General features: G+C 53.2%; 2 protein-coding genes across 8 annotated transcripts; both read right to left on the bottom strand.

The window, feature by feature from the left end:
• Positions 1–9,445: 9,445 nt before the first annotated feature.
• ARAP1 (ArfGAP with RhoGAP domain, ankyrin repeat and PH domain 1) lies at positions 9,446–73,114 on the bottom strand. Of its 7 annotated transcripts, none has more exons than XM_084772938.1 (35): positions 72,967–73,114; positions 52,294–52,371; positions 46,477–47,023; positions 35,899–36,080; positions 35,331–35,395; positions 34,571–34,695; positions 34,299–34,448; positions 34,001–34,070; positions 33,604–33,724; positions 32,955–33,157; positions 32,457–32,563; positions 30,286–30,485; positions 28,436–28,521; positions 26,887–27,069; positions 25,584–25,758; positions 24,114–24,248; positions 22,218–22,353; positions 21,814–21,916; positions 20,831–21,026; positions 20,486–20,537; positions 20,229–20,392; positions 19,924–20,136; positions 19,534–19,639; positions 18,976–19,123; positions 18,805–18,891; positions 18,653–18,721; positions 18,317–18,434; positions 17,054–17,167; positions 16,705–16,850; positions 16,176–16,208; positions 13,288–13,370; positions 12,015–12,065; positions 11,763–11,826; positions 10,270–10,419; positions 9,446–10,025 (listed from the first exon to the last, which is right to left on the bottom strand). In XM_084772938.1, the coding sequence occupies exons 3-35, from the start codon at positions 46,983–46,985 to the stop codon at positions 10,008–10,010; spliced, it is 4,362 nt and encodes a 1,453-aa protein (XP_084629064.1). In that variant the 5' UTR covers positions 46,986–47,023; positions 52,294–52,371; positions 72,967–73,114; the 3' UTR covers positions 9,446–10,007. The 7 variants fall into 7 exon arrangements, with proteins under 7 accessions (XP_084629064.1, XP_084629065.1, XP_084629063.1 ...); XM_084772939.1 differs by lacking the exon at positions 72,967–73,114 and adding an exon at positions 56,932–57,071; XM_084772937.1 differs by lacking the exons at positions 16,176–16,208; positions 72,967–73,114.
• A 1,590-nt stretch (positions 73,115–74,704) lies between these two features.
• STARD10 (StAR related lipid transfer domain containing 10) lies at positions 74,705–107,168 on the bottom strand. The gene is made up of 8 exons (XM_084772949.1): positions 107,042–107,168; positions 102,187–102,292; positions 101,508–101,827; positions 77,996–78,143; positions 77,364–77,467; positions 76,929–77,046; positions 75,342–75,394; positions 74,705–75,120 (listed from the first exon to the last, which is right to left on the bottom strand). The coding sequence occupies exons 1-8, from the start codon at positions 107,042–107,044 to the stop codon at positions 74,875–74,877; spliced, it is 1,098 nt and encodes a 365-aa protein (XP_084629075.1). The 5' UTR covers positions 107,045–107,168; the 3' UTR covers positions 74,705–74,874.
• Between the last annotated feature and the right edge of the window lie 1,021 nt (positions 107,169–108,189).

Here is a 108,189-nt window from a genome sequence, read left to right as displayed (position 1 = left end):
CAGCTATGACTCAAACTGGCTTTTGTCCCTGTGCCCACCCTGACCCAAACAGGAAGCTGGCAAGACTTCCAGAGGAGGTTCTAAATTGTGTCTTTAAAGGCAGAAGGGGAAGCTAACCCAAGGAGATGCTACAGTGAGTCTCACCAGTGACCCCATCTCTTCAAGCCATGGGGAGAGTGCCAGCCCTCTCCCCCTCCACCACACACCACTAGGCTCTGGGCAGAGAAGCCCCTGAGACTTCATGGAAACCTGACCCAAGCTGAAGGGCGTGGGTGAACAGGAACGGGCCAGCTTATGCAGGTAGCCTATCCAGGCAGAGTGTTATACAGACTGTAGGCCCACAGCCTCAGACTGACATGTCAGGGAAGATTTGTAGGAACTTTTTACTTCCCCTTTGGGGCCCCAATGGTGGACCTGCAAATCACTAAAAGCTCTGGAAAAAAGTACTTCTCACTCAGCTGGATCAAGGGTGAGGATAGTTCAAAGCCAGCCGAGCCAGCTCACAACTGCTGTCTTTCTACTTAGCCTGACACTTCTGGGACCTCCCTGCTCCAGGCCTGTGAACTGGACAGATGTTCCCCAAGGCCCTAGACTATGGCTGGTCTCTCACAGCTCCCCGTTGCACCCAGAACCTGCTCACAGGAGCTTGCCAGTAAAACTGGGCCAGAAGAGTTCAAATGAGGGCACCTCCTGGGTGTGGGTGCTCCGAGACCCCTTTCTGCTCTCCCACTTGTAAACAGTAGTACTGGTTTCCTGTTGAGAAATCTCCTGGGAACGCAAGTGAGGTGCTCTCCCCTTCACCCAAATGCCAGCCCACACTTTACAGTTCCCCAGCAGCAGGGTCTGCAGGAACAAGGCCAAGATCCGGAACAATGGGTTCCGAGACTCAGATGGGATTCAAAGCCCAGCTCTGCCACGTGCCTAAGGAAGTCTTACACCTCTTTGAACTCCAATTCCATCTTCTCACATGAAAGACAAGGTCACAGATTCCAACGGTGAGGGGTTGTAAAATTTGGAGTTACAACTCATAAATTTCCCAGTAAACAGTTGCCTATCCCATAGAAGAAGACATTGATGGATGGAACCCACAATGTAATAGTCCTGCGTGCCGGCCAGGGGCCTCCCGCAGGGCAGTATCCCGATGGGGGAGGTGCAGAAATGGGTGACGGTTTGGAACAATCCAAGGCTCTCCTCATCCCACCTTTTCTCCTCAAACGCTTAGATCTTCGTGCTAGCTGCAGACTCCGCCCACCCAAGACCCCCCACACCGCCGCTCTCCAGGGTGCTGAGCCAAGCCTGCCGCGTTGTAAGCCCCCCACCCCCGCCCTCCACACGAGGGTCAGCAGACCGCGTTTTTGTGTTTTGTTTTTCCTAACTGGGTCGCGGTAGAAGCACGTGGGAGGAGGAAGGATGCTCGTGGGAATCAGGGTGGCTGCCGAAAGTGATGGGAGGGTGTCTTTCTGGGATCGGCCTCCACGCAGCCTCTCCTATCCTCCTCAGGACTGCAGGATGCCCGATGCCAGCTATCTTCTCTTTGCCCAAGACCAGGACTTCTCAGAGACAGCCCGTGCCTCCTCCTGAGCCGCTGTTTCCCTCCTACCTTCCAGACGGCCCCTCCTCTGTCTCCCTCCCAGGCGCATCCTATCTTTGCCTCTACAATATGGATGAGTCTAATAAGATTCCCCATTCTCTTTGTCTCGCTGGGCAGAGACCCTTCCCCCAATGCACACCAACTCAACCAGCCTTCTTCTGGGGCACCAAAGGCCAATATAGTATGTCTCCGAGCGCCTCTCCTCCGGGCACATCCCATTGGCCTGAAACCCAAATAGTGAACAACCGACTTAACTATTGCCCGTGTGTGACGTACAAGCGAGGCGTCCAATGCCTGTAACTGAACTCCATGGCTAGGCCTCTCTCCTCCCCTCTGCGCCCTGTGGATTCTCACATCCATCCACTCTCATTCATGTGTCCCTGGTCCCTCCCTCTTCTCCTGGTCTCTCTCCAGCCCTCAACTTCATCTCAGCCCCCTGTATTCCACATCCATGCTGCACCTAGTGGCAGCTTCCAGCTCAAAACCCTTCTGTGGCCGCCCTGCCCTTCGCCCCCTACTCCTCCACCCCTGGCTCAGGGTCAAAGGGCGCAAGCTCCTCAGTTTGGCCTTTATTGATTTCTCTTCTGCTCTAGGTAGGGAAGGGGTGTCCCTAATCCCTCGCCAGTCCCACCCTGTTCCTTTCTTTGTACAGCCTGTTCATCCTCCGGGATCCTGATGGTCTTTCTTCTTTTAAATGACCACTCCAAAGCCTGGCCCACCCTTCCTGGGCTGGCGCAGCACATACCCCACCCAGCCCCGTTGGGACTCTGCGCCTGGAGCTAATCTGCTTTCGGCTGCTTCTTCCCACCTAGCCATTTGCCCTACCTCCTCTTTCTGCCCTGTTCTACTGCTGAATCCTGCTTTCCTTGAGTCCCAGCTCAGCCCAGCCTTTAGGCCAAAGGGCACAAGGGAGGCAATACTGATGGAGAAGTGCAGAGAGAGAGAGAGAGAGAGAGAGAGAGATGCAAGGTGGGAAAGTGATAGTGCCCATCAGAGCCACACCAGGGTCATGTTGCATTGAGTCTAGTAAGGAGACCGGAAAGGATGCTGTCCCCTACTTGTGGTGGCAGGCTGATGCTGCAATATATAGTGCCCTCCACTGGGAATGGGGAGTGATTGGCAGGCTATGGACTTCATGGGGGACTGGGACACCCTGAATGATTCTGTCTGGGGCCAGGGATATAGAATGGGGGTCCACCCTGAGTCTTGATAACAGGCACCTATGATGGCAGGGGAGACATGAATTGATAGCTCAGGGAGTCATCCCACAACACATTCCCCCCCCCTCTGTGGCCAGGAAGCCCACAACTATGCCATTAAGAAAGGCCTGGCATGTGCTCTTGCTGCCAGGCCCAGGTTGCACTAATCAAGGACCTCACTGCACCACAGGGACAGAGCCTTTGCTTTGAAAAGGACATGAAAAGCCACCATGGCCTCTGGAACAGCTTTAGGATGGAGCAACTTCTTCAACATCTCAGGAAGGTGGCTTTGGTGGCCCAGAACCCACAGTTGAGGAGCCATGGACCAACTTCAAGTGCCAAGAGCAGTCAAACTTCCTATGGGAGGAGGGAGGCTGGCGGCCTTAGGTGGGGGTAGTAATCTCCAATTACTACCGAGGATGAGGCAGTGGGGCAGATAACAAGTCAGAGGAGAGCCAAAGGCTACTGGGTCTCTCAACCCAGAATCCAATGGCCTTGCTTCCTACCCAGGCCCACGGGTGGAGCTAAGAAAGTCGGGCGTGGTGGCGCACGCCTTTAATCCCAGCACTCGGGAGGCAGAGGCGGGTGGATCACTGAGTTCGAGGCCAGCCTGGTCTACAAAGTGAGTCCAGGACAGCCAAGGCTACACAGAGAGACCCTGTCTCAAAAAACCAAAAAAAAAAAAAAAGAAAGAAAAAGAAAGAAAGAAAGAAAGAAAGAAAGACTGGGACTGATGAGGGAGGCCAGCCTGAAGCGCAGCCAGACTGAACACTAGGGAGATACTCTGTACCTGAGGCAGATATCACATCTCAGAGCGTAAGAGGTAGGGGCCAGTAGGTCAATCCCTCATTATACAGATGGGCAAACAGGACAAGGACATATCCAGGTCCAAAGGATGTAAAGGGTAGATCTGGACCATAGGACAGAGACTCCTGCCATTGTGCCCCAAATTACTTTCTCCTTTTCATAATTGTCTTGCCTTTCCCCTAGTAGGGACAGAGGCGCATCAAAGAAGGCTCTGGATAGAACTTGAGATTTGGACCCCCTACCCCTACAAGAGTGTGGCATTTTACCAGGATGGGTCAGAGCAGAGAAGATCCCTGCGTTCATATTCTAAGAAAGGCTCCAATCCAGCACACCAGGACCATCCTTTCCCAGAGTCCCCAAGCCTCTTATTCAGCCTTGCTCTACCTTTCCTGTGCAACTCCCCACACCTGAGGAGGGAGGGAGGGGGTGTGACTCAGTGGGATAAAGGCAGCTGTTATATTTGAATGATTATATAAGCCAGGGGGGGAAGGAAGGCAGCTGCAACGTGATTGCATAGAGGCCAGGAGACAAGTCAAGTCTAGGTCAGAAGGCAGGAGTCTCCTCGTGGACTCTGTGCATCCTACTCTGTACAGCAAAGGCAACTTTTCACAGGACCAGGAACCAGTCTCTGCCTTGCGGGGCTGCAAAGTGTGCTCTAGGTCTTAGGTCTAGGCATGTGAGGAAGGCGCTACACTCCCACCCCGCTGAAAACTAGCTCTAAGGTTTCCTGGATACCCTAAACCCGACCCTGACGAAGCTGCAGAACCCACCATGGGCCCTCTCCAGTAAGGAAGACAAGTAAGAAAAGAAAAATGCACCTGCTGGGATGGTTACCTTGTCCCGAGCCTGTTCTGCCTTTGCTAGGCCACTTCCTGGCCACCCTGGGTCTCCTAAGGGGGAAATGAGAGAACAGGCAAAGCCTCTGCTCAGGTGTCATTTGTTTTTCTCTTCTTCTTCTTCTTCTTCTTCTTCTTCTTCTTCTTCTTCTTCTTCTTCTTCTTCAGATTTATTTATTATTATGTTTACAGTGGTCTGTCTACATGTACACCTGCAGGCCAGAAGAGGACATCAGACCACATTACAGATGGTTGTGAGCCACCATGTGGTTGCTGGGAATTGAACTCAGGACCTCTGGAAGAGCAGTCAGTGCGGTGCTCTTAACCTCTGAGCCATCTCTCTAGCCCCCTCAGGTGTCATTTGTATTCTTATCACTGGCCAGGCTGAGGGCTGGTTGGAGGTATCACAGGTAGCCCAAATTCACATTAAACTCGCCTCTCTGGCCTAAGGAAACAGACATGGGTGGAGGATCACAAAGGCAAGAGAGAGGACAGGACTTATAGCGGACCCTGGGCGAGGCCGAGTGCAGTGTGGGTGTTCACAGTATCAGCCCTGCAGTGTCCAGGTAGAAAGAGAGCCTTAGAGTCCTGGAGCCTGTAGTGCAGACTGAGTCAAGGAGGGCTAGAGCTGGAGCAGGTTGCAGGAGGCTTCAATAACTAGTACTGGGCACCACCACTGGGCACAAGGCTCACCACCATCATGCCTCTGGTGGCTCTATGTGCACCCCCCCAACCCCAAGGAGAAGGCTGTGCCCACCCAGACTGCGTTGCCATGACGCTCCCTGGTCTCCATGGTGCCAGGCACATAGCCCTCCCCTCATCAAGAGGAGGACTGAAGGGGACAGGAGCTGAGGAGATGCCTGGATCAGTCCTTGGAGTTCCCCAGCTTGAACCTTGAGAGACAAAGCAGAGGAGAATGGCAGTTTCCACTTCAGAGTCAAAAGAGTGACAGAAAAGGGATTTACGAAGAGAAGACAGACAAGACTGCAGGGAAGTGGCAGAGGGGGAAGGGAGGGCAGAATGGAAAGAGGGAGGGCACACTCCAGTCACCAGGCAGAGTGCCTCCTAGCTGACAAGGGGTGGGAGGCACAGTCCGGCCCAGCTCTTTGGTCTGTGGGTGGTGGTGGGCGGACAGAACAGAGGAGGAGGTGGGGGAGCATAAGAGGGGGAGGAGCAGCAGCAGGAGGGAGAACAATTTTCCTAGAGAGCTTTGTGTGGGGGTGTTCCTCCACGTGCTGTGTGTGTGTGTGTGTGTGTGTGTGTGTGTGTGTGTGTGTGTGTGTTGCACTTGCTGTCTTGCAGTTCTGGCAGAGCAAGATGAGGTGTGCAGGCACGTGTGTGCAGAGCATGAGTGTGTGCATGTGGCCTATGTGCGCCTGTGTCACTGTGTCTCCAGGGTGATAAATACAGCCGTAGGAACTGTAACCAGGGCAGAGAAAGTGTGGAAATTTCCACAGGCTGAAAGTAGCATAGAAGAGAGACCGTGCCGGGGCCAGTTCCCTGGTTGGCTAGCTGGGTACAAATCCTCCCCATATTTTCATAGATTGTGGACATTGGGAAGAATAATCCGAAGGCATTTCCTGACAGGACAGGCAGCTTTGTGTGTGTGTGAGAGGGGAATTGTGTCTGTGTGCATTGGCATGTGGGGGCCCCATGTACAGAAACAGTCACGCAGCCCCAAAGCAAGGTCTGGGTCATTCAGGTCACTTAGTGGCAGAACAGATACTGTTGATCCTAAGGGGCCCATTAGACAGGGATGTGATCATGTCTCCTGGGTAGAGCTAAGACTTGACAGTCAGGGTGTGGAGGAGAAGCCCTGAGGTGGGGGTACTGAGGGTGTAAGGCTCTGGGGTGTCCATGGCTAGGCTCCAGCTACAGCAGGCCATTTGCAGGTCATATGCACTTGCCTGGGCTCAACACCACTCCCTCCTTTGGCTAGGCCTGTCCTCAGCGTCCCTTCTCCTCCTGCCTTCCAGACTCGTGCTCTCCCGAACCCTCTTTGATCAGCATCCTCTTGCCTCAAGGGTTTCCTCCTCCCTGACACCACTTACTCATCTGCAAAGCTCTGCACACAGCAGGTGTTCAGCAAGTGCCTGGTGAATGAGAGCTGAACCCAGTTAAGTATTCAGTAAGTGCTGGCGGGACCTCTCCAGCTCTCGACCGACCTGGATGTCACAAAGAGGTCCCCGCAGGCAGCAGGTATCTGGGAAGACTACCAAGAGACATGGCTAGCAAGCACTTCACTTACCTGCTCGCTCAGTGTTCCCGGGAACCTGTGAGAGGGACAGTGAGGACACAGCAGATCAGAGACCTAAGCCACTGTCAGTGCCACACAGACTGTAAAGGGTGTCTGCCTACACACCCATGCTTTCCAAAAACATAACGTGGGTGGGCAGCAACCAGAGCAAGGGGGCAGGGAAGACAAGCCGGGTCCCTGCAGCCCCAGGGTTCCGGGGCAGCACAGTGGAAGCAGGGTCCAGCTCTTCTCTCCCCTACCGGGGGCACCCAGGGCTCTCTGGAGCCAAGGGCTCCTCGCTCCCTATTGCTGGTATCATGCAGAGCGGAAGGGCTCAACTCAAAGAGCCAGAAGAGAGAAAGAGATCTTCCAGGCTGCTCCTGCCTCATCTCCTGCCTTCCCACTTTTCTCTCAACACTCCATCTGCAATACCCTCGGTCCCCAGGCTCTGGCCTACTGCAGCCTTCTCTCTTCTCCTTCCCACCGTCCAATCCTATCCCCAACCATACTCCAGGAAGACTTCCTCCCTCCAGCCAACCCTAATGCTAGGCTCCTCCCACCCCAAGCAAACTCAAGTAACATGTGCAGACTTCCCTTCTGGCATTGACTCGGTTTAGGGATCCTTGTGACAACAGAGCCTCCTGCCTTGGTCCCCCAGCACTGTGGTCATAGGGATTTTTCATGAAGGTTGAGTCTCTCAGTCCTGTAGGGTTGCAACCTCATCCCAAGGGAAAGCATTCTACAGTGACACAGACAGTGTTGGCTACTGGCCTCTTCTCAGGGAGCACTCCCTACTGGCTTCTTCTCAGGGAGCACTCCCTACTGGCCTCTTCTCAGGGAGCACTCCCTACTGGCCTCTCCTCAGGGAGCACTCCCTACTGGCCTCTCCTCAGGGAGCACTCCCTACTGGCTTCTTCTCAGGGAGCACTCCCTACTGGCCTCTTCTCAGGGAGCACTCCCTACTGGCCTCTCCTCAGGGAGCACTCCCTACTGGCCTCTCCTCAGGGAGCACTCCCTACTGGCCTCTTCTCAGAGAGCACTCCCTACTGGCCTCTTCTCAGAGAGCACTCCCTACTGGCCTCTTCTCAGGGAGCACTCCCTACTGGCCTCTCCTCAGGGAGCACTCCCTACTGGCCTCTCCTCAGAGAGCACTCATGAGAGAGAAAAACAGTGCTGGAAACAGGAGAAGCATTGTGGAGACTCTAACGTCAGGCAGTAGGAATCTTTCTTTAGATTCAGATTCAAGGTCTCAAAGCAGAGAGCAAAGAGCATGGGCTCAGACTTACAGTAGGCATTCAGCAGGCTTTGAATGAAGGGCCTGTACCTCCCCTCATGCCCTAGAGCCCAGGATGCCAAAGTAAAGCACCATCTTACAACACATCACCAATTCTTAGCCAAAGGCAGGGATGAGTGCCCCAGGTGGCAGCAGAACAAAGCCAGAGCCGGATGTGTGTGTGTGTGTGTGTGTGTGTGTGTGTGTGTGTGTGTGTGTGTGTGTGTGTGTGTGTTGGAGGTGTTACAGACCCTGTTCAAAATTACAACTATGAATGGTCCATGACTGCCCCCTAGTGGCTGACTGCAGCCCCTCCAGCTAGTCCCTAAACCAGAGTAATGACAGTGTCTGCCCAGCAGAGGGCACCTCTAGTTGCAACCTGTTCCTGAGCCTCTGGGGTTGGTGGATAGTAGATCAAATCCAGGGAGGAATTCCAAGTGATCTTGGGCATATAAATCCTCTTGCCCTGATCTTCTTGGCGGGGATGATAGAACGGCCTGGAGCAGCTCCCTGAGAACAAAGTACTGGGGACCTTAGGGCAGTCAGGAGGGCTCAAGGATCTTGGGCTGTCTCGGGACAAACATCCCACTCCTTCCTGGCAAGTGAGACAAGGGATCCATGCCCAGGTGTGCAAAGACCCGCAGCATCTGGGTCCTCATTGAGGGGGATCACAAACATCCCATGTGGCCCAGCTGTGCCCAGTTCTGCTCAGGCCCTTTCAAGGCTAGGGGCAAAACACCAGCAGGTGTGCTCACTAGGCCTCTGAGATAGGGTTGCAATGAGGCTCTAGAGAGAGAAGGCAGAAGGCTTGGCTCTTTTCAGGGAGTCTCCAGTCTGCCTCGGCTTTTTCTTTTTCTTTTGTTGTTGTTGTTGTTGTTGTTGTTGTTGTTGGTTGGTTGGTTTTCGTGACAGGGTCTTTCTGTGTAGCCTTGGCTGTCCTGGACTCGCTTTGTAGACCAAGCTGTCCTCGAACTCAAAGCGATCCGCCTGCCTCTGCCTCTCGAGTGCTGGGATTAAAGGCGTGCGCCACCACGCCCCGACCTCCAGTTGCCTCCTCTGCAGGTCAGCACTGCCCTTTGTCTTGAGAGGCAAGCTCCACTCTGGAAGAGTAAAGCCTGGGGCCTGGGCTGAAGGCCCTTTCCTAATCCACCAAAGCGGCTGTGAGTTGTGACCTTATGTCCCCAGCAGAGGGCTTTGAGGAGCTGTGCTGGGTCACTAACATACAGATCTAGGCCTTTGCTCAGACTAGCTGGGGTCTGCCTTGTCCTGAATCAGGAATTTCATAGCCTGGCTGCACAGTGGCACAAGAGGCGCAGGGCAGGGCCAGGCCTCTGCCAGGCCAGGAGCGAGTAAATAGCTCAGTGACCACGCAGAGGGCAGAACTCAGGCTTCTGGCGTCAAAGCAGCAGTACTTGCCTCTGCCTCTCAGCTTCACAACCAACTGTACCCTTAGCCCAGGACACCAACCCCCCCCCCCCCAGACAACCGCAGGCCTCAGCACCATAGGGTAAAATATACAGATATATTTATATTATCAAAAAGTATCCAAAGTGGAGAAGAGGTGACAGACAGCCACAGTCTGGGCCTCCCTGCTAGCACAGGCCACTAGAGGGTGGACATCCCCAAGTCCAGCTCTCATCTTGTAGAAGCTTCTTCCCATGAGCTCCCTCTCAGACCCCGCCGGCCTCCAAGAGCTCTTTCAGAGTATCAGCCTGTGGGGATGGGGTGGGCTCCCTGCGCCCAAGCCCGTAAGACTCTCCTGCACAGCTCCTGATTTCTGTCCATCTCTCCAATCCCACAAATTCAAGGAGAGTGACCCTGGGCAAGCAAGCCAGGTCAGGAGCATTGCATGTCTGGAGAGCAGGGAAGGGACCCCCTCCTGGGAAAACCCCACTGCTGGGCCATTCCTGCCCAGCCAAGGAGCCCGTGCTGCAGTCAGGATGTGGGCATGGTTTCCCCGTGTGTCCTGCTGGCTCACACCAAGCACACAGAGCACGAGGGTGTCTGGACGGGAAGGCTTCTTGGTGGCGGTCACAGGCTCCCAGAGCCAGAATGACTCCTATGCTCAGACATGACGGAGGAGCTGTAGGGAGCACAGAAGGCCGGAGCCCGTTAGTGTTTTGTGCAAGTAAAAGGAAGCAGGGAGCTATGAAGTAGTTGCAGAAATGTCAGCAGCTGGGGTTCCCAGGGACAGACAGAGGTGGGGGATGGGGGGTGGGGGGCAGAAACCTAGGGAAGGGGCCTAGACAGTCTCTGAGAGAAATTAGTGAAGGCAGGAACCCAGCCAGGTCCCCCACCCAGCCTTGCCCACAGGCAGAGCCACTTACAGAAAGGGGGTCGGCAGTGAAGGCTGCCACGCTCCGGCGCATTTCATTTTCGCTACCCCGCAGAGGGATGAGTGATACACTGCCCATCCGGACCTCAGGCACTGCCCGGGACACTCGAGAGGGCTCTGAGGGCCACACCAGGCCATCATGCTGGGGGGAACAACCAGGAAAGGAGTGCTAAGGTCTGGGCCACACCTCAGCTTTCAGGCTCAGCTCCAGATCCGCCCACCCCTTCTCAGAAAAGCCTCCGGCTAGGAACTGAGCTGACGCCCTCAGCTTTGATCAAGGCTGATATGAGAAGCAGCTGTTTGCAGATGAATGACCATATTCCAGCACAACCCGGCCAACTGGATTACTCAACGACTCCCCATCTCTGGACCCACAAACCTCCCTAAGAACACAGCATCAAGAAAACTCTAGAAGGCACTGTCTGGGCCTCCTCTTCTCAACAACCAAGAAGTACAGAATCCACCCTGTTTCCATCTATGTCTTCCTATACCAGGAAGCTCAGAGTTAAAAAGAATGTAACTGCAGGAAAGATCGCAGCCCAGAGCCTTGGTGGTTTTGACTCCTTTCTCCCTAAATAGTTTTGCACTCTCTACTGAACATCTGTTCTAACTCATCTGTTTCAAGTCTAAGCGGCCTCTGGCTTTGTTCTGGCTCAGGGGTGGTCACCCAGCCCCTGCAGCACGTCTTCTCCATGGGTGTGGCCCTTCAGGCTCTGTTCCCTGCACACAGGGGCCGAGGGAGCCAAGACAGCCCCCTCAGGCTCAATCCTACACACCAGTTTTAACTCACTTGAAACTCAAAAGTCTAGTTGAGCTTCCTGAGTCCGGTCTCAAGGTCTTAGCATGTGCCCTTGACCCCACTGCAGGGCCAGCCTCTGCCATTCCTGGCTTCTCCTCTACCAAGTGCTGAACGTGGTGGCGTGAAGGAGAATGACACCCATAGGCTTATAGATTTAAATACTTAGTCCCCAGTTGGTGGAACTGTTTGGGAAGGATTGGGAGGTGGGGCCTTGTTGGAGGAGGCGTGTCACTGGGTGAGAGGCTTTCAAGTTCCTGTCACTCCCAATTCTCTCTCCCCCCTCTGTCCTCCCTTCTCCCTCCCTTCCATTCCCTTGCATATGGACAAGGTACGAGCTCTCAGCTACTGCTCCGGCACCATGGCTGCCTGACTGCCGCCATGCTCCCCAGCACGATGATTGTGGACCCCAACTCTGTGGAACCACGAGCCCCCAAATCAAATGCTTTCTTTTATAAGCAGCCTTCTTTTCCTTTTTCACCCCCCCCCCCCCCAGGCCTCTGGATCCGCTGTCTCCTCTGCCTGGGAACCACTCCCCTCCAGGTGAACTTCCCTGTGCTCTCTCAGAGATTTAATTCCTGTGACACCCTCTCCCTGCTGCTCTCCCATTCTCTGCGACAGAGCCTGTTAAGGAGTCCGTCCGTCCCCCTCCCCCGCACCCCCCCCCCCCCCCCCCCCGCATCTGATACCTGCACAGAGAGGAAGGTGGCAAACCACTCCCGGAGTTCCAGCTGAGTGTCACAGCAGAGGTACCTGCAGAAGGCATAGGTCAGGCTGCTGCAGACGGCCTAGCAGATTGAGCATTTTGCCAGCCCTGTCTCCCCATAGGCCAGAGAGCTAGGCAGAGAGGGGGGCCCCTCAATCCTGATCCTGTCCGTCTCCCTCGGCCCAGGCCTTAGAACGGGGGTGGGGGGGGTGGGGGGTGGAGGGTCCTGGCTCACCACTGTTGTTTCTCGTGCTTCTCTGTCTCGTGCACCACCGTGAGTCCCCAGCTGCAAGGGAGAGCCAGGGAAGGTGTCACTTGACACTTGCCAAGACTTGTGGGGCAGAGCCCACAAGCCTGGGCAGAGTAGAGGCAAAGCCAAGGTTTTCCCCCTTAGTGCAGCACAGAGGCCAGTGTCCCTTCTTCTCTCCCCATCCCAACCCTCGGCCTGAGCTGGTGATGATATGTGTACTTAGCATGCCTGAGATATTGCGTTCTACCCTCAGCACCAAAAACAAAAAACAAAAAACAAAAACACTGCCCAACTGTACCCATGTCTGCCCAAGCCCACACAAGAACCAGAGTCAGCCAGGCACAGCCAACAGATGAGGGGAAAGTTTAAAAATCACATCACGTGACCGCAGTGCCTAATAGCCATAGTGGCATGCACTGCTTTTCAACTTACTAAAACGTACTCAGGGTTGGAAGACTGCTTGATAAGAGTACTTGCTCTGCAAGTATGGGGACCTGAGTTTGAATCCCTAGCAACCACATAAAAAGCTGGGTGTTGAATGTGGGTGCCTGAAACCCCAGCACTGGGGGGTCGGGCAGAGACAGGCAAGTGGGTCCCAAGAGCTTCATTGAGACTTTGTCTCAAGAGGATAAAGCAGGGAGCGGTAGAAGAAGACACCCCAAGTCTTGCTATGGCCTCCACATGAACATGGACAAGTGTATTCATCTAGACACTCACTATCATGCCACACAGACACACAGACACACACAGACACACACAGACACACACAGACACACAGACACAGACACACAGACAAACAGACACACACAGACACACAGACACACACACACACACACAGACACAGACACACAGACAAACAGACACACACAGACACACACACACACAGACACAGACACACATAGACACACACACACACAGGCACACACACACACACACCCTCAGCACTGGTGGCAAGACTCCAACCCAGACTAGTGATTCTCAAACATGAACAAGGACTGTTACCTGAACAGCCTGAGGCAACACTGAGCCCTAAGTCCTACTCACTGAACCCAAAACTCAGGAGGCCCAGGGAGATACCTGGAAAAAAAATCTGTGCTTCTATGGTATGTCCAGGTGATGCTGCTGGCCAAGAGGACCCCCCAACTACAAAACTATTACACTATCCCCTATAAAACCACAAACCCCATCTGTGCCTTCCCGTTAGTTCTGAGACCCCCGCAGGTCCTGCCATAGGCCTGGTACCTCAGCCCTGGCTTACCAAGTAGGCGGCCGCAGCTTCTTCTTTACACCCAGGTAGACTTTGAGGCTCTTGACAGGCCACTCCTTCTCAGGCCGATGACTCTGGGGGGGGGGGGCAGGGGGCAGGGGGACACTTCCATCAGTCAGGAGGGTACAGTCAGGAGTAGGTCGTCTGCCTCCAGCCCCCATCCCCCAGCCCTAGCACCTAGACATCTGGAACAGGGCTCCTCCTCCCTGTTGATTGACCAGCCAAAGACGCTGCTCTCTGCGGTAGCATCAGACAGTCAACCCTCAGTCCCCAGCTGGAAGGTGCAGGGCAATGAATCCCAGCCCCCGCTGCTGGTCAAACTAGAGACTCAACTTGCAGCGTAGGCCTGACTCTCTCTGGGTGCCACCCTCCACAACGCACGGAGGAGGCAGGTCCAGGTTGTGTGAGAGCCTTGGTTGCCCACAGGGGTCTGCATTTGTCTCAGTCATCACTCTGAGCCTCTCTGGCCCATGGAGGCTCCGGGGTTGACGGTGTGAACAGAAGCTTGGGGACCAGCAATCACTAGCGTTTCAGCCCCATCAGAAGTTCAATGACTCAAGCTGAAGCTTAATGGCTGTTCTGTTTGATAGGCCAGAGGGAGAAATTCCCAATGGTCTAAGACAGGAAGCGAGAGACCCATATACCAGGGTGGGGAACCAGACTATTAGCACACTTGCCTGGCCCTCACCTCTGCATATATGGGTCTGGGCTTGGAAGGAGCAGGCTGGCTCGAAGGCAGAGGGGGTAGGAGCAATGACCCTCAAGGAAGAGGCTGCTTCCTCCTGTTCTGGGAGCCATTTGCTTAGCACCCTCCCCTTACCAGGCACCCCTGGAGCCAGCAGGGCACCAGGAAGGACGGTAGGGGAGGGAGGTGTATTTACAACTGCAAGTGGGGCTTCAAAACAGAGCTATCTCCGCCATGGTCCCCACCATTGCTCCCAGCCATCCTAGGCATGGCTCCTCAGCAGGACAAGAGGGGATGACCTATCTCAGAACAAGAGGTTCCTTCTTTGTCACCTCAGGGATATGGGCCAGAGACTGTGTAATGATCTAAGTCCTGATGAAGAAGCCCCAGCTCCTCTATAGAGAGCACACCTCAGCCAACAATCACAACATGTCCCAAATAGCCTGGGACACTGGCCACAGGTGTGAGAATCAAGACGTGGGATGAACAATAAAGCTAAGGTGGCTATGGGGGAAAACAAGATATGGGCGGGACATGGCATGGGCGGGGGGGGGGGGGGGGGGGGGAAGAAGATCCGCCCACCAAGAGGCAGAGGCAGGGCCGAGGCACTGAAGAAGTCAGAAGAAAGACTGGGAGGTAAGACAGGATGCATGCTGGGACAAGAGAAGCTCTTGTAAGGGCAGAGGGGAGGGGGTGGGGCATCTGGAAGAAGATGGGAGGCGAAGAATCTGAACAAGGAGAATAAAATGTATGCTCATGGTACGTCATGCTGGTACTATGATTTTTCTAGAATATGCCTCTCTCATGTACTCCAGGGTCTTAAACAGCAGGAGGTCTTGGGATGGAGACTGACTGGCCACAGAACCCTCTTGGTATGAGACTATCCTAATTTCAAACATTCTTTCCTGTGGCTCCAAAGACCAAGTGATGTCAGAATCGCCAACACTCCAGTGGCACGGAGGCGCTGGAGTGAGGACAGCTTTGCCTGCTAACGTTTGACAGCCTCCTCGCTGCACCCTGGAGCTCTAAACTGCAAGGACAAAAGCCGGAAGCACAGACCCTAACCCTAACCTTAGGCCTAGTCTGCCCCCAAGCAAAGTAGCCTTGGGCGAGTCCCTTAGCCTCTTCTCACCCTAGAAAAAGATGACTTCCTGCTCTCAGTAGAGTAGAGACAAAGCCCATCAGACTTTCTCTCCTCTCCATGCCAAGAGGTCAGCAGATGCCTTTTGGGGTGCACACACAGATGGCCTCACCCTGCTCTACAAGACTAAGGAAGCACCTCCAGGAGGACCGGAGGAGATAATACTCTGGAGCCCTGTGGGCTGATTGCAGGGGTGAACAGGATCAGAGTGACGGAGAGACCCACACAGAGAAGACGTGGAGGTTCCTGCCAGGAATCCGGGCAGCAGTAACAGAGGGTACAGCGGGCAAAGAAACGGAGATGAAGATGCTGTTCCGTCTGACCCTCCATGGCAGCCAGATCTGTCCAGATTGTGTGTAAGGGGCAAGAAAGGGCTGGAATCACTGAACGACCTCAAGCTAGAACTGTGCTTGGCATCACGCCTCCGCTGCTCTTCTGCATAACCATCTGCATGCACTCTGCATGTCCTGGGGCAAAGGTGGTACCCACAGCGCACCACAGAAGGTGATTCTCGCCTGAACCTGAGCCCCAGGCAACCTCCAGACAGAAGTTACAGGCTGAGCAACCCTAAGACGAGAGTGGAGCGGCTCTCATGGGTGGCAAAGGAAACCTGGGCCACCAGCTAGGGAGACTGGGAAAGCACAGCCATCCCCGATAAAGAATGTGTCACAGCCTCTTGTCCTAGCTTAGCATCTCAGGGTCAACAGGGTCAGGGGCATCCAGACAGCCCCAGCACTTGAAGTTGGGAAGGTGAGGAGTTCTGAGTAACAGCAGATAAAACAGTCCTAACGCACCCTGGGGTCCCTAATACTGGCTCCAAAACTACTTCTCTGAGTACTATGGAAAAGTCTAGTATCATTCCAACAAGGTATACTATCGAGGAAAAGTTCCTGGTTTGGGGTTGGGGTGAAGGTGGTGACTTGGTAAGAAGACGGGGAACCATGCCTGCAGAGAACTGGGAGCCCGGCCTGCGTCCTCAAGCTCTAAGCTGCTCGCCTGGCCCCAGGTGGTGTAAGGCAGCTGGCAGCTGGCAGCTGGCCCACAGCTACTCACGGTCTCAGGGGCCCCGCTCCACGGCCTCTGGCTCTGTTTGATAGAGGAGCAGGGTTATGGAGAGACATCGTCCCAGTCTAAAGCCAGGACAGATTATGTGGTGGTATGAAGTGCGAGGTGGGGGGGGGGGGGGGATGGAAGGGCATCTGCGTACGGAAGGATGGGGTGCCAAGGAGTCTGGTCTAGGAGAACACCTGGCTTGTGGGTAGGTAGAGCAGACCAGGAGGGCTGGGTTCTAGGGGCAAAGCAGGCCTGGGCACAGCTCCCGAATGTCGTCATGGAGCAAACATATTCTCAGAGGGAAACCGCGGTGGTGTCAATCACTCACTATAAGGCCTCACGGGGACAGAGGCTTTCAGGGGCTACTCAGGGTCACAGCAGGAGACTACGCCACTATCATCAGCCACTGTGCTGCCAAGACCCTAAGACAGGGATCTCTCTCTCTTGCAAGCCAACGGGGCCATGTTTGTGTCTGAGTGTCTGAGTGTCTGAGCACATATGGGATACAAGCGTCCACCACAGAGCTTACCCGGACCTCCTTGTAGAGCCGCAGGCAGCTGCTGTTGAGAATGAAGTAGCGATCGTGGAAGCCGCCCGAGGGCAGACCCAGACCCAGGAGGCTGCGGTCTTCCCGGAACTTCATCATGCCATGCTTGGTGTCACCCACACGGCTGGCTAGGGAAGGACTGGAGTGGGCACGGGCCATACCACCCCACCTTCCTGACCCCAACACCCCACTTCATGTCCCAGACTCCATGGATGCCAGCTCCCCTCAACTAGCCTCCTCCACCTGAACTGTTTGGTCCTGGTGCCACCAGGTCCGACCCTGCTTCTAAATGGACATAGCCATCCCTACATCCCCTATGGGTACCACTTACCCAAGTACAACAGCATGGCCTCCATGGACTGGTACTTCTTCACCACCAGGTGGCTGTCTATGCCCAGCCCATGCACAATGGGCAGTACCTTCTCCGCAAAGTGCAACGGCCGCTCTGTGAAGAGGCCACACCACTGTCACCCAGTCCCCACAGCCTAACACCACCAAGGGCAAGCACATGGACACATGCCACCTACACAGCATCATGGCACACCATCCTTATGATCATCCCTTCCCATAGCCAGCTTCCGGCATGTCACATCTAGTTATAACCAAAACCAAGCCTGTACTGTCACCCATGTGTCCCCAAGAAGCTGCCCCTGCTCAGAAATACTCTGGTTCCTTCCATCCTCACGGGTCAAATCTAGTGTGTCCCTCTGCACTGTCCCACCGGTCTGGCTTCCACTTAGATTAAGATCAGGACCTTCAAGTGGCCTCCAGCATGTACTCTAACTTCCTGTCACAGCTCTCCCGGTCTAGCAGCAAACAGCGTTTTCTCAAAGCTCTGTCACTAACCCACCGATGGCTCTGTATTACCACCAGGCCCCAGAGTGGCTGACTCCACGTCCAACCCCACCCTGGGTTTCCTCAGCTCTTGGAAGGCCCAGCCCAGTCCGTGTTGGAGGTTTTCTTGTTTCCGGGAGTGCTCGTGCCATCTTCACCAAGTAGCCCTTCCTCCTCCTCACAGCAGGCTCAGGGACCTCAAAACCATCAGCCTTGTCATAGGCTCTGCTGACCGCCTGGGCCTTTCCTTTAGAGCAGTTAGCTAACACCGTGGCAGTTGTCTATTTCTTGGAGTGATCTTGGTATTAACATCTCCAGCCCTTACCAGCCTGACCCCTGTGAGCAAAGAGACCACTGCCCGGTTCCTCGGCCTAGCACTTGCCACTCAACAAAAACAGCTGGCGCTTACGTCAGCCACACACTCCCAACTCTCATTCCAACCCCGCCCCCTTCACCATAAAAGCTTCAGTTAGCCCACTCACCATCACAGCCACCTGCTTGTACGATCACTACCCCCCATCTTCTTTACCCGAATAACATCACCCTATAATCCTATAATCCACCTGGGAAAGCTTTCCTGTCCGCTATCAGCCCTATTAGTATCATTACCCAGGCCTACTAGCTATCTGTCACCCCCAGCACAGAGAGCACAATTTTCATCAGTGTGCCGGCAGAAAGTGCCATCCAAAACCTCTGGCTCCTGAACTACAGAGGGCAGGATGAATGAAGGCTGGGCTAAAGGCCCTCCATGGCCACTCACCTGCCTCCTCCTTCTCGTTGACCTCAAAGCAAGTCCAGTAGTCCTTTTCCCTGATGCTCACATTGCGGCGGTCGAGGATCTCCAGGGCAAGTTCCTCTGCTGTCATGGATGCTGGGATCTGCCCAGACCCAGGAAAGGACCAGTCAGCCCCCCAAATGCATCAGCAGCTTCTGTTTGGCCACAACTTCCTGTAACTCAGTCCCCAAACCCACTCCTCGTTGGGTCCTCTGAACCCCGAGATGCAAACAGGTCTATCTTTGGGGATCCTCATACACCTCACAGTGGCCACCTGTGCCTGTGCCTGACCCTAGCCCAGCCTGGCTCAGCAGCACACACCTTGACATGCTGTTCCATCTCCACCTTCTTCTCCTCCAAGTACACAGTGCAGATGAAGTCGCCGGCATGCTGCAGGAGAGACAGGGCTCAGCTAGGGGTCTGGAGAGCAGTGCTAGCAGCCAGCCCAAGCCTACCCAAACCCTGGCCTGCACCTGGGTCCCACTGGCAGTGCCGGCCACTCGCATCTTCACAATGGCTGTGACTTCCTCCCTTTGCTTCCTCAGCTCCTCCTCGTCCACCTGGGAAGGGCCAGATGGTCACTGCCCAGCCTCACCCCCCTCACTGCCCCTTCTCCCTAGCCCCCAATCCCAGCTGGGACGCACACTGAACACCACCACGTAGTGGTTGATGAGGTCTTCCACCACCTTGCCAGCCTTGTAGTCCTGCCCATCGGTCTGGAAGAGCGTGGGCCCGAACACGATAGCCAGGTTGTGTGTGTTCATTTGGTTTGTGTCTGAGAAGCACTGTACACTGGAAAGAGGACAAAGGGCGATCTTGAACTGGGGAGCCTGGCCCAGAGCTCCTCCTACCCATCTTTCCAACTCCCCACAGGCACAAGACTGGCCAAGGGACTGAGGTCAAAGAAGACAGGGTGGACCATAATTAAGGAGTGAAAGGGACGCACATTTCAGGTCCTGACAAGATGTAGGACTGGGAAGTGAGGGGATCTGGCCTCAGCAACCTGGCCTAAAGCTAACAAATGCTACACACACACACACACACACACACACACACACACACACACACACACACACACAGGGCAGTCACTGGGTGGTCCTCAGGCCCATTGGATTCCCAGGACAGGGCAGTCAGCCAGGGTAGGAGTAAAAGAACCTTCCCCACCCATCCCCCCAAAGCCTCACACTGACACAGCCCCTCACCAGTACAGATGGCTGATGAGGGCCTTCACAGTGGCCCGGTTGACAGGGGGCAGATGCACCAAGAGCTCTCGGTACCTGGAGATCTTTTGCTCCTCATCCTCGATCTCTGGGTGGGGGGAGATGGAGCAGGTTAGAACCTGATCACTAATAGCCCCCCCTCCCCCATTCCAGCCACTCTGCCTCTCACGATGCAGACAGCATTCCCAAGGCTCCTAGCAGGGACAAGGGGTTCACCACCCTCCACCTCTATGCAACCCCATCTCTGCAGAGTGTGACTAGAGGGCCAAGAAGTACAGTAGGCAGGAGGGCTGTGGCAAGCCTTGTCCAGAGTATGATGGGGACGTCCCGAGGTAGGGTGGACAAAGGCTGGATGCAGGCAGCAGGACCCACCAGAGGCCTCCAGCCAGGCCAGGCGCTGGGCACGAGTGAAGAGCCCATCAGGCAGGTCCCTCAGGAAGCGCTTGAGCGCAGAGGAGACGTCATCCACGTGCTGCTCTCCCTCCTTCAGGTGCACGGAGCGTGCGTCCTGCCGCAGGGTCTCCAGCAGTCTCTGCGTCTTAGATGTCTGACCACACTTGCGGTAGATACCCTCGGAGGTCAATCCTGGGGAAGGAGTTACACCGCTCTTTCTTAGAGGGATCCTGGGCACTGGGGGGCTGGCAAGGGAGTGTCTGGGCCTCGGTGGCCATGCTCACCACACTGAGTGATGTAGTCCACGCAGCGGTACACAATCACTGGGATGTCCGAGTCCCCGAGCTGTTGCTCTGATAGTGTGTCTCCCAAGCTGGCTGCTGCTTTCTGGATGGCCCCTAGCCAACCCATGAAGTCTAGCCGCCGCTCACCCTGGATGTACAGTGTCCTGGACCAGAGACAGTCACTGTCCCACCTGCCTATCCCTGTATCCCACCTGCCCTTGGGCTTCTCCAGGACCCTGAGGGAAGCCACAGCTCACCTCCTCCGCTCTACCAGCACCAGCACTTGGTTCTCGCTGTCTCCTTGGATAGCTATGGAAGGACCAGTCAAGGTGAGGCCTAGGACCCCCATATTGCTCCCCTCTGAGGCCCTCTGGGTCTCACCCCTGGGTTCCACCCACCAACCTAAAGGGCTGCTGAGATGTAGTCCAAGAACAGGAGAGGATATGGAGGGCAGGCTGGGTCGCCTGGTCAGGCCATAATAGAATCCAGACTTGCAGACAAGGGCTAAGGGCTGAGGCTGGGGCTGGGGCTGGGGCTGGGGCGGAGGTGGGGGATGGGACAAGGGATCTAGAGACTGGGGAACCAGGCTAGGGTCCACGTACAAAGCTCTTGAAGTTTCCGGAGCTGCACTGGCTCTTCCCAGGGCCCCTCTGGTAAAACAGCCCGGAGCTCAGAGCCAGCCAAGGCGAACCAGCCTTCCTGGGCCTGTTGGAGGCTTAGGCCAGCTTTGTAGGGTAGGCGCCCAAGACGCTCAAAGTCCCGGGCTAGCAGGTCCTCAGCCAGGGGAGGCACGAACGCCTGGTTGGGGAAATATCGCAGAGAGACAACGTAAGCACAGCACAGGCTACTGGAGACACCCATGCTCCTTGGCCTATGATGGGTAAGGGAGCGCTTTCCCATTTAACCACTTCCTCTCCTCCTCTCTAAGGCAGAACACAGCACAATGACAGAACTCTGGGACCATGTCCTGCTTTGTACCCATTTGGATGTGTCCTTCCCTTGGGATGTCCCTTCTCTGTGTTCCCACAGTGCCCACATCCTTAGCCATGTGCTGTAGCATTGGATATGCCCACAGCACCTGGATTCAGTCTGTCTGTACCACTCCCATAGGAACGACAGACTTGGGAAGACCCAAGACTACTACACTTGGGTCCTCAGAGCTCTGGGCACTGATCCTCAGCAGGCATAGAGAGCTCATCAGATGAGGTAATGAGAAATGAAGGGGCCCAGGCTGTCAAGGCACAAGAAGGCACTTGGCTCTAGTCTCTAAGGCAGGCCTCTCCTCTGTAGCCTCCTTGCTTTTCCCTCTAGTCTAATTACACACCTGCAAGAAGCTCACTCTCCTGGAGTCAGCACTGTCTATGCTACAATGGCCCCAAATCTTGCCCCTCGTAGCCAATTAGGTACCCGAGGACTGCAATGTCTGTTGCCCTTGACACGAGAGGCCTGTCCTGAGTCTGGTACACCCACAGCCAGATCCTGCTCCATCAGAACTGGAAGAGCTGGGATTTGAGGGTTCAGCCAGAGGTCTTCTGCCCCCGCCCCCCACCTCTAGCACATCCCCATCCTGCTAACCCAGGCCCACCTTGGCAATGCACTTGACCCACTCATGAGCCAGCTCTGCATTCTCCAGGCCAAACAGGTACAGCCGTTCTCCCTCTGTGTACACCTCAAAGGTGTGCTCAAAGCTGCAAACGCACAAACCAGGATTCACCCACCTAGCCCAACCCTGCCCCCACTAACTAACACACCCTCCTCCTCCTTGCCCTTAGGGGTACCCTTCCCCACACCCCCGAGAGATAGGTGGACAAATCACCTTGGGCTGCAGCCTCACGAGATAAGGTCAATGTTTTATTTATAGTCCCTCTTTGTTGCATGGACCTTCTCTGGGCCTATGTCCCTGTTGCTCCAATCCGAGGTTAGACTTCACAGCACTGGTAGTTTGTGGTTATGGCCCGGGTTGGAGGGGTGGGGTGGGAAGGTACTCACCCATGACTGTCCAGAGGGGAAACTGCCAGGCATACAATCTCGCTGGCCCGGATCTCCCCATTGGGTGTCACTGCCCGCTCATTCTCGTAGTAGCTCAGGACCCCATCACTAAGGACACACCAGCGCCTGCTGAACTCTGGGGAGAAGTCGGGGGAGAGGAACCATGAAGACGGGGGCCCCAAGCTAGCTGAAAAGCACTCCTGCCTTTTCTCTGGGTCCCTGTTCCCACCCAACCTAGAAGCTCCTTCTTACTCTACCTCTACTTCCCTGCATAAGCCCAGCTGCAGCCCTGCACATGGTCCCCCACCTCGCCCCTTAGCCTCCTCATGAAACTCTGCCCTCCAGCTTAGAGGCCAAGAGTGATGGAGTGTTGATCCCACTTCTGTTTAGATGTTAAATCCCATGCTGCCCCCAGTCTTCAGGGCAGCAATGTCTCTCAGCATGGGTCTGCCCTCAGTCGGCCTCTGGCCACTCCCAGCTTCTGCCCATGCTGCTCCCTCTGCCTACAGCTCCAATAGCATAGGAAGCCTTGGGGGCCCACCCAGTGCCCACTCCCCTTTGTCAGATCACTCTTACAATGGCTCTGAGGATGCTCAAGACCCCCAGAGGAAACAAATGGGAATCTGAGCCATGAAAGGTAAGAGAACAGGGCCCCACTGCCAGGCAGGCTTCTACAGCTTGCGGCACTAGCCTCACGGTGGCTCGGGGCTTCCTGGTACCCAGGGTGAAAAAGATGACTCAAGGGCTTACATAAGTGACATTATCAGGCAGAGGGAACTGGACCAGGAACAGCAGAGTGTTTAGACTGTCTGGGAGTCATAGGGCTTTATCTGGGTTACTCCAAGGAGTTCTGAGAAAGGCTGTAAACAGCAGCCTCCACGTCCCCCAGCATGCTGTTCCTCAAGCTGTCTGTGTGGCCTGACACCTGCCTTCTGAGGGCACTATGTCTCCAAGCCTTGTCCCCATGATGTGCTCTCCAGAAGCACAGTAGCCTGCTGAAGTCTCCTTCATTCTGCAGACGGGTGTCCCATTCCTGCTGGGTACAGTGCTCCCCGGATGCTCATGCTACAGCAGGTACCATGTATACAGACGTACACAATAAAGGACAGCTGAGCTAGGTGTGGTGTCACTACCTATAGCTTTAGCTACAAAGAAAGCTAAGACAAGACGGGAACTTGAGGCCAGGAGTTCAAAGCCAGGCTCTGGATAGCACAGAGACTTTGACTCGGAAAGAAGAAGCGGGTAAAAAAGACTGAACAATCAGTGGAACGGTAAGGGGGAAAAAGATAGTATTGAGGGTGACATGGCGTAGCATGGCTGGGAATGACGGGATATCCACGCAGCTATGACATTTTAAGGGATATTTGGGAAAAGCATTTGGGATCGGCAAATCCGGGTTCCTGGTGGGTGTGAATCTGGCATGTGTGACAAAGCAAGGAAATCACAGAGCTGGAGCAGAATCCGGGGAGGAGCGCCTATGCTGTAAGAGGGTGGGCAGCCAGCTGACTGTAGTTCTTGGGTGATCGATAAGGACTACAGGCTGTAACTCGAGTCAGGGGGTAAATGGAAGACGGCTGAGATCCAAGAGGGATGGCACTCAAGTTCAAGTCCTCAAACTGCCTTTCATCCACATCTGGAATACGCCAGATGCCCAGCCCAAGACCACACCCAACAGAGGCTCCTTACAGACTTGAGGTTCAAGGAAACTCTCTGCAATGCCATACCCAACCCCCACCCCGACCAGCCCCTTTCTCAAGCACCCGAGGCCATATCCAAGAGACTTTCCAGGTGGATCCTCCAGAATCCATTTGGCATGCTCAGGTCTGCCAGCTGTTCCCTGGCCCTGCAGCCAGGCTGGCACACCATGTGCCTGGGTGGGTATGATGCGGCACCTACCTTCCCGGGAACGGCGGTCCAGCAGAGGCTTGCCAGCAGAAGCAGTTTTGTACAGAAAGCCACTGTGGCTCACAGTCGGCAGGATAACTGAGTAGTGCTTTTCCAAGGGCTTCGCTGAGTCCAACCGAGGGACCTCTTTGGAGTGGGGGAAAGAACGTTGGTGGTCATGCTGGTGTCCTCTCCAGGCGCCCTCTGAGGCAAGGTACCTAGGCTCATGTTCTTCTGGTCACAGCCCTGTTTCCTCAGCTCCCTAGCAGCACCCTCAGTCTCCTATTGGCACCTTGGGGTTTTGTGGGGTTTTTTTGTTTTGTTTTGTTTTTCGAGGCAGGGCTTCTCTGTGTAGCCTTGGTCCTGGACTCGCTCTGTAGACCAGGCTGGCCTCGATCTCACAGGGATCCGCCTTCCTCTGCCTCCTGAGTGCTGGGATTAAAGGCGTGCGCTGCCGCCGCCACCACCTGGCCCTTCAGGGTTTTGAAAAGCCACATCTCCACCTCTGCCCACCAGTAGGACTGTCACTCCATTCTCAAGGCCCAGCATCTAGTCCTTCCTATCCCAGGAAGCCTCCCTGACTCCCAAGCCTGCTCTACACTCCTTGTTGGGGGCATAGCGCAAGCATACTGGAATGAAGGGGGACTCTGGGCCAACTCAATGACAGTCCCTAGACAGCACAAAGGTCCATGAGGTCACCTGATGCCAGTGCTCAGCAATGAGGGGCCGTGCTCTCTAGCCCAAGCCAGCTGGGTGGTCTCTTGCGCCTCCTTAAACACCTGGGTTCTCTCCAACCCAGCACACCCCACCCACCCATGGCCCAAGGCCCAGAGCCCTAGATGCTGAGCCCCACCCTCAGCCTTAGGATGTGGCCTCTAGAACCAGGCCTGGGCCATAACCAACACCATTCACCCTACCAACCCCCTCTTTACCCACCCCAAGAACGGGAGCCAAACGGGACCCAACCCAGGTCTGTGATGGAGCTCCACCCAGACTGAGCAAACAAGAGGACAAGGCTTCTGGGGAGGTCACACACATGGCAACACCCTCTGCCACGGCAACACAGACCCACTGCACATACACAAACCCCAAAGCCGTAACATTCCCAATGTGAGGAAAGAGAACCTGGTCAGGTCCAAGGTTCTTCCTGGGACAGACAGGACCACAAGGAAGCCACACTTTAAGTCAGGGCAGAGCACACAGATAAACAGTCACAGAGACACAGACACAAAAGGGGGGACCCCATACAAAGCGTAAGTGTCAACTGACCCCTCCCCCAAACAAGCCCCAAGTTCCATGCTCCTGCCCCAGGGGCCACTAAGGAGCTTCAATCACAGCTTGGGAGTGACCCACAAATCCATGTTCTCAGCTGGTGCGTGGTTCCCACTGGCACCCCTGTAAACCTCTCCAAAAGACCAGACCCTGCCAGGCGGGACTCCGGGCTACCTGAGAAGGACAGAGCCACACTGGCTGCTCGCTCACCTGTGCTCTGGTTATTCCGTAGAAATTCCATCTGCAGCGTCTGTCCGGCCTGCTCAGCGAGAGCCAGGGGTGTGGGGGCTGCTGGGTCCCCTGAGAAGCAGCTGACCCCAGCCCCACAGCCCAGGAGTGCCTGGGTCTCGGCCAGGTCAGTGGTAGTAACTGCAGCACACAGGGCCTAGAGGAGAGGGGAGGATCAATCCAAGCAAGAGCAGGAGATGGAGGGGTAGGGATGGGAGATGGGAGGAAGTGGGAGGAAGGGAGGAGGGGAAGTCACCCAAATCTGGATGGATCAAGAGTGAAAGAGATCATGGCTCAGGGAAGCCAGAAGAGAAGAAAAGAAAGGAACGCGAGTCAGAAAAAGATGAGAGGAAGGCCAAGCCAGGGAGGCTGGGCAGAGGCTACCCAGCTAAGGCTGGGGTCCTAGCCACAGGGCCTCACCTTGCGGGACCCTGGGGCACAGCTGCTGGTCAGGCTGCAAGGAGCCCCGGAGGATCTCAGGCTCCCTTGGCCTTGTAGCGGGGGCAGAAGGCGGGGCTAAGGGGTTGTAGCTAATTCCTCCCACATTTGAATTCCTCACTGCCTGCCCAGCCCTCCAATAGGAGCCAGCCCTCCAATAGGAGCCACCACCCTTCTGGCTTGTAGGCCAGACTGGGCTGGGGCTAAAGTGAAGGCTGGACGCCTGGGTCCTGGGGAGGTGTTGGCCTGGCTTCCACAGAGCTCTGGGACTCAGCCTGCCCGGAGAGGGCTGCTTGAAGGAAAAGCCGAAGGACACCCATAGGTCACAAATGTCATCCCGCTGCTGCCAAGCAAGCTGTCCTCTACTCAGGCTGAGCCAGCTCAGTGTCCAAGTTTAGGTTCCCAATCTTCTGGAGCCTGGGGCCCATATGGGGCCTCATCTAGAGTGGGGTGTGGACGGGGTGGGTCAGAGCCGTCCAGCTGTTTTTCATGAGCTTGACAGGAAATAGCATCCCCATCAAGTTCACTCCGTTTGGCAGGATTCTGAAGGGACAGGACAGGGTGCGGGAGACGGAGGAATCAGGAGGAGGCAGCCAGATGCTAAAGACATGGCACTGGACCAAGAACCAAGCCCAGCTCCTCCCTGCATTGTTCTAGCTTTCCTTGGGCAGGCCCTGCTGCCCTCTGGGGCCTCGATTTCCCCGTTTGTTCACAGCCCGACAAGCTGATGCAAGAGCTGGGTTGAGATAGAAGAACAGGGGCCACAGCAAGAAAGAGATGGGTTCCAGGGGCCCTGACAACGCAAGGACTAGAAGGGTCAAGAATCCCAGAGGCTTGGTGCGCTCACCTTGTCTAGCTCCTCTTGGTTGCCAAAGAGTGGGTGGTAGCGGCGGTACTTTCCCTCTCTGTACTTGGCCTCCAGGTGATATCGCCTGGCACCGGGGCTGCTGCTAGGCTGCAGGGCCTCGCTCGGGGGTACGTTGGCGGCCCAGAAGTGGTTCCCAGGGCCATTGCCCAGCTGTAAGAAGAGCTGCGGGTGTGGGCAAGAGGTGAGAGGGGCAGCTGACAATGAGAGGTCCTGAGACAAGCAGGCCACACGCCCATTTTCCCCAAGGGGAGGTCAGGAGCAGCTAGGCCTGCTGGCGGCCACAGTACTCCTGCTCGAGGCCCTGGGCTCTGAGCCCAGATTGCCTCAGACAGTCTGATAGAATGTTTGAGGCCTGGTCTCTGGGGGGGCTCGCTGTTGTCTCACCCAGCCCCACATCTGGAACTCTGCATTCCTGTGGAGGTCCCAGTGGAGGGGGTGCTGTCTAGTGCGTCAGCCAATAGGGTGAGTAGCAATTTGGGATCTATCTGTTCCTGACATTCCTCTCTGGGTGTGAAGAGGATGAGGTGAGGAGGTAGGGCAGCGTTGACAGGCAAGTCCATGTTTCCCCTCTGTTCACCCTATCACAGGCACATCCTGGGCTCCCCACCCACTTGTTTAGAGTGCCAGAGTCACAGCAGAGGACAAAGCAGAAATACTCCCTGCCATTACGGACTCACTCAGGTTTTTTTTTTTTTCTTCCCCTCCCTGGGCCTCTATTGTCCTCATCTGTATCCTGGGTAATCCTAACTCAGGTATATTCTGAAAGACAATTCGTTAACAGAAGTAACACTCTCAGCACTGGTGCCCCAAACACACAGCGTGGGCATGGGAACACACAGTGTGGGAAATGGATATGCTATAATCTTCCCGACTTAGCCGTAAGGCCCTGGGTGGCAGGTCCCTTGCTCTGGCCTTCTGCTTTGGGTTCCCCATAACAACTTTCACACATGCAGGCACCAGAGAAGCTCAAGTGCATAGGTCTAAACCTATGTACCCATGCATGCCTCAAACCATGCACCATATACACACTATGCACATGAATTCAGGTGCGGTGAAAGCTCAGAGGCTCTGAGGGGTGGGTGTGCACGGTAGAGAAACCCCCAGCTCAGCTACGACATGTTGTGGAAAGGAGCAGGCTGGGTGGTCAGTATGCAGTGGCAGGGTAACCTCAGGCCCTTTATAGCCCAATCCAGGCCTTCAGTTTCCACAGGGCAACAGCTGAACTATATCAGGGTCAGCAACTCTCTAGAAGGTCAAATAATAAGTAGTTTAGTTTTTTATGGGACACATACAAATCTGTCAAATCTTTTTTTTTTTTTTACAACCCTTTAAAACTGTAAAAACATTCTTAGCACACTGGTCAGTTTGCTGACTTTGCCAAAAACAGGCTTTTCCAAAATCTCCACCCCACTAGACTATTGCGGAGCTCTGCTAGCTCCAACGTTCTGAGGTCAGTGAGACGGGGGTTGGAGGATGGTTGTCGAGAGAGGAAACCCCCAAGCACGGGTGACAGGCAAGGCGTGCCTACCTGGATGAGTGTTTCTGTCCACACCTTCCTGTCCATCTTCAGGCTCCGCACCTTAGACACTCCGGCACCCAGGCCTCGGTGCTCCCCTGAGATGAGGGCCAGACACAGTTACTTGGGTACTCCCCTTCCCGTGAGCTCCTCAGGCAGGCCTGGAGCTAGTCTGCAGCTCCAGAGTCTAGCCACACACCCACTGCTCACTCCCTACCAGGCCTCCCTCCAGCCCCAGCGGGCCCTCCAGGCCACTTTCCCTACCAACAGACTGCTTTGTTTTTATTTTTCTTTTTGTTTTTCCGGTTTTTTTCGAGAAAGAGTCTCTCTGTGTTAGTCTTGGCTGTCCTGGACTCGCTTTGTAGACCAGGCTGGCCTCGAATTCACAGCGATCCACCTGCCTCTGCCTCCTGAGTGCTGGGATTAAAGGCGTGAGCCACCAACAGACTGGTTTGACATGCAAATCCCTGCTCCACTCCATCAGCTGTTCCGGTGTAGATACAAATACCTTGTCCCTGCTCCCCTGCCATCTCCAACTTCCTGCCTCAACCGGTCCTCTATCTCCCCACACTGGCTATGCCTTCCTGTCACTCGGGTCTCAGCTGACATGTCACCTCCTCAGAGAAGCTATCCCAAACAAACAGCACCTTCTCTTCCCACTTCTTGCAATTCCAATACTTGTACTGGCTCCTGTGTTGTTTGCCCTCCCCGCTGCAACGCAGCAGCACATGAGCGGGAGCCTGACCGCCTGGCTTTAGGTTTCCTCAGTACCCAGAACAAACGCTCGAACACAATAAGCATCCGTCAGTGGAATTCAAGGAAAGGCTAGAGTTGGAGACAGAAGAATGAAGTTTGCTGAGCTACCAGTCCAAGGAGGGACCCCAGGACAGGGGAAGGGAGCTAGGGACACTAGAGATACCTGGCACTGCCCAGGCCCTGCATCCAAGCGCCATTTTCCCTAGAGAACCTCACTGGCCACAGTCAGCCTTGTGTCGGCACCAGGAGCTGTTGCTTTCCTTATGTGATTTCCAGGGAAGCTGCCACTTGTCTGCACACAGACCTCACGGTCCCAGGGCCCAGGGTTCTTCCCCAAGCTCAGTGACTCACTTCAGCTCTGTCCTTTCTCTCTTGGATTCCTACATCAAAGCTCACCTTACCCCTGCAGCAATGCAAAACCACTGCCTGGGTACCGCCAGCTCTCAGGATAATCCAGTGCCCAAGCATGCCCTAAACAGGCAGCACATGCTAGACCCTCGCTACCCAAGTCAACAGACGAATACACCTGAGGCCCCACTTTTCCCATACCCACCCTCCTCGGCCATGTTATCATGGGGACTTTCACATGTAACTTTCAAAACACACGAGAAGGCTCAGTGTTTCCCCTCCCACTCTTGGACAGTGACGCAGCACACTCTTCAAACCCCCCACAACTCCCACCCCTGGGATCTCCAATCTCAGCTTCTGCCTACAAGCCAGAGTCTGGTCCCCAGAGCTGGCCATGTCCCTGGGTTCCTTGGCTTACATCCCCTCTGGGCAAAGCACTGGCTTCTCTCTCGGCATGAAGTGCCCTGGTGGGCCTGACCTCTTGCATGCTTCTGATGCGACAGGGACACTGGATCTCAGTAGCCTGGGCTCTGAGCTAAGCTCACTTACTTGCCAGGTAACCCTGAAAAAAAAATGCTTTTTCCCCTCTTTGTGTGTCCCCATCCCTGCGGAGAGACTTTAATCATGAGTTGAGGAGCAAAGGTCGCTCCCAGAAGAATAGTTGATAATGCTGGAGCAGTGTTAGGAAAAAGGGCTCTGGAATCTGCCGAACAGGCGACCCCGCTGTCCAATGGCCGGCCTGCCGCACGCATACCCACCTGCACAGCGCTTGCAGATGACGACGCAGAGATTGATGGAGGCCCAGTCAGGCTGGGCGGCCCCGCAGTCGGCACAGAACCTGTTGGGGGCTGCAGCCCAGATGCGCTCAGCCACCTCTGAGGTAGACAGGGCCTCTGCGATGGCGCCCTGCATGGCCTCCAGCCACCGTTCCTTCTCTAACTCTGAATCAGCCGAGAAGCTGGGGACACATAAGTAGGGGAACTGGTGGGAACAGGCTTGCAGGGGGCTTGAGGGTCAGGAGGAGGTGTGGCCTTGGGAGCTCTGGGTCAGAAAAGAGATAGGCTTGGGAGCCGGGCATGGTGGCGCACGCCTTTAATCCCAGTACTCGGGAGGCAGAGGCAGGCGGATCGCTGTGAGTTCGAGGTCAGCCTGGTCTACAAAGCGAGTCCAGGACAGCCAAGGATACACAGAGAAACCCTGTCTCAGAAAAAAAAAATCATCTTGGGACTGGAGGAAAGATGAGTGTGAATAAAAGAACAATGAAAAGAAAAAAAAGGTGGAGCTAGAAAGAAATGGCGACAGAAAAGAAGGATGAACCAGGTGACGAAGCAGGATATGTGTTTAGGACAGAAAAGGCAACATGGCACACAGGCAGAGGACAGGAGAGCAGATTGGCAGAGAAGAAAATGAGAGAGACAGGGGCAAGCCTGAGATAGGCAGGGCAGGCACAGGGTTCCCTTAGGGCAGCGGAGCACCAGTCAAGGGTTTCTTTTTTTTTTTTTCTTTTTTTTTTTTTTTTGGTTTTTCGAGACAGGGTCTCTCTGTGTAGCCTTGCCTGTCCTGGACTCACTTTGTAGACCAGGCTGGCCTCGAACTCACAGCGATCCTCCTGCCTCTGCCTCCCAAGAGCTGGGATTAAAGGCGTGCGCCACCATGCCCGGCCCCAGTCAAGGGTTTCTATGGGATGGGAGAGGGAATACAAAAGTGTGTGCCACCTTCAACCTCCTTCCTACCCCAGTCCCAGCGGTCACTCCATCCCAGACAGAACTCCACTGGGCACCCGGTGTGGTAGCACAAGCCTTTGAGTCCAACACTCAGGTGGCAGAGGCACAGAAGATCTCTGTGAGTTCAAGACCAGCTTTGTCTATATAGTGTATTCCAGGACAGCCAGGGCTATATAGATAGACCCTGATTTAAAAAAAAAAAAAAAAAAAAGCCACGGCCTCTTGCTCCCTGAGGTGAGAAGCTCTATCTGGACCGCAAATACAGAACTCTCTTCCTTCCTACAAAAGGTCCCTCTGCTGCCACCACCAACTGCAAGTCACACAGCAGTGTCCAAGTGATGGCCATGAGTGCCTCTTTGGGAGAGGAGCTGAAGATGGCCTCCGCCATGACAGCCAATAGAGGAACTCAAAAGCTACCAGGGCTCAGGTCAGCAACGAGCACCTCCACCCCACTGCAGCAAGCCCTGTAGGCCCGGGTGGTACAGGCCCTTTCTGCCGAGCATCCATCAGCCTTGCTACGGTTGGTGACAGTGACAGTAACCAGGGAGCACAGTGGCCTCTGCAACTGACAGAAAGGGAAACCCCACGGTGGCGGGCTGCAACTGTTGTGGTCACTAAGGATTATGGCAAAGAATTACACAGCCGACATCATAGGATATTTTGAATGTAAGAAATGGACAAACACCAACTTAGCTCTTGAGGTCAAAAGTCACTGCCCTGCTATCATGATGGATAGAGCAAAGCCACTGAGACTGACAAAGAGTAATGAGGCAGAGGCCAGGGGGCCTGGATGGTGACAGACATGGAGAGAGGACAAAGTAGAGTCTAGTAGGTAGGTAGACAGTGACAGGCTACATGAGGCAGAGAAGGACCAAGGGGAGATGTCCCAAGAGACAACAGGCACATAAGCAGGTGTGAGAGCCCACAGGCTCAGGGTTGGCAGCGTGGCACTACAGAGCGATTCTCTGTGTCTCAGGCCAAGGGAGTGGGTACCAGGTGCTGGTGGGACACCTCATGACCAGTGTGGTGGGCAAAGAGAACAGAGCTGGCCAGATGGAGGTGGGTGAAGAATTCTGAAAGATGGAGGCAGGCAGGTGAGCAAAGCAGACCTGCTCCATGAAGCGGGGGGGGGGGGGGGGGGGGCGAGGGGAGGGGCGTGGATCCCAAGAAGGTGCCCATGAGCCAAAAGTGGAGCAGGAGCTCACCTGAAGATGCGGTAGGGGGTAGTGAGGTCAAAGCTGCGCCGGTCCGCTTCCTTCACATTGCCCACGTTCATGTCGATGAAGGTGATACCAATGCCCAGATGAAACTCCTAATGAGTGGGCGGGAAGGGAGGAAGGCAAGGCTGACAGCAGGGCTTACGGTGCAGGACAGGGAATAGGGAAAGCCTAGGAGGAGGGACTCAGGAATCTAAGCAGGGACAGGAGCCTGAACTAGAGCAAACTTGGGTGAGGGTGGGGGATGGGGCGGCACAGGAGCCGAGTGGGACAGGACAGGGACTGGATGGAGATGAGGCACAGGCAGACAAAGGGAAGTGGTGAATGCTGGCCCAGCGCAGGAAAGGCTGGAAGGGAAAGTCCTGGGCGTAGATCCTAGGCAGGACCAGAGAGGGGACCAGGTGGACAGGAGTGGGTGGGGCAGGGAAGCAGACAGGATGAGTACGGGGTGAGGAGAGCTAAGGGGCCCGGTAGAGCCCTCCGTACCTCCAGATTCTTATAGAGCTGTACTTTGTCCCCAACTACAGCCACGTAAAGCTTATTCTTGAAGCCTCGAAGCTCCAGGCTGCCAGCGCGGTCAGGCTGCTCAGTGCCTCGAACTCCCAACACAGAAGCACGGGAGAGCCGCGTGCGGGCTCGCTGCTCAGCCACCGCCTGCTGCAACGCCTGCATCCACTCATTCCGCTCCACTGCAAAATGCACACAGGTGCCGTCTGAACTCAGCTGGCAGGGACCCCTGGGGCCTCCTGGCTCTAGGTTGCTCAGAAATCACTTCTGCTATAGGAATCCCACTGGTTGGGTCTGTCACTTTGCTAGACTTCTCTGGCTTGGACAACGTAGGTTACAATGCCACCCTGTATGGCTCACACTGGGCAAGCCACCACAACTGTTGGAGACTGCATTCCCCCATACACGCTGATATGTGATTCTGTGGTGCCAGGAGTGTCTGGGAAGGAGCTGGCTACAGTCTGTATTCTCCTTCCTTCTCCTCCACCCCAAACAGGGATAGTGCCTCCACTGCTATGACGTGTTAGGGAGCAGACATGCATTGTTCCCTTCCCACTCACGTGTGTGTGTGTGCGCGCGCGCACACACACACACACACACACACACACACACACTCCTAAACTCCCACCATCACTCTCTGCCCGAAAGGCGAAGGTCCGACTGTTTGTGATCACTTCAAACTTCTGGTCTCCGATAGCAGCTACTCGGCAGATGCAGGCTACAGGGACAAAGCGCTTAGAGTAGGCATCCTGGGGGAGAGAAGAGCTGCACTTCAGAGACCCTGGAGCCAGTAGCCAATGCTGCCGAAATGAGGGCTGCAGGCCTATCTTCTGCAGGTGGCTGGGGGTCACCCTGTGCTGGCACTGATCACTACCTTCAGCCAGCCCACAGACCAGGACCCCTCCCACACACACTGAAGGTCAGCTAAGGACTCTGCCTAAAGCAATGCTGGGGTTCAGCCTAGGCCTAGGCAGGGGCAAGGGGCAAGGGACAAGGGGCAAGTGAGGAACGGATGGAGCCCTCACCTTGTTACTGTCAAAGTAGCGCAGGTGATCAGCATCCAGTCTCACCCATCGCTTCTGATAGATATAAGACCTAAGCAGGCAGAGGAGGAAGGGGGGGGGGTGTCCCACCATTACACCCAGTCCCCCTTTCCCAGCACAGGTGAGATCATCCTGTGGTTACCAACGGTTACGGTGTGTGGGGAGGAGACATTGCTTGATGATCTTGGACCCCTCTGACTTTTAGATCCATGACACCAGTACCCTGGAGCACAGCTTGTGCCCATGCAGACACTAGAAGGGGCTGGCAGGCCTCACTCACCCCTGTGGTGGGTTCTTGTCCAGCCAGCCAGCCTTGATGACTGGAGTGATGGGGGGAGAGCCCCCAGGCAGCTCATCCATGGGGTACAGTGGGAGATCCGGGATTAGGCTGCGTAAGGGTGGATTCAGGCCACCGGTGGGCCACCTGCCACTAGGATGAGAGAAGGGAAGGAGGGCAGAGAGGCTGAGGGCTCCCTCAGGCTAGGACTGTGATAGACGGGTAGGCTAGGTTGGGCTTTGGAAAGGGAGGGCAGCTGAATGGGGGATACTCACTTGGGGATACCCTCATAGGCGTGGTCATCCTCATCCTCCGCATCATCCCCAGACAGCTCCTCCCCCTCGCTCAGCAGACTAGCCACACGCACGGCCCGTGGGACTCGGCTTGGCAGGGGCTCCTCCTGGCACACACACATACACACACACACACACACACACACACACACACACACGACTACTCAGTGTCACGGTTTCCCCTCAATCCCAGATCATACCCCGCTGGCTGCCACGCCCACTTGTCTACCCCATCCTCAACCCTCAACTCAGCACTTTTACTTCTGTTTCTGCACCCCTCCCCCAGAAGCTGAGGCCACAGAGAGAGCAGGGTGACGTGACCGTGACAGGGGTCAGGAAAACTGCTGGCAAACATGCATCTAGGGGAGGGAGCAAGAGAAGGCCAGGGAAACAGAGGAAGACTTGGAGGTAGAGAGACCACAAGATACATTCAAGAGAGAAGGTGACGACGCAGAAACAGACAAGAGAGAGGGGCAGCTACTCCAAGGCAAAAATCACCAACAGAACACACAACACCCAGCTAGAGTACCCAAGCTTGGAATAGAAGTCATGGACCAGAAAGTTGTAGACCCCCAGGGTAACTATATGTCAAGACAGTAAAGCAGACAGGGGGTAGGAGGAAGGGGGGGGTACCCACTCTGCTAGGGGAGGAGATCCTGGAGTCTCTAAGGCCAATGAGCAGCCAGCCCTCCCTCCACAACACAGGCAGCCAATGCCACCCCAACCACTGTGCCCTGCCTACCTTGGTCATCACGCTGGCCGGGGGCCCCGACCCCTCCTCTGGGACATCATCATAGTCTGAGTCATCTGGTAAAAGAGGGTGGGTGGGAGGCTCAGAAGCCAGGAGCTTGACCTCCCTTCCTCTAAGGTGCACTAGAGCTTGGTTTCACCAAGGCCACTCCCAGGCTAGGATTGACTCCCGCCCCCACCCAGGCCTGACTTTCAACAGAACAGCACGGGGACAGGAAGTGCTATTTATACTGAAGGAAAAAGGCAGGGCCACCACAAGGAGGCTGACCAGGCAGCAAGCTTGGGAGTCAGGGGTGGGGACTGTCCGAACAAGGCCTACAAGGCAAGAAGAACTAAGTTGAGCCAGGAGTGGAGGCCCCAGGGGTCACTCAGCTGGTGAACTTGGCTGCCTCGAGGGTCAGCCATGATCATGCTTTGCAAGCAGGAGACAGGGAGGAGAGACCGCAAATGCTCTTTGAGACGGCTCAGGACACCGGGCAGAGGGAGAATGTGGCCACTACAGGCTCTTCATAGCTGACCCCAGGAGACCACCCAGAACCCAACTGCCCTAGAGCACTCACCAAACTCAGGGATCAGGCGGGAAGGCTTGGGAGGGATGGCTGGAGGGCAGGGAGGAGGAGACGGAGGTTGCAGGGAGCCCTGGGGGAAGGCAGGAGGCAGGAGGGTGGGCAGAGTCTCTGCAGGCTCCAGCTGGGGATGAGGTGACACTGGTGGCAGCAATGACTCCTCCTTAGAGGGAAGGCTGAGAACAGAACCAAAGTTGGATGTCAGTAGGCAACAGCCAGGGTTCTGGACCCACTGAGGCCCCACTCACCTAGGCAAACACCCTCCCGACCCAGATTCCAGCCTGCCTCACACAGCCCTCAGTCAGAGAGCACTCTCATTTAGGGCAGCACCTCCCCAGCCTGTCTGTGCTGGTCACTCTGCCCCAGTGCTTCAGCTTTTAGCTGTGTACCCACAGGACCTCCAGGCGGACAAGAGAGAAAAGGCCCGAATGGGGCAGCAGAGAAGGCTGCTAAGGAGAGGTAAGTTTTCACAGGTGCCACGGAGGGCAGAGGGCATCTGCTGACAGATAAGATGGGATTGAAACAGGCACTGAGGCCAGGGCTGAAGACACAGAGCAGACCAGGGAGTCTCAGAGCCTGATTCCTAAGGCCCAGACTGTGGTCTCTGGACCAAGGCCCTCTTCGGTTTTGGGTTTGGTTTTTGTTGTTGTTGTTGTTGTTTTTTGTTTTGTTTGTTTGTTTTTGTTTTTCGGTCCACATTCAGAAATTCACTATTTCCTGGTGACCTCAGATTCTTCAAGCTCTCTTCACCCACTGCTCTCATCTCCGCTGTCACTCTCCCAGAGCCTGCTTCAGGCACCCAGTGCTTTCCTGTCACAGTTTTCCTGTCATCTTACCCTGGTGATGAATGTCTCCTGAAGGGCTTTGTCATCCAGGACACAGGTTTGAACCCCACCTTGTTACTGTCATTTCTGTTTGTCCTGAGCTAAAAGCCTAACCTCTCTGGGTCTGGGTTTCCCCTTCTGTGGAGTAGGCGCTGTTCTTGGGGGGCAGAGAGGAGAGAGTGGGTCACATACGGGCACAGAGGATCCTCAGTGTCCAGCAGTGAGAACAGCTGCCGAGTCCTGGTGGCCTGGCCCACCAGCTCTCTCTGCCCACATCCACCAAGGGGTGAGAAGTGACATCAGAGCGGGCAGTTTCCTTCCAAACCCTGGTTACTTTGGGCCTGGTCTGTTCCCCAGTGTTCCCAGCAGTGGGGAGCAGCAAGTGACTGCTGTTATGCAAGGAAGTCTTTGAGTGACTGGGTCACTTTGAATCCACCAGGTCCCCTCTCCCTGCTCCTTGTAGGAACAGCCCTGCCTCCATAGCACATCTCCCCAGCCCCACCTTCCTGTTTCCCTAGACCCTGCTGTTCTCCCTGGCGCGTCAAAATTATATTCTTCACAGTATGTCCCTCCTGCCGCATTCTCTGTTAGCATCGAAGCCAACAGAAGCCACCTCTCCTACCACATGCTTAAAATGTGTCTGTGTCCAAACAGCTTGAACTACGGCCATGCAGACAGAGAGGGCACTTCCCTATGGACTCATGACCTGCATGAGGTGCTGTAGCCAGCAGCCCAGCTACCCACACAGCACTGCCTTGACCACAGCAGCCTGTGTGGGAACTGCAGGAGAAACTGTCAGCAGCAAATTCTACCACAGGGGGTGTGGGAGGGGTACAGGCTTCAAAGCATAGTGACCTGCCACTGAGAACACACGCACTTGTGGGTCCACTAGATTGCACACTGGCCCTTTGGAACAAGACATTTCTGAGATGGACTCCCCATGAGTCACGTGCCCACCGATCCGAGACTCTCACCTCTGAGCTGTCACCTGCAAGGGTCGCAAAGAATGGCTGCTCGATAGCTGTGCGGACTGTGCTGTAAGGGCTGTCATGTCCCCTGCGGCTACCCTGAGAGCAAGCTGCTCTCTATACCCTGCCTACCTCTCTGAGAGCCAAAGGAGGTGGCACCGAGAGAGTATCATGTCCCTTTGTGAGCACTGCACCAGGCTGCCTCCTGAGTTGGCCCTGAGTCTCTTTACAGGAGGGAAAGCATTTGACTTTGAGATGCTCAAGGGCAGAGCTTGGCTGAGTATGGTAGACAGGTGGGTGGAAAACAGGAGGAGCGATCTGTGGACAGACTCGCAACAAGCTGAGCGTTCTGGTTGCACGAGAAACACACTAATGACCACTAAACACCTGAGTGCAGACCTGCCCAACAGCCTGACTTGGTGCCTGGCCCCACACAGTCAGTGCGATGTCCCTAGCCTTCCGGATGAGCACCGCAATCCACCATCACACAGCGGCTTCCAGGAAGAAGGGGCCGTGGAGGCCGTACTCATGGGTCAGCTGGGAGCCGACCGTGAACTAGAGGAAGTGGGGATTCCTACCCTCCAGTGAGTGTGGCTTCTTAATGCCACTCTCCTTCCTTAATGGGCATCAGGGGTGGAGGGTGGCCATAGGGCCCCCTTGTTCCTCATCCTCAGGGGCCAGGCAAGCACAAGCTCTCCCCCACCGTGTCCACACCCACCACAGCCCTGAGACTTGCTACCTGCAAGTCTCATAACCCTTGCAGCAAGAAACCTCCACAGACTGCCTAGCAACAGGGCATCTAGTACTGCTGAGTCAGGGCCAAGAAAGGAGAAGTGAGGTCAGAAAGGCACAGCTTGTGGGAAATCCCCAGGGGAGGGGGCAGCACCCCCTACCGAGAACAGAGCCTGGGGGAGTACCCCCGGAGCCCCTGGGTATATGCTCTTCATTAACAGTCCCAGGTTGCTCCAGTCTCCTGTGCTGCTCGTGGGCCTCAGACCAGCCCTGAGTACTGGGGAATCGCCCCTCCTGGCCTCTGCTCACCATGCTCCTCCTCCTCCGACTTCTACCCACTCACCCTCTGAGCCTCTAAATGTAGCCCCCACACAGCCCATGGCAAAGGTGCCCCCCCCCGACTCCTTCTTACCCCCAAATCTGCTGTCCTTCGGTCCTTTCTCTAGCTAAGGGGCACATGGCCCATCTAGTCTAATTAGCATGCCATTCATAATAGGGGTGGGCACTTGGGACAGCGGGTGACTCATCTCAGCGTGGGTTCTTAGCCCAAGAAGTCTAACCCTAGAGATTAGCGGGAATGCCCAGGGATCCTGTACCCAGGGCCGGGGGACATATAAGGCCCCCAAGTCTAAATGGATGAGATTAGAGTTCACCCATCACTCATAGTGTGAACCATAAACTTGAGGCTCGGCCAATGACCATTATGGGATGACAGGTGCACACAGCCTGTCTTGAGCGCCAATGAGATATGTGGCTGCTCCGGTTTGAGTTTGGGTCCCAGAGCTCGGTCAGTACTTCTGAGCCTCAGTCTCCCCTCTGACTAACCTACAAGCTCACTCACACTGTTGTCACATGTTATAGCACGGTTTCTTACACGGACTGTAGCCAAAGGAGTCATAGGCCCACAGGCTAGGCCACATACTGCGTTATAGCCTTCTCCTTCTCCAAATGCCCTGGGGTTCTGCCCCCTCCCCAATCCTTCGGTCTATATCCACCGCCAGCCAGAGAAAACCAAGGCTCACTTAGAGGGCATGAGGGCTGCAGAGAGGGCAGCCTAAATGTCAAGCCGACTGTGGATTAATTCTCCATCCCCTATCCATTCACTTCCCAGCCCTCTATAAAAAGCTATTCTGAGCCGGGCAATGGTGGCACATGCCTTTAATCCCAGCACTCGGGAGGCAGAGGCAGGCGGATCGCTGTGAGTTCGAGGCCAGCCTGGTCTACTAAGGGAGTCCAGGATAGTCAAGACTACAAAGAGAAACCCTGTCTCAAAAACAGTTAAAAAAAAAAAAAAGCTATTATGCAGTCTATAAATATTTACTTATTTGGGGCTGGAGAGATGGCTCAGCAGTTAAGGGCACTGACTGCCCTTCCTGAGGTCCTGAGTTCAATTCCCAGCAACCACATGGTAGCTCACAACCATCTATAATGTGATCTGATGATCTGATGCCCTCTTCTGACCTGCAGGTATGCATGCAAGCAGAGCACTGTATACATAATAATAAATAACTTAAAAATATTTCCTTATTTATCTTTAAATCATATGTTTGTGCACATTTGTGTATAAGTGTGCACATATGAGTTAGTTACCTGCGGAGGCCAGACAATCCCCTGGAGTTCCAGGTGATTGTGAAGCCCCCCCCCCCCAAGTGAGTCCTGTGAGCTGAACTCAGGTCCTCTACAGGAGCAGTATGCATTGTTAACTTCTGGGGCATCTCCACAGTCCCAAGCAGTCTATTAACATACTTCAAAGCCTTCGCATACTGCATTCCTTTCATCTCAAAATGAAAGTGTCTAGTCAAAAGATGTACTCTTTTGGTTTAAAAGAGTATTCTTCCTTAAAAGACGGACATCCCACATCCTTCACCTCTACTGTGGGCTTTCCCTCACGCCTCAAGATTCTTAGGGCCTTCCTTGGGGCTCCCCCAGCCTCCATGCTACTTTATTTTTAAGATTTATTTAAGTTTATGTGTAAATGTGTATCAAAGTGCACCCCATGCATGCAGTGCCCTCAGATGTCAGAAGAGACATCAGATCCCCTGGAACTGAAGTTACCAATGGCCTGTGAGCCACTATGTAGGTTCTAGGAATTGAACCTGGGTCTCTAGGAGACCAGCCAGTGCTCTTAACGACCGAGCCACCGCTCCAGACCACCTCCACACGTCTGACCATTCTGCACGGCTGTATCCTTCAGTGTTTGGTTCACTGAGATGACCTCAGAGGCCAAAAGACCCAGACTACATCCCACACCTAAAATATTCCATGGGCCTTAGAGAGAGAGAGACCCAGGCCAGTGCTATGACGCTCACCAGCACAGCTGCAAGAAGAGGCCAGGCCCAGTGATCTGGGAACATCTGTCTTTCCTGATGTCTCCTTCCAGCAGTGAACTTTCCCAGCTGCCCACTTCCTCCTCAGCAGCTGGGGCCTTACTCCCGCACTCCTTGCTTCCTCCATGCCACTTCTGTCCTTCCTCCTCCACCACCAGCTGCTGCCATGCATCCCCGGCTCTGACCCTGCCCACGTCTGCCCAGGTTGCAGCGCACAAAGCTCTTGTCAAGCCTCCTTTGCTGGACCGGAGACCTGCAGCCTGCATGTCACTTCACAAGGAGGGGCTGCAGCTAGTACGATCTCAACAGCCACCTTGTCAGCATCCTGCTCTAGAAAGGCTGCAGCCCCAACCCACCCTCACCCTAACCTAGAGTTCAGCATGCAACCAAGGCCCCGTAGCCCTGGGCACGTCTTTTTGGGCCAGGGGCTCCCCTTGCTGAGCACCGCCGTGAAACAGGCTTCTGCTGGGGCTTTTTACACGGACTGACCCCAAGCCATCAATTCCCTTTTGCTTAAAACATGCTTCTCCCTTCAGGAAACACACCCAAACATTCACCCCCTTTAGTTAATACAGCCTGCAGGGTACCGGACAATACTCCACTGCCTGACCCCTGCTGAGCTGCCCCACAGATCAGTCCTGCTATGGTGGGCAAGAGGCAGGTAGCATCTACATGCCATTCTGCTCCGTATACGCCCTGAGTCTGGCCCTACCGTCTCCCTGAGGACAAGAAGAACAGGTTGGCCCACGGCAAGCTTTCAGACAGGGCCCCTCCCCCACCACTTCTGGTGCCCAGTCCAAAGTAGAGGCCATTATGTGTCCCTAGTGACCGAGGGGTGCTGGGTCCATTAGGGATTCCCGGTAACTGTCAGGAGGGGAGGTTGACCTTGTAGTCAACAAGTGCCCACCAACCACCAACCCTGGCCAACAAGGGAGAAACTACACAAATGAAGTGCCAGCCCTCTGCAGGTAGGTCCCTGTCACCTAGGGCTGGAAGTAAGGAGTTTAGACAGACAGCAATCTTGAATTGGACAGTGCAACAAGCTAACCTAAGTCTCCCCCCAAGGTAACTGCTTCATGGTAGAGGGAACTGGGAACGGATGCCAGGACAGAATGGGTGGGCATCAGAGGCCCAAAGGGCAGGGATACCTGCTACACATGCACAGGGGAACAATCTGTATGGCGGAGTCTGGCAAAGAACCAGAAAACAGGGACTGGAGATCCCCAGTAGATCTAGGAGAAGCTGATGAGGAGACACAGAGAGAAGGAGGAAGAAAGGGGAGGTGTTATAAAGGGGCAGCAAAAAACCAGGAGGAGTAGAGAAAGGAAAAGAAACGTCTAAGCAAACCAAGGGGCAGCGGAGCACCCTGGAAAAGCAGCTCAGAAAGTGACAGGCAGACAAGAGGGACTCTTGTCCTCCCAGACCTCCCACCTGCTCACCCCCCTAGGCAGGGCTCCCCCTCACTCACCCTCGGAGGTCTGTTGACTCCTGGGCCTAAGAACTCCTGAGGCTCCAATCAGGTGAACCAGTGTGTGCCCTGGAAGCCTATGTGGCCAGAATCCCTATTGTCAGCTATGTCTGAGTCATGTTCCCTTGGAGGTGTGAGCCCCAGGTATGTCTTTACACACCTGTGGGTGGTGTCTCTGAATGTGTGTAAATCACTTCTCAAAGTATGTGTGTGTGTGTGTGTTTCTAAATATAATCATAAATTTGTGGTGGGGGTGGGGTGGAGCGTGTGAGAGGAGAGAGAGAGTGTATGAGTGTGTGTGTGTGTGTGTGTGTGTGTGTGTGTGTGTGTGTGTGTGTGTGTGTGTATCCAGCTCTGGTCTTTGCTTCCTGCTCTCCGATTCTCTCCCACCCCCTTCAGCCTAGGCCAACACACTTCCTGAAAACACTGAGGGAGGGAGAGAGAAAAGTCACCCATAATCCCCTGGGGCAGACACTTCCTCCCCGCCCCTCAGGCCACTTGAGCACGCACACGGCACCGTCCAAACAAAAATGGGAGAAGGGAGAATCAGCCCCGTCTGCCGGTGTCCTGAGGCCTCACAGGGTAGAAGTCCAGGAAGGCCTGACTGCAGCTATCCCTTACGGTGGATCTCCCCGACCCCAGCCGCTGAAGGAGGCCCAAAGAGGCTGCAAAACAGGCTTTCGGAAGGGAACAGTTTCTGCCCCAGCAACAGGTGATCTGTCTGCAGAAAGAGCAAGGATTGGCTGGGTTGCAGGGCACTTGGGGTGTAGAAGGGAAACTCTGCAAGGTGTGACCCCAGGCAGTAGCTGCCAGCGCTAGGCAAATACTTCCTTGCTCTCAAACATTTCTAGATATCCAAGTACCAGAAGACGAAGCTTAGACCTGCAGAGTGTTAGAAGGGGCTGTGTGGAGTGGTTCTGGGACCCTTGATTTAAAAAAACAAACAAACAAACAAACAAAAAACCGATTTCTCTGTGACCCAGAGAAGGGAGTTCTGAGGGGTTTGTCTCTGCCGCCTGAAGCAGAGTGGACACAGACGGACGTGGACAGGAGGCAGGATCTGAAAGCTTGGTTTTTCCCCTGGGGGAAGGGTGGCTTTGAGCAAGTCGCTTGCCCCACCCACCCCTCAGCCAGTTCTCTGTCACTGATGGCCACAGGCTGTATCACAGATGTGGAGGTGAAAAGTGGAGTCTTCCCAGGCCACATGGGAGTCTGGCTCTGAAAGCCCTTAGCCTGGCCAGGCAAAAAGGAGAGAGCCCTACCCTTGCTTGTTTTCTAGCAGCTTACAGCTTTTCTGTGGCCTTGGATACCATCAGCTTCTTATGTCCCACCAGCATCTGTGAACGCGTCTCCTTCCCCAGACAGGGGAGATAACACGAACTGGGGGAAAGGGCTTGCAGTGGTGAGCTCACTGCCCTTCAGCTCTATGACCAGTGACAGCTGTGTCTGCAGACACCCAAGCTCAGCCCCTGCTGTGTGAAAGCTCCTCGCAGCACTGGCCTTTCACCTCCATGACATATACAAAGGGCCCATCACGTACTCCTCGCCAGAGCTGAGGATTTGACGGTAAAGGAAACTGACAAAGATCCCACGGCCCTAGGAGAGCTGACATTCTAATGGCTCTTGGCAGCATATGTGCACACATATGTGCACAGTGACTCACACTTGACAGTACACAAACAATAAATGTGCCAGTTCACTTACCCAAACAGCATCTGCACACTATTTTTTTTTTTTTTTTTTTTTTTTTTTGGTTTTTCGAGACAGGGTTTCTCTGTGTAGTCTTGGCTGTCCTAGACTCACTTTGTAGACCAGGCTGGCCTCGAACTCACAGCGATCCGCCTGCCTCTGCCTCCCGAGTGCTGGGATTAAAGGCGTGTGCCACCATCGCCCGGCCAGCATCTGCACACTATTAACAACGTAATCTTAGCAGTGCAATCCCATAGCAGCAGTACCCTCTGGCACATGTATGTGCACACTCAGCCCTGAAGCATCACACACACAGAGCCTGTCACCCCTGAAACTGTACAGATCCCTGTACCTATTAGGATCAAGTGCAGCCACCTGCAGAACCAGCACAAACATGCAAAGTATACAGATATGCTACCATCCTGAGGCTGGCCAAGTGTGTGCATGCGTGTGTGTGTGTGTGTGTGTGTGTGTGTGTGTGTGTGTATGTGTGTGTGTGTGTGTGTATACACATACACATCTGCACAGACAGGCAGACAGCAAAACATCCATAGGCATAAAATAAAAATGAAAAAATAAAATCTAAAGACTTTGTATATCCACAAGCTGAGGACTGTAGATGCCCATGACTCTTAATGTCACATCCTCAGGGCACAGGACTCCAGGCCTGGCGCCACTCGACCCTAAGGAGTGCTCCCAAACTGTGGGGGATCAAAGAAGACTCTTTGCAACCTATGGTCCCACATCCATGGATTCAACAAACTGCAGACCAAAATACGTGAAGCGAACCCCCCAATCTAGGCTGACAGCATGCAGATTTTCCCCTTGTCCCCATCTCCTAACCAATGCAGTGCGGTAGCTACCGCACAGATTTGCAGTGCCCAGAAGATTTGCAGTACACGAGATAGGGCTGGAGACGTAGATCAGTGGTAGAGCACATCCCTAGCTCGTGCAAGGCCCTGGGTTTGACCCCTTAATTAAGCACAGAAAAACAAACAACAAAGCCAACCAACCAACTACAACAACAACAACAACCAAAGCAAAAACATGGAGGGTGCACACAGGTTTCTTGCAAGCACTACACCATTGTATGACACACACACACACCCGAAGCCTATTGAGGGGCCAGATGCTTTACTTAGGGGCTCTGACTCCCGTGTTCAGTCTGTAGCTCTGAGAGTGCAGCCTTGTATCCTGGGGCCCAGAGCCATGGATATAATTTTTATTCTACTCTGCAGGTTTCCTGAACATGACTAAGTGTCAGGGGAACCACAGAGGGCCCAGAGAGGACAGACAGAGCATCAGGCCTGGAAGGCCGAGGGTGGGAACCCCATCCTTGCTTTTCCCTGATTTGCTTACACCTTTGACTATATAGCCTAAAATCCTATCCCAGCTGAATTCTCCCCGTTGGCCTCTTCTGAAGGCCTCTCCATTCACAAAACATCTCCAGAGGGTGGCCCTGGTTGGGGAGAAGGAAGGGGAGAAGGGAAGTGGGATGGTGAGTTTAGGGTACTCTGAATTCAGAGCAACTCTGAATATGCTCGCCCCCCCCCCATAAATTTTCTCCTTTGTGAAGGAGAATGGCCACTAGGGGGCGCAATAGACCAAGAACCATGAATCTCTAGCGTGGCTACAGGGCCCTGATCCAGGAAAGGACACCTTCTTGCGCTTTCTTCCATCAACTGAAATCTCATAACTTTAGACTCGGCTTGGTCTAGAAGGTCCCCTGCCTCATTGTTCCTCTCCAAATGGAGAAAACCTCCCAGACTTTTCCCACAGGAGCGTGTCCCACCCACTCCCCTCCCTTCCAAAATCCAAACGATTGTCATTACCCCCTAGCATTTGGCACCCTGTCCTTAGATGTGTCTCTGGCTGGCACCAGGGCCAACAGCTGGAAGGGAGGAAGAATAATTGCAACGTGCAGAGAAAGAGGGAAAAGTCTCAGGAAAGCAAAGAGGAGAGGAGCCAGGGAGAGGAAAAAGAATCCTGAAGGGGAGGCAGAGAAAGCGGACTGTGGCTCAGGCGGGTCCTGGGATCTGGTGAGATTTGTCAAGTACAGCATTGGGGTGGGGGGAGGGCGATGGGGAGAGACAGGGAGTAGTACAACAGACAGAAGCACCCCAACTCCACAGCACACCCCAACTCCACACCTGAGCCACCATCCCACTGTTGCAGCCTTCTCCACACCTCAGCTCCTAGCGGCACGGTTACACCCTGATCTCCAGAGCATCTAACAGGCCAGGTGCCCCAGTGAACTCAGATGCTCCCCAAACTTTCTTCTGTTACTGGGCCACCCTCAGTGATGGCACCACCACCCACTTGTGGGGACAGACCCGGCTGGGGGGGGAGCCACTGTGGCTCCCCCGTCCTCTCTGCACATACATCTAGGTATCCTTAAGCTCTGGTCATCCTTGGGCCCAGGCCTCACCCCACTCTGCCCTGCTCAGTCCTGGCCCTGCTCCCTATTTTCTAAGCTTGTGTCCCCACAAACTGTCAGTCATTCCTCCAGTCCTGGCCCCCCTATACTCTATGGCCTTCCACCCACCAGCAGTGATGTCACTCACCTGGCCTGTGGGTGGGGGGGTCCAGTGCGAGGAGGTACAGGAGGAACGCTCTGCTCTACAGAGTGTCGCTTGGCAGGCAGTGGGGGCAGCACAGGGTCCGGAGCAGCTGTGGATGGGGGAGTGAAGCAGGCAGGTGGGAGGCAGCTCCTGCGGGGAGGAATCGGTGGGACGGCAGGTAGCCCTTCATCTTCTCCAGCTGTGGGTAGCGGCTCGGGTGGCGTGACAGGCACAGGTGGCGAACGGAAGATGTGTCGCTTCATGGGCACAGGCCGTGGGGCAGGGCGAGGTACAGGGGCCGGAGGTGCATGGGCACGGAGCAGACCAGCCAGGATCCGGCGGCGGTGGCCAGGGAGGTGCATGCCCATGTCCAGCAGGCCAGCATCAGTGAGGCCTTGGCATTCGGTGGCCCACAGCAGTCCATGCTGCTCAAAGAGTGTCGTGTACTGCTCCAGATGCAGAGCCCGCAGCCACTCGGCCACTGACAGGGTGGCATCGCTGCTCTCTGCCATGGCTTCTGGCAGTAGAAGGCCCAGAGCCAGGCTCAGACCTGAAAGAGAAGGTCACAGTTGAGAGAGGCACAGCAACCCAGGACCCACGGCCAGCAGTGTCCCTCTGTGAGATCCCATACTGTGCCAGTCGGCGCCCTGAGTGTCATCATCTCAAATGCAGAATTCCAAAAGATGAAAGCCATTAATCCTCAAAGATGAAAGCCTTGAATGCTGAAATCTAAAATCCCCAGATGACATTCACGCGATGCAAGTTCTTTTCTTCTGTTAGTGGTGGCTTTGGTGTTTTGGGACGGGGATTTGTTACATGCCTCTTTGACTCTAGCCTTGAACTAGCCCTAAATTCACTGTGTAGCCCAGGTTAGCTCCTTCCTTGGTTTTCTGAGCACTTAGGTAATGCGTATGCACCACAATGACCAATTTAGGGTCTATCCTTGCACATCCGCACTGTACCATATACCAGGAGAAGCTGCGCACTGCCAGGCCTTACTGAATAACCCCGCTTTTCCCCTCTGTGGGTCCCTGTGGCTCTAGCAGCTAGCTCAAGGTCTCTGAGCATGTCAGATCCTCTACAGTCTTCACACTCCCCCAACCTACAGTCTCAGCTACTATTGTGAGACTGGCAAATGGCATGGTTGGCATTGGGCAAGACACCCTGTCCCCACTCTTCTCTGTGAGGGCCAGGCCAGAGCCCAGTCCCTCTGAGGCACCTGTCCCTAGGTGAAGGTCAAGCTTGGAGACTCGGTGAGCACACGTGGGGTCAAAGGGCACCACTGCTGATCTCTCATCACGCTCTATCTCTGCACCATGTCCCTTAAGAAACTGGAGTGCAGCGGGGGGTGTGGTGGCACATGCCTTTAATCCCAGCACTTGGGAGGCAGGTGGATCGATGTGGGTTCAAGGCCAGCTTGGTCTACAAAGTGAGTCCAAGACAGCCAAGTCTACACAGAGAAACCCTACCAAAAAAAACAAAACAAAACAAAAAACAAACTGGAATGCTCAAGAAGGGGGGAAAAGCCCAGATCACACAGTCTCTGTGTCCTGGCCTTCTGGGTAATCTCCTCTCTTGCCACCAAGGCAGAGAAAAAACAAACAAACAAAACATTCAGTTGTTCATGCATTCATCCATTTGTTCATTGACTCCAGTCATCAAAGCAGCCTGGCATTGGACGGTGGGAATACCCCCTCACACCTGGCACTGGACAGTGGGAACTCCCCCTCACACCTAGCACTGGACAGTGGGAACTCCCCCTCACACCTGGCACTGGACAGTGGGAACACCCCTTCACACCAAGACCTCAAGAGCCTCTTTCTGCTGAGAGTCAGAGGAAGACAAGAAGCAACTAACAGATTCAAAGAGTGAAAGTAGCTGGTCATCGCTACAGCACAGGGCAATAGTAACAATCAGCACTGGGCTTACTTAACAGGCTGAAGCTTCCTTAAACAAACCTTATATAATCACAAAATAATTTTTTTAATTCCAATTATAGGGGCCTGGAGACATGGTTCAGAGGTCAAGAGCACTCGCTGCTCCTCCAAAGGACCAGCAACCGCGTTGGATGGCTTACAACCACCTATAACTTTAGTTCTGGGGGATCCAGCGCCCTCTTCTGGCTTCTGAAGGAACTACATACCTGTGGCATATATACCAACAAGGAGAAACACACACACACATACACATAAATTTTTAAAAAGTTTGAAAAAATATCCTGTTACAATTAGGAACAATACAGCAATTTCATTCCTGTGTTTGTTATCCTCATTGTTCTAGGCAAGAGATTGAACATACAAATCAATATAAACTATCCAAGGTTGCTCACATGCGTTTTGAGATGGGAGCCTCGGAAACTTCCCTGAGAAACTGTCATTAGCACTAATATGAGAGTTGAGAAAGATCACTGAGTTCAAAGTTCAACAGAAACCAGCACTTCTGTTCAGCAACCAGGTAGGAACCAGGATGAAAAACCCTACCCTCAACAGCCTCACAGAACGGAAAACACCAAGAATAAGCATCATAAGGAAGCCAGGCTGTGGTGGTGCACACCTTTAATCCCAGCACTCGGGAGGCAGAGGCAGGTGCATTGCTGTGAGTTCAAAGACAGCCTGGTCTACAAAACATGTCCAGGACAACCAAGACTACACAGAGAGACCCTGTCTCGAAAAACCAAAAACCAAAACAAAACAAATAAACAAAGAAAAAGCATAGGGAATATACACACCTCAGTGCGGGGCCGAAGCCGTGTACTACGGGGCCGATCCCCTGCTAGGGTGAGAGAGTAAGAGACAGAAAGACCCAGGAAGCTTAAAAATGTTCTCACACAAAAGAAGAAAGCAGGCAGGCAGGTAGAAAAGCTACATGAATAAAAGTCTGAGGTGTTACTCTGGGGGTAGGGGAAGGGGACTGCATACCGGGCAGGAGAGTTTGCTTCTCTGGCTGCTGTTCCTAAAGACCCAGATTTGATTCCCAGCACCAATTTGGTGGCTCACAGTGTCTGTAACTTCAGTCCCTCAGAATCCAACAACACCCTTTTCTGGCTCTCTCAAGTACCAGCTACACGCAAATAAAATGACCTGTCCACATAGAAAGGTGTAAGCTCTGGATAGGCAGTGTGACAAAAGCATTAATTCGCGTGTCTCAGGCTCACTGTGCAGCTAAGGATGCCCTCCGCCTTTGGCTCCTCCCTCCTGCTCCCTCCACCCCCTCCCTCCCCACCACAGCCTGTTACACAATGCTGAGTATTGAACCTAGGGCTTTCTGTATATGAACTGGACACCCAACCCACTCAGCCACATCTCCAGTCACACCCTACACTGTCATCAAATGTCATGTGACAGTACATATGAATTAAGCTACTCGGCATGGTGGACCCATTATAAACAAAGTGGCGTCCCAGCACTTGGGAGGCAGGCAGAGGCAGGTGGATCTCTGTGAGTTCAAGGTCAGCCTGGTCTACAGAGTCCAGTACAGCCAAGGCTACACAGAAAAACCCTGTCTCAAAAAAAAAAAAAAAAGAAAGAAAGAAAGAAAGCCGGCTAAGCAAGCCAGGAGGAGCAAGCCAGTCCAGTCAGCAGCCCCCCTCCGTGGCCTCTGCATCAGCTCTTGCCTCCGGGTTGCTGCCTTGAGTTCCTGCCATGGCTTCCCTTCATGATGTAAGCTGTCAGATGAAACAACCCCTTTCGTCTTCTTCAAGTCCTGTTGTTTATCACAGCAACAGACACCAAACTAACAGAGAGAGAGAGGAAGGATGCTGTGCGGCGGTGGGGAATAGTCTGAACAGAGAAGTTAAGAGGAAGAAGCACACACAGCGTTTAAACACAGGACAAGGAACTCCAGGAGACGCGGGGGTAAAACTCGACTTTCCACCCATCACGTTGCCAACACAAACAGCCCCGAAAAGACACAGCACTGGTCCTGGGGTAGGTCCTCCTCCCTGACTGGCGGAGGGGGGGGGGTGCTTCCAGGGAGAACAATGTCCCAGTCACCAGAAGAGCCCCTCTGCTGCTGCCCTTTGACCTACCCACCCTAGGTCAAACACAAATATAGCCATTTATCCTGCAGCGTTCCTGGCACCCATCCAAAGCAGCGTATAGGAAGGTTATCAGCTACTGAACTGTGTGTATTATCCAAGATGGAAATCACCGAAGTCTCCATCAGCCGGGAAATGGATGACTAAATTAGCAGGGCAGCCGTGCACTAGAATGCCAAATGGCTATGAAGAGGAGGAAGAGCCTTTCACACTGACAAGAATAGACTCCAAAATCCTGTTACATGAACAAGAAAACTTCCAGAAGAGGCTCGCAACGTTCTGCCTTTTACACGGAAGAAAAGCCAATAACAGTAGCAATAAATGGAGTGCCAAGCCAGGTGCATCCACACGATTAAATGCTTGGATGCGTCTCCACAGAGACAGGAGGCAAGGCCACACCAGGGAACTCTCCTCAAAGGAAAGAAGTTAAGAGCTGAGGGGTCATGAGGGGACAGGGACAGAGACACAGCTCATAGGACCTAGAGCTCGTGTCGTTTGGATGATCTTTTGGGGGGAAAAGAACACAAGAATATCTTATTTTTGAAAAATTAACTAAACACATAACCTTGTATAGACATTGCTAGCGTCCCTCTCTGAATCTCAGAACAGCCTTGAACCCGAGACTTTAGCGCCCCCCCACCCCCGCCCGCTTTGCCACCCTCCCCCTTCCCCGGCACGGAAAACTACTGGGATGTGGAGAAAGAATATTCCTTTTATGTATTCTGTCACCTGCTGTTCATTATGAGAGTTTTAAAAGAGCAGCCGTGTGGTAGGAAGACATAAACAAAGGCACGCGGTGCAGGCCAGGGTGAGGAAAGTCTTCCAGCGCTGAGCTAGAACCTGAAACAACTTACAGGCTGAAGTTGGGCTAAGGCTCTAAAATGTAGATAAAGGTGGTAAAGGTCAGTCCAAGCACAGAAGCAAGGTGCAGAGCATCATTATACAAACATCCAGGCCAAAGGAAAACAAAAGCAAACAAACAAACATCATTATATAAACATCCGGGCCAAAGGAAAACAAAAGCAAACAAACAAACAAAAAACATCCGGGTAAATACACAATAAGCTGCATTGGGGCTGGTTCGCAGCAGCAGCACTGGCGCACGCCTTTAGTCCCAGCACCAGGGAGGCAGAGGCAGGTGGATCTCTGGGTCAAGTCCACCCTGGTCTACAGAAAGAGTCCTTGGACAGCCAGGGCCACACCAAGAAACTCTTGTCTTGTAAAACAAAACCAAACAAAGCTATATTCGGGGAGAAATGGCTGCTGGGAAAGACAGGATCCTTTTAGATCTTTCTTTTTGATTTTTGTGCCACAAGCGCCACAAAAATGAATTCGAGTTCGAGAGAGTGTGGGGCTCAGCGGGTAGAGGTGCTTGCCACAAAGCCTGAGGACCTGAGTTCAATCCCTAGGGCAGAAGGAGGGAACAGACTCCTGCAAGGTGTCCTCTGACCTCTGACCTCCACCAGAGAGTGAGTGAGCACAGCAACACGCACGCAGAGAGTCAGACAGACACACACACAGACAGACAGACAGACAGACAGACAGAGAAAGAGACAGACATAACCAGACCAAAACCCAACAAGCAAGGAGGAGACACCAATCACTTTGCACCTAGCAAATCAGCCTGGGGCCACCTCCTCTCCTCTCAGAGCCCCTCAGGGAGGCCTAACCAAGCTCTCAGGCCTGGCCTTCGACCCACAACCTTAGCTCCCCAAACAACATATAAAACCCCAGGTCTCAGCCTCCCTGAAACTCTCACCTCAGGATCCCAGCTCCCCACTTACCTGCCACCGAGGGCACCTGGTCCTCCAGAGAGGTTGTTCCTAGTCCCAAGGGCTCCTCATGGTGCTCTGAGGTGGAAGCTGCAGGGACAGAGAGGGGAAGAGGTAAAGAGAGAGCACGAGAGCAGGCAGAGAGAAGGCTCCGGGGCACCAAGACACTGGCCATGGAGTTACCACAGAATGTCCTTCCAGAAGACAGGGCATGAGGTGGGAATTGGTGAGGTGCTTGTAAGAGGTGAGCTCAAGGTTGCTGGTTCCCTGGTGGGGACCCCCAGTGGTGGGACTGGCTCCAGGGGAGTCTGGCAAAGAGACCACATCAGGGAGGGAGGCAAGGGGACATAGGATGCTTTCCTGACAGGAGAGCTAGGGATATAGGAACACAAGACTCCACTAATCTGGGCGCCACAGAATAGGCTGAGACAGAGGTGGGACACGTGTCATCTGGGGTGAGGACATGAGACTCGAAGGGCTGAGGAGAATGAGTCAATATGGGGTTTCCAGAGGAAGAGAGAGCATGGTCCTGCTGCTCGTAAGGCCCAGGTTCTGTGAGGTGCACAGGCCTCTCCCTGGGGCCCAGAGCAAAGTCAGGGCAGGAGTGTCCTTGTCACAGCAGGTTCTGCACAGTGGCTGTGGGTACTCACAACCATTCGTTTATGCTAAGTAGACTCCACAACTGTTACTGCTTAGAACAGGGTTCAAGACAAGGACACGGAGCCAGATGTGCTGGTACACATCTGGACATCAGTACTTGGAGGCTTAGGCAGGAGAGTTGCTATGAATAGGGGCCACCCTGGACAACAAGGCAAGTACCATGCCAGCCTGGGCTACAAAGTTAAACCCTGTCTCAAAACAAACAAACAAACAAACAAACAAACTAGCACTTCCCTCAAAATAACAAGGAAAACCAAGGTGCTTTATGTGAACGTGGGTGTTTGCGAGTGCAGAGTGCACAGGGCTGTGAGGGTACTGGTGCAAGTGCACGCAGGGGTGTGTGGAGGCCAGGGTCAACCTCAAATGTCACTCAAGAGACAGCTGCCTCCTTTTTTGAGACAAGGTCTCTCACTGGGACCTGGAGCTCACTAATTAGGCTATGTCACCTAGCCAGAGCCCTGCCCCCTGGGGTCCTCCTGTATGGTGTCCCCTATGTGTCCAGCACCGTGTTCAGCTTATTAAATGAAAGGATGCAACCCAGGTCCTTGAACTTATACGGCACTTCACAGTCAGCACTCGCCCAAGGGACGGGGTTTTAAAGTGAGCATTTTATTTTATTTTATTTATTGGTTTTTCAAGACAAAGTCTCTCTGTGTTAGCCTTAGAGCCTGTCCTAGAGTAGCTTGGTAGACCAGGCTGGACTCGAACTCACAGCAATCCGCCCACCTCTGCCTCCCGAGTGCTGGGGTGAAAGGCAGGCACCACCACGGCCAGCTCTAAAGGTTCTATTTGTTTTATGGTTATAGGTATTCTACATGCGTGTATGTTGGTGTACCCCATGCATGCCGTGACAAAGGAGACAAGAAGAGTGTCAGGTCTCCTGAGACTGGAGTTACAGACATGTGGGTCTTGGGAATCAAACCTCGGTCCTCTGGAAGAGGCCCTATAGAGCAGCCAGTACTCTTAACCACTGAACCATCTCTCCAGCCTCTATAACAAATGTTAAGTAACCGGTCTTCTGGCTGAGAGTGTTGGCCCAAACGGCAGACTTTCTCAAAACTGCTTTAAAAAGACAAACAGCTGGGCAGTTGTGGCGCACACCTTTAATCCCAGCACTCAGGAGGCAGAGACAGGTGGATCACTGAGTTCCAGACCAGCCTGGTTAACAGAGCGAGTTCCAGGATAGCCAGGGCCACATGGAAAAACTCTGTCTCAAAGAAAACCAAAAAAACCAAAACCAAAACCCAAAACAGCAACAACAAAAGACAAACAGTGCATTATGCCCATCGTCTCTACACTTGAATTCATTTAACCTTCACCGTGACCTCTAAGGCACAAATAGCTATCTAGAGATGGAGAAACTGGAGTACAGGACGTTGAGTGACTTATCTACGTCACAAAGCTAGGAAGGCGCTGTCTCCACACTCCTAGGCCTGCCCTGTCCAACACAGCAGCTGGCACAACCACAGACGCCGTTCCAACACCAGAAATGTGGCCCCCAAGACAAGAAGCATCAAATCCTGAACATGGGATTTTGAAGAGAGTGAAAGAAGATAAAAGAGCGTAAAATATCTCAATGTTGATTACATGATAAATAATAATATTGGGGAAATTTAGGTTTAAAATACTGCTAAAACAACATGAAGCTGGAAACGGCGGTACTTGGGAAACAGAGGCGGGAGGATGAAGAATTCACCAGCTTTGGGTACACAGCGAATTTGAAGCCAGCCTGGGCTACAGAACACCATGACTCTAATAACAGTGACGGTATTTAAAATTTTACAAACAGGGGCTAGCTAGATGACTCAGCCGTTAAGAGCATTTGCAGCTTTTATAGAGGACCTAGGTTCAGTTCCCGATACCCAAATGGCAGCTCACAACTACCTGTTAGCGCTGGTTCCAGGGAACTGGACGCCCTCTCCTGGGTTCCTCAGGCACCAGGCACACATGTAAGTACAGGTACATACGTGCAGGCGAAACACTCATACTCGGAAAGTAAAATTTTAAATGATAGATAAAAAATGTTATCACTCTTATTTGTTTTGTTTTGTCTGGGATCAAACCCAGGTCCTTGCACAGGCTAGGCAACGCTTCTACCACTGAGGCGGCTGAGTGCTGGGATGACCAAAGTGTGCCAATGTGTCTACTCTCATGCTCATGTGTGTGTGTGTGTGTGTGTGTGTCTGTGTGTGTGTGTCTGTGTGTGTGTGTCTGTGTGTGTGTGTGTCTGTGTGTGTGTGTATGTGAGAGAGAGAGAGAGAGAGATGCTGTAAGTGAATGCGCACGTGTGACCATGCGCACATGCATGCCATGATGCATGTGTTGAGATCAGAGAGCAACGCTGGGCATGTGTCCCTTACCTATCACCTTGAGACAACGTCTCTCATTCACCACTGTATCCCAGGCTGGCAGCTTGGCCCTACTTCTCCTCACTCTCCACAAACTTCTAGAGTGTCTGTCTGTACCTCCCATCTTCTGGTGGAGCACGGCAACACCCACACACGCACTACTGCATCCAAGTTTTGGGTACTCGGAGGACAATCTGCAAGAACCTGCTCTCTCCTCCCTCCACGTCACAACCTGAATCCAGGCCGTCAGACTGAGGGAGCAGGGACCTGGGCCACCTTGCCCAGCTTTTTACCTGGGTTCTGCAGAGCTAGATTCAAGTGGTCAGGCTTGCACACAAAGCATTTTAGCAATAGAACCAGCTTCCCACCTGCTCTTCTTGCACTGTCTATCGGGTGAGGTAGCTCTCCACTCTTAGCCTCTCATAAGCGAGAGTCCAGTATAGCGGGGTGCCTGCCGCCGCTGCTGACTGAGGAATGGTCCAACCTCATCGTTGCTGGACAGGCTGAGGCTGGGAAACAGGAACCCAGTGCTCTCCCTGAGAAGAGCCTGGCCTCTCTCAAGTTCCTATTACTGCACTAAAGGGCACTGGGCAAGGTCAGTGTTCTTCAAGGAGCTGAAAGCATCACCCAGAAGCTTCCAGAAACTTCAGGCTGGACCCTGCCACCCAGGAACCACAGCCTGGGGCCCTCACCAAGCTAGGTCAGGGTGGCTTCCCAGAGGCAGCTGTCCCTGACAGAAGTCTGTGGTAACCATTGTTGAGGCGGGGGAGTACTGGTAACACCATCCTTTCTTTATTGAAAATCGTGGGGTTTCATGTTTTGCTCATCATGGATTTTTGACATGGGTTTTCACTCTTTAAACAGCACCAACATATCATATGCCTCGTGGAGCCTGTTAGCACCCAGGCCTCGCCTGCTCTGCTCTCACAGAGACTCTGCCGAGGAAGTATTGTCATATAACACGACCACACCCACAGGTGAGGGGTCCACCCCACACCCCAAGACCCAGCCAGGCTTGCATAGCCACGGCATCCCATCTCTGCTCTTCCCTTCAGTATTGCTCAGCTGGACCTGCCACCTGCCACCTGCCACAGTTGATGGGGCTCCCCATGCCCTGGAAGGCTGCAGTCTGACCTTGCCACTTATAAATGAAGAAATAAACACCACAGAGAGGAAGTGACTTGCCCAAATGCTCAGTGACAAACCCCCAAGCCCTGGCCCCATCCACAACTCTTGTGTCACTTACTACATCAGCATAAGCCTGACACAGGGAAGCCCCCAAAACAGTCAGCTGACAATGAATACATCAAACCCTGCCCCACCCCAGCCCCCACCATCTGAAGTTGCTAACCCTTGCCAGCCAGTCTTTCCTCGGATCTGGCTTGATTCCCTCTTGCTGGAGCTAAAACTTTCACACGTTCAGTAACCTCATCAGCCCAGCCCATTTCTGGCCCTGCACAACATCTCCTGGTCCCTATCATTGACCAGTGACACTAACGTCCCAAAGTCAGCAAGGTAGAAACAGCCTTAACTTCTCTTCCTCTCCCAAGTGCCACTGTCAGCCCAGCCCCTCCCAGTTCCCATCTCTCATCTCCAGACCTGGAGTCTTACCCCATGTCACATCGGTAATGTGGACACTTACCCAAGTCCTCTGCTGTAGCCCACAGAGCCTTTGGAGAACGGGGGGCTGCCTCAGGGAAGCGAGCAGGAAGGCTCCTGGAGGCCACCTACCCTGGGCCTCAGGGGTGGGGACAGGAAGGACACTGTTCCATGCAAAGGGAACTGAATGTGCAAGGCCGGGGGATCATACAAAAAAAAAAAAAAAAGGACTGAGGACGCTGGAGATGAGAGAGGCCACCCCAGAGGGTTGGGCAGCAACTTGCAAGGTCACTTGTGAGCCTGCTGGCCCAGTGGGTGTGCCTCTCTGGAGGCGGCCCTTTGTCTTCTTTGCATTAAGATTTGCAAGAGTGATTCTGGCTCCTCCCACTCTGAGCTCAGGGAGGCCCAGTGGCCAGGTAGCCGCCCTTGGTTTTTTTATCCGCTAGCCCAGGGCTCTCTCCTTCAAGTTCAAAGCAAGAAACAGACCTGGAGAGAGGGGAAGGGAAGGCATCCCCAGGCCCACTTGCAGCCCTCGCTCTGCTATCGTCATCTTCTTTCATAGGCCTACCCCTGGCCCAGCACTCCAGGTTTCCCAAACCAGGCAGCTGGATGGGGACCCATGTCTAGCCCTCAGGAAACCCCTCAGATCTATCTCCACAGGAACCACAACCACACATCCATCTGAATCTACAAACCACACCCCACAGTACCACACAAACACGCCTCCCTACCTCCCGAGGCCACAGGCCTCCAACTCACCCAACAGTTACTGGGTAGAGAGACCCCTTCTGCCACCAGCCTGTAGAAACCACACTCCTATCAACAACCCATGAGCACATAACTGCCCCAGAGCCTCCACACCAGTGCCCGAGTCCCACACACCTTCCCTAAAACCTTGACACGCCCAACATCCACCCCACGCATGCTTGGTCCGGTAGCCAGGTAATACCAATGGCAGAGCTACTGTCCTGGGCACCAGCTGCTGCCACATGTGTCCACAGGACTCTGAGCTTCCACTAGCAGGCAAAAAGCCTTGGGAGATACTTCCTGTAGCTATGAGGAACTGAGTGGGGGCTGGGCTCCCAGCTCAGAGGGTGCAGAAGTGACACCCGCCCACGTAGCAAGGGCAAAGGAGACACAGCCAAGTGGACCCCTGGACCAAGAAGTTATTTCCTGTGTCTCAGAGACTGCAGGCTGAGGCATACCAGGCCTCATGAAGGCCTTCTATGGCTTCCTGCACTATTCCGAGCTGTATCTGCCCTACTGACTCTTCCAGGCTCCAAGAACGTCCTGTCAATCCCATCTGAGGTGGGGGCCTGCGTTCCTGGGATCCTGAGTCCCTCCCAAGCCTACAAGGACACAAGTGGCCCCCAAGCTTGGCCCCCATCCCCCACCAGGGATGCAAGGCAAGGCTAATCCATTTGGCTCTGCTGCCTGCTCGAAGGCCTAAGTATTATCCCATCCCACACTAGGCCACAGTTTTCCCTCTGCTAAGGGAAGGTAGGTCTCTGCGCTTGCCCACCAAGCCACGAACCCAGATGATTGTGACACATCACATCCGCCATGCACACCACCGGCCAGACTTTCATCTTCTGCTCGCTCTGCCTCAGTTATGGCAGTCACTTCCTGTCCCCGGTCCTAAGGTCGTGGCTGGTCCTGACTGGACTCGGTGTTTGGGCTTGCAGCCAGGTTCTAGTAAAGACATAATGTTCTCAGGTTTCTGTCATCAGTGAGTCTGTCACCCCAGCACCAACGATGATCTGTTGGACTTTGTTCCAGACACTTCTGCTACATGGAACTCACCCCCCTACGCACATTGGCTGATAACTCAGGGACTCCATTCTCCATCCCACACAGCTCCCTGCTGTAAGTGAACTGCTATCCCTAAACTAGGTGAGGGCTCTTAAACAAATTAGAAAAAGGTGCCCCTTTCCCCTGAGCCCTGCGGCAGGATGCAGCTCAGCTTACAGAGGACAGGCCGAGACCAGTCCTCTCTCCTGGCTTTACCACGGCCCTCCACCAGGAATCCTCAGACAGAGCAGAGCATGGACGCCCAGCCATACATAATCTGGCAAAAGGCACAACTGGGTTTTTGTTTGTTTGTTTGTTTGTTTTTGTTTTTTTTGGGGGGGGTTCCTTTTAGGTGTTTTGAGACAGGGTTCTCTGCAGCTTGCTTTGTAGACTAGGCTGGCCTTGAACTCACAGAGATCCACCTGCCTCTGCCTACCAATTCTTGGGATTAAAGGCATGCACCACTACCATTGGCTAAGGCACATTTTAACAACTTTTTGTTTTGTTTTGTTTTAAAATTGTGTTATTGCTTCTGCTATTAGAAAGGGGACTGTGGATGAGCTCAGTGGGAGGGCACTGCCTGGCACACGGAGGCCTTTGGTTCAATCCCCGTTAAGAGGAAGGCGATTTCTTTCTTTCTTTCTTTCTTTCTTTCTTTCTTTCTTTCTTTCTTTCTTTCTTTCTTTCTTTCTGGGTCTCATGTATCCCAGGCTGGCCTCAAGCTGTCTGTGGCCTTGAACTTCAGATCCTATCTCCACCACCTGAGTGTTGGATGACAATCACACACCACCACCATGCCCAGTTTACAGGGTGCTGAAGATCAAACCCCAACCTCAAGCATGCTTGGCAAGCATTCTACCAAGAGAGCTTCATCCCCCAACCATGATGTGTGTATTTTACATCACTAGAATTGAATTCAGAGCTGGGCATCATGGCCGCATACTCTATAAATCGAGTCTAGAGAATGAAGAGTCGGAGGCCAGCCTAAGCTAGAGTCCAGTCTCAGCTACCCTGCCTCCAAACTGGACCAACAAACAGGGCTGGAGAGATGGCTCAGTGGGTAAAGCACTTATCACGTAAGTGTGAAGACCTGAGTTCGAATCCCCCCAAATACATGTAAAGTTAAGTGTAGCAGTAGCATGTGTCTGTAATCCCGGCACTACTACAGCAAGATGGAAGGCAGAGACAGGAAAACTCCTAGAAGCTATCCTGGTGTACGCAGTGGTGAACAGCAAAAGACCCTGCTTCAAACACGATGGGAGTAGGGGATGTCACCCATGGTTGTCTCTGAACCTCCACATACCTACTGCACCCACACTCATACATACAAGCACATGCGCACATGTACACACACACACACACACACACACACACACACACACACACACACACGAGACCTCAAAAATATTTTTTTAAGTAAAAAGCAATGGGCCAGTATGCTGGCTCAGCAGGTAAAGGTGCTTGCCATGTGAGGGAGGCCTGGTGACACGTTCATCCCTGGAAGTCAGGTAAGGTAGAAGGACAGAATGAGTTCTGTATAGCTGTCCTCTGATTGTCACATGTATCCTGTGGTATGCGTGTCTCCCTCATGTATCATCTTGCATGTACATACACTATAGTAAATAAATACATTTAAAGAAAACAAATAAACAAAAGGGGAGTCAAGGCAGCTTGTTCTCGGTACCAAATATAAAGTAGCATCACTCCCTTGTGACTTTTAAGTATAACACAGTGAGACTTGGTTTGTTCTTGTTTTAACTTTTGCTGTTATTTTTTATTTATTATTTATTATTTTATTTCATGAGCACTGATTGGTGTTTTGCCTGCATGTATGGCTAGGGGTGCCGGATCCTCTGGAACTGGAGTCACAGACAGGTGTACCTCCAGGTGGGTGCTGGGAATTGAACCTGGGTCCTCTGGAAGAGTAGCCAGTGCTCTTAACCACTGAGCCATCTTCTCCAGCCCTTTGCTGTTGTTATTTTGAGACAGGCCTTCCTATATAAACAACCCTGGCTGTCCTGGAATTCGATGTTTGCCAGACTGCTCTCAAACCAGTGACAATTCTCCTGCTTCTGACTCCTGAGTATTTTGGATTACAGAAGTGCCCCACCACACCCAGCAATACATAGAGAGGTGACTGGAGGAACTATCATATATGAAATTGCTACTGTCCTGGGCCAGCTGGCCTAGAGAAGGAGACTCACATCCCCTCCCACTCCATCTTGCACAGCGAGGCTGGGCCTGCTAAACCTCTACACGGAAGCAGAGGCCCATTAGTGAACACCAGTCTCTAGGGACCCTTGCTTTGTCCTCCAGGACAGCATGTGACCCATCACGGCCTCCAAGCTCATCCAGGGCCCCCTCATGCCCAAGCTCCATCCTAGAAGGAGGTCACACAGAGAGAAAGTGTAACGCTCTGAAGTCCTTCTCTTGCAAATCAAAAAAGCTCAAAGTGCCGGGCATGGCGGCACACGTCTTTAAATCCCAGCACTTGGGAGGCCGAGGCAGGTGGATCACCATGAGTTCGAGGCCAGCTTGGTCTACAAAGTGAGTCCAGGACTATATACACAGAGAATCCCTGTCTCGAAAAGCCAAAAAGAAAGAAAGAAAGAAAGCTGAAAGTAAAAGAGCTAGTTTTAGGCCGTGTGACAAAGTGCTACAAACCGTTCCTCTTGTACCCCAACATGAACCCCCTAAATGGGCTCACTCTGATCCCTAGGCATTCCTCACAGGCATGCTTCTGATTCAAGCTCCCCTCATATTTCCCCAGGCCTTTCTGGTTTTGCTGCAGATGGAACCCAGTATCCCACCCCCCATCCCCCCACCCCCCCACACGCCAAAGCCTCTAGCAGAGCTATAGCCTCAGCCCTTGGCTGGACCCTACTTATCAGAATCCCTGTCTCTGCCTTTTCCTCTCCTGCAGCATAGCTCAGAGCCCACTGGGCCAACACGGTATCAGGCAGAGCAGGTTCCAACTGCCCCTGCACAGCCATGGTCCCAAGCCCCCTCCCTTTCCAGCTCTCTCTGTTAGTGTATACCCAAGGGGGCCCTGGTACTACATTGGGCAGCTGAGCACGGCCCCACCCACCACCACCCCGGCTTCTGTTATAGCTGCGCTTTCCTGGAGGGCTGGGTCTTCTTGCCCCTACAAGGGCATGTACTGCCCAAGGTGGCACAGCGTGATTCCTGTGACCGCTGCACCCTCCACCCAGGGGACTAAGAGACTAAATGGGGTAGAAACAGGAAGCCACTGACCACAGGAGGGAGGGAGGGCACAGGATTGACCACAGGATTACAGGCAGCAGGAGGGACAGACCAGGATCACCAGGGCTTATGTTGTAGGACCCTCAGGGTGTACTCTGGAGGCTGAAGGCCAGCACTGGCTGCATGGGCAACCTACAGCTCCTGTCTGTGAGGAGGGGACTCTGGCTCTCTGTACACAGAACTAGTAACCCCAGGAAACAGACCCAAACCTGCCATTTCCTTACACGGTCCCCTAGAATGGAGATAAGTAGGTCCCTTGCTGCTGGCACCTGAAAGTGAAAGCTGTCATACTAGAAGGCTCAGATGGCTGGCTGGGTGGCTGGGCAGGGGCTGGGAGCGGAAGAGAGGGAGATAGGCAGCAGCCCCACAAGCGTGTTAGCCTCCAATGCGATGATGATGATGATGATGTTGATGATGATGATGATGCAGCGTCACCTCAGCTTCCCTGAAGGAAGACTCATCGCTCTGCCTCCCCTCTCCAGCCCTTGTCTAAGCAGGGGGCGGGGGAGTGGGGTCAGGGGGCATTCTGTCCTATCCTTCATCAGTCTTCCTGCACAGAGTACTCAAAGACTGGACATATGGAGTCCACACTGACCAACAAGCACCCCAGAACCACGCTGCATGCCTACCCAACAACCCTCACACCCTACCCCAGCACCCACACTGCATGCCTACACAACAACCCTCACACCCTACCCCAGCACCCACACTGCATGCCTACACAACAACCCTCACACCCTACCCCAGCACCCACACTGCATGCCTACACAACAACCCTCACACCCTACCCCAGCACCCACGCTGCATGCCTACACAACAACCCTCACACCCTACCCCAGCACCCACACTGCATGCCTACACAACAACCCTCACATCTACCCCAGCACCCACGCTGCATGCCTACACAACAACCCTCACACCCTACCCCAGCACCCACGCTGCATGCCTACACAACGACCCTCACATCCTACCCCAGCACCACGCTGCATGCCTATCCAACGACCCTCACATCCTAGAAAGCAGGTGGTGTAACCGACTTTACAGATGAGTAAAATGAGCCTCAGGAAGGTGAAGCAAACTCACTCAAGGTGACATCAAAGTCAGGATCTAAACCCAGGGCTTCCTAGGCCCTTCTGCCCACTCTTATTTCCTCAGAAGGGAAGTAAATGTGCAGATGGGCAGGCCCAAAGAGGACACAGGAAGAGCAGGATGGAAAGAGAAAGATGGCAACAGCAGGCTAAGCGAGGCCTTAAAGGACACCCAAAGACACTCATCCAGAGCACAACAGTGGTTTAATTAACTCCTTTAATCCCAGCACTCGGAGGCACAGGCAGACAAATCTGAGTTTGAGGCCAGCCTAGTCTACAGAGCTAATTCCTGGACATCCGGGACTACACAGAAAAAAATTCTGTCTCAAAAACCAAACCAAACCAAACAAACAAATAGATAAAAACACTCGCCCCTACTGTCCAGACAGTGGTAAGTGACAGATGGCCCGAAGGGACCCAACACACAGACTCAGTGGCAGAAAAATCCCTACTGCTGCAAAGCATGAGCATTCCCTTGTCCTGTTTTTTCCTTTCTTTGGTGTGTGTGTGTATGTGTGTGTGTGGTGCGTGCGCGCACCCACACATGCAATGCATGCATGTGGAGGCCAGAGAGTTTATCAGGCATCCTCCTCATTCACTCTCCGCCTTGTTTTTAGGGACAGATCTCTCATTGACCCTGAAGCTCACCAATTCACTGACTGCCCACTGAGCTCCTGGGATCTGCTTGCCTCCATCTACCCAGTGCTGGGGTCATAGATACACAGCGCCAAGTCCAAATCTTTTCATGGCGCTGGAGATCTGAACTCGGGTCCTCATGGATCCACTCCCCCAGGCACTCGAGGCACTCCAGGCAACCGAGCTGGCTCTCTAGCCCCCAGGGAATTCTCAGCTGCTCTGAAACAGCTCTGTTTTCTGTACCGTATCTATCTATTTTTCTTTCTTCCTTCCTTCCTTCCTTTTTGAGGGGTACAGAGGGAAGAGGTGTTCAAGGGTTTTTTTTTGGAGGGGGGGCAGGGATTGTTGTTTTGTTTTTTTTCCCAGTGTTTGCTGTTTAGCCTGGGCTGGTCTAGTACAGACAGCAAGCATCCTCCCTCAGCCTCCAGAATGCAGACTCACCACACACAAAGCAGTGGGACAGCGTGGGCAGGGCAGGCTCTACAGATGGCTAGGCTAAGCTCAGGAGCCACCCGGTGAGATGGCAGAGAGCTGGGCGAGGCAACTATTCAAGGCAGAAGTGTGGGAATCTCTCAAACATAAGGTCCTGGGATCTCCTGGAGCCCTCTGCAATGCAGCTGGGCCCAACCTGTCAAGCGAGGCTGCCCCAGCCACTTCCTGCTGGGGAGCTTGATAAACACTTCTGGGGAACCCACACGCAGGAGAAAAATGCTGGCTCACACCACCTATGCTGCCCACTGCCTACCTAACAGGGCCCTAGAGCAACTAACATCTAGCTCCCAAGAATCCGAGTCCGGCCGCCCTTCTCACAAGGCAGCACATGCCTCTTCCCTGCCTGCCTACCCTTCACTGCCACCGCAGCTCACTGTCCAGAGCTCAGGCGCTATTCCCTGACAGCCATGCTTCCTCCCAGGCCTGAGCTTACCCAACACCCTCTGCACGGATTACTTCTCCACGCAGCCTTCCCAGCCTAACAGCCAGCCACCCACCCACCCTAAGAAGCAGTCTCTGATTCCCAGGGCACAGTTGGATCACACACTTTCTCTCACCCCCAAGTCAGACAGGGCCAGGATTCGAGTCCTTTGTGTCTCAAAGGTGACCCAAATGAACAGCTACTAGCTGGATGGACATTTCCCAGTTTGACACCCGGCAGCAGGAACTGAGGTCAGCGGCCTTTCCGGCATGTGTGTTTTCCTTTCTGCTGGTCCCTGATACCCTGACTTCCTAGCACTACCCAGGCCCCAACCACCTGCTCTGAACACACCAGGAAGCATCTCAGCCAATGCCCCACACTTCCAGAAAAGAAGTGAGTCCCAGAGAGAGCAGAGCTCAGCAAGTCCACAGCCTGAGCTCTTGTCTTTCTCTGGCTTGTTACCTGGGAGAACTGAGGGAGGGTGGTCCTTCAGATGGCATTAGAAATGCTGGAACAAACTCCTTGCAAGTGAGCTGGGCCACTTCTGCACTAAGAAACAGGGGTGTTTGGAAACATAGTGTCATATAGCCCTAGCTAGCCCTAGCTAGCTAACCTTACATTTCTTTTTATATTTATTGTTTATATGTATGATGTATATGCTTTTAGGCTTTGAATTTTTTTTCAAACCTACTTTAGTTGGGGTTCTTTAATGTTTATACTTCCCTTCCAACCCACCTACTCTAGATAGGAGAGAAAAGAGGTTAAAAGGAACAGAAGAAATAGACCTTTTTTAGACTCAGTTCCTTGGAGCGATTTCACTGGCATAGTCGGCAGAATTCCAATAGGCCCGTTAAACAGCAAACCAGCAATTCAGCGAAGGTGACTGTAACTGCAGCTGCTGGAACCTGGATCAGCAGCCGGAGCCCAGGGCAGCAGCTGGAACCCAAAACAGCAGCCAGGACCTGGAGCCTCCAAGTGTTTGCTGGACTGGTTCTCTCTAGGAGCGTCTTGAAGTGGAGTGATGAACAGCCAAGACCAAAAAGCCCAGTTTTGGGTGTATATATATATATATATATATATCCTCTCAGAGTCCGTACTTAAGATGTCTGTCACGGGCAAAGACCACGCCCCGGCAAGGGGCGGTTCCTCTTCCAGTGGACAAACATCACCTGTTCTCTCACAAGTCTGTTTTCAGTGGGAAAAACACCGCACAGCCGTACACAAATCTGTTGCACATCCCACATTTGGGATCAAAACAAAAACATGTTTACATCCACTATATATGCTTATGTATGTTTGTAGGGGATTTTTTTCACTTCTTTATTTTTAGGTATATGTGTGCTCTGTCTGCATATAGAGCCTGCATGCCAAAAGAGAACACTGAATCCCACTACAGATGGCTATAAGCCTCCATGCCAGTGCTGGGCGTTGAACCTGGGTCCTCTGGAAGAGCAGCCAGTGCTCTTAACCGCTGAGCCATCTCTCCAGCCCTGCATGTTTGTGCTTCGAGTGTAGCCATACATGCCATGGCACATCCACGGAAAGTCAGAGGACAACCTCAGGTGTTGGTTTTCATCTTCTGCCTTGCTTGAGAAAGGGGCTGGTTGCTCTTCATTACATAGGCCAGGCTAAGCAACTCTCACGCCTCTGGATTCTTCCGTCTCTGCCTCCAATCTTCCTGTGGGAGTGCAGGAATTACAGATGAATGTGTTGCTGTCGTCACCACTGGTGACATAAGATCTGGCCCTTCCACCTGCATGACAAGTGTTTCATCCACTGATCTGTCTCCTCACACCACCTTAAACTTCTGATTCTCCTGCCTCCCCAGTGCTGGGGTCACGGAAACACTACCACATCCAGTTTTTGCTGTCCTGAAATTGAACCCAGAGCCTAGTGTGTGATGGGCAAATCCTAGTCCAAAATGTGGGCTTTATTCTCACTTTACTTTTTATTATTATGAGTGTTTTGCTTGTATGTAGGTCTGTGTACCATTGGTGTGTCTGGTACCTTCAGTAGATGGAAGACGGCATCGGATCCTCTGGAACTAGGCTTACAGACAGTTGTGAGCTGCCCATGAGGGTGCTGGGACTCAAACCTGGGTGCTCTGGAAGAGCAGCCAGTGCTCTAAACCATTGCACTATCTCTCCAGACCCCAAAATATGGGCTTTCAGGCCACAGGCAGTACAGGAAGGCGAGTGTCCTGGTCAGGTTTCTGGATGTTTGGACTCCACAGGCTCAGACAGTTGTCTTCAGAGCAGAGGAAGGGGCAGGGGGGTGGCACATACCCTAATAAACCATTAACTAATACAATGACATCTCTTTACCGAGCAATAGGGACCCACCCTCTGGGAAAGTGTCTGTCCTAGCTCTGCCCCTCAGGGAGGGGGGACCCTTTTCTTCCTGTCAGGCCTGGGGGTCTTAGGGGAAAATAATCATTGTGTTTTTCATTACAAAACTACACAACAAAGCCAGGCGTGGTGGCGCACGCCTTTAATCTCAGCACTCGGGAGGCAGAGGCAGGCGGATCACTATGAGTTCGAGGCCAGCCTGGTCTACAGAGTGAGTCCAGGACAGCCGAGGCTACACAGAGAAACCCTGTCTCGAAAAACCAAACCAAACCAAACCAAACCAAACAAACAAACAAACAAACAAAACTACATAACAGCCCACTGAGAGTGCTCACTAAATAGAGCAGTGATGGCACTCAAGTTTGAAGGCTTAGCCTAGTTCACACACCGTGGGAATAGAGCAGGGCTCCACCTACCCCAAGCCCTGAGACATCCAATGACAAACAGTCTTCACAGCGGGAGGTGGTACAGGAAGAGGCCGGGAGGTATTCATCAACCCTCACCAAGCCAGGGAGCCTTTTGGGTAGCAGTGTACATACTGCAGGTAACATACTGCAAGTAATATACTGCAGGTAACATACTGCAAGTAATATACTGCAGGTAGCATACTGCAAGGGCAGGCCCCAGCTGAGCACACAGCCACTGACCAAGGCCCAGCTTCCTGCACCCAAAGGCATGACAGTACATCTCCTCAGCCTCGGACTCAAATTCCTGCCTACCATCTGCCTCTGTAGGGTCCTCCAGCCTGACCCTGATCTTTTGCAGACTTAATCTGGGTCTGTTGAGCCACGTTCCGTGCTGTTTCCAACATTCACAGAGCAACTCTTGACCTTGTGCTATGATCTTACCAGACCCTGGGCTAGGTTCCCTGTAGTGGATGTAAACATGTTTTTGTTTTGGTCCCAAGTGCGGGATGCGCAACAGACTTGTGTGGGGTGTGGAATTTTCCGCTTGTCAGAGAACAGGTGATGTTTGAAGAGGCGGGGCTTTTTTTTGTTTTGTTTTAGTCTTGGCTGTTCATCACTCCACTTCAAGACGCTCCTAGAAAGAACAGTTCCACAGAACACTTCAAGGCTCTGGGTTCCGGCTGCTGCTCCAGGTTCCAGCAGCTGCGGTTGCAGTCACCTTGGCTGAATTGCCGGTTTGCTGTTTAACGGGTCTATTGGAATCCTGCCGACTACGCCAGTGGAATCGCTCCAAGGAACTGAGTCTAAAAAGGTCTACTTCTGTTTCTATTAACGTCTTTTCTCTCCTATCTAGGATAGGTGGATCGGAAGAGCGGTATAAGCATTAAAGAACCCCAGATAAAGCAGGTTTGAGAAAGTTCAAAGCCTATGGTTCCTCCTCAATTGCACCCTGGTGTCCATGGGCTTCTTGCTGGAGAATGCGGTCAGTGGTCATACCCGCCGAGGCTCGACATTACATGACTACTGTGCCACATGCTACAAGTGGGCCCCATGGATTTCTAGAAGGGGAAGCAGCAGAGTATTATGTGGCCAGCAGGGAGTCAGAGCCATGGAGTAAACCACAACGTTTTGTAGGCCTCAGTCAAATGACAATGTGACCACAGTGAGGCATAAGGTTTCTCTTCCACTCAAGGTGACCCAGCCTAAATCAAAGCTCTGTAAGGCGCCCCCCGGGAACTTCAACTTTTAGGAATTTAAAAGTTGGGAACAAACTGCATATAGCAAACCGATCCTTCAAATCTCTACAGCTTTGAGTAGCAGACTCAGACTCAGAATCTCATTAGGCAGCTAATGTGGGCAGAGAGGGAGTGAGGAGATCAGAGAGAGGCCTCCCTTCCAGCCACAGTCAGTCTCTCAAGTCCTAGGCTGTTTTAATGACTTCTGCCTAGTGCCGTCCACACATGAGACAGAAGGGGCTGGGAGAAAGATAGGAAGAAAAGAATGCCCAGAGAGACGGATGCCGGTCAAGGAGACCCTACCACCCAGGAGGCTACAAAGCAAGAGCATTTCAGCCTTGAAACTGTCCTGTCCTGGGGGATTCATCCATCTGCTACAGCCTGGCCAAAAACAAAAAAAGTAGGACCAGGTAAGACTTCCCCAGGAGCCCTGGGCCACTACAATTCCAGATGCGGCTCCTACCGTCTACCCTCAGATGCTGAGAGGAATGGCCCTGAGAGGTCCTCACAAAACAAAAATGAGGGGAAAGAAGATTAGGTACATAGAAAAAGGGTACAAAATGGATCTCTAACCCCTGCACCCTCCCTGGCCCACTGAGGCCCTAAGCATCATATCCTTGACCTCAGGTGGCCCCTGTGTCTTTGTCTCTTGACTCTGGGAAACGCTGCCAGGTTTCTTGAGTCACCAATACCCTACAGGGCCCCTATGAAGAGCTGGCTCCTGGTGTACTGAGGGCACTGACCTGAGCTCCGTGACAAAGTAGTGAGCAGCTTCCGCAAGGAGCTCAGGTTTTCAGAGGCCCCAGCCTGGACTCCTATTCCAGTTCGTGTCTCCAGGATGCTGACTATAGACCTTAGCTTCCTCAGCAGTAAAAAAAAAAAAAAAAAAAAAAAAAGGTCTGAGAAAGCCAGGGGGCGGGGCAGGAAATTAATCTTCCAGGAGGTGCCCTTCCTAGGACTGGGCCCCCTGGGAGGTGGGTCAAGACTTAATGCAACAGGCCAGTCTGCATACAAAATACCTTTGCAGGCACCCCACCCGCCACTCCAATATCAGAGACCAAGCGGCCCTCCGATCTGCCAGTTATTGCAATGGGGAACCCTTAGGGTAGGACTGGGTTTAAACCTGCTGTCTTCAAAACTTTCCCTGTGCTCAAGGATCTGACTCTAAGCCATGAAAATCCAACTAGTTGGGCTGGAGAGATGGCTCAGAGGTGAAGAGCACTGGCTGCTCTTCCAAAGGTCCTGAGTTCAATTCCCAGCAACCACATGGTGGCTCACAACCATCTGTAATGAGATCTGGTGCCCTCTGTACATGCAGAAAGAACACTGTATACATAATAAATAAATAATTCTTTAAAAAAAAAAAAAAAAGAAACCCAACTAGTCCAAGAAATGGATGGTCCCTAGACAACCACCTTGTCTCTTGGTCTTATTTTGATCACCTAGAAATGGAAATGGCCAAGAAACAGCAGCTTTTACTGCTGTTACGACCATACTTAAGTAATAACTTACTGCACTGAAATGTTAGTGTCATTGAACTAATCAGTTAATATTACATCCCCTACCCGCTACTCTCTCCCAGTGATCTAGGGCAGAATTTTTTTTCTTTTCCTTTCTTTTTTAATTTTCAAGACAAGGTTTCTCTGTGTAGTCCTGGCTGTCCTGGAACTTGTAGACCAGGCTGGCCTCGAACTCAGAGATCCACCTGCCACTGCCTCCTGAGTGCTAGGATTAAAAGGTGTAAATTGTAATTATAGAGCAGGCTTGTCGTTCTGACCTCTGACCCAAAGGATGTAAGAGATTACACGAGAAAGCTGCAGATTATGAGTCTGTGGCCTACACAACTCCTGGTTTCTGTCCTTCAAGGGACATTTGCCTCTTTGAGCAGGGACTGTCCTCCCCAAGAGCCCCAGTTGGAATGCACAGGTCCAGAGGCCTGACTAGGGCGCATGCGTGCATGTGTGTGTATGTGTGTGTGTGTGCGTGCATGCGTGCCTACGTGCGTGCGTGTGGCTGGGGAGGTGTCCTGGTGTCCAGTGAGCTGTAAATCTGAGCTCTGTGGGAAATATGCGTTGGAGGGCACTCTGGAACTCCTTCCCCTCCTCCGCCCCTATTTACTGTCGGACACCTGGGACCTATTCTTAGCATACAGACCCTCTCTAAAACACAAACACCCTCGTGCTATCTGTGGAGGGACTAGGTCTGGCCTGGTAGGCTTGAAAGGAGCTGAGAGGTGAGAGGTGCTGATTGCTACGCAGACCCCCACACGCTATGAGAAGGACATCCTATCAGTCCCCTCTGAAAGAGACAGAGCCCAGAAATCTGAAGCAAGGTAGAGAGCCCTCAAACAGCCCAGTATCCAGCCCAGGCGTCCAAGAGTTAAGACCCACAGCAAAAGGGGGAGGCAGGGTCAGTGGCGGGCAGACGGGCCTGGAGCCCAGGGCCTGCCTCCCCTCCCCCTCCCCTAGGAACAGAGGCCACTTGTTTGGGCATTGGCGGCTGGCTTTGAGCTCAGCCAAGGGAGAGTGGGGTGGCGAGGGAGAGGCCCTAAAGAATGGAAGAGACTCCCCTCCCTCCTGGAGAGCCCTTAGGCCTGGATCATCGTTAGTGCTGGTACTCTGAGCCTCCGCTCCGCTCCGCGGGCCACCTTCCTCTGGGTCTACCTTTCCTTCCTGCAAACTCTGGGCAGGATTCACACTGGCCTGACTCTTGCATTAGCAATCTATCCTTGGGACATGAAGCCAGGCTTGTCATCCCATCCTCAGATGTGGAAAGGGGACACTGAGAAGGATTGGGAGTGACAAAGTCACACAGGGCTCAGTGGCGGTGCTAGAACTCAAGACTCCAGATCCCCAGCTGGTCCTATGCCTGCACCCCGTCTTCACCGACATCCAAGAAAACCTGTCTAAGCTTTGCCGCCGGTACCTGGAACTGAAAACCAGGATGGAAGGCACCACAATAAGCAGGCCAGCAGCATCTGAAGCCCGAAGTCTCAAAGAACATGAGGATTTAGTTGAGAAGTAAACTTGGGGGGGGCGGGTCACATCTCTCAAAAAGCGGACTCTTGATATGTGGGGAGCGTGGCTGGACTCCACGTGACGGTGGCCACCACGTTAGGAGGCCTGACTGTCCAAGTGAAACCTGGGGCATTGGGACCCCAGCCATCAGAGCCTGCCTAAGACATCTCACTTGTGCCCTATTCCAGTGAGCAAACGGCCACTGGGGATCAGGGTCCCCAGGCCAGGGTCTAAATAACCTCCATCCAGGCATGAGTCCCAAGGGTGAGTTCTCTGCACACACACACCCCCTCCCCAGCCCTTGCAGCCACACCCACCCCCTGGTCTTTCCTCCAGGAGGCTACCAGAATCCCCACCGCTGCACAAGCAAGCTCTGCCCTCCCTTTGCAGTCACTTAACTACCAAGGCTCGTGGCAGGCACGCTCTCCTCCCCAGGTCTGCACCTGTCCACACCTGTCTCTGGGTTCTGCTGAGTTTCTTTTACACTGTAATGACAGTGCTAAGATGCTAGGCTTCCCCTAGCAGGATAGTCACGGCTTACAAGTACAAGTATCAAGGTCCCCGGGACCCAACAGCAGTCAAATCCTTATCTGGGCACCCCCCCTCAAATCCAGCCCTGAACCCTCGGAATTCTGAGTCTAGGCATTTGGGGAGGTTTCTCCAGGACACCGGATTTAGAATAGCATAGGGCAGACACTTACTGTGCTGGCTCCTAATCACCCAGCAAGCAAACCTACCCAATGGAGATCTGAGACTAAAAACTCACCCCGCCGCAACAACCGAGCCCCGAGCCCCCCCGTGTCTCTCCCCACCTCCCCCGCCGCCCTTCTACCTCCCTCCCCCTGCTGCACTGCAAGCCCATCCACCCACTCCCAGCCTGACCCCATTCAATGAGCACACCCCTCCTTTCCTGGCAACTGGGCCAGGTAGGCTCTAGAGAAACCATGCCCCCATTAACTGGTGGGGAATTGAGGTGCAGAGGACGGAAGTAGCCTGCCCAAGGTTACCAACGCCCCAGGTGCAGGCTTAACGTCCTACAGCTTTGCGAGGCTGTTAAGAGTGCCCGCGGTCGACTAGGTGGGAACCTTCATTTCTCAAGTTGGTAAACCAAGCTGCCTGACTCCAGTGACTCCGGAGCATGCGAGCCCGAAAGCAGAAGAGCTGAAAGCGAGTGTCCACGAGCTTACCTCCCCTGTCCCTACAGTTGTGGCTGGATGCCTCCATCTCTAGACGCGACCCCACTTCACTCCATCCCCAGGCCGAGAGAGCCCACCAGATGACTCTGGGAAAGGGGAGCAGGGCCTCACCATTCCCTTCTGAGGAATGGGGACAGTGCAGGCCACGACTGACTATTGGGAGGTACCAGCAAGCTCACTGACCTGTTTTGAGCGAAGAGAACTCCACTCGCGGGGGACCCGGGGTCCCGGTACCGTCTGTCACACGCGGCAGCTGCCAACTCGCTGCAGCGGTCCAGGGCGCGCCCACCTCTCCCGGCGCTTCCGCCCGCCCCACGTGACACCCGGGGATGTGAGGGCGGGGACGGGGCAGGGAGCCAGCCGGTCCCGCCTCCAGCCTAGTCCTCAATCCCCTGGACAGACCGGCCCTACAAGGTTTGTGTCTCTCCCTGGCCATTAGCTTGCGAAGGCTTTGAGGCCCATGTCTACCCCGCCCCTGATGAGGTTCCACTGGTCCTTGCCTCAACACCCCTATTCTGGTGAGTCTACCCCTGGAAGAGGAGTCTCTCTCTCTCTCTCTCTCTCTCTCTCTCTCTCTCTCTCTCTCTCTCTCTCTCTCTCTCTCTCTCTCTCTCTCTCTCTCACTCTCTCTCTCCCCCACCCCCACCCCCAGGGAAATGGGGAACAGGACAACCATGGCATGACCAACTTCCCTGGGTGCTCCTGTCCCTTGACCACACCTCCTGGTAGCTTCTCACCTCCTCCCCATACAGATGAAATCCCCAGACTTGGCTAGGCATTTCTGGGTCCTGGGACCAGGCCTTCTTTAGGACCAGCCAAGCCAGAGGCCTTATTTTAGCTGGGCTTCCATTTTTCCATAAGTACAATGGGCATATTTGGAAGAACAGCTCTTAGCAGGGTGGGCCAAAGTTGTCCTGAAAGGAGGAAGTCTTTAATCAGAGAGCTTACTCCATGCCTGGCCCAGTGATGAGCAATTTGTTCTTTTTAATCCTAACAAACAAAAAACCCTCACACTCGCTTAGAGGTAAAAAAAATTATCACCTTAGGCTACAGGCTAGGAAATAGGAGTCTGCAATTTTCAGGGTGCTCGCAAAGTTACTGACCATTATGGGCAAACCTCGAGCTGGAATGTTCCAGGTGACAGGGTCTCCTGTACAGGCCTCTCTCCACTCAAACTGTTCCTCTGGGAAAAACTCGACTCTGAGCCCACCGTGTTTCCACGGGCAGGGCTTTCCAGCAGCGGTGATCAGGGTCAGATCTTGGGGAGTACTTCCAGACCCCCAGTTCTTGTGATACCAAAAATACCAGAGAAGAGCAGGGTCCAAGACCAACTCTGGGCATCCCTTGGGCAATAGAGGCAGCCCAGGCTTCCCTCTACAACTCAGAGCAGCCAGGTGCAATGTAAGTGAGGGCTGGCGCCCGGTCATAGCAGCCTAAGATCTTCAACACTGACCCCCTCTTTGTGCGCTGGAAGTGTGTCTTCACCGGTACCCACTCCCTCTCCCTCCTCTAGTACGCATGGCCCCCACCTCAGTTCTGAGGTCTTCAGCCCTGGTCTCTTGACTTATGGGTCCCTGCCCTTTCTTCTGTGATGACAGGAGCCAGAACGTGCCAGAACAACTATCCATAGCTAGCTTGGACCGGAGAGGGGTATGCCACACAGTAACTAACAACCTGACCTCTAGCCAGACTAGAGGTCTGAAAAGTAAGCAAGGAGGAGCCTTTGTGACCAGCCAAGTCAGTGAGTGGATGGAGAAGAAGACAGGACAGGAAAGGAGGAGGCAGCAACCCCATCCTCCAGTTACACAAGTTGAAATAAGTTGCCTGTAGGGACAAAGGCCCAGTCAGCAGTAATAGTATTAAGGAAAAACAACTGTAGCACTGGCTGGGCAGATGAGAAGCAGGCACAAGCAAGAGCCGGTTGGGGCTGTGTGGTTCGTTTATTGGGGCCATGTCCAGCCAGGCCGCAGCCACCTGAGCAGGAGCCCAGTGCCCCCCCAGAAGGCCGGTGGGAGAAGGGAGAAGTGCGGAAGGCTCGGTGCCCCAGGGCTCGGCCCCAGTCCTGTCTTGGTCCTTGCAGAGGGGCTGTACTCAGGTGAGCGAGGTGTCGTCATCGCTGCCCTCTCCCCCAGCACCGCCTGCTCTCTCTTCACGGCTCTCAGTCACCGCGCTCTCATCGATGTTCTCCAGTGAGTCCGCGTGTTGCACTGACAGCTCCGACAGCGCCAGGCTGGGCAATGGGCTCTGCTCTGGGTGCAGCCACGGCTTGAAATGTGGCTGGTGTTTCTGCTTCCACTCGGGGTATTTGATGCAGGCCTTGTACATCTTCTTCATGGCCTGTAGACCGGCAGAACATTGTTAGGGGTGCCTGGAGGACCACAACCCTCCAACGCCCTCCTGCAGTGCACAGCGGTCCCCAGTGTCCCGACTACGGTCCAGCTTGGAGACCCGGTCCATCAGTCCACCAGCCGTCACCCAGCATTAGCTTGGCCCCTGCTCTACTCCTCTAAACTGCCCACCCCTCCCCCCGCCATATCCCAGAGCACACAGCCACTTACCTTGGGAGCCAGGAATTGAGATGATTTATTCACCACCCACTTGGGTAAAGAGCCTATGGGGCAGGGAAAGACCAGGAGCAAAAGGCAGCCTTAGGCACCCAGCCCCACCCACCACCAGCCATCCTCCCTTCACAGGGAGGGCACCCCCTTTTCACTCCTTCTCAATGAAGTTTCCAAATCCCTCAAGCTCCCCTCTGCCCGCCACCCACTGTCTCTCAGCTGAGCTCCAGCTACAGAGAAGAAAACAAGCAGCCTGTAGGCCCCAGCCTATCACCTCCCTTCCCTCACATTGATAACCCAGGACTGTCCCTGGTGCTCAGCCTCTCTCCTGCCTGTCCTGCTGGGCCCCCTTAAGGCTAGCAGTCCAGCCGAGCCTGACCTGGAATCCACAGCCCAGTGCGCGCGCTCTCTCTCGCGCTCTCGCTCTCTCTCTCTCTCTCTCTCTCTCTCTCTCTCTCTCTCTCTCTCTCTCTCTCTCTCACCTGCTGTGTATATTCAACACATTCATTGTGGGCCAAGGAGCCCTGACTAATGAATGCCACCTGAGGTATAACCAATCATTCCATATTCACTGTGAAGCTCAGCCTGGGGACTCCAGACAGGAACTCACTGTCTGGTGTCTCAGCACGGACTGGTGTTCCGCTGGAGGGGAATGGGCCCCACCAACAGGGAGTAGGCCCTTACACTAGGCATCAGGGACAGATGAAGAGTCATTCATCACTTGATGCATCCCTGGAGCGCTGAGGAAGGAGGAGAGGGGTGGGGCAGCTAGCAGAGGACAGCAGGAGGCATTTTAAGCAGCTGAGTCCGGGGAAGTGATATATTGTTTTATTTCCTCTAGTAGCTGGTTTGGACAAAGTGGTTGAGTTCCAAAAGAGTGACAGTCAGAGGGTGAAGAGGTAAGAACCGAGGGCGGAGGATGGGAGCTCGTGCCTGCAGTCCCCGGCACTCAGAGGAAGGCAGGTGGTTGTTGAGTTCAGGGCCAGCCTGGGCTACAGAGTGAGTCAGAAGAAAGGGAGGGAGGGAGGGAGACTAAGCACTGGATATGGGAGCCGACAAGGAGAAGCCCCAGCTAACTAGCAGGTGCTGGGGGGTGGGGGGGGGTGGGGGGGGGCAGGGGGCGGAGTGACCAGAAAGCAAGCTGTTGATCTGAAGAAAGGGTGGGTCTAGGAAGTGCAATGGGGGTGTGTGTGTGTGGTGGGGGGAGGAGGGGATTCACAGTTGAATACGAGTCTCCTGAGAAAGATGTCTAGGAGGCTGACAGAGATGAGTGCTCAGCTGTCGTGGCAGTGAGGTGCAAGGGCAGCCTTGGAAAACCCAGGCCTCTGGGATGTGGCTGAAGGAGACAGGGCCGGAGCAGGTCCAAGCTAGGAATGCCAGCACCAGGAAGACAGCTGCAAGCTCCTGGGAGGAGCAGTGGCTCCCTCGTAGGTCCATCCCTTTCAAACCACCAACTTTGGGTAGAGGTAACCCCCGGTGCTAAATGACTCCTAACAGATGGTGTTCAGGTGGCCTGCCTGGCAGGTCAAGTTCACTCCCTGGACAGGGAAGGAGACTGTTGATGGGCTTGCAGGGCCAAGCCCTCACCTTTGGGGTCCACTTGGGCCAGGTAGGTGATGACGCAGCTCTTGGGCCCCGTGCTCTGGATGAGGTAGCCCGTCTGGATGGACACAGCTCGGACCAAGTCTTTCCGAGGTGGGTATTTCTGAGGATGGAAGGCAACCGGGAGGTGAGACTTAGATAGGGACAAACGGAATGTCCAGGAGTTCAGGTAAGTCCCACCACAGGATCCTGCTCCCCTACCTGTAGGCCAGCCTTATCCCAAGGGCCAGTCAAACACAACGGTTCATCCCACCCTCTCATCACAGAGACGGCCCACACGGTCCTTTCCCTGAGCTATGTGACAGACACTACAGGGAAGTCATTATCCCCCAGGCCTGCCTAAAGTCACTGTGACAGCCACAGCCCAGCCCTGCCATTCATCATTCTGCACGCCCAGGGAGGGAGGGCAGGCCAACTCACAGGATGTTTCACTGAGTAGTTCATAATGATGTAATCGGCGCCCATGGGGAGCCAGGAGCGGAGGGTGATGACATCACGGTTCTTCAGGGGCTTGGGACACCTCCCTGTAGATAGAGGGCAAGGAACAGTTCAGCCAGGCTGTTGGCCCATCTTCCTGTAAGGAAGGGTATGATAGAGGCCAGAGACATGGGGACCCTATTAACTGCCAGCCCTCCCCATGCAGACAGGTATCCCCAGGAAGGACACAGCATAACCCTTGTCTGCACTGTCTCTGCCTGCCCTGTCCCTCAGGGCCTCCCACAGCCCTTACCTTATTGCTCTGACTTGTCTCTCTATGTGAATATAGTTGAAAGACATACTGTGATCACACGTGCATGCAAATGTGTCTCTGTGGCATGTGGCTACAGGTTGTATGCACGACTGGGGATGCATGTTTTTGTGTATGGTGTCTTTGTAAGTGTGTGTGTGTGTGTGTGTCAGAGTATGTGAGCATGCCCGTGGAAAGGGCAGCTCTCCATCTCAGCATGCAGGTCTCTGAGCAGTGACCACAGGGAGGGAAAGTTAGAGGTGCTTTGGTGGGAGGTGGGGATGGAGGCCGAGAGGGTGGGGAGTCTTGTTCTGTGCCTGCTCACAAGAGTAATATCCTACGTCAGCGTTGACAGTCAAGCGGGCGATGTCGAAAGTCTCAATGACATTACTGTCCCACTTCTTCCGGTATTCTATGTCATGCAGGACGTCGTAGAGCGTCTCAGCTGGCACATCACAGCACTCCATCCTGCACTGCAGACAGACATGGGTCGTCAGGGCCACACAGGCACGGAGGAAAGAGAAGGCAGAGAAGAGGAGCCACTGAGGCTGGCATGGACTTACTTCTTACCACAAGCCTGGTTTAGCTCCCCAGAAACCTCTGGTGCCAAGGGACAGTCAGCCCCCCACCCCCACCCCCCAGCTCAGCCTAGTCTCCTCTCTAGGAGTTCTTTTGAGGCAAACCATCCAGGCTCCTGGACACTGAGTCTCCCTGTCTGTGCCCTCTATCCCCTGGGAGCAGGTTGTGGGAAGATGCTCACAGTTAACTCAGCAAGGAGCTTGAGATAGGTTCACACGAATAAAAAAAAGCAAATGCCCAAATAGACTATACCACCTGGCCATACTCTGTGTGTGTGTGTGTGTGTGTGTGTGTGTGTGTGTGTGAGAGAGAGAGAGAGAGAGAGAGAGAGAGAGAGAGAGAGAGAGAGAAGAAAGAGAGGGAGATGGGGGAGGGGGAGGGGTACAGGGGGGAGAGATTCACCAAACATCTTTGTAATCCAAGTACTTAAGAGCCTGGGGCAGGAGGATCACCCCAAGTTCAAGGGCCAGCCTGGGGCAGGAGATCATCTTCAGACATCGTCCTATTACTTAGTAGCACCCTCAAAGAGCTTCCCCTCTGGGGAGAGACAGCCAGTTGCATCTTGCTTTATTTAGCCCTCCCAACGATTATGCCAGGTAACAAAGCCTAGGAGGGACTTGAGAGCACAGGGGTTAAGTGCCCTGCCCAAGGTCACCTGGCTGCTTAAGTAGCAGGGCTGTGACTTAATCCAGCTCACAGGTCTGGGAAGCAAGTAAAGACAGAACCAGAGTTCTCAAGCTCTGCATTCAAAAAGATGAGATTCTGTGACGTTTCTCTCCTGCCCCAAGAGCCCAACCCACGCCACCCCACCCCCCCACACCCCCACCAGATAAAGTTCCCCACAGCAAGTACAACAGTTTCTCCTGGGTAGTCTATAAGACTGACTCAGAACTGACATTCACCCAAGACAGGAAACCCACATTCCATTCTCTACCCATGAGAGAATACAGGCCCCAGGAGAAGCAGCACTGCCCCCCTCCCCCAGGACAGGTCTTGGCACCAGGAAAGCACATCACAGGCTGCTCTGCTCACTGAGCCCTACACACCACTTCAGATTACAGGAAATACAGAGCACAGAGGAACAAGCAAAGTGACGCTGAGAACAGACGCAGACAAAGCCAGGCGCTGGGCACTGCAGAGCTACCAGCCTGGTCTCTGTAGAAGAGCTGCACAGTATCAGGTTGGTGTCACAATGAAGGCACCGGGCACCACCATTTGGTTTTTTTATTGTTACTGGGCTTGTTTGTTTGTTTGTCTGTCTGTTTTTAAGATGGGGTTTCTCTGTGCAGCCCTGGCTGGCCTGGAACTCACTCTGTAGACCAGGCTGGCCTCAAACTCAGAGATCTACCTGCCTTTACCTTCTGAGTGCTGGGATTAAAGGCATGCACCACCACTGCCTGGCTTTTTTTCTTTTAATTCGCATTGGTATTTTGTCTGCATGTGTGTCTGTGTAAAAGTGTCAGTTCCCTGGAATTGGAGTTACAGACATTTGTGAACTGCCATGTGGGTGCTAAGAATTGAACCCAGGTCCTCTGAAAGAGAAGCCAGTGCTTTTAACTGCTGAGCCATCTCTCCAGCCTTGAGCACCACCATTTGTAAAGTGTGACTCTGGATCGTTACACATCAGCTATAAATAGGACATTCCTCTTCCTCCTCTCCCTCCTCCTCCTCCTCCTCCTCCTCCTCTCCCTCTCCCTCCCTCTTTTTACCAGAGATTTGATCTAGGGCCTCATGCATGCAAGACAAACATCCTACAACTGAGCTAAATCCCCGGACCTCTTTTTGCTGTTTATTTTTGAGATGGGATCTCATTAAGTTGCCCAGATTGGACTTTCATTTGTGGTCTTCCTGCCTCAGCCTCTTAAGTGCCTTGGACAACAGGCCTACACCACAGGCCCTGTTTACAAGAGGCATTTGGGGACAACTAGCAAGAAGGTGATCTGAGTATTAGATGCACTAGAAATTTATGGAAATAAATGATTGACATTCCCCCCTCCCCCAAAGCATAGTACAAACTGTAAAGTGCAGCAAGGAAAGTCTATACTTAGAAAAAGCTTGAACTATACAAATCTCTGAAGCGACAACAGCGGCTGTCTGTCTGTCCACTAGAAGCACAGTGTTTGTTTTCCTTTTGCTTGTATTTCTGTTTCTGAGATGTCTGCCATACTGTTTCAGCAATAATGACTTTTTTCCCTTTGATTTTTAGAGACAGGGTTTCTCTGTGTAGCCTTGGCTGGAACTCGTTCTGTAGACCAGGCTGGCCTCGAATTCACAGAGATCCACCAGCCTCTGCCTCCTGAGTGCTGGGACTAAAGGTGTGTGCCAACATGCCTAGCAAATTAACAAAAATGTTAAAGTAAAAAGGCACCCAGGTCACAGCTATGAGGAAGCCGGCTAGATCTGCCCTGCTGAGGACACCAGATCAGATCTTCAGTCCCTCCGTCATCTTCAAACTCTAAATAAAATGATTTGAACACATATATGCACCTGCATACGAACATACACACGCATGCACAAATACGTTTGTATTATTTTTAAGTTCTAAAAAGAGTTCTGGCGAGGGAGGATGGAGCTCATTGGCAAGAGCCAAGGCTTGGTATGGCCAAAGCTGTGGGTTCTACCAGCACCAAAACAATTCAAGAATGAACCCCAACCTAACCTATAAAATGTGGCTTGAGTAAGTTGTTTTCCCTCTGCGCCACTTGCTTTTCTAGTCCATTAAAGTGCGACTGGATCCCACCATTTAACTACCAGCCCCCAGTTCCAGCCCTATCCTGAGTCAGAGGAGGCAGCGGTGAATCCCGGGCTTAACCTACAGACAAGGAAGATGACCTGGCAAGCCTGGTGGTGCTCAGAGCAGGCTGTCTCCAGACAAAGAAGATGACCTAGCAAGCCTGGTGGCGCTCAGAGCAGGCTGTCTCCAGACAAGGAAGATGACCTAGCAAGCCTGGTGGCGCTCAGAGCAGGCTGTCTCCAGACAAAGAAGATGACCTAGCAAGCCTGGTGGTGCTCAGAGCAGGCTGTCTCCAGACAAGGAAGATGACCTAGCAAGCCTGGTGGGGCTCAGAGTAGGCTGTCTCCTCAGGGGCCAGTGGGAAGCAGGCTTCCTGGAGAAGCTCAGTCTGTGAGGGAGATGTTTGCCAAGTACAGGGACAGAGTGTGCTGTGAGGACCAAAGCCTGGAGCCAGACAAGAGGCCGGTGTACTGAGGGGCTAAGCATGTCCACCCAACTCAAGTTTCTGTGGTGTGGTACACACGGCCTAGTTCTCAAAAGGTCCCTGGTTCCAAGTATGCTTGGACAAATGGCTTGGTCACAGGAAGTACAGGATGAGCCTGGGATGGCTTACTGACTTAGACAGGAAGTACTCAAAGAATGGCAGAGACCTTGCCCAGCAGTCATGAGAACCAACCTGAAGACTGGCCAACTCCTAGGGGCTTACCAGGCCTCTTGAAGCTCTACCACTGAAAGCTGCCACTTCTGGGAGACCGCAGTTCCAGGCAAACTAGGACAGCATTACTCTACCTTGAGCTACACCTAGGACACGCTGATTAAACTACTGAAAAAACAGTGATAACAGATTGTACAGAACCCAGTAAGAAACCAATGTATATACATACACCTCTGGCTAAATAAATGCAACCTATGATCAGGAATGGATTATATACATAGTTGCAAAGCTCCGCCTATCAATATTTATTATCTACAAAGGAAAATAAGAGCCTGGGAAAGGTCTCAATAAGTAAAGCACCTGAAATGCAAGTATGAAGGCCTAAGTGCAATTCCCACTAGGGACAGGTGTGATAGCTCTTCGGCAATCCCGGCGGTACTCAGGACCCAGAGAGAGGGGACACCTGGGACAAGCTGGCTTGCTGGACTAGCTGAACTGGTGAACTCTGGGTTCACCGACAAATCTTGCCTCATTAAATAAGGTGGAGAGTTACTGAGGAAGACAGTCAATGTCAACTTCTGGCCTTTACACACATGTGCACATGCATGCACACATCCAAGTACAGGGGCAGAGAGTGCAGTCAGGACCAAGGCCCAGAGCCAGGCAAGAGCACGGTGTACTGAGGGGCTGAGCACCTTTCTGGGGTGTACATAGCCTAATACTCAAGAGGGCCCCGGTTCCAAACACACAAAGGGGGAAGAGTAACTTCTCAGTAGAGGAAGCTGGTTGATTCGTGAACACTACTTGAAGTTAAAATCATGCATGCCCTACGGATGCAGTGGAAAGACTACAGGCAGCACTCACATGGTCTCTCCACTAAGGAGGCATGACTTTGATCATAAAACATCAGACAACCCCCCAACTGAGGGAATTTTACAAAAGAAATGGCCTATAAGTGTCACAAATTTAAATGTCAAGAGAAGACCTAAGAATTGTACCAGGGTTGGGCGGTGGTGGCACACACCTTTATTCCCAACACTTGGGAGGCAGAGGCAGGCGGACCGCTGTTGAGTTCGAGGCCAGCCTGGTCTACAAAGCGAGCCCAGGACAGTCAAGGCTGCACAGAGAAACCCTGTCTCGAAAAACAAAAACAAAACAAAACAAGAACTGTACCAGACTAAAGGAGACTATCAAAACATGAATGAACAGACAGATGGGCTGATGGGAGAGATTCGATGGTGAGAAAAGGGATTGAAGAAGTTAGCAAAGATCACATGGGTAGCACTATTAGATCCGATCTTCTCTCCGGCAGCCTCATAAGGTCCAGGCAGATGCCCATCACTCCCGCGCTGTGAAGTAGAACACTGGGGCTCAGGAGACCAAGAAACTTACAGTACAGAGCAAAAAAGCAGCTGGCCAGAAGTCCAAAGCCAGCTCTGTGCTCATGTAGCCACGGCTGGCCTTGAATTTAAAGTCCTCTTGCCTCAGCCTCTTGAGGGCTGGAATAACAGGTATGTGCCACTATGCTTGGCTTTCCCGTGTAGCTAAAACTGACCCTAACTCCTGACCCTCTTGCCCCCACCTCACAAAGGGGTTACAGGAGGGGCCGCCAAACTTTCTTCCTGTAGTCTTTTGTTTGTTTTTCTTAAGACAGGGTTTCTCTGTATAACGGTCCCGGCTATCCTGAAACTCACTTTGTAGACCAGGCTGGCCTCGAACTCATAGAGATCTGCCTGCCTCTGCCTGCCTCCTAAATGCTGGGATTAAAGGCGTGAGCCATCACCACCAGGCCTGTAGTCTTTTTTTTTTTAATGTTTATATTATTTTAAATTCTATTTTATGTGTGTGGGTACTTTACCTTATATATGTCTGTGCACAGACATGTCATGTCTGTGGATGCCCTAGACCTGGAGTTACAGATGGTTGTGAGCCGCCATACGGATGCCGGGACTTGAACCCAGGTCTTCTGGAAGAGCAGCTACTGCTCTTAACTGATGAAGCATTTCTCATGTCCTGAAACTTACTTACACACACACACACACACACACACACACGCGCGCGCGTGTGTGTGTGTTTGTGTTGTGCATGTGGCAATCGGAGGACAACTTGTAGAAGTTGGTTCTTTTATCACGTGGCTTCCAGGAACGGAACTCAGGTCCTCGGGCATCGCAGTGAGCTTGACCGCCCCTCCTCATGTGTCTTAACCATCAAGGAACGCAGGAAACCTGGACTTCTCTAAATCAGGTTTGGAAGTTGGTTTGGCCTTGCGAGTCCTCAAACATATCACACTGGACCGTGGGGATGGAAGGGCACTGGCCACATATCTTAGCTCCAAGTGCCAGAACCCAACCCAGCACTGTGCTTTCCCTGGGACCAGGTTTGCCCCTCCTCACCCCCTACCGCACCCAGTCCTGGACAGGAAAGACCAACACTGCCTGGAAACGGCCCATCCTCCTGCCAGAGACTAAGATGGGAGCTGTTACAGCTCCAGAACACCACCCCACCCCACCCCACCCCACCCCAAGGAAAAAAAATACTCTCGGGGCAGTGCCCAATAGGTAGAGCATACAGAGCCATAGAACAGAGCAGGGACCCTCTGTCTTTAAAACACAGAGAGAAACCTCAAAGGACTCCCAGGCTAATGGAGGGAGGGGGTGAGGACTCTGCTGGGAAGGTGAGATCATGGCTGCTCCTGGGAAGGGGTGGTTGTGAGGCAGGTGAGTGGCCGGGTCAGAGGTGTCCATGGGCATCTGCAGTCTGTAGCAGAGGGCCTAGCTTCTTCCCACAGCAGCCCAAGAGGCAGTGCACAGTGCCCAAACACAGGAAATTACATCCAGTTTTGTTTCTGTGCTGGACCCTGGGCCCCTCACCTGGAAGTTGAACTCAAGGGGACTTGGTCCCCCTAGGAGCCCTGCTGGGCTGCAAAGCCCTTCAAACTTTGGATACAGCAGTGTGTGACAGCTGCCATGTTACAAGTGAGTCCCAGAGGGACCAAGTGTCACCAGAGAAACTACATGTTGTGTCCCAGAACTCTTTCCAAATCTTGTTGATGTGGGGATCCCCAGACTGTGTGAGGTTGCCAAGGACTCCTGAGCATAGCCCTCACTTAGCACCCCAAACCCACAGAGCCACAGCAGAAGGAACTGGGTAAAGCAAGGAGGACTGCCAAGGACCACGCATGAACATGCAGCGGACAACTGTACTGTCCAACTCCAGCATTACCACCGGGGCACAAGACTTAACACTCGACCCTTGGTTTCCTCACAAAAAAAGGGGCAGTAGTTGGGCATAGTGGCACTTGCCTTTAACTCCAGCACTTGGGAGGCAGAGGCAGGCAGATCAATGTGAGTTCAAGGCCAGCCTGGTCTACAAAGCGAGTCCAAGACACCAAGTATACACAGAGAAACCCAGTCCTGGGGGGAGGGGGGGAGGAGAGAGAGAGAGAGAGAGGAAAGAAAGAAGGCAGTAATAAAATTATCTCCTACAGATATTGTGACTGGATGAGTTGTATGAAATATGCCTAGCATGTTGCGAACACTCACAATACAGCTGTTTTGACCTGGCAGGCCTCCATACTACAGGGCCATATATGCATGTACATCCTCATATTTTGTGGCTTGGCAGCTTTCTTGCTTTACCCTGATCCCTGCCCTTCCAATCATCTATGCACGGCTTCCTGAGGCTTATTGAGTGCCCGGCCTGTTAGAATCAACCCAGGGAATGAGGAGTCAATCAGAAGCAAGCCAGACCTAAGCCTTGCTCCCACAGAGGAGCCACTAAGAAAAGAAAATATTGGTGAAAGAGACCAGGATGAAAACTCACAATGCAGAACACGCAGGCGTAAGGAGTGAAGCGCAGGGAATGGGACACCTGACCCCAGAAGCTAAAGAAACAGGCCACTGCGTGGGCAGAGAAGGCCATGTCAGGCATGCGGAGGCCAGAGGCCATGTCTCAGTCTGCCCGCACCTCTTTCAGAACTCTGAAGAAGCCCCCTCCGTCCAGCTCTGGAGACGCAGGCTCATCACTGAGGGTGGACAACAGGGTCTCCTAAGCCCAGCTGCTGACCTGAGTTAGGATAGGAAGTCAGGTCCCCTCCAAGAGGCTTTGTCCTGGCCTTAACAACCACTGACTGGGACACACAGACACATAACCATCCCTGTCTGTGGTGGACCCCTCCTGCTAAGACCTTACACAGTGGTCCCCAGTATCCCAGCCCTTGGAAAACAGATGATGATTTTTTTAAAAATGATTTTATTTATTTTTGTGTGCATCGGTATTTTGCCTGCATCTATGTCTATGTGAGGATATCAAACCCCCTGGAACTGGAGTTACAGACAGTTGTGAGTTGCCATGTGGGTGCTGGGAATTGAACCAGGGTCCGCTGAGCCATCTCTCCAACCCCACAGATGATGTCTTTGACTACCACTCTTAAAATCACCACTGGGGAAACTGAGGCCCAGAAAAATGTAAGGGAAGACCCCACTAACTTAACACAAAATATAGTCTCTAAGCAGACAGTCCTGTGAAGTAACCATTAAGTAGGCAACCCCTCCCAACAGAGCCAGGTTCAAACCAGAAGATGGCTCCCCGACTGAGGCTGAGTCCATAACAGCCCTGGCCAATAATCAGCCGCTCAGCAGCCACCATCGAGTGCTCCAAGGCACTGTCAGACACATCGTTCACATAGCAGGCAGAAGCACCTACACCATGGGCTCTGGGGAAGCTCGAATTTATCAAATGGAGAGGCCACCGTGCTGTGTCCTTTGTACACACCACCCACAACCTTCCAAGGGATATGCTGAAAGAGGCTCACAGGAGTATAATGATGGGGCCAAGGTTACACAGCACCGGAGCAGAGAACCTGAGTCCATGGGCTCCTGACTGCAAGGCAAGCATGCTGGCAACTGCAGAGTGTTGGCTAAGGAACGCGCCATACAGCGATTGTGACATTACGGAGGGATCCTGGCCAGACAGGAGCAGCTGGCGGATTCATCGCCTGGCTCACTTTACCATACCTCACCAAGATCAAAGGCAAGGCCGTGCTTTTTTGAAACTGGTGCTGGGGCTCTGACTCAGAAGTCCCTCAGAGAAGCCATCACAGTGCCTTGCCAGGGCCCCACCAGCTCTCAGTTTACCCAGCAGCTCTGGGCTGCGTGCATGGGACAAATCCACCCCTTGCTACACCCTGGCTATGTAGCCTTAGCTTGAGCAAAGGCGCTTTAAGCCCCAGCATCTGCACCTGTCAAAGAAGGATCACTCTTCCCTGGAGGGAGCTGTGGGGATTAAAGGAGACTTGTACAGAAAGCCTTCAGTATGTGCCTTCTACTGACTTCAAACCTCCGGCTCTTCCCTGAGCTCTCGGGCCGTGCCCAAGGAGTCCTTTCCTGCTAACCTCCAAAGGGCAAGGTACACAAAGACATGGTGTAAAGGGCTTTGCTTTTTTTTTTTTTTTTAACGCAAAAAATGCTAAGAGGTTAAGTGGACAAACAGGTGAACACTTGCTATAGGAAGACCTGCAAGGTTCAAGCCAATTACCTTTCATGACCTTCAGCCAGGCCCTGCCCTAACTGCACAGGCCACACAGCAGGTCCCTTGGCCCTCTCTGCACTGGCTGTCCTTTCCACAGGAAATCGGGCCCAGGCAAATCTTCAGGATGGCCTACTCTTGCCTTGGGCTTCTGAGGTCCCCTGAACGGAAACTCCAAAGACCTTCCCACAGTGGTTAGCAAGAGGGAAGAGGAAAGATCTGACTGTCGGTCCTGCCAAGATGAGTGGCAAGGTCTGGCCCAGATGCCTCCCAAGACAGTCCCTCACTGGCTCCTTTGCTAACGCGTCTGCTGTCTTGTCCTCTCAAGCTGAGCTGTGTCCCACACCTCCTGTCTTCTCCCACTCCAGGCGACTGTTCTGTCAGAAGTAGACGAACACTGCATTCCGCTGCCTGCAGGTCTGTGGCCCCTGATCGTGGCAGCCCCTGGCATATAGCAAGTGCTCAGTTAAGGCCCGCGTCTTGAATGGGACCCAGAGAGAGAGAGGCGGAGCCTGTATAGCCTTCTCTAACTCACAATGCTGGACGTAGTCGGCTGGTGACTCAGTGTTCTAGTTCAAATCAGACACCTGCAGCGGCGGGGAAAACCCTTGGGTGCTTGCAAATTCGTTGTTTTGAGGAAAATTCCTCTGACAAAAGAGTAGAGGGGTTGGGGTGGATTAGAAATACAAAGAGGCAGGTCCAGGGACAATCTGGAGCTTGTTTTTAAGAGCTTTGGTAGTTCTGGTAGTCCCTCCCCCCGCCAAAAACAAACGTAAATAAGCTAGTCAAAATAGTAAGCCTACAGTCTTAGCTTTTTAGAAGGGAGGAATGGGTGAGATGTCTTTTGAAAAGGAGGCTGGGCAACATTATGAAACCACTGTCTCAAAAAAAAAAAAAATCTGAGCGGGGCATGGTAGCACACACCTTTGATCCCAGCACTAGGGAGGCAGAGACAGGCAGATCTCTGTGAGTTGTAGACCAGCCTGGTCTACAAAGTGAGTTCCAAAACAGCCAGGACTACACAGAGAAACTCTGTCTTGAAAAACGAATAATAGGGCTGGAGAGATGGCTCAGTGGTTAACAGCACCACCTGCTCTTCCAAAGGTCCTGAGTTCAATTCCCAGCAACCACATGGTGGCTCACAACCATCTATAATGTAATCTGATGCCCTCTTCTGGCCTGCAGGTGTACATGCAGACAGACCACTGTATATATAATAATAAAAAAAATTAGGCTGGGCGGTAGTAGAGCACACCTTTAATCCCAGCACTCAGGAGGCAGAGGCAGGTGGATCGCTGCGAGTTCAAGACCAACCTAGTCTACAAAGTGAGTCTAGGACAGCCAAGGCTACACAGAGAAACCCTGTCTCAACAAACAAATAAACAAAACAAAACAAAACAAAGTAAGTCCAGGATAGTCAAGGCTACACAGAGAAATCCTCTCTTGAAAAACTAAAAAAATAAAAAATAAAAAAAAAAGAAAATAAAGAAAAACCAATAATAATAATAATCTGAAAAGTATTGAGGTACTTAGTTATACTCATTAACATATGAGTATACCCACTAATATATGAAATACATACTCCTTATAAGGGTGTGACGACAGTGTTACACGGGGTTCTGGGTATAGTTAGTGACAGAATGAGGGGAAGGCTTGGACCAGGCCCTCAGCAGCCCCGCCACCCAAGGAAAAGAATGCTACACAGTGACAGTAACAACTAGCTCTGCTACTCTAGAAAATAATTTCATCAAGCCAGGCCTGGTTGGCACATCTGTAAAATCCCAGCTACTTGAGAGGCTAAGGCAGGAAGATTGTAAACACAGTCCCAAGATCCAAGATGGACAGCAAAAGAAGAAAATAAGAGATACCCACCTCTGGCTTCTACATTTGCATACACTCACAGGTTGAGTACATAGGCATACGCACGCATGCACACGCACATGTGCTCACACACAAATGTGCACATACAAGCATGCACACACGCATGCGCACACATATGCATGCATGTACACACATGCAAATGTACACACAGAGACCCACATGCACACACATATACACACACGCACAGACTAAAAAGAAGATTATGAGGCTGAGGATATAGCTCAGTTGGTAAAATACTTGGATTTTTTTCAGGAATCAGGTTTGATCCTCAGAACCGATGTTAAAGGGGTGGGGCTGCTGGAGAGAGGGCACGGCAGTTAAGAGTGCTTGCTGTTCCAGAAGACCTAAGTTCAGTTCCTAGCACCCACACGGAGCTCATAACCATCTATGACTCCAGTCCCAGGAGATCTGACACCTCTTCTGGCCTACACAGGCACATGCTACATGGGCATACATGTAGGCAAAACACCAGTACACATAAAATCTAATGATAATTTTTTTAAAGGCAGTAGCCCATACTTATAATCCCAGCACTTCAAGAGATGGAGACAGGCAGATCCCTAGTCTATCTGCCAATTTCCAGGCCATGAGAGCCACTAGGACAGCAACAAAAGAAGAAACAAACAAGGTAGATGGTGTCTGAGGTGTGATAGCCAAGCTCTTTCTCTGCCCTCCGTATACATACATGTGAACACATACACATGCATGTGCACCTAACACAAAGAACTGACTCAGTGGTAGAATGTTTGCCCAGCCTGCATGAGGGCCTGAGTTCAATCACCAGTACTCAGGGGGAAAAAAAAAAAAGACTAAGCTCAGGAAAAAACAAAATAAGAAAAGTTCTGTTACAATATTCATGAGTATATTATTGAATTTGTAATTAGAAAATTATATTGGGGAACAGCACAAGCAAGGCCAGTTCCGTTCAGAATGACACATCACCCTGATGACTGCACAGCCATCAAGGGCCGCGTTGTCCACACCCTCCCACCCCCACGACTCCAGGACAGGGGTGGCCTCACAGCTCTGCAACCCTCAGAGTCCAGAACAGGCCTGGTGGAAAGCAGCTGCCAGAAATGTTCATGAATTAATAACTCTACTGATATGAGCAACATCTACCAATGCTAATTTAAATGAACAAAACAGAACACAAACTGTGCATGGTTTCAACTACGTACAGATTACCAGTACCTTCGAAAAAGAGCTGGAAGGGGTCCCGGGAACGTTCCTCTCAGGAAACCAGGCTTTAAGGTTTTTGTTTTTGTTTTAAATTTTAAAAAAAAAAAAGTTTTTTGGAGACAGTCTCATGTAGACCAGCCTAGCCTTGGACTTGCTACACAGCCAAAGATCATGTCAAATTTCTTATCCCGTCTGTACCTGCAAGTGTAGATATCATAGGCTTGTACCACTACACCCAGTTATGCAGTGCTGAGAAGCAAACACAGGCTCCATGTGTCTGCCTGCTGGGCAAGCAGTCTGCCCTGGGCCAATAAACAACAGAGCACCCCTCCTCCTCCCACTGACGGTCCTCCTGCCTCAGCACCCATAGTTGCTGGACCTCAGGGCATGTGCTACTTCTCCAGGTTCTAATTTTTGGATTTTTTTTTTTACTATTGCTATACTATATATGAAATATGAAAACGCCATTCATCTTGTATATCTATAACCCAAGTACATAGGAAGCTAGTGCAGGAGAATAGATTAGTTTGATGCCATCCTGGCTATAGTGAGATCTGTCCAAAAACAAAACAAAACAAAACACAAAACACAAAAAACAGCAAACACTTTGGTATCCAAGTTAGAAGTTCTGTCCCGGTCAGGTGGTGGTGGCAGCACTGGAGGCAGAGACGGGTGAATCTCTGAGTTCGAGGCCAGCCTGGTCTACAGAGGGAGATCCAGGACAGCCAAGGCTTTGTTATTTCAAAAATAACAAAAAAAGAAAAGGGAGGAGGAGGAGGAGACAAAGAGGCAACAGCAGTAGAAGTTGAAGTTGTTAAAGCCGTTCTGTGCAGAACCTCTAAGACCTCGTTCCCTGGACCTGAAAGCCCAGGCTCAGCCAGGCTACGGCCTGACACTGTGGGCTGACACAAAGGTTACCTGGAAATGCTCACAGGTATCTGGCTTTCTCGCGCCACTGATCGCCATAGAGACTGATGAACCAGAGGGGTCTTAGGCCACTTACTCTTGGGCCAAGACAGGAAGCAGGCAATGATGGCCCTGCAGGGTCGGAGCAGAGCCAGAAGAAAGAGGAACTACAGGCTGGGGGGAGAGGGGGGGAGAGAAAGACGGCAAAGCCAAATCCTAAACAAAAGCCAGATGGGCAGGTGGCGCCCAGGTGAACCGTGGAAGGGGCTCTTGGCAGAGGCTGGTGGTACAAGCTGAGAACCAGTAGCGGCCGGCTCGGGGGAGGAGAAGTGCACGCAGCTGTATGAGGTAACCTGAGTCACCCCGAGTGAACAAGGATAAGGCAGGAAATGGAGCTGTCCCTTGGGTACTCGGCCCATTCACCCATTCATCCATTCAGCAACTGTTAATGGAGTGCTTGCTAGGCCAGGTTCCGTGCTAGTGGCCTGACAGCTTCTGCCTGTTCTATGGGAAGTCGGTGTCCCTTAGTGAGTGGCGGCTCGGAAAAATGATGCGGAGGAACCTTCCTAGAGCCAGTGTAACCTCAAGTCCAGCCCTGGGCCTGGTCCCTGATAGTCAGGCTCTGTTCTGTGAGTGAAGAAAGGAATTCCCAGGAGGGCTAGCATTTGGCCGGATGGGGACTGTCCAAGCTGGAGGCTGGACCTTATCGGGGAGGGGAGATTAGGGCTAGCTTTGTTTGGGGTATAGAGACTACACATGCTGTGGGCAGATTACAAAGTCTCTGCCCCCTCTTCCAACTCAGTGTTCACACCTGCAAAATGGCCATTGGTCCCCACAGCCTTCTCCTCTGAAGGGGAGGGGTCTGACAGCAACTACTTGCAACTCAACTTTTCTCTGAAATGATGCTCGCCTCCCCCCCCCCCCCCCCCGCCCCAGAAATGGTGGATGAGGGACGTCCTGCCACATCTTCTGTATGCAGAGCTCGCTGCAAGGGCCCACCCAGGCCCTTCTCTGCTGCTCTCCATCCAGGGCTGGGTGACTCATCCCTGCTCTGCCTGGTGCCCTCCCTCCCACCAGTCTCCAGCAGCTTCCCTGGACACCACCCCCCACCCCCAGCCTCAGCAGCAGGCCCAGCTCTGAGCAGCAATGGGGGGGGGGGGGGGAAGGCTGCAGAAGCAAACCTCCTGCATTTCCATTCCTACCCTGAGGACAGGGGGAGACAGATAGAGCGGGGGGGGGGGGGGAGTGTTGATGAGAAAGAGAGATATATTATGAAGGTAGAAAATGGGGTGGGGGGAGGGGGCCAGTGAAGTAAGACAAAGCAGGATTGGGCTGAGACAGATAATGACCAACACTCTCCTGGATGTCAGGGACCCACCAGAGATGATGACCCCTAAAGATCTAGCAAGCACGAGCCTTCTTCCTCAGTAGGCTCCTGGGCATCAAGCCCTAGATAGCCCCTAGGCCACTGGGTTCCCCACGTCCAGTGCTAGGCTTGTTAGCTGACCCAAGTGCCTGCTTCCCTTCAGTGCCTGGAACCTGAGCTTGGCTCCAGACCAATTCCTTCATCTCCTATTTTTTCCTAGCCCTGTTGAACCACAGCCTTCTTGGCAAATCCTCTCTGCCCCACCATCACTGCTTGGCCTCTGCAGCCACATCCTCCTCTCGGGTCTCCAGGTTTCCAAGTCAGTGGGTCCCTGAAGCCAGGGAGTTTTCTAAGCACTGCAACAGACAGTGGCGCTGCCAAGCTGGAAAGCCTCTAACCTTTCCGGCTTCATGATCGAATCCGACTGTCCTGCCCCCATGTGGACATCTGCCCCATCTAGGAGCTCACAGACCTCCAGAATCTGGCTAGGCCTAGGCACCACTCCTGTCTCACGCCCTGCTCCCATCCGCAGGCCAGTCAGTCACTGGTGGCAGCCCCAGCTCTCTCTCTGTCCCAGCGCTCCTGTGAAGGCTCTCCCTGTCTCTCCTCCAGGCCTGGAGTCTCTCTGAAGAGGAGATCCCAGGTCTGACCTGTCTCCATATCCCCAATACAATAGACGACAGAAGAGATTTGCTAAACGAATAAACAACTGAGACAAGGAAAGAAGGAAAAATAAAGAGAAAAAGGCCAAGTAGAGTCATCAGGGACACAGGCAGTTCCCAGCCAGGGAGAAGAGAACAGAGACGGGGTGGGAAAAGGGAGAGCCTGAGAGCCAGTGAGAAGCCAGAGGCAGACAGAGGAGGGGGGCTCGGAAGGAGCAGGAAGGGGAAGCCATGGCAGAGCCAGTGCTGCACCAGGGGGCAGGAGCTGCCAGGAGACAGCTGAGCAGACATAATTGGATCAGAGACAACTCTGCTCCTGCAGTGAGGGGGCGTGACTCACACACACACAGTAATGCCAGCCGCAGAAACACACAGGCTCACACTTGGCACACACATGCATTCAATGTGGAATGACCCAAGCATCTCAGGTGCCTGCTTGGGGTTTGGGGAACCTTGTCCCTGCTTTGGGGAAGGGGGGTGGGAGGAGAGGTGGTCACAGTCCACTCATCTGAAGGCTGCATCACATACAGCCACCCACGGTCCAGTTCCATACACAGAAGCCCAGACGTTGAATCCTCCACCCCCATCACATCACCCTGTGCCGAGAACAGAGCCACCCTCTGCTATCTTCTTCAGTTGTTTGCTTCTGTTGTGCTTGGCTCCCTGTCAGGATATGAACCTCATAACAACAGGGTCTGATAAGCGTGATTTGGTGCCAAATTCCCGCATAACACTATGCTCAGCATATAGTATGCATTCCTTAAATGTACGGACTCTGATTAAATGCATGTATGAATGCATGCATGCGTGCTGGAGATACACAGGGGAGACACAACCCCTCTAGCTACCAGGCCTCTCTCTACCAAGTCTTTTCACCTCTCATCCATTCTAGGTCCCAGGACATCTAGAAAGGTTCAAAGACAGAAATGACAAGTCCAGGAAATGATGGAGGGGACTTTGGGGAGCATTGTGACAGAAACACAGCAAGATTACATGGCCCAAGAGCCACAAGTAGATCGGAGCAGGAGTCACTCCCGGCTTCCCACCTCTGCGGACACTGTATACCTGCCCCAGGACAGAGAGAATCTAGAGAGGTGTATGTGCCTGCCTTATGGGAGGCCAGGCTGAAAGGCAGGAAGAGGCCAGAGAGGGCCAGGAAGACGGCTCAGCAAATAAGGGCATCTACTACCAAGACTGAGGACCAGAGTTCAAGCTCTGGAACCTCAATAGTGGAAGGAGAGAACCAACTTCATCGCATTGCCCTCTGACCTCCACACTCCTGCCATGACATATGCATGTGTGTGCATATGTGCACATACACATGCAGCCTAAGATAGATAGATAGATAGATAGATAGATAGATGGATGGATGGATGGACGGACAGACGGACGGACGGACGGACGGACGGACAGATGGACAGGCAAATGATATAATAAAGCTCCAAAGAAAGTACCAGCTGCCCTGAGCCACTGGCCACAGGCTCCACTTAATGGCAGGTGACAAGAACGTGTATTTGGGATGGGACTCTCTATTCCCATGGTTTTGAGTCTCTATGGGGACCTACAACATCTACACCAACAGCTAAAAGGGGACATCGAGAGCACTGAGAGTGCTGGGAACATGCCAGCCCGACACCTGCTGTGAGCTGTGCCCCTCTACCCGTAGCCAGAGGGTAACCACCTGCTCCAGTGAGGGGTCTGGGCTTTGACTGGGTGCTATTCCCACCTATGCTTATTAGCAACCTAGCACTCAGGCCTGTGGGAACAGTCTAGAGAGGCCCAGCCTAGGTACACAGAAAACCAAGTCTCCAGGGTCACAGTGCCCAAGGCCCTGGCTCCAGGTGGTCCAGACAGACGCAGAAGCACAAGGGAAGAAAGAGGACCCAGTTGCTCCTTTCTCTCATCTCCTGAAACTTTAAACACTCTCGGCTGGAAACTGAGCTGATGCTCGTTAAAGTTTAAAAGCAGGAGCCCAGGGAGCTGGGGGTGGGGGGTACTAAGTCAGCTAAGGAGCTATGGGCTCCCCTACCCCCAGCGGGGACATAGCCTGGGGCCCCACCACCACCACACCTACTGTCAAGGCAGGGACCACAAGGGGATGTCCATCCGACCACCTTCCACCTCAGCCTGTTCTGCAAGTCAGTTTGCACTTTGTCATTCCTTCTCTGGGCTGATCCCAAGTGGCAATGGCCACAGCCCTTGCTTTGGTATAGCCTTGGTACTATAGCCCAGACATGTGCAGCCTCTCTGACAGCAAAACCCGGGCACTGTAAGACCCCCTAGAGTTCCAGAAAGCCAAAGGCCTGGTCTGGCTTTCTTGCTTTCTTTCTATTTTTGGTTTTGCAAGACAGGGTTTTCTCTGTATTAAGCCTTGGCTATACTGGATTTGCTTTGTAGACCAGGCTGGCCTTGAACTCACAGCGATCTGTCTGCCTCCCCCTCCCGAGTGCTGGGATTAAAGGCGTGCACCACCACGCCCAGCAGCCTGGCTTTCTTATCACTTGCTGCTTCCCATTCTCAACCAGGGAATCTCTCCCAGTGCCCTGTCCTGTGTCGCCCATCCCAGCCTTTACTCCTCTTTGGGTCTGTGCACAATGCTCCTGATGCTGTCAAACTACTCTCTCTCCCTTCAGTTCCAAAGCCACCACTGAGGCATCATACTCCAGGAAGCCTTCCCTGACCCCCAAGACCGGCCAGCTCAGTGGCCACTCTGGGTTCAGCTGGGAGCCCCTCGATTCCTGGCTGCCCTCTACTTCCGGCACAGGCCCAGGTGGAGAGAGGTTACCAGCGATGTTCCCTGAATGAGTAACTGAGGTACAGAACACAGGCCAAGCCCATACCTCTGCCCATGCTGAGCAGATGAGGAAGTGGAAGCAGCCTGCCCAGGGCCACGCAGCTAGGGCTCTGAGCCCTGTGTTCTCTTGTAGAGCTTCACCTCAGGCCAGAAAGGCTTCCTCAACACCTCCAGCCATCGCTGGCCATCCCCCTTTTCAGTGTGCCTTCCCCACAGCACAGACTACTAACTCCCTGGGCACCTTGCTGGGACTCTCTTCCCCAGGCCAGCTGTGGAAGCCTCTTCTTCATGGCTAGAGCCGGGGCAGGAATCCTCAGAGCTACCCCTGGATTCAGTGTGCTCATCCAGGGGCCTTCCTTGCTGGCATAGAGCACCAAGGCCTTAGTGGACCATCCTTACCCCAGGCGCTACACGGCACTCCCACTACCTGCCCCAGGCCTGAGGTCAGGATCACCTCTACAGAGACAGACGCTAGAGAGGCGAAGGCCACACTAGGACCTGAACCCCCAGCTCCTGACCTTAAACCCTTATCGATTCTTGCCCTTGCCACCACAGACAAGAAAACAGACCCAGAAAGGTGAAGTGACCCCTTAGATCACACAGTGAGAACTGGTCTTTTACCCAGTTGGGTTCCCGCCAAGATGTCTTCTCACAATGACACAGCACAGAGAGACCCAAGGACAGAGGGTGAGTCTTCCATGGGGTTCTAGAGACAGAAAGGGTCAACAGGGCTGAGCCAGGCCAAGGACCTGAGTTCTGATCCAGCTTCAGCCACTTGTGTTTGGTCTGGCACAAGTGAACTCCTGCTCAGAGCCTCCGTTTTTCCATGTCCATTCCATTGGACTGATGAGTCCAACCCTATGGGACGATGGCACTCAGTAAGAAGACCCCCCCCAAAAAATAGCCCTATGTGCCCCAGACAGCTTTGAGTCCCAGACTACAATTTATTTATTATGTATTTATACAGTGTTCTGCTTGCATATAACACCTGCAGGCCAGAAGAGGGCACCAGATCTCATTACAGATGGTTGTCAACTACCATGTGGTTGCTGGGAATTGAACCTGAGTTCAACCTTTGAAAGAGCAGCTAGTACTCTTAACCCCTGAGCCATCTCTCCAGCCCAAAGGGCCGGACTCTTCAAAGGTAAGAAAGGTCCTCAAAGACCCCTGAGCGAGCCACATGTCACAGAAGAATGCAGTGCTCATGAGATGAGGGTTAAGACCTGGACACTGGCTTGAGACTGGAGCCCAGGTGCCTATGGCATGGGACAGGTGGACAGTGAGCCAAGGCCAGGAAGGGATGACTAGCGATTTCTCCAAAGGAGAGAGGAGGACTACAGGACCAGAAAGTCAGAAAACAGGTCCCTATTATTAGTTACTTCCTGTGGCAAGAGCCTCTCATATACCTCAATGGTTGCTCTAACACCACGCCCCCAAGCCCCTGACACTCAGTCTGCTCTTGTCATAGGTTCTGGTTCCTGCCTGGGTCACCCCTGCCTCTGTGTGTGCTCACAAAGCTGTGCCCTGTGGGCCTGAACTCACCTAGAATTGTCTTCCCTCTCTCCAATAAGGTCTGAAAACATTAGGACGAATCCAGGAGCCGTCCTCTGCCTGCCACATAGAGACATATGGCGGGCATCGGAGGACCTGAGCACACAGAACACAGCTGCCAGGGCTGCCCTCATCTCTCTACCATGGGCCCTGGCCCAGGCGCTGAACTTGGAGGTCCTTCAAGTCAGGAAGGCCCAATGGTAGATGACCAGAGAGCCCAGAGAGTGGAAGTGATCACATACAGAAAAGGGATCCCAGAACTTGATGGCTCCCTGGTTGAATGACTGACAGATGTTTCCTGTTACTCACAGTGTGGGGAGGCGGGCCTGTGCTCTGGGAAACCGAGTCTGGGGTCTGAGCAGCCCTCTGCCGTGTCTAAGGGGTCCAAAGTCGGCACCTGCCTCTGTTACAGGGCCTAGTCTTACAAGAGACACTGTCTGCCACCTGTCCACTAACCTAGAGGCCAGCACAGGCCAGAAGCCAGGAGAGGCTAGAGGCCAGGAGGGAGGGGAAGAATCGGGATAGCCTCGATCAGCCCCTTCCCTTTGTCCTGGGCTCTGACTGCTGGGCCCAGAGCCATGGTGGCTTCCAGGGACCTTTGGACACAGGTAGGGAGAAGAGCAGGATGAAATCTATTAAGTAAATAAGAAGGTGTGTCGTCCCCCCTTCCAACACACACACACACACACACACACACACACACACACACACACACACAATCACTGAGCACAGGGCATGCTGGTATAGGAGAGGAGGGAAAAGAGGACACAGAATTTCAACAAACAGCTGGGGTTGAGTCCATGCCTCCTGCAGTGACCCAGTGATCCTTGGTCCTCTGGCTTCTACCTGATGTATGACCTTGGCAAGAGTCACTCACCCCTGTGGGCCTCAGCTTTGTCATCCCATCAAATAAGTGTGGGATGATGAGAACATAACGTCCTTCAGTTCTTCAAAGAGTTATTGATGGGATTAAAGGCCAGTGTTGCCTAAGGACTCAAACTCATCAGAGAGGGCCAGCAGCTCTGGAATATGCTCGCCTGGGTTGCACTCCTGTCTCAGTTGTAGGTGGGGGGTAGGTGAGTTGGTGTTTGTTTGGTTGTTTGTTTTAATTCCGAAATAGGGTTTCTTTGTGTAGCTTTGGTTGTCCTGGACTCCCTTCGACCAGGCTGACCTGGACCAGGCTGTCTTTGAACTCACGGTGATCTGCCTGCCTCTGCTTTTCCTGAGTGTTGGGATTAAAGGTGTGAGCCACCACACCCTGTGCCCTTTCTTTTTTTAAGATTTATATTAAGTATATAGTGTTCTGCGTGCACTTGCAGGCCAAAAGAGGGCACCAGATTTCATTGTAGATGGCTGTGAGCCACCATGTGGTTGCTGGGAATTGAACTCAGAACCTCTGGAAGAGTAGACAGTGGTCTTACCCTCTGAGCCATCTCTCCAGCCCTTTCTTTTGGTCTGTTTCTTTCTTAGTAACAGAGACAAACTGAAGACTGGCCTGAGGCTAAATCAGATAACCAAGAGAAAATGCTTGGCTGGGAGCAAGCAGGGCACTTATCAGAAACAGGATTAACTGTGTGGCACCAGGAAGTCCTGGAATCTGTGGGTGGGAAGCTCAGAGTTCCATCCGCTGTGCTGCGAGGACCAGGCACGGAGACTGGCCACTGGTGATACCCATAACTAAGGTGCCAGTGTCCTCCATAGGCCTGGGTTCTGCTTACCTCCTTTACTGTGAGAAACTGTAGGCAGTGTGGGAGAAAAGTTAGAGTAAGATTAGACTTGGAAAGCTGGGCGTGGTGATGCACACCTTTAATCCCAGCACTCAGGAGGCAGAGGCAGGTGGACTGCTGTGAGTTCGAGGCCGGCCTGGTCTACAAAGGGAGTCCAGGACAGATAAGGCTACACAGAGAGACCCTGTCTCTGGGGGGGGGGGGGTGAGATTAGACTTGGAGACTAACCCATCAGTGCTCTAAGCTCACTGGTGCTGTTTCCCCGCTTCCCCACCACCCAAGACTTAGCCATGTGACCATGGGCTGGCTCCTGATGTTCTCTGGTCCCCAGTATCCTCACCTGCACCCTTCTGTAGGAGGAAGGAATTACAAAGCAGGTTGTACAGGAGGCTGTCTAGTGCCTCATCCTCTGTGCAGTGTGAAACACTGGAACTCCCTGTGTTGGAGAAAACATATGTCCTGCTCAGTAGCTCAGCACAGACACAGGTTTTTCGCTTTTTTTATTTTTTTTTTAGTTTTTCGAGAGACAGGGTTTCCCTGTTTAGCCTTGGCTGTCCTGCACTCTCTGTATAGACCAGGCTGGCCTCAAAACTCACAGCGATCCGCCTGCCTCTGCCTCCCAAATGCTGGGATTAAAGGCCTGCACCACCACCACCCGGCAAGATGCAGCTTTTTCAAATATTCTCCCATTCTTAAGTCTCATCTGTTTGAGGCAACCTGGTCCCTAGGTCTGCCAACTCCAGTCCTGGGCAAGGCTGGGTTTATTCATTAACCAAGCCAGATGGAAGAGGCAGCTCCGCCCTGTTGACAAAGGGTGGGAGTACCCACACTCCCCCATACACACACACACACACACACACACACACACACACACTCTCTCTCTCTCTCTCTCTCTCTCTCTCTCTCTCTCTCTCTCTCTCTCTCTCTCTCTCTCTCTCCCTAGAGAGCCAGCCCTGTGAGGATGCCAAACTCCCATCCCCAGCACACTGCTGGCTTTAAGCCTTTCTCAGTCAATCCACCACCTTTTACTCTGTTTCCACGTCCATCTTTCCCTGCCATCACTGCCCTGGTGGACACTGTGGGGAGGACTTGGTACGCAGACAGCAGCACGCGGACACTGCCAGCTGCCCTTCCCTTCCTGCTCCTCTGTATCAGACCTAGGCTAGGCCTTGGAGAAGCTCCAGCCCAGGGTCTTTACGCCTGGGCAGGAAGGAGGTGTACACGGAAACCCAGAGTCAGTCAGTCAGCCAGGGCATACAGAGACAGTCACAGAGGGCAAAGGGACAGGAGGAAGAGCAAGCCAACCATGTGGGGACAGGTGAATAAAGCTATAGGGGCAAGGCAGAAAAGCATAGGGCCAGAGGGGAAAGGTCAGCACCTCAGGCTCTGGTGTAAGGCCAGTAGTCACAGACCAGACCCTAGGCAGAAGGGACCCTGTTTAAAACAGAAATGCATCCTCCACAGATCCAAAGTAGCAGAAGGGTGCCTTTCAAGAGCCCTCTAAAGGGAAGTTCACACCCTGCAATGTGTCACTCACAACAAAACCACATGTGTGAAGGACAGTTACTGGGGGGCCCCTCAACCAGGATCTCTGACCCCATCAAACCCCAAGCCTGCCCTGTCAGGACCGAGAGAGGAGAGTCATGGGGTTGGGAGGAGGTAAGGTGGCAGTGCCTTCTGAAGTGGTTTCCCTTGACCTTAAGTCCCTGCCTCCCCTAGTTCGCCCCCAGTATGGCTCAGAGCAAGAGAGCCTTCGGGAGCTGCCAGCCACGGTCCTTAAAGGCCTGCTTGGAGACTCAGAGCCTAGTGGAGCCACAGGGCAGTGGCAGGGAGAACTAGAGGAATCAAGTAGGAAGGAATCTCATCCTTGGCACCACGCAAGAGTGCAGAAAGTAGAGCAGAGGACCCATCTCAGGCTAAAGAACCAGGTGTGAAGGAGGGGGGGGGCGTTCTCCTGCCTAGTGAATCAAACTAGGGGTCCAAGTGGAAGCTACTCTGGAAGAAGGATCCCTAAGAGACACTATTCCCCTACGTGTGCCCGGCCACGGCCACCACCCATCCCCAAAAACAGACAGGCATGCCTAGGTCAGAGTTGGGTGAACCAGGTAAGTCATACCGCCCAAGTGTGAAATGGGGGGGGGGGGGGCTATGCCTCCTCCTGGTTTATAGTAGAAGACTGTGCCCAGATGCACCCTTCTATGGGCCCCCTGGTCTGAGTCTGGAGGAGAAGATAGTTTAGGAGCAGTGGAGGCTGCAGGTACCATAGGGCAACCCTACCTTGATCTTGTGCAGAGTCCGATCCATCTCCACAGCCTGCACCCACACAGACACTCCGGCCTTGCTGTAGGTCAGGTTCCAGCCCACCTCGGCCTCACACTCTGACCGGAAGCTGCGGAAGTCTTGGTCATCAGGCACCTGGACACTTTCGCGGCCCAAGGCGGGCCGAGACCCTTGGGGTTCTGTTGAGGCAGCTGGCTTCTCCATAGGGAGCGTGGAGAGGCCCGGGGCCCTGGTCCTAGTCCGACTTTCCTGGGTCCTCCGCGGAGGCTCAGACAACGTCGGCGCGGCTGCAGATGCTGACGCCACCTTCCTGGGACCTGCAAGACCGGTTTGGGGACCAGAGTCAGTGCGCTGGGGGCGCGGGTGGGGCTACCCGGGGTCCCAGACCAGTGGACAGTTCCAGAAGGGCAGGTGCTGGCCCCGGGCGACTGTGGACCTGCACAGGACAATCACTGGGTCCACCCTTCCACAAGAAGCGATCTCACACTTCCCAGGAGCGACAGCGGGGTTGCTGCGTAGCGGGTGCAGGAGCCCGCGGGAGCCCGGAGGGACCCTGGGGAGATAGCAGGTGCGGGTCTGGAACGCAGTCCCCGCGCGGTGCTGGCCGGACTCGCTCAACTAACTCGGAGAGCAAGCGGGGCCGCGGTGGGGGCGGGGCGTGGTGGCCGAGTCTCACCTGTGCGGGCTGCTCTGCTGGGGCCCGGGGCCGGGGTGCGAGCTCCTCCGCCGCCGCCGCCGCCGCTGCCTCCGCTGCCCGGGCGACCGGGGGCCGCGCGGGGGCCCTGGGGGGAGGAGCAGTGGGTCCCGCCGCCGGCCCCGCCCCGCCCCGCGCCCCCCGCCCCGCGCGCCCCCTCTGCCCTCCTCCCTCCCGCTAGGCTCGGGGCTCCCGGGCTCCGCTCGCCTTGCACGGTATTTTCCAGGCTGCGGAGGTAAGAGCTGCGGGAGCACCGAGCCCCGCCCCGCCCCGCCCTGCCGGGTCCTAGCGCCCGCCCCCGTGAGCCCCGGGGAAGGGGCAAAGTCCGGGAGGCGCTGTAGACCAGCAGAGGACTGGGGACTGGTGAGCAACCCCTAATATAGCTAAGTAGCTAAGTAGCCTGGGCTCTCTCGGAGTAAGGACGAGGTGCCCAGAGGGATTCTGGAAGTTAACTGTGAGCCGCTTCTCTACTTCTCGCTCCCACCCTTGCAGATACACGCTTCTGTAACAGCTTGTACACACACACACACACACACACACACACACACACACACACACACACACACACACACACCCCACTACAGAGATTCAGAGGTGGGCACACACACCGGTGACAGAGAGAGTAGCAGGGATAGGGATGACAGCTCTCAATAACTTAAGAGATGGTCACAACTTGCAACCCCCAACAACCAAGAGCATAGCAAGGCTTCTCCACACACCCAACTCCATTCCTGGGAGGGTGTGCAAACCCAGCCGGAAGTTGAACCAATTTGAAAGGCTCAAGGTTCACAGGCTGGCCAGAATTTGGTAAAATTTCCACTTCAGTCTCATCCTGGCCAGAGAGAGGTCCTGAACCAGCACCCTCCTACACCCCTATTTGGCAGCTTCCACGCCCACACCTCTTTAAGCTCTCGTCCATGTACACACACCTCTCCCAAAGACTAACACTAGTTCTCAAAAGCACAGGGCCCCAGAACTGGGGAGCTCTCTTATCCTCGCCTCCCCGTGCAGAAATAGAGTGGCCCAAAGTTCCACTCTGTAGCCTGGTGCAAGATCTGTCCACTGACTCCTCTGCCCGCCCCTCTAACCTGGGAGGCTCAGCCGGCCACCTACTTGGTGTGAGCTGAAGCCAGGGGCTCAATTTTTCTAGAGCCAGGCCAGAGCGAGTGTGACAATCTGTCACTGTCACTGGTCCTGCGCCACAGAACAGGGGAGGCCTTTGATGTGCTCCTCTGGATAAGCTTGATGCTTTTTGCTTTTGTTTTTGTTGTTGTTTGTTTGGTTTGGTTTGGTTTTTGTTTTGTTTTGTTTTGGTTTTTGGTTTTTCAAGATAGGGTTTCTCTATGTACCCTTGGCTGTCCTGGACTAACTTTGTAGACCAGGCTGGCCTTGAACTCACAGAGATCCACCTGCCTCTGCCTCCTCAGAGCTGGGATTATAGGCGTGCGCTACCACCGCCCAGCTGATAAGCTTGATGCGAACAGGAGCAGTAAGTGGCCACCACTCACCTGGTGCCAGAGTGAGCCAATGACTGTCCCCACCAGAACCAGTGTCTCAAGCCTCTGCCACCCTGGGCTCCTTGCTGTGACCTCTGCATTCCCTCTCTAGGCCCTCAGATTTTGCATCCTACCTTCACCATGCAGAGTTCTTTTCTTACAGGTGTTAAGAGAAAAATGAGGAGTCAGCACCGTGGGTTCACAAATAGATGTGTTTTTTCCTGAAGGGCTCGGGGCTCTGAGATGTTGGTAAATCATGGCCAATTTTAAATGAGCAGAAAACTGGGTGGCACAAGACTTACAATCCCAGCCACTCGGGAGCCTGACCCAGAAAGACCCAAAGCTTAAGGCTTTCCTGGGCTACATACTGAGTTCAAAACTAGCACAGCCAACGAAGTGAGTAAGACCTTGCCTCGGATGGGAAAAGGGGGGGGGGGGTGAGGAATGGGGCAAAATTATAACTTTGTGGTAGAGCCCTAAGTTTAATCATTAGTACCGCAAATAAAAAATAATCAGGGGCCAGGTGTGGTGGCGCATGCCTGCAGCATTCTAGAGGCAGAGGCAGGCATATCTCTGTGAGTTCAAGGCCAGCCTGGTCTACAAAGCAAGTCCAGGAAGCCAAGATGACTCAGAGAAGTCCTGCCTCAAAACACAAAAACAAAATGATAATAATAATAGTAGTAGTACTAATAAAAGATGGCTGGGGGGTGGTGGCAGCAGCAGCAGGAGCACATGCCTTTAATCCCAGCAGAGACAGGTGGGTTTGAGTTCCAGGACAGTCAGGGCTACACAGAGAAACCCTGTTTGGTAAAAGAAAACAAATTCGGGTCAAGCAGGTAGCCATGATGGCAAGTGGCCCTGAAGGAATTCTACAAATTAAATCTTCTAAAACAAAACAAACGTGCAGGTCTGTGTGGTGACCTCAGATACCCAGGCCTTCCATACACCAACAGTGTGGGAGAAAGTGACAGCTAATCCCAGGCATAGCCTCTGAACCCACACTCTTTAGAAGTGTCTGGGAATGAGGAGGCGGCACTGGGGGCTGGCTCTCTGAACCCCCTCTGCCGAGGTCCACCTTCCCCCAGCCTTACCAACACTTCCAGGCACGGGTGGGAAGGCCAAAAGGGACCCCAGCAAAGCCAAAGCCTGTTTGGTGAACTGAATCTTCAGGGGGTGACTGTGAGGTAGAGAAATGGCAGCAGTGGTCTGATGGCTTTTGAGGCCCTGATAACAGGCCTCTTGGCAGACAGCGGGCCGCAGGGTACTAAACCTCTTATGCCCACCTTCCATTGGGGGGGGGGCGGCGGCGGAGAAGGGGGGGGCGGCAGTGCAGTGGCGAGATAAGGCTGGAGTGAGAGCAAGGAGGTGACTATGAAGGCAAACTGACAGAAGGACCTGACCAGCCCTGAGGTGCCAGCCTGAGGGGAAAATAGCCAGCTAGTGAGGAGTGGATGACAGGAGCCAAGCTGTCACTCACAGAACCCAGATTAGGAACAAATCTTTCAAGAAAGAAAAATAGAGGAGGATGCCATTCCTGGGGACACAGTCCACCTGCTTATTCTCATAGCTTAAAAGAAAGAAAGAAAGAAAGAAAGAAAGAAAGAAAGAAAGAAAGAACCTTTCAGGTCTTGAGGGTCAGTAATAGCAGGTGACCCGCTGATGGATGAGCAAAAGCATGCCACGTCATCCTACTCATTAATTTGCCCCTCACGGCAGGAATCTAAGTGTCCCAGGCTCAGACTCCTGACAGCCTCTTGAACATGATGAAGAAGCCCCGATTCCTGTTGCTGCGTCTCCCAGAGCAGGAGAGACAAGAGGAGTGAGCCAAGGAGATAAGGAAGAGGCTTGGCAGAGGAGTCTGGACACCCAGCCGCTCCTGTTTCCCACAGCCTGCCTGTGGACCTGGGTTCAAATCCAAACAATACCATTTTCTAGCTGTGTGACTAGAAGTGGACACATCTCCCCCCCCCCAAGCGCTCCTTCCCTCCCCCCTCCCCCCTCCCCCAGCCCTCCACCCCACCTCTGTTTCCCTATCTGGAACATTAACCTCTGAGTTTGACTAGCGTGAAGACTTATATATGGGCCTTTTATCCTTGGGTAACCAAAAATACAACTGGAGGCTGAGTAGAGCGGAGAAAAACTCATTGTCCAAAACTGTGGTTCTGATTTTTAAAAAGAAAAAAAAAAAAAAAGATTAAGGAGCCATCAGCATGCTGTAGTTAGATTCTGGTGCAAAGGCTGGCAAAGCAAGATGCCTGTCATACCCTGTCAGTGCCCAGAGTGAAGCCCTGCACAGACAGGAGGTACGCCACCTCTATAAGGCCCAGGTCAGAGGCTGGTCTGGCTGTTTTATGGCTCCGGGATCCAAAAAGCTTGGCACTGAGCAGGTGCCATGGGGTACAGAGAAAAGAGTTTACACGAGAGGATGTGGTGTGGTGACACACACACCTTTAATCCCAGCACTTGGGAGGCAGAGTTCGAGGCCAGCCTGGTCTATGAGGGAGCCTAGAACTGCCAAGACAACACAGAGAAACCCTGTCTTGAAAAACCTTTAAAAAAAAAATTTATATGAAAGAGTAATCAGCAAAGGGAGGAAAGAAAGGATTGTGAGGACTCAAGTCCCAGGGCAGGTGCTGAGCTGGCCTGGGTCTCACTTGCACCCTCATGAAAAGGGGATTTCCAGCTCCCCAGCACTGGGGTTTCTGGAATGGGGAGAAGCAGAGGTCACTGGGATTTATGCCAGACAGCTGTTGGTGCAGGGGTCATGCAGAGTCCTCCCAAGGCTACCCCTTTACCTGCTCCCTAATGCTCTTAACTCCCTGCCGCAGTTCTGAAGCCCCTCAGACTGGACCCACACCCTGACAGGTGGAGACACTGAGAGCAGGGGCTGTGGAAATAAAAAACCCAGAAGCTGGCTACATCTGTAATTCCTAGCACTTTCGAGGCGGAGACAGGAGGTTCACAAGGACTCCAAGGTCGTCCTCACCTATGTAGGGAGTTTGGAGCTAACCTGGGCTACACAAAACAAAGGAAAAAAGATCCAGTTCTGACTCTAGTCTGAAATGACCCCTCCCCACCCCCATACATACCATCCTTTCTACTTGTAGGGACCTTGAGAACTTGACACATTATTACTTTAACAACCCCCCCCAACACATACACACACATGCACTCTGCCACCCTGCTTTTGTTTTTATGAGACACAGTCTAACTCTGTAGTCTGGGAGGCTGGCCTAGAACTTGAGGAAGTCCTGTCTCAGCCTGTGACAGGATTTCAGAGCCAGTCACCCGCGCTCAGCACACTCAAGTCTTGCCGTGCCGAGGTGCCCATCCACACTCACCATCTAGACAGAGAGATGGAGGCCTTTAGATGATAAATTACCCCTACGGGCCCCTCTTCCCCACCTTTCTTCTGGGATAACCCTGTCTGCTACTAAGGTGAGGTGAATGCCAACAAGTTGTCCAGGGCGACACAATAGTACCCTGAGATCATTGTTCTAGAAGAGTAGACAGGGGCTTGTGTGATGTCACCAGGAAACGGAGTGGAGAGGTGGTTCCGTACCTAGGCCCTCAGGTCAAAATACCTTCAGGACTCCAAGGAAGACCTGGCCTTGAGAGGGTCATGTCCTGTTACAGTGACAACCGGAGCTGTACCCAAGCCCTACAAGATCCGGATCCAAGTGTTTACTCAGGGTGGGTCTTATGGCACTGCTGGGCCTCACTGAGCAAACAGCCCAAAACTGCCCTGAGGGAGCCACAGCCACCAAGCCAGTCACTCAAGGCCACCCACATCCTCATTCGTGATGACACTGTCACAGCCATATATTACCACTTGCTGTCCTATCCAAGCCCCACACTGACACACATCATCTCTGTCACATACATGACCAGCCTGACAGTGAATGTACATATATGACTCATACATATATGTGCATATATGTATATATGATACATATAGTCCCAGGGTGAAGTTGCCAGATGAAAACTCCAGGATACCTAGTGACATTTGAATTTCAGACACACACCAAAGCGGGTGCGACGGCGCATGCTTTTAATCTCAGTTCCTCAGAGGCAGAGGCAGAGATAGCAAGATCTTGGTGTGAATTTGAAGCCTGATTGTCTTCATAGTAAGTTCCAGGCCAGCCAGAGCTATGTAGACCCTACCTCAAGAACACAAGAACACACACACCAGATAATCTTTGCTATGAATACACCCCAAATAGTTGCTAAATCTGAAAGCTTACATCTAAGGAACTGCTGCACCCACATTGCTCAATCTGTAATGCCACGTAGTCACACCGCGATTCCCACAGATCCCAGGCACCTGCTATGTCAGGTAAATACACAAACTGCAACCAAGTAACAGTGAGGCATGTGGTTCTGCACATCCTGCGCATTTGGGTGGCACCAGGCCAGGGTAGCACTTTAGACTCAGCTCCACAATGCTCTTAGGCTGATAGTTAGGCAGGGACCTATGTCCCTTTGACAG

The sequence above is a fragment of the Acomys minous genome (assembly GCF_964271855.1).
Source record: "Acomys minous genome assembly, chromosome: 2".
Classification (NCBI taxonomy): domain Eukaryota; kingdom Metazoa; phylum Chordata; class Mammalia; order Rodentia; family Muridae; genus Acomys; species Acomys minous.
This window is presented reverse-complemented; position numbering and strand designations above follow the sequence as displayed.

Excerpts from the sequence above, each read along its gene's own strand:
- ARAP1 (XM_084772938.1), bottom strand. The coding sequence starts at position 46,985 with ATGGCAGAGAGCAGCGATGCCACCCTGTCAGTGGCCGAGTGGCTGCGG. Across the intron at positions 30,486-32,456 it reads ACCCCCTACCGCATCTTCAG|CTTCTCGGCTGATTCAGAGT; the intron begins GTGAGCTCCTGC and ends ATGTGTCCCCAG. Across the intron at positions 22,354-24,113 it reads GGACCGCCGTTCCCGGGAAG|AGTTCAGCAGGCGCTGGTGT; the intron begins GTAGGTGCCGCA and ends ACTTCTCCCCAG.
- STARD10 (XM_084772949.1), bottom strand. Across the intron at positions 101,828-102,186 it reads CAGCAGAGCAGCCCGCACAG|GTCCCAGGAAGGTGGCGTCA; the intron begins GTGAGACTCGGC and ends CCGGTCTTGCAG. Across the intron at positions 77,047-77,363 it reads ACTACTCAGTGAAACATCCT|AAATACCCACCTCGGAAAGA; the intron begins GTGAGTTGGCCT and ends TTCCATCCTCAG.